General features: G+C 45.0%; 3 protein-coding genes across 3 annotated transcripts in view; 1 reads left to right on the top strand and 2 right to left on the bottom strand.

The window, feature by feature from the left end:
- Nucleotides 1-16136: 16136 nt before the first annotated feature.
- On the top strand, nt 16137-42020 carry POU2AF1 (POU class 2 homeobox associating factor 1). Its single transcript, XM_061592780.1, has 5 exons — nt 16137-16203; nt 34124-34260; nt 35431-35473; nt 36017-36288; nt 40583-42020. Exons 1-5 carry the CDS (start codon nt 16188-16190, stop codon nt 40895-40897), a joined length of 783 nt encoding a protein of 260 aa, XP_061448764.1. The 5' UTR covers nt 16137-16187; the 3' UTR covers nt 40898-42020.
- A 20584-nt stretch (nt 42021-62604) lies between these two features.
- POU2AF3 (POU class 2 homeobox associating factor 3) lies at nt 62605-78939 on the bottom strand. Its single transcript, XM_061592792.1, has 5 exons — nt 78864-78939; nt 74705-74799; nt 69929-69992; nt 65521-65753; nt 62605-63563 (listed from the first exon to the last, which is right to left on the bottom strand). Exons 1-5 carry the CDS (start codon nt 78874-78876, stop codon nt 63207-63209), a joined length of 762 nt encoding a protein of 253 aa, XP_061448776.1. The 5' UTR covers nt 78877-78939; the 3' UTR covers nt 62605-63206.
- Nucleotides 78940-94132: 15193 nt separating this feature from the next.
- The window catches only part of POU2AF2 (POU class 2 homeobox associating factor 2), a 14007-nt gene continuing 6613 nt past the window's right edge, over nt 94133-101526 (bottom strand). Inside the window, exons 3-5 of the mRNA XM_061593540.1 lie at nt 97430-97475; nt 95703-95989; nt 94133-94540 (exon numbers count right to left, since the gene is read on the bottom strand). Of these exons, the coding sequence (XP_061449524.1) occupies nt 94133-94540; nt 95703-95989; nt 97430-97475 (741 nt within the window). The remainder of the gene's footprint in view (nt 94541-95702; nt 95990-97429; nt 97476-101526) is intronic.

The following is a 101526-nucleotide window of genomic DNA, read 5'->3' as shown; positions in this document are numbered from 1 at the left end:
GGGGTGGGGGAGAGGGCTTCAGCTACTCCCCATGTGCCACAGTCCTGATCAAGTGCCCCAGCAGCAATTATTTGAATTTGGAACTCCTTGCAACTCCTTAATTGCAGCCATACAGAACTGACATCACATCTAGTTCAACCCTAAGAAGCAAGTGCACATATTCAGGTTCCCTCAGCATCAAAACCAGACCAACATTGAACGGGACAGACAGAAGCAAAACTGCTTCTTTTGTAGACATGCCATTTGAGAGACAAACCTTTGCCCTTGGCTCTCTCTCGATCAGGGTTGCAGTGTGGTCTGCTGTCCGGCTGGGTTTTGCTGATTTGGGGGTGTGCTGTTCTGGTGCACCCCACACATGTGAGACCAGAGGCATTGCACCTGTTTGATTGATGATGACTTATTTTACTGATGAATCCATGAGGCATCCTGAAGTGATTTAAAATATAAGGACATCAGTAAAGCAGTTGCATATATGAAACCAGTTAAATCAACTGCATATATAATAACAATTATATTTTTAAAAACAGCCACACATAATCAATTCAAATCTGAGACAAATCCCAAGTGGGATAAAGGTCTCCGTTAAGAAAATTTGTTGAGAGAGCCCTTATTGATTTTGGTTTTAGCCAATGGCCATTACAATATGGAGAAACATACAAAAGAACATATTTATAAAACATTTAAACAACATTAAATTTCAGTCTGTCGAAAGGGAGGGTGCCTGTCTGAGGGAGGGAGTTCCGAAGGGTAGGTGCTGCCACACTACAGGCCATACTCTGACACTATGCAGTATGAAACAACAGAGCAGGAAACTCCATAGTGACTGATCTATGTTGGTGCAGAGGCCTCTGTGCAGGAGGCTATATTGTGCAGTGCTTCCAATAACCAACATAGAGACATAATCACTACTCTACTTCTCTTGTGTATCTAAAGAGCAGAAGAAGCTGATTTGCTTCATCTTGACTGGAAGAGGGTTTCTGCCTGCCCATCGCGATTCTGACACCATCAGATCATTCATTTTCACTAGAGAGCTGCCAGTGTTGGAAGATTCAGTATCAGGACCAGTGCCAGCAGGCGGCCACTTGGGGCACTGACTGAGAGCCCCTGCCACTGAGAGGGACCCCTGCCACTGGGGCTGGGCAGGTGCAGCTCTCACTCTACACTAGCATCGGGTCTCAGAGGGTGTGCCCCGTGACCCAACGTTGGCATGTATCGCAGAGTGGGAGCCACCCTCCCAGGCAACCCCCCTCCCCTACTGCCGGCACAGGCTGGCAGTGCTATGTTGCTGTGTCAGTGCACACATGGCTGCCATCACCCAAGTGGTGGGAGGGTCAAGACGGCCTCTGCCTTCTTGGGTCATGGTAGGCATGCACACACAGCATCCAAATGTAACCAAGCTTATTTAAGCCCCTGGCGTAAATAGCCACTGCTGCCTTCAAGGGCCCCTGCGGGCTGTTCAGGACAGATAAAAGAAAGTCCTTCTTCACATAGTGCTTCATTAAATTAAACTATGGAATTCACTCCCACAAGAGGTAGGGCTGGGCCACCAACTTGGATGGCTTTGAAAGGGGGTTAGATAAGTTCATGGTGGGTCGAAAGGCTGTCAGTGGCAACTACCCACAATGGCTATCTTCTGTCTCCAGTGTCAAAGGCAGCATGACTCTGAATGGCAGCTGCTGCGAATCACAAGTGAAGAGAATTCAGTGGCACCCACAGCTCCTCCTTTGGGCTTCCCGGAGGCATCTGGTTGGCCACTGTGAGAAGAAGATGCTGGACTGGATGGGCCACTGGCCTGAGCCAGCAGCCAGGCTGTTCTTATGTTCATTGCCACCAACAGCAACACACTCTTGACAGCAGAGGTGTAGTTGTCCGGGGTCTTGGGGGGTCTTAGACCCTTACCTTTTTGGGAGCAGGTCCCAGCAGGGTCCCTATGTCTCCAGCATCCTGTGAGGCAATCAGCATGAAAGGGGAGTCTGTTAGCTACTAAGAAGAGTCTTCTAACATGCTTTCTCATGCTTTCCTGAGGATTGAAGCCAATCAGAGTGAGAGGAGGGGAGTGAGCCACTGAGAAGACTCTTTTTAAGAGCTAACGTTCTCCCCTTTCATGATAATTGGCTCCTAGGGGCATCTGTTGTTGTGGGAGAAGGTATTGCCAAGGATCTCATTCTCAACCCAGCAGCAAAAAAGGGTGTGTGTGGCTGAAACTATCCTGAAGGGACCCTGCACCTCTGAATTTGCCACTGTGCTGCTTGACAGAAACATGCTCTCATAATGTCAGGCCGGCCAGCCAGCCTCAAATTCCTGAACATGAATTCAAGGGAGAAGGAGGCAGCCAGCAGATGGCAGATTTACTCCAAGAAATGGCATGGCATCCAACCTTCATTTGTATATCACCAAATAGTTCAGTATTTTAAAACTGTGTTGGAGTGGATGGCATAGGCTAAGAGGGGAGGCCCAATCTGATCATGAGGTCATTGGAATCAGGCCACCAGAAGGATTGTGGCCCTCAGTGATGTAGATACAGGTTTGTAACACAAGGAAAATCATTAAATACATACGGTAGAAACAAGGATGGTAAGAATTCTACCCCTTCCCAAAAAACACAAAGCTGTTTAAGCATATAGTAAGTCAACTTCAGGGCCAGGATCCAAAGAACAGTGTGCCCAAGAGGAACAGGACTTTTGTTTTTTGAATGAATGCTTCCAACCAAGGCCACCTGAAACTTCACTTCTGAAACTGCTGAGAATTTTATAAACTGTAATGGGCACAAATGAGGGAGAAATTCAGTTCATACAGAAAGGTGAACTTACCTATTTCACATTTTCCAAAACAGCACAAGAACCGAAATGCAACCTTCCTTTGAAATTTTCACTTCTCTGAATTTTTCAGTGCAGTTCTCCAGCCAAGTAACAGGTACTAAAATGCATATACTGGGATAAAGTGACCATAGAAATGCATGTATTCGAGAAAATGATGTTTAAAAATTCGTTATTTTAGAGGAAATTGCTTTGCAAAAATCTTTATATTAGAGGAAATTGCATACAAGCATAGGTGCCTTGGGAGGTATTGATGGTAAAATGCTGATTAATTTTCATGAGGACATCTTTTTTTAAAATCGCAAACAGAAATGGAAATGCGGAGAACTGAACTTTGGAATGGAAAAAATGAGAAATTGGGAGAAACCAAAATGGGCAGACTTGCCCATCCCTAGCAATACAGGCATGCAGATCTACTGCAATTTAGACAGAACAAATAATCAAAAGCTCCACAATTTATTCTCCCTCTGGGAACACCTTGGGCTTCCAACCCTCACAATGGGTTTGCTCCATTTTAAAAAAACAGCAACCCCAAAACAGCATGATTATTAATTTCTATTGTCATCTGTGAATGAGTGCTGGATGCTGCTTCCTCTTGCCAACGATGCCAAAGCATTATGCAAAGTTTCTCACGCAACGAATTCTTCCCTGCTTCCTCCATTTAAAAGGTGAATCATCCATCACCTTCTGGGGAGAGGATAGGAGTTGAGTTGTATGGGAGCCAGGTACGTTGGCCAGGTGAAGGAAAATAATATATGTGTAAAATATGTCTAGCAATAGTTTTTAGACATAGGTACTCTCCTGACTGTTTTATTTCAGGTGTATCTTGCAGCACATCCTTAAGACAGGTTCCATCTGTATTATATATTTAAAGCAGTATCGTACCACTTTGAAAAGTCTTGGCATCCCCCAAAGAATCCTGGAAATGAAAGAGAGTGGCTGCCCCACAACATTTGCAGGCACAAACAATACTGTATGTATTGTCGTGTATGAATGCCTCAGTAGCAGCAAGAGCACACATTGTCATGAATGTGCAATAAAAAAAGTTGTGGGGAGGGCATACGTACACCAGGAAGACTTCCGAGAAACTTCAGGTGGTACAAAATACAGCAAGAGGCCGGCCCTACCATTAGGCAGAGTGAGGCAGCCACCCCGGGCAGCACATGCTGGAGTAATGGCAAGGGGTTGGAAACCAGAGCTGTATGTGCCACCTAGCCTGCTGCTCTCAGGTATAGCAGAGGATGCTGTCCAATTGCTACTGTTGGCATCATGTTCAGCTCCCTGTCTGGGACATGGAATGGAGAGGTCTTATTGTCCTCGCCCTGGTGGTCTGGCAGGTTCCTCCTGCCCAACAGCCTCAGGTGCCCTGGTCTTCAGCAGTCAACTCTGAGCCTGACCCGGCTCTCCATCTGGTACCTCTGCAGCCTCCGACTCTATGTCCAGACCACTGCTAGACTCAGGGCCACGGCACCCACCTTCTGAAAAGGGAGCGGCAACCAGGAAAGGGGCCTTCTTTGCTTTCTTGGGGGAAGCTTGCCGGGTCTTTCCTCAAGCCTTTTTGGCATGAGGTGGAGACTTTTATTTTTGCCTGGGACTTTTAGTGTCAATTGTTGAGAACTGGAGTGTTATTTGTTTGTATTGGGAGAGATTCTGTGGTTGCTGCTTTACATTCTTAATGGGTGCTTCTGTGCTTTTGTATTGCTTGCCACTGTAAAAAGTTTTTATTTATTATTTATTTATTTATTAGATTTCTACCCTGCCCTTCCTCCTAGTAGGAGCTCATGCATTTTTGGTCTAAAGCACTGGCGGCTGGTGGCTCCATATAGAGAGGGGGGAGAATATCCGCTATATCGCACTTAGTACCGGATTCCAGCTGAACTCAACAGTCCACTATCAGTCCAGCACTGATTCCTTGCAGTGGGCCGTAGCTGTAATTGGCACGGATTCCCACCCACCCCAGGTTTTTTCTGGATGTTATGTAGTCATCTTTGTAATTTCATCTAAGTTGATACATTTGTAACAGAATGTAGGTGTGATAAATAGGAAAAAATAAACCATGTGGAACACCATGATCATTTACATAGGCATTTACGTCAAAAATTATGAACTTTTTCGACAACCAAAACAACAACAACAACAGATCGAATTGGCAAGCACCAAAGCAAGGGGGAACAAAACAAAGGCTGATCGGGATGGAACAGCAGGCTATCAGAGTACAAGCGGATTGGAACTAGGCAGCAATCCACATCCCTAGCTCCATATCAACAGGGCAGTGAAATCCACTGCAGGTTTTAGTCCAAACATTCAGAACCTTGGACAGCTCCTTGAAAGTTACAACTAAACCCCAGAGCGGTTTCTACTGCCCCACTGACATGGAGCAACCAGCTGCCACTAGCCTGAAAATATAATTTTCTTTGAAACAACAACAATGGTAGCAACATGTCATGGCCCCGTCAGAGGACTCCTCAGATGAGGACAACTCGGGAGTAACAGCAGCAGACCCAGGAGCAGCAGGAGACACGGAGGAGCCTCCTGAGAATCCAGCTCCTTCTGCCCCTCAGCTGCAGAGCACCCCAGGGACAGCAGAGTCCCTGCAGCCAGACACAGACAGTGAACAGGATACTCCCCCCTCACCTGCAGAACGTAGACAGCAGAAGGTCAGGCAGAAGAGAGGCAGGCCTGTCTCCTTAAGGCCCAAATGCTGAGGGCTCACACCTGCTGTCCATCCTGCTCTTTATAAGGCACACCTTGGCTGCAGCTTGTTGCTGACTGCAATGTCAGGCGTGGCTTGTGTGTTCCTAGTTTCCTGGCACCCTCTTTCGGACTGACCCCTTGGCATTTGATCCCGGACCTCTACTGACCTCACTTCTGGACTCCTGACTCGGCAAGTACGCTTTGGACAAGCCTGGCCCTTATCAGCTCCCCTCCTCCTAGACCTGGCAGATTTATGACCAGACTGCCGGCTAAGGACTTTGCTTCCCTGCCAACCACCCAGGAATTTCTAGCCCCCCCCACCGGCACTGCTGACGCAGTGTAGAGCTGACACAACAACATCTCCATGTCAACTCCAGGTTTCCAGGGGTCCTCAGGCAGGACCATGTAGGCCCGCCTCTTTCAGGAGGTTCCCATCACACACAAACACACACACATATACACTAGCGATAGGGGAGAAAATTGATTTTGTTTGCATTTTTATGAGAAACTACCTAATTTGCACTTTTTCAAAACCAATATACAAACTGAAATACCATTATCCTTCAAAATTTACACTTCACTGAATTTTCCGATGCAGTTCTCCAACCAACCAGAGTGTATAAAAATGCATATATGAGGGGGAACATATACAGATGCAGTAAAGTAGGAGAAATTGCTTGCAAAAATGTGTATTTTAGTCCATACTGCATACAAAGATATGCACATCAGGAGAAAGATCACACTAAAATGCTGATGAATTCTTTAATCAAACCTGAATTCTCATTCCTTGTAGGAATTAATCACATACTGATAAATTCAGGTTGTGCCATTAAAAGATGATTGGGCCCTTTTGCGTGACAAACTTGCTCTCCCTCCCTCCTCCCCAAATTGGACTTTGGAGGCATTCAAGAGGCAGCTGGAAAGCCACCTGTCAGGTATGCTTTCCATTGGATTCCTGCAGCAAGCAGGGGGTTGGCCTTGATGGTCACACTAGTTTGGCCACAAGGGACCCCTTGGTGTGTGTCATGACAAATGAACTCTGGAGGGACTCCTCTGCTTTCAGAGGATCATAGGATAGTAAAGTTGGAAGGGGCCTGTAAGACCATCCAACCCACTGCTCGATGCAGGAATCCAACGGAAGGCATACCTGACAGTTGGCTCTCCAGCTGCCTCTTGAATGCCTCTGAAGTCCAATTTGGGGAGGGAGAGAGAGCAAGCTTGTTGCGCAAGAGGGCCCAATCAGCTTTTAATGACACAACCTGACTTTATTGGCATGTGATTAATTCCCACACAAAAAAAAATACCGACAGCCTGGAAGTGCCTTAAGGATGTAACTGAGCCTCTGGTTTTAATTCAAGGGAGGAAATATGGGAAGCTACCTAGACCTAGTAGAACATTGTGCTAGGGTGCTTTTCTGTTGATGTTAAGAGTTTGGATTTTCAGATGTCGGAGGGTACAGGGTAGACTCACGTATGCTCTGTGCTTTTCCATTTCTTCCTGAAAGCCCTCCAGTAATTCATCTTGCTTCTGTCTATTTGCCACTGTGCATTTAAAGGCAATCTATTTCCAAAAAGGAGACACAGATAACAATTTCTCTTTGTAAAAATAGAAAAAATTGCCCATGTCACGGAAACAAAGCAAATGCTTGTTCCTGTAGAAACATGCTGAAAAGAAGCACATGTTTTGAAACAAACTAAGAAATGAGGCTAAAAAACTTTTGACTTCTTTCATTTTGCTAAGCAACAGTTCTTGAACTCTTAAGGCTGGCAAATCCCCAATGTGGCATTATAGCAATTAACAGGGGCAGGAGGGGGACAGGGAAGTATATTACCCTAGGAAATTGAAAAAAGAAAGAAAGAAAAGATTTTCTCTGCTAGCAGAAGCCTGGAGATGTAATGAGAAAACAGTAGTTTTGCAGCACAGCAGGGACCAAGATTTCTTAGACTTGCAAAGACTTTTGATGGGAAAGGGATACTTGTTTGCTGCTGCTGTTAGAAGGCTCACCATCCAGTTAAATAAACTTCAATTGATTAATCTTATGCATTCTCGATTAAATGATCAGTTAATTACAGCTACATAAATCTGAATATAAATATAGAAGAAAAATAAGAACACAGGAAGGTGCCTTGCAGCAAATCAGATCATAGCTCCATCTAGCTTGGTATCGTCATATACCAAGTGTGGGGAGCCTTTGGCCTTCCAGTTGTTGCCAAATTACAACTCCCACCATCCCTGGCCATTGGCCATGCTTTCTGGGGCTGATGGGAGTTGTAGTTCAGAAACATCTGCAGGGCCAAAAGTTCCCCACACCAAGTGGCAGTTGGTGACTCCATGTCAGTGGGGGCAGTGGAATCTGCTTCGGGTTGTAATCTGAACTTTCAAGGAGCTGTCCAAGGTGCTGAAGCACCTAAAACCCAGAGCGGATTCCACTGCCCCACTGACATGGAGCCAGCAGCCCACACCTGTCTTATACTAACTGCCAGTGGGTCTCCAGGGTTTGAAACAGGGTTCTTTCCCAGACCTACTTGAAGATACTGGCGGGGATTAAACCCGAGGCCTTCTGGATGTAAAAGCACGTGCTTTGCCACTGAGCTGTGGCTCTTTGAATAATGCACAAAAATGGCAGCAGAGGGGCTTTCATCGGAGTAAATATGCAGAGGATTGGGCTGTAATCTAACCAATCACAGCACAATCCATCTCTACTCAGAAGTAGGGATGGATGGATAAATGCATTTTGGTTTCTCTCAGTTTCTTCCAATTTTAAGTTCAGTTCTACACATTTCCACATCAGTTTGTGATATTTTTTTTTTAAAAAAGAAATCCTCGTGAAAATCATCAGCATTTTAGCGCAGATTTCTCCAAATATACACAATCTTGCAAAGCAATTTTCCCTCATAAAATGCATTTTTGCATGCTATTTTTTTAATAATATAGGCATTTATATGTGCACACTTCAGTATATGCATTTTTGTACACATTTCTCAGCTGGAGAAATTCACTGCAAAACTCAGATAAGTGCAAATGTCAAGGGATGGCTACGTTTTGGTCTGCATATTGTTTCAGAAAGTGTTAATTAGGTAAGTTTGCCTTCAAATGCGAACCCCTACTCACAGGTAAGTTCCACTTGGTTCAATGGGACTTGCTCCCAGGTAGCTGGTTATGGGATTGCAGCCTTAATCATCTAAATATTGCAGCTATTGTTGTTGTTATAATTATACAGCACCATTAATGTACACAGAGCATCGTTAGCAAAAAAAAGAGAGTTTCCGCCCCCTTTTTGCATTTCCATACTTAACTGACTGGGAGGGTCATTCAGACATGGTTTGTTGTGGAAATGGACATCTGCCAATAGCATTAACCCACTTTTTAGAAAGACATGGCTTACAATCTCATCTCTTAACCAAGGGTCTTTGCTGTTACTTTTTGGTGCAATTTGTAATAACACAATGAGGTTCCAAAGGTGTCACAGTGAGTGGAGAATGATGGGCAACCACCTGGAATGTTTGAATACCTGACTGTTCTTCATGTGTGACAAGGGCTGCAGTCCTAGACACACGGATTCTGGAGTAAACACTTGCATTAGATTGTGCAACTTGATTTCTCCATTTGCAACAAACTTTTACTTTTCAACTTCTCCATCTTTCTCCATGAAGAGTTCTGTGTAACACAGAGCTTTGCACATTCTTTTATGAACCGATTGATCCTGTAATGTAAGGATGGATAGAGAAGTCATTTTGGGTTTTCTCCAGTGCTCATTTTTCCAATCTTAAGTTGAGCACTCCACGTTTCTTCAATTTGTGATTTTGTTTTTAAATCCTCATGAAAATTTGTCAGTGCTAATTTCTCTTTAAAGCTACCATGTAAAAAATTGATGTATTTATATGCATATGTATTTATATTTTTATACACACTTTTCCCTAGTATATACATTTCTGTAAACAATGTTTGGTTGGAGAACTGCATTGTAAAATTCACAGAAGTGGGAAATTCAAAGGATAGTTGTGTTTCAGTTCTCAAGTTGTTTCAGAAAGTGCACATTAGGTGGATTCACCTTTAAACGCGAACTGAATTGAATCCCCTCCATCCCTTATCAATAAGTGACATCTCCATTTTGTCTCTTAATATAAATTCAACAACTTTTCTAGCACACCCAGGAGGGGCGAAGCGTGGAGGATAGAGGGGGGGGGGGAGAAATCCCATTGCAACAGAAGACATTAATTCTCAGCTGTCCACACCTCTCCTCCTACTGAGGGACTGGCCAGAAATGGAATTTCTAGCAAAGTTACAAATTGACTTTTGCTGTTTCATTCCAAAGCATAAGGGAGGTAGAATTCCAGCAGTTAGAGATGGCGTGGAAGAAAAAGAGCTGCCTTCAGATCCCTCCCCATGCATCCCAAAAAAACCCCACACTCTTCATACAAAGATTTTCTTAGAACAGTGCTCCAGACCACCTGAAAAAGGGTTAAGTTTCTATTATTCTTGGTTGAGATTTTACTGTTTTGCTTTTTCTGTACATCGCTCAGAGTGACTGGACAACCAGCCAGATGGGCGACTAACAAATCTAATAAATAAATAAAATTTGCTGAGGATCTCAGTGGGCCACTTAATGATTTTTCTGCCTGTTGTCAGCAGTTGTAATGCACTGCGCCAGATGCTAAAGTATTTTTTCCCCCAATGAAATTTCTCTTGTGGACCACCTGAATGAAGCCCGTGGAAGACACTTTGGGAGCCCTTGCCTTAGACCTTTAGCAGCTTGTAATTGTAACTGTAACTTTTAAAAACCTTCTGCAAAGCAAAGGTGGTATTTCATTGATAAATAACCTTTATTCAGCAGAAGGGACCAGGAGTGTTTGGTGCAGAGCTTGGACAAGTTACTTTTTTGAACCACAACTCCCATCAGCCCAATCCAGTGGCCCTGCTGGCTGGGACTGATGGGAATTGTAGTTTAAAAAAGTAACTTTTCGAAGCTCTGCCGCCGGCGTGAAGGGGGCAGTGATGCAGAGCCACCCTCGCGATACTGACACCGCTGCCATGTACCTGGAGAGTGCTGAGGCAAGACAGGCTGGCAGCAAGGTTGGGGCTGTGCAGGCACTCTGACAGAGACAAACTGGCACTTCTTCCACTGCACTTGTACAGCTCTGACTTCACCACCACACTATCCAAGTACATGGCAGCAACCAGGGGGTGGGGCTGGTGCCCATTGGGACTGGCGCAGCAGAATACAGGGAGCCGAACAGTATGTGAGACCAGAGCAAGCAGCAGATCATCAGATATTAAGACCTCATTGAAATAATCATAATAAGGTTTGCAGTAGCTGAGGGACTGCTTGAAAAGGTCAGGGGGCCAGGTTTCCCTCTGGCCCCCTGTAATTGGAGCACTGGGAGACAACTTGCTGTAGGCCTGTCTTTTAGACCCCTGCTCGGAAGCTGTATATTTATTTATTTATTTATTTTTCTTACATGTATACTTCGCCTTTTTTTCATAAAGGAACTCAAGGCGGCATACATGTGGTTACCAGGTGGTCTCCCACCCAGGCACTGACCCCACCCAGACATGCTTAGCTTCAGCAAGGTGGTGGTCCCATGTGCCTTCAGACCATATCTTGTTCAATAAGCCTGTTGTTACCAGCACCTTGCATGGAACCTGAACCTGAATCTGAGGTTCAGGAGACAACGCTGTCTGCCGCACACCAAGGCCTCGCCCCAGGGAGCAGGCCATTGCCCAGTTCCATTTCAAGTGGCTTCCATTTGGTGGCCATTTTGGAGTGCTAGCCATTGCTTCCAACGGTGCAATGTGAACAGGAATCTAACCAATCTGAGGGTGGACCAGCCTGCCTTATTGCCCTCACAGTGCTGTCTGCCAAACATTCAATAAACCACCTGATGTATCAAAGTGCATTTGATGGCTGAGGGAATCCTAAGTCTTGCATATGGACTATCACCCACACCGGTCTTTGTGCAAGGGTGGGAAGACTCACATCACGAGTTTCCATCGGAAGGCGCACATTTTGGACTATACAGATGAGAAGCCTTATTGTAACTGAATTAGTTTTTATGTTATTGTTTAGCTTTCTTGCTTAGTGTTTGGTGTTTTTGATGTTTTATATGTTTTTTGCTTTGTACGTCGCTCAGAGTGGCTGGGTAGCCAGCCAGATGAGCGACTAAGAAATCGAATAAATAAATAAGTCTCTTTTGTGGGAGAGCAGAGAAGAGCAAACTTTTAGTTCCTCGGTTCACCCAATTTTTTTGAAAAAGGAATGTGGGGGAGTGGTTATTACAGGTCTGTGGTTTGGGGGGGGATTTTGTTTCACATTCTACCTTGGAGCTTATCTTATCACTGTATTTACATCACAGAAATGGATGACTGACCATCGGCCGCCCAAACTGAAGGGTCTGTTCATGTGGCATGTTTTTTAAAGCTGTAGATAATAGCCCCCTTGCAAACTTCCTCCTTTCCAAATCACTCTGGAACAGTGAAAAAGAAACTCACTTCAACTCTGTTAACAAGGAAGCCAGGATTCAAAGCCACAGTGAGGACAAGGGAGAAATTTCCTCGTTTGGCATTTTAATGAACCTACCTAGTTTGCACTTTCCAAATCAACATGCAACTGAAAATGCAGCTATACTTGAAAATTCAGGCCCTGTCTGCACCATGTATTCAAAGCAGGATCATACCAGTTTAAACTTTTGGGCTCCCCAAAGAATCATGGACACTGTAGTTTGTTAAGAGTGCTGAGAGTCGTTAGGAGACTCCTACTCCTCTCACAGAGCTACGGTTCCCAATCCCTCTTCCCAAGAAACTCTGGAAATTGTAGCCCTGTGAGGGGAATAGGGATCTCCGAACAATTCTTTGCACCCTTGACAGACTACTTTTCTCAGGATTCTTTGGGGGAAAGGATGGGCTTTGTACATTTTGAGCTCCTTGGAGGTAAGGTGGGTTATAAATGTTGTTTAGTAAATAAATAAATAAATAATGGCACCTTTCTGTACGCTAATACAATAGTCAGAATATTACCCTCAAGTTGGTTTTAACCCTGTGACAAGAGTTATTTATAAAAACAAAACTCTTTTGCTAGTCAAACTGACGGCACTCCATAAATCTTCAAATGCATTCAAACTTGTTAACAAAATGCCAAGTAGGAGCATGCTATTATTTATATTTCTGAGTTGTAAGTCTCTTGTCCTGTGGTGAAAGTGAACTTTTCATCAATGAATAGCACAAATGAATGGCGTAATGGACTAAGACTGCAGTCCTGTGCTGTGCACACTTTCCTGGGAGTAAGACCCAATGAACATAGGAGGGGCTGGCTTTTAAGTAAACATGTATATGTTTATGCTGCCTGTGACTATTTTTTATATCTTTTCTTCTATGGAACTCAAGGCAGGTTCTCAGTCGGTCTCCCATCCAAGGACCGGCCGGATAAAGACTTGCTTTGCTCCAGCAAGCAGGAATTGTGCCAGACTTGAGCTTGGGGTTGAGATGGGCTACTGGGCTGTAGCAACCTGGCCCCCTGCCTGGCAGTGCTTCTGGCAGCCCACTGGCACCATCACCCCACACCTCTGTTGCATCTGTTGCAGTCACCCACCACCCCTCCTCTCGGACATGTCTCCTCAGTGGTGGCACTTTGGAATGGGAGCCAATCAATGGCTATCACTGCCAATTTGACATGGCCAACATGCAATGCTCGACGTCAGCATCACACAGTACCTTTGGGGCACTCTAAGATGGTGGCTTTTGCCATTGGGGATCATTGCTGAGTAGGATGGGGGGGGAATATGATTCCGTTCACATCTAAAGATGAATATATCAAATTCACACTTTCTGAAAAAACATGAGGACTGAAACCCAGCCACCCTTCGAAATGTGCACTTGTCCAAATTTTGCGATGCAGTTCTGCAACCAAGCAATGTTTACAAAAATGCATATATTAGGGGGAAGTGTGCACTAAATGAACATATTAGTGAAAATAGCATGCAAAAATGCTTTATATTAGGATAAATAGCTTGCAAAGAAACCTTGTACTGCATACAAAAACTGCATACAAAAATTAGGAGAAATTTGCATTAAAATGCTGAAGAATTTTCATGAGGATTTTTTAAAAAAAAAATCACAAATTGCTGCAGAAATGTGGAGAACCAAATTTAAGATTAGAAAAATTAGAAACTGAGAGGACTGAAATTGACAGATCCTTCCATCCCTGTTGCGGAGTGCTGGCTTGTGTACCATTCCAAAGCATCGCTGCTGCCAACCAGGGACACCTCTGCAAGGAGGCAGTGGCGACAGAAACATGTCTCAGCGCTAGGCAGAGGGCCTCAGTGTGGTGGTGGCAGTGGCAGCAGCAGTGCAGGGGTGGCAATCGGCCCTTGTGAGCTCCAGGCCCGCCAGCAAGTGCCCAACTGTGCCAACCTCTGTCAGCAAAGCAGCTGCATCATGGGCCTCCAGACGGAAACAATATTTCACTAAGATGTATTTTATGCACACTTTTAATCCGAATGTATGCATTCTTCGTCTACACATTACTTGGCCGGAGAACTATACTGCAACATTCAGAGAAGTGTGCATTTCAAAAGACGGCCGTATTTTGGCTCACATACTGTTTCAGAAAGTGCGGATTTAGTAGGTTTGCCTTTGAACATGAAACAAATTGAATTTCTCCCCCATCCCTATCAATGGTATTAATCATAATGGCTATATACTACCTCCAGGATCAGAGTCATTTGCCAGTGGATGGCGATGGGAAGGCACTGTGGCGCTCAAGTCCTGCTGATGGGCTTTCCAGAAGAGGCATTTGGTTGGCCACTATAAGAAAGAGGGCTAAACAGCCTTTGGTCTGATCCAGCAGCCAGGCTCCTCTGAGGTTCTAAAAACAGACCCTAAGTCTTTACTGAAACTGCTGTAGCTGTTTCATCTCTCTATATTTCTGCATTTTTCAAAGTGTCATTTTGATTAAAGGATGACTAACCCTGAAGTACATTGCTTTGACCCTTGTCTTCTGTTATAGGAAATGTTATATTTTAACATGCATAAACCCGAAAGGAATCGGTCGTTTTTGTCCAATGACGCATGAAGTTCTTACAGGTGTTTCCTGACATAGTGACCCCAGGGACTTCAGATTCTTGTAAAGAAGCTGATCAGAGAAAAGAGAGAGGAGAGAACGAAAAACACCAGCCACCTCTCTTTTAACATTGTCAAGAACCGTTGCTGAGCCGAGACAAGGCCGTCATCTGGTACACATCAATATATAGAGAACTGCCAACCAGTAGCGTAGTGGCAAATTCAGAAGTGCAGGGTCCCTTCATGCTAGTCACAGCCTTTCTGCTGTTGAGTTGAGAATAAGAAACTTGTATGCCTTCTCCCACAACAACAGACATCCCAATAAGCACAAAAGGGGAGAGTATTAGCTACCGAAAAGAGTCTTTTGAGTGGCTGACTTACCTCCTTTCACTCTGATTGGCCCCAATCAGCAGGAAAGGACAAGGAAGCATTTTAGAAGACTCTTCTCAGTGGCTAACTCACTCCCCATTCAGGCTGATTGACTCATTGGATGCTGGGGACATAGGAATGCTGCTGGGACCCTGCTCCCAAAAACATAAGAGATCTAAAGCCCCCTGAGTCGCCAGATTCCCCAGACAACCACACCCCTGCTGCCAACTAGTTTTAGCAGATTTCAGGAACCTGGGATGCTGTCTTAAAACATGGCATGGGGCCTTGTCTATGTCTACTCTGCCAGGCAGCATCTCTTCAGGGTCTCAGCCAGGGTCCTATCACCTGCTGCCTGATCCTTTTAACTGGAGACACCAGAGATGGAACCTGGGACTTTATGTATGCAAAGCATGCGCCTTACCACTGATCTGTGGTGCCTCTCCCACAGCCCAGCAGCTCTCATCGGAACATGAGTCAAAACCCTAAGACTAGAGCAGGAAAGGAACCTTTTCCAGCCCAAGGGCTACATTCCCTTCTGAACATCCTTCCCAGGACCACGTGCTGGAGGCAAAAGTTTTCTTGGAGCAACTAATGTAAATTTTACCTTGGTATTGCAGGCTAGTTTCTACACACACACTTCTCCACCCAGACAAGCAAAAGGCATTACCACAGTTCAAGGAGACTTCCCAGCCCTGCAAAACCCTGAGAGTGCAAAGCAGAGCCAGTGGGGAGGGTGTGGCCTAGGGAAAGTGGGTGTGGCCTAGAGAGAGTTCCAAGGGCCACACAGAGAGGTCTGGAGGGCCATATTTGGCCCCTGGGCCTAAGGGTCCTTTAACAAGAGGGTTTCTCGGCTGTTCCCAGATTTAGAATCCTACAAAGGTGTCTTTCCTCCCATGAAGAGCAGATGACTTCCTTAAGCCTTCAATGTGTGCTGTTTTTTTGTGGGTTGTTCTTGTTGTTTTTTTAACGCTCCGATAATGAAATGTGTCGTTTGTACCCAATATCTTCCACATTACAGTAACCTTGGAGGAACTGTATGTTGTGGTGAAGAACAGCACAGAGCAAAAGGGAGGGATTTTTTTTCTTCTGAAGTGCTTGTGGTTAGAGGATGTGACATCGTCACGCTGTGCAGCGGGAACCTGGTCTTTTAAAAAAGCTGAAAGGAACATCTTGAAAGGCTGTTATCACATCAAGGCGCAAAGAACAACTAAAAAGCCAAACGGGGGTGGAAAGGACTCCATCCTGCCCCAGAATATGCACTGGCAAAAATGTGAGTTCTGGCCTCTCTCTCTTTTTTAAATAACTAGTGTGTGATCGTAACCCCACTTACCTGGAAGTGAGTCCCACTGAATTCCATAGAACTTGCTTCCGATTAGACATTGTTAGGATTGCACGGCAGGACAATGACGGCATTAAGATCACTGCAACAATATTGTTAATTAGAGAAAGAACTGCTATTTTTTATTATCTCTTTAATTTTCCAAAGTGTTTCTCAGTCTTTATTGCATTGGACCAACTGTGAGGTAGGTCATGATTATTCACATTTTACACCGGTGGAGGGACTGAGACTGAGCGTGTGTGCCTTGCCAAGGCCCCACAACAAGACCCTAAGCAGAGATGGCCCTGAACTCTTCCAGATCTAACGTTCCATAGCATCAAGAAAGAAGGTGCCAGGGCTGAAGGCTTAGCTTGGCAGACGCCTTGCACTCTTGATCTCTGGCATTTGGCAGGGGGGGAGCAGTGCTTACGGGGTGATAAAAGGTGGCACCTTACATATGTTTTAACTGTATTGTTTTAGTATTGATATGTTTGCCGCCCTGGTCTCCTTTGGAGGAAGGGTGGGATATTTAATAATAATAATAATAATAATAATGTTGATGATGATGATGATAAGCATTCAGATTCACTCTGCCATTTAATATTACTTTGTATCTTCACTGGGTCCTGTTTGACAACCAGTGGACAGAATGAAGGTTCGTTTTTTTAACCCTCACTTTGGATCTATCCAATTTTGCTTCAAGTGCTCTTGCTAAGAATTGACACTTGCTCATTTCAATGAACTAAATCCTGACGGATCTGTGGCAATGTCTTCAAGGAAGACATTTGGCTTTTGTGCACTGGAAAGACAAGTTTTCTTGACCCGTCACTTGTTTTTCAGCACACCTACAGAATGCACAGTGTCATTCAAAGTACAATCCCAGGCCTGTTAGAAGCCATTCCTTTTGACCTTACGCTTAGCCAACAATCCTGAACATACTTACTAGGGAGTGAGTCCCACTAAATACAGTGAGATTTACTTCCAAGTAGAGATGGAGAAATTAGATTGTTTGCATTTAAATCTGAATCTATCAAATTTGCCCTTTATGAGACTTTTATAAGCAGGGCTGGCTCCAGGCATACAGGGGCCCTTGGGTATCAGCTTGCCCTGGCTCCCCAGTGGGTGGGTGGGTGTGCACCCCCCCACACATGGTCCCCCACGGCCCCCCTACCTGTCTAGTCTTTACCATTGCCCTTAATGAAGATGGTGGCCGCGGTTTCCCTAAGGGGAATGAAGCCTCCACTGCCATCTTTGTTGATGGCACACGTACGTGCTACGTGCGCACATCTCTGCCATCAACTAAGATGGCGGCAGCGGCTTTAGTACCTTAGGGAAGCTGCAGCCGCCATCTTCATTAAGGGCAATGCTAAAAAGCCGGCTGACAGGTAAGTGGGGGCGTGGGGGATGCGGATTGCGGAAGGGGAGCGGAGGGCCCCTCAGGGGCTCCTGTAGCTCCGGGGCCCTTGGGCCAGTGCCCAACCTGGCCTCCCTTTAGAACCGGCCCTGTTTATGAGAACTGAAACATAGCCTTCAAAAATTGCTCTTATCAGAATTTTGCATTGCAGTTCTCCAGCCAAGCAGTGTTTACAAAAAGGCATATTTTAGGTAAAAGTGTACATAAAAATCAATATATTTGTGAAAATAAGTAACAAAAAATGCATTATATTAAGAAAAATTGCTTGACCAAATGTGTTAATTAGTCAAAACTGTATACGAAAATTTGTTTATTAGGAGAAATTTGCACTAACATGCTGAATGATTTTCATTAGAATTTTTTTAAACAATGCACATTTCTGCAGAACTGTATTTAAGACTGGAAAAATAAGAAACACTGAGAACCGAAATTGACAGATCCTTTCACATACCTCCAAGTTGGGCAGAAGGTAGATCTGGGTCTTAGTACAATATCTGTGTATATATATAAATCTGTGCGACTTACAGCAATTTGGCAAGTATTTCTGATTCCTAATAATTCAACAATAGTAAGTAAAATGGAAAGTTGTTTTAAAAAATAAATCTCTGCCATGGATGACCTTGTGCAAATTGCCTCTCAATGTCACCTGTAAAATATGAGTAGTAATTGGCTGCCTTTCATGGGGTCTTTGTGCAGCTTTACTGCCACTTGGAGGGTTTTGTGTTAGAATCCTTGATCCATAGTAGCACAGGTGTATTTGTGGGGTGCAACAGGTAACTGACCTTATGGCCCTTCTTCCTCTGCTTTGCACTGGGCTCTGATTAGGGGGCCTCGGGGTTCTAGTGCAAAGGACACACACTAGGGAAGGAATGTTCAGCCAGTTTTGGCTATCTCAGTTTCTCAGTTTTCTAATCTTAAATTCAGTTCTCAACATTTCTGCAGCAATTTGCGATTTTTCATTTTAAAAAATGTCCATGAAAGTTCTTCAGCAGTTTAGTGCGAATTTCTCCTCATAAATACATTTTTATATGCAGTTTTGACTAATGTACATATTTTTGCAAGCAATTTATCCTGATGTAATGCATATATTTTCACCGATATTTTCATTTTGGGCACACTAATATATGCATTTTTGTAAACATTGTTTGGTTGGAGAAATGCATCGCAAAATTCAGATGAGTGTGAATTTTGAAGGATGGCTGAGTTTTGGTCCTCAAATTGTTTCAGAAAATGTGAAATTGATAAATTCAGCTTTAAATGCAAACTGAATCAAATTCCCCCCTATCCCTCACAATCTCACAAGCTTGAAGTGTGGCCACCCTGAGGTATAGATTTGTGCTGTCAGTCTCAAAACTGAAGTACCGGTAATCCCAGGAACTGCCTTACCATTGTGTTTCCCCGCACTTAACCTGGAAAGATAGCTGTTAGAACTATGAGGAGCTGAAGCCAGGAATAAATAGCTTACCTAAGGCTTCCAAGAGAGGCATAGAGTGGCTAGATAATAGTGAAGTTACAGCACCATTCTACAGAGAGATGAAAGACAAAAGATGCCTATGCGCAGTCCAGAAGCAGGATGGAAGGGTAACACTCTTCTTACTTGCAGTTCCCTGCAACTGATAATCAGGAGCATACTGTCTCCAACAATGGAGGTAGTGCACAGCAATCAGGATTAATAGCCATTAACAGCCTTTCTCACTTTTTTTTGTAATGAGATGATTTACAATTACATGGGGCAAAGTAAATTTCCAGCATGTATAATATACAGAGCATATTTCCAATGCTTTTGTCAGGATTAGTCACTATGAATCAAATGTCACTGAATGATTCATGACTGCAGTGATATTTTTTTTAAAAGGCCACAATAGTTGAAAACCAAAGAATTTCCATTTTAGAAAGTGAATCTTATCTTTTGCATCTGCCTTCTAAAAATGTATAATAGTAAGGAAAGAGTTAAGTTGTATATCATTGGTGAGGCCATTGTAAGCCTGCTGTCGGGCTGTTGCATTTGAGCATGTGCAGAGTGCCTTTTTCTTACCACAGGGTAACCACAGCCTGCTCTCATTTATTTATTTCATTCAACTTTGCTTTTTTATATAAGATATATCCTAAGTAGCTTACGAATTAGAAAAAAACAGGTAAAAACATAGCACATCAATCAATAAGAGAATCTGAAACAGTAAAACATAATGATACAGTTCATAAGATATATATAACTATAGCAGTAACAGATGCTAAAATCTGGTTCAGAAACCTACAGAGCACTAGACATTAAGATGCAATCCAATGCATACTCACTTAGGACTCATTCCCATTTAGCTCTACACTAGAGTAGGAGTGTGTTGGATTGAACAGAAAAAGACACCCCACCCATGGGATTTATACGCACAGTTAAGAAGCAAGGGAACTGAAAATCAGATTTCATCTTCTCTTTTGGGGAATGTACCATTTGGGACACTTCTAGAATGCCACTATTTTTCAGGTGGAATTCAAATGCATACCAGCAAATTAAGGTTGCACAAGTAAAATGGATTCCAGCTCTTGTACAAGAATCCCACTTCCAAAAATAATACAGACATTTTGCAGTAAAGAAAGTGATGGCCAAATGCCCTGGAAAGTGTGGGCCAACAATTGCTTATCACAACATCTTATCATGTCCCCCCCAAAATTTCAGAATGGCTGGGAGTCTTATGGGGAACAGCTAGGGGGTTGCCGCTGCTCCCTTCCAGCATCTGCCACCTGCGGCAGTTGCCTCACTTTACCTAAAGGTGGGGCCGGTCCTGAGATGACAAATATTTATTTCAAGCGATACAGTACCACAGAACTCTTATTTTTCTTTTATTTAATAAATCTATATATTCTGCCTTTTGGGGTGGGGTGGGGTAATCCTTGCAAAACATAGCCCTACTGTATGTACTTTTATGCAGGAAAAGTTTACAGGCATAAAATGCAGCCACTCACTTTTGTGGTGGTAGCCGAAGCAGAGGGGTATAGCAGCTAGCTACCCTTGCATCCTACAACTGTTCACACACAGGTTGCATAATCTTAGCTCCAATGGTAGGACTTTCTGCTCTACCATTGACTAGGGATGGCAGAAAAATTCAACTCGTTTAATCTGAAACAGTTTGCAAACCGAAACCGAGCCATCCTTCAATATTCGCACTTCTCAGAATTTTGCAATGCAGCTCTCTAGCCAAGAAATGTGTACAAAACCACATATACGTGTAAAGTGTGCATATAAATGCATATAGTCATGAAAATAATTACTAAAATGCATGATATTGGGGGGGAAATTTGCAAAAATGTTTGCAAAACTGCATGCAAAAATGGAATTAAGTAGGAGAAATTTTATTCCATAATGCTGATGAATTTTCATGAGGATTGTTTTCACTAACATTCGCAAATTGGTGCTGAAATGTGGAGAACTGAATTTGAAACTGTAAACCGCTTTGCGGTTTTATTGTAAAGTGCTTTGAGTTTTTATTACAGGCGAGTGATATATACATTTTGTTGAATGAATGAATGAATAAAATATTAATATGGGGAAATCAGAGAGAACTGAAACTGACAGGTTTGTTCTTCTGTAGGCACAATCCAGTCAAAGTCAAGCACTTTGCAGACCAACTGACTTCAGTGGAAGAGATTTACAGGATCTCTATACATTCTTTTAATTCCAATCTATTGGGTGTTTCGGTATTTGCACCAAGTTCTTCCTTGCTGTGTTTGATGCTGCTATGGGTTTTTTGGGGTGGGATGGGGTTACTAGGTGTTTTGCTTTCTGATTACTGTTATTGGTTTATTTTATGTGTTTCTGTTGTGAGTTATACTTTGTATTTTACTGTTTATGTAAACCACACCGAGAATTTGATTGGCCAGTTGGTATAAAAATTTGATAAATATGGGGGGGGATTAAATGTCTGCTCAGTCCCATTGAGTTCTATGGGGTTTACTACCAGGTAAGTGTGTACAGAATTGCAGCCTTAAGCAAATGATTAACAAGTCCCATTTGGGACTTGCAATCAATAGGTCTATCCAATGCTGCTCTTAGTCAGAGGAGACAGTTTCAATGGGTCTGTTTCTGAGTAGAAGTTGGCTATGACCTAATAGTTTAATAGGACTTGGAAAATGCTCAACTACAGCTGGGTGGATTGTTCAGAGTGGGTATCTGTGCTCCTTTACTATGACTGTATTTTTTCAAATGGACTTTTACGTAGCCACATTCTGGTCGTGATCCAACGCCCATTCATATCATAATCTTCTGAATGTTTTCTTATTTGGTCATTTGTGGAAATGCACATCAGACCATCAAAAATTCATTTATGGAATTCACTGCCACAATACAGTGCTGACAACCGCTGTCTTAGATGGATTTAAAAGAGGATTAGACAAATTCATGGGAGAAAAAGCCCTGTCAAATGATACAGATCAAGATGGTTAAATAGACCCTCCAGGTTCAGACGCAGTGTATCTCTGACTAAAATATGCTGAGGACAAACAGGGGAGGCCTCTTACTTTCATGTAGGGTTGCCAGGCTCAGGGCCTGAGACTGATCCTGTATCTTTAGGAGAAGAGAAAGTCAGCCAAGTGCAGGTGTTATTGCAACACTGTAATGGGGAAAACCACAAGGTGGAATTCTCTCTTCCCCTGCACAACTTTTAAAGATACAGAAGACCTCTGGGAGGCTGGGCCTGGCAACCAAGAGGTCTTCTGTATCTTTGAAAGTTGTGCAGGGGGAAGGGAGAATTCCACCTTGTGGTTTTTCCCATTACAGTGTTGCAAGAATACTTGGCTGACTTTCTCTTCTAAAGATACAGGATCCATCTCAGGCCATGAACCTGGCAACCCTACTTTCATGTCCTGCTTACAGGCTTCCCCAGCCACTGTTGGGGAAACGGTGCAGGGCCGAGGGTCCCACCCAGCAGGGTTCTTAACTGCCGCTGTGCAAATGAGTCCTAAAAAACAACTGGGTCCTTTCCCTGTGCAAGCACTGTTGAAATGAACAGGTGGGTGTCACATGCTTATCCTTCACAGATTCTGCAGCAGGTGAAGTGGGGGTTTGGGACCCAGTTCTGAAAGTTCTTAAGCAGTGATACCGAAAGATGAAACCATCGTGTGCTTCCATCATGTACGCCTCCTCCGGTCAGGCAAAGCCGCCTTAGGAAACAGTCAGTGGGGAGAATAAAGCTCACTGAGGCTTCATAAGCCTCCTGCTTGACTGCTAACAACATTATCAGGGTTTTTAATGGATGGCTTCTCTTAAACTGTAGCACAGGACATAGGTAGCAAAGAGAACCCCAGCAGGAAGAGGCCACATCTGCACCTTACATTTCAAGCAGTGTTATATCCCTTTAAACAGTCATGGCTTCCCCCCCAAAATCCTGGGACCTGTAGCTTGTTAAAGGGCGCTGAGAGCCATAAGGAGACCCCTATTCCTTTCACAGAACTATGGTTCCCAGAGTGGTTTAACAATCAGTCTCTCTTCCCAAGGAATTCTGGGACTTGTACCTCTGTATGGGGAAGAGGGCTCTCCTGACAACTCTCAGCACCCTTAACAAACTACAGTATATTAGGAGAAAGCTGCACTCAAATGCTGACAGATTTTCATGACTGGTGCGGAAATGTGGAGAACAGAACTTAAGACTGGGACAATGGGAAAGTGAGAGGAACAGGCATAGGGCCCATCCATACGACTGTATAATCTGCAGTGTTATAGCTTTGTGTCCTCATTGATTCACCATCATCCATATCACATTGCAAGCTAGTAGCAGAGCTTGGAAAAGTTACTTTTTTGAACTACAACTCCCATCAGCCCACTCAGTGGCCATGCTGACTGGGGCTGATGGGAGTTGTAGTTTAAAAAAGTAACTTTTCCAAGCTCTGGAGCCTAGCAGGGATTTCCGTGTTCACAAATCCACATTAGAAATACCACCAAAAAACCAATATGCTTTCCTAAATCGATAATCAATCACATTAATGTCTGTGCGCTCAGACGCAACGCCGCAGACTTTCTTGCAATAGGTGGCCCATGGGCATTCCTCCATCATATGCCAAACCCCTTGTCTCCTTCCCACCCAACAGCACATCTACAAACCTGCACATGCATTGGAATTTTTTTTTAAAAAAGCATTTCTGTGCTCTTCCAAAAAAGAACACAAAAAGCAGGCCACTGTTATGGGCAAATCACTGAAAAGGGGTGGACCTAGGGGTGTGGCCAATGCTAAAGCAATTTAGACCCCCCCCCCAAAAAGCCCACATGTATGGATTCTTGATCATCGGGTTTTCACAATAATCCGGCCACAAACAGGACATGTATGGATCTTGAGGCTACCAAAAACACGGATTTTGCTGTTCGGTATGGATGGGCCCATAGACAGATCTGTCTATCCAACGACTACTGACAGAGCTGTTTGTTCTCTCTGTGCAAACTCCATCTTGGTCAGCCTCCTCTGTTGCGAGGCTTCTACAGCCTCTTCAGTTGTTGGGGCTCAATCTTTCCAGCACTCAGAGTTAGGCACTGGACAGATAGGCCTATACGATTTCTTATTGGTGGGATTTTCCTCCTGTGCCACGTGCACCAATAATGCCTGTGTTAAAGCGTTCAGCATGCCAGGTCAGCCATATACTCAGAATTCTTCCACACTGTATAACCATCTCCATGTTTGCTCATGAGCTTTTGATCACCAAGCAAACATTCCCGGTCTGGTGTTTGCTTAATAACTTTGCACTGGGTTAAATGTTTATTGAAACACCCTGCCCCAGATGTGACCGAAGGGGGGGTTAGAGCCATTCTTTTAAGTGTCAGCTTTGCTCCAAAAAATCAAAGGCCACCCTGGGAAAGCTAGACCTGTGGCAGTTTCAGAAGAGCACCTGGGGGTTCTCTCCAACAGAACAGGCCTCAACATGCACCAGGGGAGGGGTGCAGCACAATTGACACTGTTAAGGAATCAGAGTGTTCTGGGAGACGCGCACGGTGTCAAATTGAGGCTGCGAGCTCACTGACAAAGCAATGGGAGCAATTGACAGCCAGGAAAACAAGGGTTGCCTTGTATGTGTTGATGCAGTGCTGAGTTTGGCACCAGAGTCGGAAGCAGAAGGCATTCCCACAAGAGAGCTACCTGTTACACAGCAGCAGGCCAGCCAAGGAGGAAGTCGGTACTCTGGAGATCACAGAGAGATCTCTCGCTCCAGGGCTCTCCGTTCAGGATGGCGTATATGTTGTGAACCTCCTTTTGAGATGCTGCATCCACAAAAACAAAAAATGGTCAGCGTACCTACTTCTGTGGGCTGTGTGGCCTACATTTTGTCCATGCAAATGATCAAATCCGCCATGGTGACTGAAGTAGAATCTCCACGCTCAGGTTGGAGAACTGCATCACACAATTCGGATAAGTACAGATTTCGAGGGATGGCTATGTTTTGGTTATATTGTTTTGGAGAGTGCAAATTTGATATATTCAGCTTTAAATGTGAACTGAATTGAATTGATCACCTTTTCCTAGCCGTAGCGTAGGCTATGCCTTGAAGTCAAAGCACATGTGAAGCATTTGCTCCTTGATATGAGGAAGGTAGCGACTTCTGATACTTCTGCATTGACAGTCCAGTCCAGAGGGCAACTTGTACATCACAAGTCACTGCCTAGGCTAAGGTTTTGTCTAGACTACCAATCTGCAATGGTTCTCTACCACTTTAAACAGCCGGGAGTCCCCCAATGCATCCTGGGAGCTGTAGTTTGGGGAGGTGTTCTCTATAGCAGCCGTTCCCAACCAGTGTGCCTCCAGATGTTGTTGGACTACAACTCCCATCTTCCTGAGCATTGGCAATGCTAGCTGAGGCTGATGGGAGTTGTGGTCCAACAACATCTGGAGGCACACTGGTTAGGAAAGGCTGCTGTATAGACCTATAGTTCTCAGGGTCCTGCTTTTAGGTTTCCCATAGGCAGCTGGCTGGCCAGTGTGAATACAGGATGCTGGACTAGATGAGCCATTGGCCTGACTGTGCAAGGTCTTCTTATGGTCATACGGTTCTCTAGGAGGAAGGAAAGACTGCTAAAACCAGCTGAGGCCTGTAATGTGGACATGCCACAAAGTACTGTTGACGAAGGTCTCTGTGTTTAAGTTGTGTACATTATACACAAGGTACACCACTGTTGCACACAGGGGATTAGGGCCTTGTATGCAATATTAAATGTGGTTTCTTCTCTTTTATTAAAAAAAAATGAGCACAGTGTGTGCAAAGGTGTGAGAAAGTATTCTGTGTAATTCGGTTTTTAAGATACAAGCCAAGATCCTCAACTGCCTTGAGAATAAAAGGATTTCTCTAAATTGTGATTATTATGCACCTTGAGGCTTGTGTGTGTGTTTTGTTATCAAGTGAATGTTTGCGTTTCAAGGTCTCTGCAAACAAAGATTTCCATTGTATCTCCTCATAAGCGTATTATTCTGTTATTTTGGTGTATTGTGATTATACTGGAGATGCAAGAGGGGAAAAGAAAAGCAATAGTTTGTGTTCTGGTTTACGCTGCAAAACCGATAAATTTGTCACCTGCCAAAGTGTTGGAGAGGGTGGGGAAAAGCCTGGCAGAAAGTGTGCCCTTTTGGGGTTGAAAAGCAACCAGTCAGCCATGCAAACCTTTACAGGATGACAGACTCTTTGCAAGGGAAAGTTGGCTCAATGGACAGTCAGCATGACTCATCTAAAAACCGTCCATTTCAACTAACTCGAAGAGGAAGGGTGACCGAAGGTTGGCAGGTGCTCAAAAAAGGGCTCAGCTCTGTTTTTATCTGAACATCCTTAACCGGCTGTTGCCAATAAACCTTTCCAAAATCCCTCAGCAAATTCTCAGGGCCGTTGAAAATTTCCCGTGGTCAGCGTCATCTATCACTGTGGTTTTCAAACCCTGATCGTCCTGGGGAAAGCTTGGGTTCCTCAGGAGCTTATCTAGGATGACAGTATGGTCTGAAGCAGCCTTCCCCAGTCTGGTGCCCATCAGATGATGCTGGACTATAACGCCCATCATCCCTGAGCACTGGCCATTCTGGTTGGAACTGATGGGAGATGGAGTCCAACAACATCAGGAAGGCACTGGGTTGGGGAAGGCTGGTCTGGAGGCACATGAGGCCACCACTTTGCAGAAGCTAAGCAGGTTGTAACGTGGACAGGGCCTGGATGGGTGACCACTTAGGAACCGCACGTGTGCCACCTTGAGTTGCATGATGGAAGAAAGATAGTATATAAATGTAAGGAAAAATGAATAAGAGCAGACAATAAGTGAGCGACCATCTCTCAGTGGCACATGTTTTGCCCAGGGCAGGTCCCAAATTCAATCTCTGGCATCTGATTGACTGATTTTTATTTACTATCATAGACCAAACTGATCTCTGGCATCTCTAGTTCAAAGGATCAGGTAGACCTCTCTCTGCCTCAGAGCCTGGAGAGCTGCTGCCAGCTGAGATGACAATACTAGGTTAGAAGGACCAACGGTCTGACTTCGTATAAGGCAGCTTCCTAGGTTTAAGTAGGTTTATTAAAGTCAGGGAGTGTTCAAAAGTGTGGTCCCCCTCCACTTGCCTTCTGAAGTGATACAGCCCATTCTAACACCTCAGGACTCTACCACCTCATTCTGCCCCACGGGTAGACCAGGCCAGAGTCAGGGGTCATCGTGGCCATTCATTTTCAGTGCGAGTACCCAGGACACACGAAATCACCCACTGAAATTGGGTGGGTGTGTTTATGAAAACTTCTGACATTGTGGACATTACAATTGGGAAGGCACATGAAACGCTTTCCCTTTCCCAGATAGCCATTTGTTATTCATTTCCCCTGCAGTGTAACAGCAGTGAGACGCTGAATGCTCTGGAGGTGGGGAATAAAATTTGGCTTGAATCTGAATAATCTCTCCTTTTTAATAATAATAATAATAATAATAATAATAATAATAATAATAATAATAATAATTTAAAACACACACACACACACAAAGGGCAGCTTCCAGCAGTTCTTATCTCATGATAAGAATCAGCCACTGACAAGATGCAGCGCATGGAGCAGACAGACCTCACACCGATACGTTGCTGAAGGAAGCCTTCCAAAGCAGGGCATTCCCTGCCGTCCTATCACTCCTATGGCGGTGGTGGTGCTTAGCGCAAGAGACATAACGGTGATAAGCCTTCTGCAGTTGAAGAAGCCAAGAGAGCTGGAAAGTGTATCTCAGCTTATTCTGGAGTCAAAGTTATCTCGGTTCCTTCGGGAGCCAAAGTTTTGCAAACCATCACCACCACCAAAAACATTGACTGTGGTCACATCCACACCATCCACTTAAAGGACTATTATGCCACTTTAAACAGTCGTGGCATCCCTCAAAAAATCCTGGGAACTGTAGCTAGTTACGAGTTGTTGGGAGATCCCTCCTAGAGCTACAGTTCCCAGCAGCCTTTATTTATTATTTTATTTATTTATTTATTAAATTTATATACCACCCGACTAGCAATAGCTCTCTGGGCGGTGAACATAAAATAGCATAAAAATACAATGAATAACAAAATAATACTAAAATACAATCATCAATCCAATACAATAAACATTTTAAAAAGTAAATCAGTGTAACTTAAAATGCTTCAGAGAATAGGAAGGTTTTGACCTGGCGCCGGAAGGAGAGCAGAGTCGGCGCCAGGCGTACTTCCTCGGGGAGACTGTTCCATAGTTCGGGGGCCACCACTGAGAAGGCCCTAGATCTTGTCATCACCCTCCGGGCCTCCCTGTGAGTCGGAACCCGGGGGAGGGCCTTCGTAGCAGAACGTAGTGCACGGGCCGGTTCATATCGGAAGAGGCGTTCCGCAAGATATCGTGGTCCCGCACCGTATAAGGCTTTATAGGTTAATACCAACACTTTGAATCTAGCCCGGAAACATATTGGCAACCAGTGCAAGCTGGCCAGAACAGGTGTTATATGCTCGGACCGCTTGGTCCTTGTCAGCAATCTGGCCGCCGCGTTTTGCACTAGCACCCTTAACAAACTGTAGTTCCCAGGATTCTTTGGGGTAAGCTGTGATGTCCCTGTATTTTAATATCTGTAAATATGGCAAGTGCGGTTTTATTAAGTGATATATGGTAAGTGACTGAGTGAGAGGGGGGAGTACATGGGCTAGAATGCTAGAGAATGCTGTATGAATATTGGCTGAGTGTTTGAATGGCTGAAGGTATAAATGAGAGGATGACAGTTGGGAGTCACCCCTTTCTTTTATATTTTGAAAAACTCACCTTTGGACTACAGTTTTGGGAGGCAATAAACCCTTTGTTATAATTGTATAGTCTTGTTTTGTCAATTTGTAAATTGCTTTTATACCAATTTTTGTTTTGGGGGTTCTGACTTTGGTCTCACCTGCACTATAACTTTAAAGGAGTATGATCCCACTTTAAAGAGTCATGGCTTCCCCCAAAGAATCCTGGGAAGTGTAGTTTGTGAAGGGTGCTGAGAGTTGTTAGGAGTCCTCCTATTCCCCTCCCAGAGCTTCACTTCTCAGAGTGGTTTAACGATCAATCCCACTTTCCCAGGAAACTCTGGCACTTCAGCTCTGTGTGGAGAATTGGGGACTTCTGACAAATCTCAGCATCCTTAACTAATGATGTTTCCCAGGATTCTTTGGGGGAAGTGGCATGACGCAGCGTAAATGAGGCCTTTGTCTGTTTGCTTGTTTTTATATCCTTGGGCACCTTCTCCTTTATTTTTATTTTTCCTGGTGTTGGAACCCGGAGCTTAAAATCGTACTTAGCAAACAGCCTGTAGTTTTGATAGTTGATTCATGGATTCCTAAAAGAACAGCCTGCTGTAGGATCCCTGTTATGGGGCCAATCAGTGATGGGGGTGCAGGGCAGGATTTGCCCTGGCCAGACTACCATCCCCAAATGCAGTGCTTTACATCTCACCATATAAATGAACGTCAGCCATGAATGGTGACCACAGGAACTAAGAATCAGGCTGCTCTTACCTGCCAGCCTGGGCTGTTTTGTGGTGTGCTAGAATGTGAGTCATTCATTCCCCAAGGTTGCTTGCCTGTTCATCTATAAGAAGATTGCACCACTTGTGCAGTCATACATATCAATGCACATGGAGGTTTGCAGAACATAAGTAAAAGGGGGGGGGAACTTTCCTGCCCCAAGGAGCTTGCAATGTTAATCTTGACAAAGATGTGGAGAGGAGGAGGGAAGATGAGAGGCTGTGGAGAAGTTGAAGATAAACAGGAGACATGGGAAAGTTGTCAACGGGAGCCATGTGAACAATGAGGGTCCATGTAGGGTTACCAACCGTACTCTTTTAAGAGTAGATGTACTCTTTTTGAGATGGTGCAACAGGATACTCTTACTTTTCACTTATCGAAGCCAAATGTACTCTTTTTGAAATGACAAAATGATGGTAACCCTAGGTCCATGGGAATTATGGGAAAGTTGAGAGCAACAGGAAATATACATGAGCAGATAGACTTGTTAATACCCATGCTTTGTTTTTGTTGGTGATGTGGACTAAGTGTTGTCTTGATGTGCATCTTACTTACTCCTGAATTGTTTACTCCATTCATGGGGGGGGGGGAAATGATTGTTTCCTTAAATTTCTAGCCTACTCTATCCCCAGAGCTTGTTGCAATATGCACTTTGCTGGAAAGAAACAGCTGAAAACAATATATTTTTTATTAAAAACTGGATCAGGCCAGCAACTCAAGAGCTAGATGTGATCATGAAAAGCATGTGACTATGGACTTTGGCACAAGCGTATGAACAGATCCATCAAGGATTGAATTATAGCGCCCAGCAGCACCTTGTAAAACTAGACCAAAATTCTCAGATGAACCTTCAGACTTGCATAAAATAATATTCTTTGCTTATAATTTCTGTCCATCTGTTCAGAAATCCAGAAGAATTGGATTACATTTTCTTAACAGGCTTTTTTGACGGATGGCTTTGAAACCAGTATATATATTTTTCCAGCCAGGTATTTCTTGTTCATTGCAAAATGTTAGAAATACGTGTGGGTAAATAAAAAATATTTACAGAACAATCCCTGATAAATGCAAAGCAGTTTCCTGGTACTTGCAGTTAGAGGAGACTCTGGATGGGGGTAAAGTGTAATTGCATGTAGCAGATTGACAAGTGGACCTTTTGCAAAGCTTTTCTTGATCCTGCCTGGCGATCCAGATCCAAAATCCAAAGTTAGGACTTGGAAGTTCTGTGTTGACTCTAAAGAGCTTTGAATTGATGCTGTAAGGAAGTTGTGGAGAACCTCAGGCCGGGATGGGTGGAATGTGACCCTCCAGGCATCTGTTTGGCCCTCAGGACTCCCCTCAGCCTATACCCCACTGGTTGTAGTGGTGAGTGGGCTTACGTGTTCCAATGGACCCTGTGAGTGATGCCGTCAGGAGTCATGTACTCCTAGCAGGGTCACCCATGGCGATAAGGTCAAGGGAGAGGAACCAGACAAAGAACGATCCAAGAAAGTCCTCAATGGTAGAACAGGTGGAGGATAACAATGTGTATGTTACAACGGCTGTGAAGGCGGATGAAGGCTGCAGCAGATATAAGACTTCCAATCATCGTGGTACCCATGCCATTGGATCAAAGTCTTTTCCCGTCAAGATTGTGTGTTGATCATTGTGCATCGATCTCCCCACATAAAACCAATTCACGCACAGGCGTCTTCCAACCAAATTTTCTTGGAAGGCAATCTTACTCGGCCACGAGTGATCGCCAATGAATGAATGAATGCTCAGGCCCCATCTCTTATTCTGAGGCCACACACCCCACTGGCCCTGTTCCTCGCCCTCTTCAAGTGCTATTGCCTGGGTGAAATATATCCTTGGACTGCTTCTTGCTTGCCTGGATGAAAAATGGAGAGATGTGGGGTGGGTGGATGAAGAAATTTCTGACTGTGTTGTGTGGTTGGAATGTAGCTTATTGTTCAAAGGCAATAGTCAGGTCTGTTGCTCTTCCCACTTTTGCCTCTGGCTACGCCTACTGTTGCCTCTGGCCACACCCACAACTAGCACCCACCCCCCATCCCCTGAAGGCTGCTCACGAGGGAACAGAGTCCACAGGCTGATTCTCCACTCCTGTTGTAAAGCCAGGGCTGACCACCAGGGGCGCCATGAAGGGAATGCACTGGGGGTCAATCTCTGGACCCTTCTCATGCTTCGGGACAGACCGCTCCTCAGAAATATACCTCTGTCTCTGTTCAGCACACTACTTCTCCATCACGTGTGATTATCGAAGGCTTGCAGGCCGGTGTTTTGCGGCAAACGGCGCCTAAAGGTACAAACACAGAAAGGTAAAATGACAGATAAAACCGTCTGTTAAATGACTTCTCTCACCATACAGCTGGCAAACGGAAAGTTCTTCACCTGGCACCCTAAAGTCATATACCAGCCATTGCCACCAAAGCAGCCAGTCACCTCTTGTAACCTGAGGGCCTTTTAACTGGAGATGCCTGGGTCCTTCCACGTGCAGAGCAGGTCCCCTGCCATGTGACTGTGGTTCTTCCCCTTAGCAATGAAGGTGCTGGGTGGCACTCTCTGGGGAGGATCATCCAGAAACAGGGCAACACCTCTGAAAATGGGGACAGCTGTTAAAAATTAGCTACCATCCAAGGGCTTACTTATACCTGCCAATCCCTTTCATCCAGCTGCCTTTTATTTCAATGAGATCCACACAGGAAAATTTCCTGGCGTATCGCACCATTTGTTACTTAGCGGGAGGGCAGATGCCGTCTGGACTTTTCCCCCTTGGGCACCTCTGCATAGGTGATACACGGCATTTCCACATGGAATTGCACATTTCTGTGTTTTCCCATTTCTGGATCCCCTAATGATCTAATGATATTCCTCTGCCTTTTGCACCAGTACTAAAGGATACAACCCTTTTCAGGGAAGGAACATGGCTGAGTAGGATAGGACATGCTTTGCATGCAAAAGGTCCCAGGTTCAGTACTCAGGGTCTCCAAGTAGAGCTGGGAGAGACCCCTACCTAGTGAAGACTGGTGGCTCCAATGTCAGCGGGGCAGTGAATCCACTCCAAGTTTTAGTCTGAACGTTCAAGGAGTGTCCAAGGTGCTGTTGGCTTTCAGCACCTTCGCCAGCCCCTGGAAAACTCGGCCTAAAACCTGGAGTGGATTCACTGCCCCACTGAGATCGGAGCTACCAGTCTTTACTGCCCCTGCCTCGAACCGTATAGAGCAGCTGGTGGCCAGTATCAACAATGCTGATTAATCTGACTCAATATAAAGCAGCTTCCTTCATTTCTGCATTCCACCTTTCGAGTTGTTTATGTTTTGATATGGCTTTGATGAACAAGGTGAAGCTGGACTTCTCTGGAGAATGAACAGGTCTGTTGCCTGTTTGATTAGGAAGTTGGTGTGTGAATCAGCTGGGATATACATGCAGATTGCAATCAAAGCGCTGTGCCACAGAAAAGGTTGCTATCAAGGGATATATCAATATTTCCTTATTTCCCAAAGCTTTGATATAGTGGCAAGTTGTTGCCGCGGAATATTTTACGTGTGATAATGCTTACCTGTTTCAGATACTGGACCGAATTGGGTCTCCTTGTGGCTGATAACGCAAGGCTTCAGAGTGGCTTTTTGGCTGACTGCCAGCTTGATTATTCAGAGGAGATATCAGCAATCCATTGACTCAGATATTATGATCTGCACCTATTCTAATTTGCTTTTTTTTTTTTTTAAGGGAGGGAAAGATCAGGGCATGTCTACACTACACATTCAACCCAGCTTCACATCTGTTTACCTGTCACGGCTCCCAGTCAAGGAATTGCAGTCCCACAAATGGCCTGGGTGACCCCCAACACAGCATCCTCAGCTCAGTGCACAGCAACTTCATAATATGAGCGGAGGGTTTGTTGCTGTTGTTGCTGTTAATTAGATTTACCTGAACATCCCAAGCAACTTACAACACAAATGCATATATCATACCATAAAAACAATTCAATAAAACAACCGCCACCATCCATATAGCCACAGGAAACTTTGGCAGCCCACTAATAACAAACAATATCATTGTAGTCTATCAAAGACCTGGGGGAAAGGAAAAGCTTTACCTGGTGCCGAAGAGATGTCAATGAAGAATCCAGGCAGACCTCAGCGGGGAGGACATTCCCCAGATGGGAAGCCACAACTGAAAAGACCCTGTCCCTTGTCACCACCCTCCAAGCCTCCCTTGAAGTTGTAGCCAGCAAAGTCATTGCTCAAGCAGAACAACTTCTGCTCATGCAATAGAACTTCCCCTCTCTCTCCTTCTGTACTACCCTTGCACACCTCCCAATCCGCTCTCTTTTGGCACCTAAGTGGTATATAAATTAATAAACTGTAATAGTAATGATTTTTAAATTTGTCTTTTTTAAAAAACTGAAGAAGACATATTTGAAGGGCTAAGGAAGAAAAATAATGGTCAATTCCTCCCCCCCCAGCTTCTGCACCTGAGCCGCCGCTGCCCTTGCCACGTCCCTATCAAGGTGTCCGTGTCAAAGAGCCAGTAAAGGAGCTCCTGAAGAGAAAGCGTGGCAGTGTTCAGAATGCAAACGTGGCCACCACAGCAGCAACAACGGTAGGAAAGACCGTGGGCAAACCACAGTTCGTGGGCAAAATCCTCTCTCTCTCTCTCTGTTGATTCGTATAGGTTTCCATCTTGATGTCGCCTACACAAAACCTTCCAGGTTTACACTTTGGTTTGGCAGACCTGAAATTAAGCTTTGTTCAACCTTCATTGAGCAAACGTTTAATTTTAAAATTGAGTCGGGAGAAGTTGCGGGCAACACCTACATAGGCACAGCTGAAATGCAGATACGCCGTGGGACAGGATTGCTTATATACCCCCCTTTTTTTCCTGGCCTTTCATTCTCCAAGCAGAGGCGCTATTGGGACCATTTTGTTTGCTTGCTTGCTTGTATGATTTCTACCCCACTCCCTACACCACAAGGTCCCAGAGTGGGATATTACAGGTTAATGCACAGTTCTAAAAACAAGTAAAACCATTAGAATAACTAAAACAGAACAGTGTAGGTTCAATAAAAGTGGATCCCACAAAGCAAAATAATTGTCAGAAGCCATGTGAAAGAAGCGCATCTTCAACATAAAATGGAAGCTATACAAAAAAGGTGCTAGACACTCTGCTGGAAGGAGGACCCACAGTTTTGGAGCTGCCACAGAGAAAGCCCTCTCCCGGGCCACAATCCTCTGCATTTCTGTGACAGCAGAACTACCAAAAGAGGCCCTTTCCACATCCATGTGCTGGGCTTGAAATCTCATTTGGGAGTAGGGTTGCCAGGTCCATGCCCTGAGACTGATCCTGTATCTTTAGGAGAAGAGAAAGTCAGCCAAGTGCAGGTGTTCTTGCAACTCTGCAATGGGAAAAACCACAAGGTGGAATTCTCCCTTCCCCTGCACAACTTTTAAAGATACAGAAGACCTCTGGGACGCTGGGCCTGGCAACCAAGAGGTCTTCTGTATCTTTAAAAGTTGTGGAGGAGAAGGGAGAATTCCACCTTGTGGTTTGTCCCATTGCAGAGTTGCAATAACACTTGTGCTTGGCTGACTTTCTCTTCTAAAGATACAGGATCAGGATCAGGCCCTGAGCCTGGCAACCCTATTTGGGAGTGAACTTTGGTCACATATTTGAGCACTGCTGAAATGAGTTTCCTAGCTGGCCTCTGAGTAATAGTTTCTATGGTGTTTATGTTTCTCAAATAACTGATATCAAACTATGATTTTCCTTTAGGTGTTTTTCCCCCATCAGCCAGTCCCCTCCTATTCACCCACTGGTAAGTGTTTCAGTACTTCTCTCTCTCTGTGTTTCCATCTCTTTGTTCACTGGTTTGAATTTCTGGCCGTCTTTTAGCCTAACTCTCCTAGGATGAGGGAGAAATTTGATTCAGTTTATACTGAAAGGCAAAGCTATCAAGTTCACCTCTCTAGCAAAATGGAACCAAAAGGCAGCCACCCTTCAAAATTTGCACTTATCCGAATTTTGCGATGCAACTCTTCAAGCCAACAATGTTTATAAAAATGTATGTCTTAGGGGAAAGTGTCCTTAAAAATAAATATACTTGTGAAAACAACATACAAAAATGCATTATATTAGGAGAAATTGCTTGCAAAAAAAAGTGTGCATTAGTCAGAACGGCATACAAAAGTGTGTGTATTAGGAGAATTTTGCCCTAAAATATGAAAGAAATTTCATGAGGATTTTTTTAAACAAAATAAAAATTGCAAATTGCCATAGAAACGTGGAGAAATGAATTTAAAATTGGAAAAATTAGAAACTGGGAGAACTGAAACTGACAAAGCCTTCCACCCCTCCCCAGGCCAGATCTGCACAGATTTGGACTTTGTCAGTCCTGCATTACCGGTGATGGATGACGGATCGCTCTGTTCCGGGTGGTTGACACAACCTTCTCCAGCCTCTCTGCAACCTTTGACCCAGTGGGCCACCTACCCAGATTACATGTCACATGAAGCAGTCAGTTGCCCTTATTCAGCAGACATGTATGTCCAGCCCATGTGCCCTAGTTACACCCTGGTGGGAACTTCTTCGGTGCTGACTTATGCATCTCAGCCACTAATCACAAACTTTGCGGTGAGTTTGACTGGGTTGGGGCAATGGGTCTGTTCTATTATTTTTAAAGTTGTTCTTGAACAAGATTTATATACCTCTTAATAAAAACAACAACTTCTAATACAAGCAGTTTACATAAAACAATATAAACAATTCATGACAATACAGATAAAATCAACAAATTTTAAAAACACATCAACATAGGCCCCTTCTGCATTATATTGCAGTATTATACCACTTTAAACAGTTATGGCTTTCCCCAAAGAATCCTGGGAACTGTGGTTTGATAAGGGTGCAGAGCGCAGAATGAATATTATGTGGCCCTTGTAAAAATCTCAGTTCCATAATCAAGGCAGTCAAGTGGGTACATATGGTGACCCGTCAAGTGAAATTGTCTCAAGCTGTTGAGGGCTTTATATACTAATAGTAACCCCTTGAATTTGGCCCAATAACAAATCGGCAACACTGCAGGTAGGGTGATACGAGGGTCTAATTATATTTGCACGTTTGCTGCACATTTGAGCCTCCCTGCAGCCGGTGTCACAAATGAATGTTGTTAACACAGACATCCTAAGTGTACATCATCAGGACTGGCTTTCCTATGATGCAGCAGCTCTGCCTTAATGAACGGAAACATATTTTCTTCATCAGATATCAAAATGCCTTGGGGCACCTCTACATATTCTAGCCAACACAGATTTTCCATTTGCATTATAGGCGTCTTTTTGAGCTTCAGCAAATATTCGAAAGAATTGGAAACCCACAAGTCCCACTCCTCAGTTATGCCATTTTTATTTGAAATTCAGATTTTGACAGTGAAAGATTCCCGTCAAGATTGCACGGTTCCCAAATACTGTCATGTGTTAATCATCAAGTATGGAACATAGGAAGGTGCTTTATGCGCAGTCAGACCATTGGCCTATCTATCATTATTAATTAATTAATCAATTAAATAAATATATATCTCACCCATCCTCACGAAGCAGCCCATCTAAGTGCAGTACACTGACTGACAGCTGGTCTCCAGGATTTCAGACCAGGGTCTCTCCCAGCCCTACCTGGAGATGCTGGGGACTGAACCTGGGACCTTCCGCATGCAAAGCAGATGCCCTGCCACTGAGCTACGGCCCTTCCCAGTGTGGCCAGTTGTCAAATATCAAATATTGAAAATAAGCATAACTGAGCAATAAAGATGCCATGTGCAATATGCAGTGAGCATTTTGCAAATATTTAAATACCCGGTGGATGCTTGCTATCAGAATTCTCAGAGGACCATCACAAAGAGAATTTTTTAAATGCAAATTCTCTTTGGCTCTAGTTTAAGCACAGACTGTTACTTATTTAAGCTTCCTCATATGAGAAGGAAAAACGTTTAGGAGGTCATTGTTTACAGCTCAGGGAAAATGAAAGATGGAGTCAGAAAGTATAGTCATCAGCTTAGCATTGCCTTTGACTAACGAGGAATCTCCTGGCTCCAAACTGCAGCCTGTGAATTGTTGTAACTGATGAGAGCCATAAATCGCATTGTTCTGCCTTGCTACCCAAAATATCAAATATCAGATCTGAATATCTGCAGGGAGAGCCTAGATCATGATACATACCCGTTTTCTTCCCAGTCTGTTTCCACCTGATATTTGCACAAAGTTCCTTGCAGCTGCCTTTTAAATGCAATTAATAATAATTTTATTTGACGGCTTTGGAGAGTGCTTTACATTTTAAAAAAAACTCAAAGGGGGTCCATGGGTAGAAAATCCAACATCTTGATGTGCATTCTTTTAAGTTGTTCTTTTCCAGCATTTTGTGAGGATAAGGTAAGAGTATAATCAGTGGAGTGGAGAGAGATAGAGGGAGGGAAGAGGGAGTTTTCCTCTTGCTGATATGTATTGTTCCTTGTTTCCTTTCCAAAAATCAATAAAATATACATTTTTTTAAAATTCACACAAACCATTTTTAAAGTGGTAACTATCTGGATATTGTAGAAAAACGTAAGTTACGTAAAGTTACATAAGTTACGTAAAGTAAAAACAGCTGTTTGGCCTCACCCCCAAGCAAAGACCTGATCCCCCATTGATTTCAGGAGTGGTAGTTGGGGGAATCCACAGACTTTCCATACTGAAGTCCCTTTTATCTGTGAGGCTTCACTGCACTGGAATTCTTTGCAAAAGTAGTTACCGTTGACAGGGCACAATGTAGGGGATCCAACGCTTTATCTTCCTTGTTTATAGCAACATCCCGAGCTGCATGCCACAGCAACCTGCTATAAAAGGTCGGAGGATCTTAAGTCACATGCTCTGTTCTGGTTTTGTTGCTTGTTTTACTCAGGTACACGCACACCTCCCCAGGCAGTCACTGCACATTCATGGAGTAAGCCCTCCATGACGGGGAAAGAAGAAGCAATCAAGTAATTAATTACATTAATTTCAGCCCTAGTGGATAGCAAAACGAACAACGTAGGTTTTAGCAGATGCCAAACTACAGTGGAATGGAAACAGCATTGCTTGCAAAGAACACAGGGCCAGATGTAAATTGCTTTCTCCTTACATCCCTAGTAAGGCGGTCCATCCTGTATCCATCAGGTGCAGTGTTGTTTTCAGTCCGCTCTAGTTCAGCTTCTGCATAAAACAACACTGTCTATTTTGCTGCTGAAGCCGAATATAACATAATTAGTTATGGGTGGTATTCAGTGCTAGGCCTACTTAGAGTACACCCGCTGAAGTTGATAGGCACGACTAACTTAGATTCATTATTTTCAGTCAGTCTGCTCTGAGTGGGGCTTAGTTAAATGCAACCCTGTGTAATTAATTGCGTAACATGATGTCACACCATTGATTTCAATGGAAAGAAAGGTCAGGAAAATGGGGGAGAAGACAATGACATTTCCAGACCTAAAGAAATGACAGCAGTGAATACAGAATGTGTCCGCTTCCCAGATTTCCGTTCTGGGTTGAGAATGAACACACGAATCGACGTGATTTCCAGTACCAGTTCCAAATCCGTAGGAATTCTCCGCCATCCCTAATGGGAGGTCTAGTCGAGACCCTGAGCAAGGCAAGGAGAGAGGACAGACAGAGGGAGTGTAGGAACATGCAAAGTGGCCTTGTGTCAGGGTCAGACTCCTTCTCCATCTAGCCCAGTAATATCCACCCTGACTCTCCTGCAGAGATCTCGCCTATTTCCTCTTACGTGGCCTTTTTTAAACTGGAGATGCCAGAGAGTAAACTTGAAACCTTCCGCATGCAAAGCATGGGCTCTGCCATTGTTTTCTGTGGCCTTCTTTCCCTCCCCTCCCAGGCATTTAATAGCATCAGTTAGCAGAGTCTATTTATTCATTCGTTCTGGGCAGCTTTCGTGGTTCTCCGCCAACTCCCATTCTGTTCTCACACAATTCCTCTACGAGTGGACCAGAAGTAGCTGCCGTGGTGGGGCTGAGCCACGGAGCCTCCTTCCTGGCACTGGGGCTGCTACAGCTTCTGCAGATGGTGCTAGGGAGGGCAGGGGGGCTGAGAGATCAGGGGTCTGTGCTTGTACTGGCAGGGGTATTGGGTTGGCTCTGCTAGTGTGTCCATGCCGCCTTCTCCCCTCACCACTGTTCTGCCCCACCTGTGAGCCCCATCCAAGTAAGCTGTAGCAACATTGGTCTCAGAGGGGCTGCTCTACCACTCCGCCTGGCTGCTACTGGGTTGGTCCAAGGTCACCTAGGGAGATTCATGACCAAGCGCAGATCTGAACCTGGGTCTCCCCAGTCCTAGACCATCACTCTCATGGAGGGAGGGGAGAGCCGTGGTCCTCCAGAGGTTGCCAGACTCCAGCTTCCCGCTTCCCTGCCTAACAACATCTGTAAGGCCACAGGTTTCCTCCACCACCACCAGTGCTTTAACAACTAAGTCACACTCTATCTCTTAATGAATTAAAATGGTTCTTTGTTAGCTTTCTACGGTGTTTCGTTTTGGGGCTTTTCACCTTAATTGTTGGTTCTTGTGCTTCTTTTTAAGTCTGATATTGTTTTAAAGATGAGACTTTGTAAGACATGTTGGGGACCTTACAAGTGAAGAGTGGGGAATGAATAAATAGATACGGGTGAGCATCAGCTGGAGCTGGTTGCAAAACCTCTAGAGCCTGGGGTGACTAACCTGTGGCCCTCCAGATGTTGCTCGGCTACATCTCCCACCATCCTCTTGACCATTGGCCATGCATGCTGGCTGGAGATGGTGAGAGGCTGAGCTCAACAACAGTTGGGGAGCCACAGGTAAGCCACCCCTGCCTTAGCGAAACACAACTGACGGGTCGGTGTGGTTTTTCTTTTTTAATCAAACAGGCAAGATCCACCTCTACGCCAGCTGTTGTGCCTCACCTGGACGGCATGGACCAGCAAGCTCCTCTGAGCTACTTCCCATGGACTCAGCCCATCTCGACGTTACCAGCGGCATCCCTGCAGTATCAACCAGCTTCAACTGCCATCCCCGCACCCCAGTTTCTCCCCCTTCCTATTTCAGTCACGGATCTGGTCCCTGAAGAGCTGGAGGACTCAAGGAAGGAGATGGGCACCCTGACCATCGAGAAGCTCCTTCTGCAAGACGAAAACAGTGGCGCGTATGATCTAAGCAACAGCCTCCCAGTTGAAGGCCTTTAAAACCAGAGTTTCGGCAAACAGGGATAGTATGTGAAATGTCTCAAACCTTTGTGGCTCAAGGGCAAGTCAGCTCTCTCTCTCACTCTCTCTCCTTTGGATGTTAAAAGTCGAGCTTGTTTTTTGTGTTGCTGGAGCCTCTTTCCAGGGTCTGAAACATGTTGCAGGGAAATGCCACTCTCTCTCTCTCAGGGGGCGGGGGGCTTCGGCACCTGTTTTTTGGCACAGAAATGTAGCAGCCAAGCCCTGCAGTCAGGAATACCACACAGAGAACAGGGTCCTCCCTTCAGGATGGAGGCATGAGGCATAAAAACAGGGAGACAGTTGCAAGGCAGGCCAAGACAACAATCTTTCAGCAGAAGTGCAATCTGGGAAACTCACTGCTCCTTAATTTCTATGGGCAGTGCTGGCTCAGCTTCTGCATTACTCTAGAAAAAAGTCGAAAGGGTTGGAGGAGAAGACTGCCGCCCTGGGCTCCTGCTGGGAGGAAGGGCGGGATATAAATTAAAGAATAAATAAAGACACATTTCCCCTCCCTCTCTCCTTCCCCCCCAGACCCTGGGACAACCGGATCTGGGATAGGAGGCAGATGTGTTCAGTCCCACTGCCCATGTTTTTTTTCAGTTGTAGCCCTTCCCCCTCACTTACTCATGGATTTCTAAGGTGGTGCCTTTCCTGGTGTGCCATCTCCATCATTCCCCTCTCCCAGCCCCTCCCCCAGCTCTGTAGTTGGGGGGACAAATGGGGACACTGCACCCCCTGCAGAGCTGTGCTTTCCCCTCACCCCAGGATTTTTTGGGGGAAATTGTCTTCTTTTTAATTTGTGACATAACAGACAATGACAACTCCATTTAAAGAATAGTGGCTTGTTTTAAGAACAGGAGCGATTTAAGAATAGGACCCTCTGAAAGATTCAGTGAATAAGGCAATGTGAGCACCCAACTAAAGGCTCATCTGGAAGAGCCCACAAAAGTTCACTCACTGAAGACTTTCCCTGACTGAGGGTGGATTTTTCATGATCACAATCGCTCTAGAATTACTTAAGTGATCCTGAAAAAAAACCAGTCTGTATATTAGTAACATAACATTTGAAGAGTTAATATTAGAACTTTGTATTATGGATTAAAGTGAGACTTCCACTCCTTGGATTTTCCTTTGCTCTGATTTTCATTTTCATTTTCAGTTGTATTCTCTACCCGGCCAGCAATAAAGAAGCATGTTTGTTTGCCTGCAGTAAGAAGCAAGCGTCCGTTTATTCTGCAGTTATTATGATGAGTAGAGCAGGATTGGGTTCTTATTGCTAAAGGGTGAAATAAAGAGATAACTTAAAGTGATTTGAAAAAATGTCTACCCTAAGTTACCCTTTCTGAACTTACAAGATGTGAACAGGGTGGTTCATGACAGATGCTCTTGGAGGTTACTGATTCATAGGATCGCCATAAGTTATAATCAACTTGAAGGCACATAACAACAACAACAAATTACCTTTTACTCTTTTAAACCTCTCACTATAGTCACAATCATAGTGGCTATTTCTTCTTCTTTTTCTTGTATACTTGATGGCGAATGATAAAAATAGCCCTAGAGGAATAGATACATTACTGCCTTAGCTAGCTGTCTGTTTGGCTACCTGGGCTGTAACGCAGGCCTAATTTCTGATTTTCCCTATATGCGTATATGTGCATGAGGCCTTTTTGGGGTTTGAGGACAGAAAAATCAACCCAGCAACCAGTAAAACATCCCAATTGCTTTCCACAATTAGTTTGCAATTGCTTAGTTAATCCTATATATAGCAGCCAGTTAAAACGTTTTCTCTTGATTGTTCAACAGGAGAGAAAATCTAAAGGTCAGGAACAAGACAACAAAGATGGACTCACTCCCTTCTCTAAACTTGCAGTATGGACAAGTTTGTTTTTCGGGTGAAATCTATAACTGAGATACTTAATGTAGTGTCAAAGCCAAGCTCAGGAGCTCATTGTCATTACCAAAGCAGTTCAGTTCATGAAGAATCAGAACACAGGGACAGGCCACAGGTGAAAGGGGATGGTAGCTATTTGCAAAATCGAGCTTTTGAGTCTGGTATTCCTAGGGGGATCTCTCAAAAAAGGGTGAGACAATCCAACAGATTAAACATCATTCATGTAAATTAACACACTCTCTGGATGGAGGAGGAGTGATGGGGAAGGTCACGCCTCTCCCTTCCCCTGGCTGGCCCTCACATCCTCCCCACCCCTGCCGCTATGTGCCCCTCCCCCAAATGAAATATGGCTGCCCCACCTGACAAGGAAGGCTGGCTACAGGGCTGCCCTCCCCTCCTCCCATTGAAATTTGGGTTGCAAGAAGCATTCTGTTGCTGTTCAGAATAGGTTGCAGTGCTTTTCTGGTGGCATTCAGCAAATATTCCGGTGTAAATTGGATTAGGGAGTCATTCTGTTGGTTTCATGAATTAATGCAAAACAAAAAGTATGGAGAGTTGCTTTATGAGAAGAACCTCACCCACTTGCTCTGCAGACGGTGTTTGGTCCCATAAGCACCCCTCATCTGCAATGCGGCAAAGGATATAGCATGCAAGCGACCATTCCAGGTTGATGTTGCAGCCACAGGTGGGCTATGGGGCACAGATCTGATTTCTTGTGTCTCAGTTTGCTTCCATCTTCTAAGCCAAAATCCTGCACTACCACTCAGTGTTTATAGCTTCCCCTGTTAGATGTTGACCTGTAGCTGATGAGGTGAGGGACAGAGAAACATTTCCAGCCCTTCTTGGAATGGGGGGGGGGGTATGCCAGCGATGGGTGAGGCCAGAGGCAAAAGTGAGTGGAGCAACAGGTACAACTCTTACCTTTGTCCAGTAAGCTAAATTCAGTCAGAGGTCTCAGTGCACTCCCACATCTCTCCATCCAGTTCCTGGCAGGAAGGGTGGGATATAAATTTAATAATAAAGAAATGAAATAAGTAAGTGGCATTTGCACAGATCAAGAATGTGCAAGAGCCCTTGAGAAAGATGTGAAACAGGAAGGGTGAGAGGCGTGGCCTAGCTAGGGAGAGGGCATGGCCTGGGTAGAGTCCCAAGGGCCAGCTGTAGAGGCCTGGAGGGCCATGTTTGGCCTCTGGGCTTGAGGTTCCCCACCTCTGGATTAAGTGCCTGCAGCAGCCTTTCCCAACCTGGTGCCCTCCAGGTGTTTTGGCCATAGCCATTGGCCATGTTGACTAAGGATGATGGGAGTTGTAGTCCAAAACATCAGGAGGTCACCATGTTGGGGAAGGCTGGTTTACATCAGCATCCCTTTCCCTCAATCTGTTAAAGACCCACCTTCTTGTTAGATGAGCCTTTAGACTCCTGGAAAACCTATTTAAAAATGACATTTCATATTATGCCTCTTTTGGCCTTTAAAAAAAAGATCTTAAAGTTCTCAATTGTCTCTGGAAACGTTTTTCTATAAATCGTTAATGTTTAGACATAGGTCCTATTTCTTGTGTTTTATTGCACCAAGATACTCAGGGTGCCTCCAGACTGTCAGTATTTTGTAGGAGGGATTCAAGCACGTACCAGAACTTTAGGCTTGTGCAATTAAAGTGGATTCAAGCACTCTGTCGCCCTGACAAAAAGAGGGCTTTTTGCAGTTTGGAAAGTGATGGGGAAATACATTGGAAAGTGTGAGATGAATGATTAATGGGAAGACATGTAGACACCCTGCAAGTAAATAAGGATGACTGCAGGACGAATGCTCATTGTTGTAGAACCTCTCCCCAAACAACTAATAAAAATGCTCAGTAAAGACCAGACAATACAGTCTGCATAACTTCTGCACAAGCTTTGTGCAAGCAATTCAGGATGAATGCTGAATATACAGGTCTTCTGCAGGAGCCCTCAGAGTTCATTGTAAATATTTAGCCAGGATAAATAAATTAAGATTATGGAAAGGCAAGCTGGGTCTCATTTTTAAAATCTGGCTTTTTTTTTTTTAAAGAAAGGATTAGTGCTGTATTTCTTTAGGCAAAAATGATAATGAAACTTAGCATTGGTGAGGCACCTTTCAAGCGTTCTAAGGGCATTGTTTGCATAGACATTTCCCTGAGAACTATTTCCCATATAAGGTGTTTCCTACATACATATTCCTCCTGTGCAGGAGACTGCAGGTTGCCCTCATGTGATACACACACATTGTTCTTGCCATATGTACAGATGTGCCATGGGACGGAATCTAGCAACTTCCAGATAGATAGACACATAAGAAGAACACAAGAAAAGCAGACAGGGAGAAGTTTTTCTCCCTCGCTCATAATACCAGCATGTAGGATCATCCCATGAAATTGACTGGCTGGAGATTCAGACCCATAAGAGCATACAAAGAGCTCTCCCAGAGGAGACCATAGGCGCATTTCATTCGGCATCCAAGTTGATGGCCGTCACAACGTCTTATGTGAGTGAGTGCCATGGTTTTAACCATAGCATCCAGTGTGTGAAGAGGTGCTTCCTTCTGTCTGTCCTGAATCATCCAACATTCAGCTGCATTGGATGTCCACGAGTTCTAGTGTTATGAGAGAAGGAGAAAAACTTTTCTCTGTCCACTTTCTCCATGCCATGCATAATTTTATACACTGCTGTCATGTCACCTCTTTCTCGCCTTTTCTCTAAACTAAAAAGCCCTAAATCTTATAACCTTTCCTCACATTAGAGCTGTTCCAGGCCTTTGATCAGGGGCATAGTCATCTGGGGTCTCGGGTACTTTTTTGGGAGCAGGATCCCTATGTCCCTAGCGCCCTACAAGCCAATCGGCATGAAAGGGGAGCGTGCTAACATGCTTCCTGCTGATTGGAGCCAATCAGAGTGAAAGGAGGTGAGTCAACCACTGAGAAGACTCTTCTCAGTAGCTAACACACTCCCCTTTCATGCTGATTGGCTCCTAGGGATGTCATTGTGGGAGAAGGCATGCGTGGGAAGGACTGAGTGTGGAGATGATGACGGAGAGCAAGCAGACTTCTGAATGTGCCACTCCTCTACTGCCTTTGATCATTTTGGTTGGCCTTTTCTGAACCTTTTCCAGCTCTACAATATCCTTGTCAAGATGAGGCGAGCAGAACTGTACGCAGTATTCCAAGTGCAGTCGTGCCATCAGTTTATATTACAGCTTTATGATATTGGCAGTTTCACTCCATTTGCTAATGATCCCCAACATGGAATGTGCCTTTGTCACAGCTGCTGCACACTGGCTCAACATTTTCATCAAGTGATTCATAGGACAATACATGACACACTAGACACGTGCATTCCTCATTGCTGTTGGAGGGAGGTCAGTCATCAACACAAGACACAGCATAAACATAACTGATGTTCTGAAGATGCCTAGGCTGGGGATGGAGTTTCTGCAGAAGTGCTATGGTAGCCTCATCTCTGGCCATGCAGTGCATTCCATTAGTGCAACCCTTTCCAGGGGGAAAGACTGAGTGGAAGGCACCCATAGGAAGCTGCCTTCTACTGGCTCAGACCATTGGTCCATCTAGATCCTATTTTCTACACTGACTGGCCCCAGCTCTCCAGGATTTCAGGCAAGGTGCTCTCCTAGTCCTACCTGGAGATGCCAGGGATTGAACCTGGGACCTTCTGCACGCAAAGCAGATGCTCTGCCGCTGAGCTACGGCCCTCCTGCTCTCCTGTCCCCATTCCACTCCCAAGGATCAGAGGAAGATCAAGGCAGCAGGGATGTCAAGGCACTGAATGGGAACTTGGCCAAGAATCAATTGGGACACATGCCATAGCAGAGCACTTTTTAAAACCAAACCCTTTTAAAGAAAGGAACCCTTTCAAATGTATACTCAGCATTATCTTGGCAAGCACAGGGCTCCGTTTCCGAAAGGACTGTTGACACTCTGAGCGTTCAATACTGTGAAGTTTTTATCATGGGTACTACGCAACCATCTGGGGACAAACATTGGACCTGAAGGCCAGCAAGAGTGGTAATAAAACAGTTTAAGGCTCTCTCCCCCACCCTGCAACCTCTGCGTCTTTTGGGGGGTTTTTTGCTTGGATTTCAGCTGCTGGAAACACAATTGACTCTTTGTTTGGGGGGGGGGAGGAAGGGTTGCTGTAACCGAATGCCAAGTAGCAGTTCCTCATCTAAAAAAAAAACAAAGCCTCAAATACTGAAGGGAGTCTGTTGGGCCTAGTTCTGTAGGGTGGAACCTGGATTCTCAAGAATGCCAGCACCATCACAATAACCCTAAGACTTTTGCTCCTCCATGCCTGCCACCCTCAGCTGCCCAAAACTTTTGTGCTCTTCCAAATCCTTCCTCTTTTGGTGCCCCTTATGCCTGAGGTTTCCCCCAGAAGTAAGGAGAGGGAGAATCCAATTCGGTCTGCATTTAAAGGTGAACCTCCCTAATTTGCACTGCTGAAACAATATGTAAACCAAAACCCAGCCATCCTTTGAAATTTGCACTTTTTTGAATTTTGCAGTGCAGTTCTCCAGCCAAGTAACAATACAAAAATGTATATACTGGGTTCAGCTGCGCACAGAAATGCACATATTACTGAAAATAACATACAAAAATGCACCGTATATGGGGAAATTGCTTTGCAAAGGCATGTACACCAGGCAGAATTGCTTATAATTATGTATATTCAGAGGAATTTGCTGACGATTTTTTTTTTTTTATTTTTTTTTTTTTTAAGGAGGACTTTTTTAAAAAAAAAATCGCAACTGACGACTTCCGGGAAGGGTGACTTAGCCTGTGCCTGCTTTTGAGACGGGCTCCTGCCTCAAAAGAAGCTTATTCAGATATATCAGTCAGTTTTTTCTTTTTTTTTGACTGATTAAACTTCTCCCGGGTAGGGAGAAACGAAGAGATTAACCTCAAAGCCTATTTTTGTTGGGACGACCAGATCTCATTAATTTATGGGACGAGGTCCAGCCGACGAAGGTGGGACGGATTTTCAACAGCAAGCTCTATCTGTTAAAGCGAACGTTCATCTTATCTTCTAAGAGAGAACGCATTAACAGGCAAGCACCCTTCTTTCTATATTTTTCTTTTACTTGACTTAAATTGTTGCTGTTTAAAAGAGATTTGCCAGATTGATCGGTTTTTGACATCTCACTGGGGAGCCGTAACTTCTCTCTGCTACGCACTAATTAATAGCTTATCTCTGTTTTTGTTGCAAAAAGCTGTCCTGGATTTGCATTCTAAAGATACACACAGAAGAGGGATTTCTATTCCAGATTTTTATTTTGAAAAATATTATACTGTTTTGAGACTACTCTCTTTTTGGTCTATTTTATTTTGACGAATCTGTTTCTTGACGATTGCCATTAATTGTTTCGATCCTGGGAACTGCATTTTGTTTACTTAACTATTGGAGAGATAAGGCTGTCTGCTCTGTTTATACTGTGATGTCACCAAGTCTGGAGTATTAACCCAATTGTTGCTGAAATAAGAAGTGGTTTTCCTATATTTTTCTTTTAAAATGGCAATTAAGAAAGTGGCTGAGAATCTGGAAATAACTATGTTTCAGAAAATAATGGATGAGATTGAGATAACGAAAATTGAATTGAGTAAAATGAAGCAGGAGATTAAAGATATAAGGGTCCCTGTGAGAGAGGTGACCCTGGAAGGGGTCCCTGTGAGAGAGGAGACCCCGGAGATTGGAACAGGGGTCCCTGTGAGAGAGGAGACCCTGGAGACTGGAATAGGGGTCCCTGTGAGAGAGGAGATCCCGGAGATTGGAACAAACGTGGAACAGGAACAAGATTTGGAGTCTATGGACTTTAGAAATAAAATCTATTGTTTGGAACTCAATGTTATCTCTGAAGAAATTAATGAAGATTCTAGAGATAAAGTTATCAATGGCATGGATTATCTTTTGGACTGGAATGATGTGATGGAGCCCAATATAGAGAAAATCTATGGAATTAACTGCAGCCATGTGACAATGGAAAAACTTTTAAGAGATGACCCAGTGTATTTTGAAAAAAAGAACAGAGATATGATTTTACAGCAGTATTTCAGCAACCTATTCAGAATGGATGGCAAGAAAATATTTGGGATAGAGGTAATTCCCATCAGACTCTTACTATATGACTATGGCTTTGACAGCAAGATTATTATGGAATACTGATAATGGAAGATTGGATATTGAAATTACTGGACTTAACAAGACTACTGAAGATGGAAGATGGAAAATGGAACTAATAGAGATAATAGAACAATGGCTACTGAAATTACTGAACCTAACAGATTCTGATGTGATGGATTAATTGAAATGTTTATTTTGACTATGGTTATGACAATAAGATTATCATAATTAGTAATGAGATGGATTAATCGATATGCTTATCTGGAAAAAAAAAATTGATAGATATATTTCTTAAAGAATTGAAATCTCTCTTTGACTTTTTGTGGAAAGAATAAAGTAATGTTTATGAGATTTGATGATTAAGTAAGATAACTACTGGAGGAAAGTGATTTTATAATATGACTTAAGAGACAGGATTGCTATATATTATAGACTTATAACTGATTTGATCTTTGACAAATGGGAAGTCAATATTTTACTCTTTATTTTTTATTTTTGTTTTTTTTTTTCTTTTTTCTTTTTTTCTTTTTGTTTAACTATTTTTGATTTTGTTTTTTGTCTTTGAATGTTTTATGATTTTGTCTTGTATGTTTTATGAAAATTTGAATAAAAATTATTGAAAAAAAAAAAAATCGCAACTGACATGGAAATGTGGGGAACTGAACATAAGATTGAAAATATGAGAAACTGAGAGAAACCAAAATGGACAGATTTGCCCATCCCTACCGGGAAGACCTGCATGGCATCACCTCTCTCGTCTTCCAACACCCACCTCAAAACCGGAAAACCTTTCACTTCCTCCCTGGTCTTCTGCTGTCTCTCAAACTGAGTTACTGGAGGGCACAGGGAGGGAGGCAGAAGAGCTCATTCAGGCAAATGAGCCTACACTTATTCCTTATCTAAATTTGGATTGCAAGCTCCTCGGAGCAGAGACCTCCCTTTTGCTTGCATTGCTTTGCAAAATGCCATGCACATTACAGTGCCCGATAAATATCTTTGCAAAACCTCCCGCAGTCATTAGTCTCTTCTTTCTGCATGTACTCTCCTTTCATCGGCAAAGGAGGTTTATTGCACAGAAAGTGAAGAAAAACACAGGTAGATGTTTTATGGCAGGAATGGCGAAACTGTGGCCATCCAGATGTTGGAAGCAGTGGGGGCTAGTGGCTCCATGTCAGTGGAATCTGCTATGGGTTTAGTCCAAACTTTCAAGGAGCTGTCCACCTTGGACTATAACCTGGAGCAGATTCTGCTGCCCCACTGACATGGAGCCATCAGCCCGCACTGGTTGGAAGACTCCAGCTCCCATCTTCCCTGACTGTAGTCTATGCTGACTGGGGCTGAAGGGAGTCCAAGGGTTGCAGGTTCCCCACTCCTGCTTTATGAGAAAGGCTCTGTTTTGTAGATAACACTTTGTTCATCCAGTCAATCATTCATTCACTGCTTTGTCACTGGAGGCCAACTGGTGGCAGTAGCAGGGAGCGCCTCTTCCCAGTCTCAGCTGCTGTGCCGGCTACGTCCACTCCTGGTCTTGGTACCGTAACCCATGCTCTGTAAACTTGAATTGCTGTAATGTGTTTTACACAGGGCTGCCCTTGAAGACGGTTTGGAGGCTGCAGCCCATGGAGAATGCAGCTGCCAGGATGCTGAGTGGTACAGCCAGTTGGAACCACATTACACCAGTCCCGAAGAATCTGCACTGGTTGTCTTTAGCCCATTTCAAGGTGTTAATGTTAATGTTGACAAAGAAGGCTCTAAATGACTTGTGGCCCAAACACTTGAAGGAAAACCTCCCCCTATGCCAGCCTATCTCTGTGTTCAATTTGGCAGAGGAGGGATTTCTTGTCCCATTGCCAGTCAAACTGTATGATACACGGAGGCATCTCTGTACCGAGGCTTATGGAGAGGGTTTGGGAGGTAATGCAGCCATTTGGTATCTGGGTGAATCATTTCTGTTGTATTCACCTGGTTTTTAAAAAAATCTTTTTATGGCAGTGGTTAACGCGACTGCAGTAGCCTGATTGCTTTGAAGTTGTTTTGATGTTGCAACCTGCCCTGGGATCATTATGATGAAGGAAATAAACAAAATTAATGTTTCATTTAAGGCAGAGGTTCCCAAACTGCGGGAGACCTAGTGTGGTGTAGTGGTTAAGGTGTCAGACTACAACCTGGGAGAGACCAGGGTTCGAATCCCCACACAGCCATGAAGCTCACTGGGTGACCTTGGGCCAGTCACTGCCTCTCAGCCTCAGAGGAAGGCAATGGGAAACCACCTCTGAATACTGCTTATCATGAAAACCCTGTTCACAGGGTCGCCATAAGTCAAGCGGTCAACTCGTGGTCCACAGTATGTCCGGATTAAATATTTGTATTAGTTTTAATTGTATTTTATGGTTTTTTTGTTTCTTATATTGTAATTCGTTCTATTACAATTTGAACAATAAAACACTACATCAGAAGCACAAGAGGCAATAAAAGCAGAACTGAAACAGTCATACACCACATTACAATTGCTCTAATACACAGAAAAATCAGGTGATCCGCCGAGAGCATCAGCAGTTTTCAAGTGGTCTGTGGGGGGAATGGTTTGGGAACCACTGATGTAAGGGATTTACAGGGTTCTATCCTCTCTCCCATGCTATTTAACATCTATGTAAAGCCGCTGGGAGAGATCATCAGGAGATTTGGGCTGCAGTGTCACCAATATGCGGATGACACTCAGCTCTATCTCTCATTTAAATCTTCACCAGAGAGGGCTGTGGAGACCATGTCCAAGTGCCTGGAATCTGTGAGTGGATGGATGGGCAGGAACAGGTTGAAGTTGAACCCTGATAAGACCGAGGTACTACTTGTGGGAGACAAGGGAGGGTTAGGAGATGTTGACCTGGTGTTTGGTGGGGTGAAGTTGCCCCTACAGGACTAGGTCTGCAGCCTCGGGGTTGTTCTTGATTCCAAGCTGTCCATGGAGGCTCAGATTTCGGCTGTGAGCCGGGCAGCTTGGTATCAATTACACCTTATACGTAGGCTGCAACCCTACCTCCCTGTTCAACAGCTCCCGCTCGTGGTGCATGCCCTGGTCACCTCTCGATTGGACTACTGTAATGCGCTCTACGTGGGGTTACCCTTGAAAACGACCCGGAAATTACAGCTTATACAGAATGCGGCGGCGTGCTTACTTACCAACAGCCGCCGACGGGATCACATCACGCCAGTGTTGTTTGACCTACACTGGCTGCCGGTTGTTTTCGGGGCCCGATTCAAGGTGTTGGTTTTAACCTTTAAAACTCTGTACGGTTTCGGCCCAGCTTACCTGAAAGAGCGCCTCCACCGCCACCAATTATGCCGCCCAACTAGATCAGCCACACAAGGCCTTCTCTCAATCCCTCCAACCAAAACAGCTAGGTTGGTGGGTACTAGGGAGAAGGCCTTTTCTGTGGTGGCCCCCACTCTCTGGAACTCCCTCCCATGTGACCTTCGACATGCCCCTTCCCTAGATGTATTCCGCAAGGCCCTGAAGACGTGGCTATTCCAGCAAGCCTTTGAGGTCATTGGGTAAATCACCATGACTCTGTCATTTATCGTACGTTGTTATTATAATTGCTTTTATATGTATTGATGACTGTCCAGTATTTTACCTATTGTTATTAATGTGATTACATCTGTTATTGTATTTTATCTCTTTTAATGTACGTCGCCTAGAGTGGCGAATTGCCAGATAGGCGACAAACAAATTAATTATTATTATTATTATTATTATTATTATTATTATTATTATTATTATTATTATTATACTCCGGCCTTCTCAGGATGGCTTGCAAACTTTCAAAGCACATTAAATTACATTTTAAACCATTTGATTCAACTGTCCTCTGAGCAGAAGAGGAAGAAGCCGCAGAAGCAAACTATCATCACCTCCTCCTCGTTAGACAGCCCATTCCTGTCATTTTAATGATGTGGTGTTGTCCTTACTGATCTTATATAAGCTGCTCTGGGAGCCTTGCCAACTAAAGGGTTAGGATAAAGATGCATGAAACAAATAAACACAGCATATAAAAATACACAAAAAGCAGCAAAAGCTGTAAGAGTGGCATTTTTAGAAAATTTTAAAAAGCCATCCAAACTAAATCAGAACAAATTAAATTATAGAGCCTGGGTGGGAAAACAGAAAGGTCTTTGCCCAGTGGTGGCTGGAGCCCAGTGGGACTGGCAAGGTGGAAGGCAGGGAGGTCAGCTGTAGGGCCACATCCACACCAGACATTTATTCCCTTATTTTTCTACTTTAAACAGTCATGGCTTTCCCCCTAAGAATCCTGGGAAGTGTGGTTTGCGAAGGGTGCTGAGAGCTGTTAGGAGACCCCTGTAGAGCAACAGTTCCCAGAAAGATGTAAAAGTCGATCCCTCTTCCTAAGGAACTCTGGGAACTGTAATTCTGTGAGGGGAACTAGGGCTCTCCTAACAACTCTCAGCACCCTTAATGAACTACAGCCCCCAGGATTCTTTGAGGGAAGCCATCACTGTTTAAAGGTAGAATGATGATGGAAGAAAAGGATGATGTGAATGTGGTCTACGTGGAGTCAAGTCTCATCCGGAGCCAATGACTGGGAGAGCCAACTAATTCTAATTTTGTCCCCCTCCCAGTTGGATTCCACAATGGGCAACACTAAGGAGGAGGCAGCTTACAGGCACCTACTGGAGGGGAGGCTAGTTAAAGGCAGCCTGAGGCTGTTGGGGCAGCCCCCTTTCGCCCTACTGGACAAATGGGTTTTGTCCATTAATGTCCGTAGTCTTTGCATGGTGCCGAAATGACATCAGAGTAGGCACCAAGTGAGCCTGTCTGGGAAGGGTGTTCCATAAGTCAGGGGCCACCACTAAAAAGGCCCTTTCACCAGTAGCTACCCACTGCACTTTGCCTGGAAGGAAGAATGGCCTTAGAAGATCTTCAAAATCCATGCAGGAACAATGAGGAGACAGGTAACACTTCAGCTGCCTTAGATCTAAGCTGTAATGCAGGAGCAGGGGACCTGTGGCCTTCCAGATGTGGTTGGACTACAGCTCCCATCATTCCTCACCATTGGCTATGCCAGCTGGAGCTGGTGGGAAATGGAGTCCGACAACATCTGTGTCAATCCACAGGCATCTCACCACTGCTGTAAAGTACAACTTGTATCTGCTGAAGCAAAGCCTGATCATGGGTTTCCAGCAGAAGAAAAGGATCGTTCTTTCTTCCCACAACTGGCAAAAACTAGCAGGGTTGTTCATGATTAATCTGGTGTTAAAGCTTTGGGCATGCATGTACACACACATCAGGAGGGCTGCTGAGGGATGTGAATGAGCAGCAAAGCAGTTCTGAGTTTTGCCCTACAGAATGGGAACCTCTCTCTCACCACATGTTTCTTAGAATGCAATGCAGGGCTTTCAAGACCATGAATATTGCAAGGGGTTTGGAGTTGCCTAAAGAATGACAAATTCACTTTTATTACAGACAAAGTATGTGGTGTTGGAGGAGAGCTTTGTGCATACCATGGACTGCGAAAAAGACCAATAACTGGGTGTTAGAACAAATTATCATTCATCATTAGAACAAACCAGAACTATCGTTAGAAGCTAAAATGATGAAACTGAGGTTATCCTACTTTGGACACATAATGAGAAGATTCACTAGAAAAGACAATAATGCTGGGAAAAACAGAAGGGAATAGAAAAAGAGGAAGGCCAAAGAAGAGATGGATTGATTTCATAAAGGAAGCCACAGACCTGAACATACAAGATCTGAACAGGGTGGTTTATAACAGATGCTCTTGGAGGTCTCTGATTCATAGAGCCACCATAAGTCATGATTGACTTGAAGGCACATAATAACAACAAATATATTGCACATCTGGCAAGATTTCCAGATATCCCTGCCAACTGTGAATGCAGATTTGCATTTTGGAGCACAAACTTTTAACTTGAGATTCCGGTGTTTTAGCCTTGTTGCCATGCCTTGGCAGCTTTGATTTGGGTGGGCATCAAACATGAAAATTCACCAACAAATGTACGGAGTCAAATGATGCAGTGCAGCCATCACCTTGATGCCGTAGGCGTGGGGTGTCCTGGAGGCATCTGGCTGGCCACTGCCAGAAACAGGAGGCTGGGCTGGAGGACTTTCAGCCTGCTCTGACAGGCCTATGGAGAAGTCTATCAACAGCTATCAGTAGCATCTGCTTTGCATGCAGAAGGTCCCAGGTTCAATCCCCAGCATCTCCAGGTAAGGTTGACAGAGACCCTTGTCTGAAGCGTTGCTGCCAGGCGGTGTAGACCAGGTGGGGAGAAACCTTTGGCCCTCCAGATGTTGCTGAACTACAACTCCCATAATAATCTCTGGCCATTGGCCATGCTTGCTGGGGCTGATGAAAGTTGTAATTTAGCAACATCTGGAGATCCAAAGTTCCCTGGTATAGATGATACTGAGCTAGATAGACCATGGTCTAACTTGGTATAGGGCAGCCCTCTACATTCCTAATTATTGCTCTGTGTAGAACTAGAACTCAGGGTTCATAAGGCATGCAGGGATGATGTCCTTGCCCTTAACGCAGAATCTCTCTCCCACTCAAGAAAAGCCAGGTGTGTGTCTCCCAGTAAATGCCACCACTAATCAAAGTTTTTTAACGATGGACCTGGAGCGCACAAATATTTACTGTACTGCTCCGGAACCTGAAGGCTATAAAGACAAGGAATTTAAGTAGGAGAAAGGTAAGATAAAAGGTGGGCCGTTTAAAGCAATCCGTGGCCTCCAGTCACATTTTACAAGAGATACAAAGAAATCACCTATAGGCAAGATTCTTCTCTCTTTTTTTTTAAGACATTTTGCAGATAGTTACCTTCTGGCCCTTGCAGCTGTTGATAAGGATAACAGCTGGCTCCTGGCCATGGAGACGGCTGGTCTGTGTAGTAGCCATGACCTTGTTTCATAAGGAGTTGAACTAATACTCTGTGGAAGCAGAAATGGACAGGCTAGCTTAGAATTTTTTTTAATTGTTAGACAAATTCATGGAGGATAAGGCAATGAATGAGTATTAGCCACAACAGAGAAACAATAACCTCAGTGTACAGAGACTCTGAACAACAGAAGTTGAGGACAAACCATGGTGGAAGATGCTCCCTTGTTTCCATGCTGGTTGTTTCTAATAACAGGATGGTGGGATAGATGGACTGTTTTGGTCTGATGCAGGAAGATACTTCTTACAAGCAGGGGGTGCTGTGGCCCTGGAAATACATGCAGCCTTCGGATCAGTTCACACCTCTGTCCCTCCCCTGGCAACCCACGGAGCGGGGAGAGAACGGAGGGGAGAAGAAGAAGACGTGTGGCAGAAAGAGAGAAAAGGGTTGACACCACCACCACTTTGGGCTCTGGCCCTACCCACCACTGGCTTCAATTCTGCTCACTTGCAGCAACTGGCCCCTGACAGATTACCTCCAAAGGAATGTGGAACTTGGCAGAAAAAAAAGTTCCCCATTCTGGTTATAAAGGACTAGATATATTAATGGTGCACAGGTCTGTTAGCATCAGTTAGCCATAATGTTACAATAGAACCTCCATGTTCAGAAGCAGTATGTGGGCACCAGATGCCGTTAATAGTTAGGGGATGAAGTAGGCCATCATCCTCATGCTGTCTGTCTGGCTACTAATTTGCAGATTACTAATCCAACCCAGCAAAGCAATTCTTATGTTCTTATTTTCCGTTTATTTCTTAATGCAGAGGCCGCCAGCATGTTGCCCACGGGTGCATAGGTGCCCACAGAGACCTTTGCTTGTGCCCTCAGGGTCCTATCCCTTCACCTACCTTGTCCCCACTGAAATTAGCTTTGAAAGAAGCCTTCTATTGTTGCCAGAGGAAGGGTTTTTCTTCCAAGCCTAATTGCTGGCAGGTTGGGGGAGAGTGATTGTTGCAGGGTGTATGCACATATGTGATTGTGGCATGTGCATGGCTGCAGTGTGTGAAGGTTGCAGTGTGTGCATGGTGCTTACAACAGTCTCTCCATTTCACAAATGTGGCCATGGGCCCCAAACGTGGATGACCCCTGACTTAACATTTCTGTCAAAATAACATTGCCATTATGGCAATGAGTACGCTTCATCAGTGAACTGCTTCCTGTAGATCTGACGGACGAACCCACCAAAGAATTTTTTTAAAAAAAACTAATGCATGAAGGAACACTACCCTAAAATCCAAAGTGTGCATTCTCATATCTGGGTGTCATAACATGTCTAACATCTTTATCACACATCATCTCCTCTCCCCAAATGATCAATTTCAGAATTTTTAAAATTCAATGCACACTGTCAACATTTCAGAATCCCTCTATCTCTCTTCTGCCTCTCTGTGTGTTTAAAACTTGTTGCCACAATCTTTTAAAAATGGTAATCTGTGCATCTCTCTGGCCATCCATCTTTCCCCAAAATGTAGATACGTGAAACAAATTCTAAAAGTCATGTTGGTCATGGACAGCAGTAGCACCTTTCACCTTGCAAAAATGGGCCAAAAACATTTATCTTCACTTAACATCACTCACACAATAGCTCAGTCCGGCTCCCATCCACCCCCCACTTCTACCCCATAATTCCTCCTTTATCTTTCTGGAGACACTGCACGGGGCAATAACTCTTCCATTCAAAAATTCATGTCTGCCACTGTCTCCTGATAATTCTGTAGGTTCACTGTTGACATTGAACATTGATAAAATCACCTGCAAATTGTGTGTTTACCTCTGCAATGTCTCTGGAACATCTTTCCCATCTGCCACCCTCAAGGAAAATACAATCTTTCCTTTCCCCTTTCTTCCAGTAGAAGAATTTAAATAATTTCTGAACCAGCATCTGGTCTTTCTTATCTGGTCCAGATTCCTTTGGGAGAGCTTCAGAGTTTCCACAAGCTTAATTCCTGCTTCCGCAGCACACAGGGGAAAAATTGGACTTGAATCCAATTCCCTGAAGTGCTAGTGTCTTTGTTAGTTTGTTTACTTGTAGGCAGGGATGGTGGAGAAATTCTACTGAGTTTATATTCAAAGTTGAATTTATCAAATTCGCACTTTCTGAAACAGTAAAAGAACCAAAACACAGGCATCCTTCAAAATTGGCACTTATCTGAATTTTGCGATGAATTTCTCCAACCAGTGTTCACATCAATGTATATTAGGATAAAAATGCATATATTGGTGGAAATAACATACATACATTACATTAGGAGAAATTGCTTGCAAAAAATGTGTTCATTAGTCAAAACTGCTTGCAAAAATGTGTTTAGCAGGAGAAATTTACACTAAAATGCCAAAGGACTTTCATGAGGATTTTTCTTCTTTAAAATGGCAAATTGGTGCAGAAGTGTTGAGAACTGAATTGTAGATTGGGAAATTTAGAAACTGAGAGAACCAAAACTGACAGATTTTCCCATCCCTAGTTGTAGGGAATTTGGAGGGGCTTTCCCAAATAGCATCCCTTACCTGCAGTCTGAAGTGGTACAGTCCTCCTCAGAATTCTGCAGCTTTGGCTCTGCTTTCCACAAGCTAACTACAACCCCCTCACAGACACACCTTTTGGCTCCTCCAATCCCTGTCTTTATATCAGGGTTGCAGAACCTGTGGCCCTCCAGACGTTCTTAGACTACAACTCCCATCATCCCCCTGGCCCATTGGCTGTGCTGGCTGGGGCTGATGGGAGTCCAACAGCATGTGGAGGGCCACAGGTTCCCCATCCCTAGCCAGTGCCTTCTGCCATAGCTCTCCCCACGGCACCGGCACCCTGGCAAGAGGAGGCTGCTGCCAAGTCCAGCTGCCAAGCAATTCTGTGTTCTTCAGTGCAGGGTCCAGGCAAAGGCAAATGTCCATATCGCAAGAACTGGTCTGCTTAGGAAGTTGCTCAGCCCAGCAAGCAAACCATCCCTAGAGCAGGTATAAGTAAATCTCCTCACCTGGAGCTGGCCAGTGGTGCACAGAGGAAATCCCGGTTTGATTTCCCTGAGATCACCATTTATGAGACCTGTTTTGGGGCTCAGTCTTGAAATTGTGTGGCCATGTAAACTGGTCCCTGCTCCAGGGCAGAGGGGTGTTGACCGAATTTGAAATATAAGGACTAGAAGCTTGAAGCTGGTGTAGAGGTTTCCTAAGAGGAGTGGGGTTGCAGCAGAAAAAGCTTATGATAAGGAAGATGCACCCAGGATGAAAAGGCAAGCCTGGTTCAGCCCTGGACACAGCCCTTGCTTTTGGTCCTGCTCCAAATGGCTGCTTTGTTGTCTTCACCTTGACGGTCTTGGGTTGGTTTCTTCATTCACACCCTCACATCTGAGCACACTGCACCTCTCTGCCTCCTGATTCCTCTTGGACTTGATTTTTATTTGATCCAATAATCAATTTCTGATCTTGCCTGTCTCCAGACTTACTCTTGGTTCTGATAAGCCGCAGATCCTCTGCCTGCAAGTAGAACCCTCAAGTCAGTTCACACCTCAGGATGAACCTCTCCTTTTTGCTCGGCACTGTGGTTTGGGGGTCATATTTTGCCAGAGGCTGGTGGTCCGACTGGAGTGGCACAATGGGCCAGATTCAGCCTGCAGGCTGTCAGTTCGTCTCGAGGGCTGTCCAGTACACCAGCCGATTCGTGGATCCCGAACCGAATTGGCTCAGTTCAGGTCAACCTGGGTCAGCCCCTGATCACCCCAGATCAGATCAGGTCCACCCAGAGCAATCCAGGGCTGTCAAAACGTGGGCAGTCATGCAGCAAGGAGAGGGGGGAAGGGAGAGACACATAGGCAACCTGTCTGCATCTCCTCCTCTCCCCCCCAAATTTAATTAGGCTTTTAAACCCTTATTAAACATGCGGTCAGAAGGGGGGAAGAGATGGAGGTCCCCTCCCCACCGCATCCCAACCCCATATATAACTAGGGTTTAAAATGCCCAGTTTAAACAAAGCCCCTGGTTCAATTTGGAGTCTGGATCCAGGTCAGGTTGGCCCCGAATTGTCTTGGGTCAAATCAGGGCCCCTCCAAAGTGCACACCCCTGATTTAATGGCTTCTTTGGGGTGATCAGATAAGAATCCCTTGTATTTTGGTCTCCTTTTTAAGGCATCTTTTGCAGAGCAACAGGCAATGAGGTGCAACTTCCTTTACATCCCATGCACAACTAGGGTTGCCAGGCTCAGGGCCTGAGACTGATCCTGTATCTTTAGGACAGCGTTTCCCAACTAGTGGGCCACCAGATGTTGTTTGGGCCACAATTCCCATCTTTCCTGACCATTGGCAATGCTGGCTGAGGCTGATGGGAGCTGTGGTCCAACAACACCTGGTGGCCCACTAGTTGGGAAAGGCTGCTTTAGGGGAAGAGAAAGTCAGCCTAGTGCAGGTGTTCTTGCAACACTGTAATGGGAAGAACCACAAGGTGGAATTCTCCCTTCCCCCTGCACAACTTTTAAAGATACAGAAGACCTCTTGGTTGCCCGGCCTCCAAGGGGTCTTCTTTATCTTTAAAAGTTGTGCAGGGAGAAGGGAGAATTCCACCTTGTGGTTTTTCCCATTACAGAGTTGCAAGAACACCTGCACTAGGCTGACTTTCTCTTCTCCTAAAGATACAGGATCAGTCTCAGGCCCTGAGCCTGGCAACCCTACGCACAACAGCTGTTCCAGACTGCTAGTGGCAGAATCACAGCCCGCAACCAGCCTGCTGTCAGTCTGTTACGATGAGACAACTGCTCTATGCCCATAAAATGCCTATAAAGATTTATCCTGCTTCCGTCTGTTAAGGCTTGGCCTTGGAACAGCAGCTGGGGAACGGATCTTTCCATCTGGCTCTATAAATCATGACTTCTTATGTTGCAGAAGGAACTGTTGGCCGGGAGGGAAGCCATTTACAGAGAGGGGTGAGGGCCATGCAACCCGCCCCACTTTCAGGTCACACACAGAGGAGGAACCTCCTTCCATGCCTGACACACACATCCCTCTCTGACCTCCATCCAGGCAAGCAGGAAACAGATCAGAGTTCAAGGTCACATGATTCTAGCCGGGCAGACACAGACCAAGAGGGTGCAAAGCCGGGCCAGTGAGGGGTGTGGCCTGGGGGTGGGGGAGACTCCAAGGGCCAGACAGAGAAGCCTGTAGGGCTGCACAGGTCCCATATGCCTGTTCCAAACCACGTGTGGTGTTCATGTGGTGGGGACAGCCCCATCAACCCCAAACCAAGGGAACTGTGGGGCACTAACAGTGAGTGCGGCACTTAAAGGGAAAGGGGGCTGGAACCCTGGGAGACAAAGGGGACCAAAGTCACATGCTAAGTGCATCCTGGGGCTGCTCTAGAAGCTCTCTCCCTGGGCTGCAGTCCAGTTAGCACAGAAAGAGGCTACTGGGCTTCTAAGTGGGCCTGGGGGTTACAATCCCATTAAAGCCACTGTGCCAACTGCACTGGCTTCCATTTAGCTCACTCCATCTTGCTGCCATACTGCAGAGGACATCAGAAGCTGTCTTGGTTGGTTGGTTGGTGGTTGGTTGGTTGTTGCAAAACCCCGACAGCATGAATAGAACACTTAAACTCAAGTGAGTTCCCTGGGAAGAGAGATTGGTTGATAAACCACTCCAGAAATTGTAGCTCTGTGAGAACAGGAGTCTCCTAACAACTCTTAGCACCCTTCACAAACTTCCTAGGATTCTTTGGGAGAAGCAGGGTGTTTTGTGTGTGTGTGTGTGTGTGTGTGTGTGTGTGCGTGTGTGTGTGTTTATCACAGCATGCAACCAGTCTAAGGATGTCGCCCCCTTTCCATTCCGCCCGATGAAGAACTCTGTGAAGCCCAAATGCTTGCATCCTTCTCCAACCGCAACCTAGGTCGGACCAACACAAATAAATTTATGGTGGAATAAATGTATGGTGTGAATGTGGCCTAAGTAGGCACCATGCGTCAAAATGATGCCTCAAGCTATTAGTGATTCTGCTGTGAGAATGAAAGGGAGGGAAACACACACAGACACCTGCAGCAAATTGACTGATGCTTGTTTAATGGAGTCAAAGATACAGGATGGCAAAAAAAAAAAAATCTGTGATGTGGTTTAAAATGTTGTTCGCGCCCTTAAATGAACCCCACAGAAAACACCACCGGAAGAAGACAAAGGTTGAGTTTAGGTAGTTATTATTTGTGGAGGTAATATACTGGCTTATCTGATCTGAGCGCAACCATATACATGTTGTACAGGTATACCCCGCTTTAACATACGCAATGGGACCGGAGCGTGTATGTAAAGTGAAAATGTACTTAAAGTGAAGCAATTATCTCTATGCATGTACTGCACGCAATCACCACTAGATGGCAGCGGCGTCATGACATTAAGTGTCCGTTATTGCGAAGCGCGTACGTTAAAGTGGGGTATGGTGGAGTATGGAGCATGCACTTTATAGCGAGGCGACTTTAAGTGAAGCGACTTTAAGCGGGGTATGCCTGTATTTACGGGCTATATGAAGAGGTAAAATATATTTTATTGGTAGGAGTATGCAAGCTTTTGAGTTTCACAGAACCCTTCATCTGGCAGAATGGGAGGGAGCAAAAGTTTTAGATACATTCAGCATGCTTGGTTGTTAATGTAAAACATGCCAATAATCCAGGGTGCTCTAAAACGGGTTGTATGTAAGCCACAATCCTGTTCAAGTACAGAAATATTGAAGGATATGCTGTTAGATGAAAAATTAGCTTCCTAGAAATCTCAGGTTTAATATATTTTTTTAAAGTTTCTAGTCCTTATGATTACAGAAATACGTTTGCAGGCATGTGGACACCACTTGGGGAAACTGTAGAAAACAGACATGATAATGAATAAGATACCCCGTGGGCAGGGAGCAGAACTTCAATCTCCTGCCTAGCCTCTTTGTTCCTCCCTGCAATGAGCAGAGACAAAACCATTTATGCAAAATAAAAGACATTTGCTTAAATTAAGCAGCTTGTAGGATTCAGCTTTCCTCAATGCGGAATTTGGATTCCTGGTGCAGGGTGTTGTATGTGTGTGCTTATCGCAGCATACAACCAATCTAAGAATGTTGCCCCCTTTCCATTCTGCCCAATGAAGAATCCTGTGAAGCCCAAACGCTTGCATCCTCCTCCAAAAGCAACCCAGGTGAGACCAACACAAAGCTATCACTTCACCTACATAGCATTTTGAGCAATTCTGGAGCCAAAATGGCAGCCACAGTCTATACAGATCTCCTGTGCTTATGTCAGCGGCCCCGCAAGATGTGCCTCCCCATTAACTGTAGCAAGTGTCCCAGCTCCGATCCCTCCGGAAGAAGTCGTCCGCCACAGAGACGGAAGGGGCATAGTCCCTGCAGTCCATGTTTGCGTAGGGGAAATATTCTGGTACTCTGAAAGCGTCCAAGTGCTGGGAGCCACAAGACGTGCAACAGCACGTGGAAGGAGGATGGCTGTACTGTGCGTGGTGCTGCTGATGGTAAGAGCTTCCCTCTGACGACGGGAACATGCAACTCTTGGCATCCAGATGGGAAGGGGAGTTGTAAGTGAGAGGAGCGAAAGGAGACAGCTGCGGTAGAGAGTAGCTGTAATCAAATGAGCTGGAGGGATCAGAAGAATCTGGTGATCCAGCACCCTAAAAAAGAAGGGAGAAGAGTAGACATCTAAGGAACAAATCAATAATAATTAAGGTTCCAAGCTTTAATTAGTTTATTTACTATGTTTATACTCTACCTTTTCTCCAAGGAACACAAGGTGGCATATGTGGTTCTTCCCCTCCACATCTTAGCCTCACAACAACCCTGTGAGGTAGGTTAGCTGGCCCAAGCAAAGTTCACAGCTGAGTGGCGATTTGAACCCTTGTCTTCCAGGTCCTATCCTGACACTCTAATTGCTGCACCACACTGGCTCTCTTTAATAAGCTTAACAGCCCAATCCTATGCATGTTTGCTCAGAAATAAGACCCACTGTATTCAGTGGGGCTTACTCTCAGGTGAGTGGGCATAGTGTTGCAGCCTTGATCAATGAGAGGACACAGGCCCATGTTTAACCGGTAAAAACAAATTTCAATTCACAGGGCTGTGAATTCACCCTTAACTAGGTGATTCAGTTTGCATTTCAAGCTGAATCTATCAAACCCGCAATTTCCAAAACAATAATAAGAGAACTGAAACACAGCCATCCTTCAAAATTTGTACTTATGTGAATTTTGCAATGCAGCTTTCCAGCCAAGCGATGTTTACAAACATTAGGGAAAGTGTACATAAAAATGAATGTATTAGTAAAAATAACATACACAAATGCATTATATTAGGAGAAAAAATTCTATACATTAGTCGGAACTGCATACAAAAATGTGTTTATTAGCAGAAATTTGCACTAAAATGCTGTGGAATTTTCACAAGACTTTTTTTTAAAAAAGCAGATTGCTGCAGAAATGAATTTATGACTAGAAAAATGAGAAGCCAAGAGAACTGAGATTGACAGATCTTACCATCCCCACCCTTAACTTGCAGCCCCGCGTGTTGAAATTTGCTTCTATCAAGTGCACCTTGCCTTTTCTATTTTGGGGTGCACCAAATGGAAATGGAAATGAAAATATGATCTTTGCCTTCTAAGAACAAGTGGGGGGCACAAATTCAAACCCTTCCCCTCCTGCCCATCAGTTGATGTCACCCCACTATTGGAGTGACATCAGGTGGGTGTGGTTTTTGAAAAATGGCCTTGGGGACCAAATCTGGACCCCCAGGTGGGCCAAGGTGGGCCCGCGGACCAGAGGTTCCCAACTCCTGATCTGGCTCATTATCTACATAGGTTGTGTTTATACTGGTGTGCTTTGTACATAATACCAAGCCATGGTTTGTTTCATCTAACTATGGTTTGTTTGAACGTCCGAACAGCAGACTGACCGGTTTCTGTAAAAACAAACAAACACATAATGTAAACCCATGGTTTGCTGTTGGTTTATGAACCATGGCTTGTTTTAACTATGGTTGGCATTATCCACAAGCCCAGCAACCTTGCTTAATGATGGTTTGTTTGGCCACCTCACCTCAGACACTTGTCAAGCTACAGAGGCACAAAGCAAGAGCAGCTGGGAAGCCAGCCAGGTTTTGGAGACAGAGGCTATGGCTTGTCTGCACATCTGTGGGATTACTTGTACTTGTTGAATGGACCATGGCGAAAACAAACCATGGCTTGGTGTTAGGTGCAAATGCAGCCCCAAGCTTCAGACAGAGGTCTTTCCCAGCCCTACCTGGAGATGAAAGGGATTGAAGCTGGGACCTTCTGCATGCGAAGCAGATGCTCTGTCACTGAGTGGTGGCCCTTCCCAGCTGGTAGTTTAGCTTTAAGACTCATACCTCAAAGACGACTTAAAACAGGCCAAGTGACTGTCTCCCTGTGAGCGACCTGCAGGGCTCCACCAGAGCCGCCGAGATTCTCCCAAGCTATTTAAAGCTGTTGACAGTCTTTATCCTACACCATCAACCTTTCTCTTGCCTTCTGTGTAAAACCCCAAAACATGGGTACTTTATAAGGCCCCGGACCCCCATTCCGTGGCACGAGGCCTGTAGAAACCAAAGCACCATTACCAGGTTTTGGCTGAGGTGGGAAGAGCTTGGTTGGAAGGTGTCCGGTGAACACGGCATGTTGCCCTGCAGAGCCCCCAAAGCAGCATCCAAAGGTTGCTCAGTCTGAAGACAGGAATCAACCAGCTGCTCCAAATAGCTGGGGATCTCCTCGCAGGCAGGGCCGTCCTGGAACTGCCAAGCTTGTAAAGAGCCAGAGGGAGAAGAAGAGGCAAGCTCTGCGTCTACGTAAGGGGCTAAGAGGGAAAGGAGAGAGAGAGAGAAACAAGACAGGAGGGTTCAAGGACAAGCAACCCTGATTTTAGTTAGATCACTTAAATATTTTATGCACCATCCTTTGCACAAGCCACAAGGCTATCGGCAGCATGCAGATCCATAAAAATCCATAAAGTAGCACAGCCTTTTAAAAACACATGACCAGATGTACAAGTTGTCCAAGGTTGTCCCAGGGGGTCTTAGACTCCTTGATTTTTTGGGAGCCTGGTCCCAGCAGGGTCCCTATGTCTCCAGCGTCCCACGAGCTATTCAGCATGAAAGGAGAGTGTGTTCGCCACTTGCTTTCTTGTTGTTTGCTGCTGATTGAAGCCAATCAGAGCGAAAGAATTTCCTATTAGCCACTACTTCAAAAAGTTGTGGAGTGTGAGAATTCTGTAACTGCAAAAGAAGAGACAGCGAATCCTGATGACAGCATCCCATCTACGTCATCAAGCAGTTTAGTAGCAGCAGGAAATAAAGGGGAATTCAGTAATTCAAGCAATATCTCTGACAGTGAGAAAGGACAGTCAAATGGTAATAATGATACAGAAGCAGAAAGCCGTATTCAAGTCTGGCCAGATTATTCTATAATCTTAGAAGGGGACATGGCTGTGACTATCATGAAGGGACCTGCACTTCTGAATTTGCCACTACGCTACTGCACATGACAAACCACTAAAGAACAATTACTGATAATAGAACCAGTACAGCAGTCAGTCCAAACTGGTACCACAATGCCCTGGTCTCTGTGCACCTCTCCTCCCACCGCAGGTTGCATTCATGACACATTAGTCCACCTAACCATCACCAGCCCTCTAGCTAAAGCTTCCTACATTCCCAGCTGTCCTAACTGTATCGCATTGCAATTTAACTGAAGAACACAGCTACAACCCAGAGTGGAATTAGGCATCTTATTGCCTAAAACTATAAAGAGATGAGGCCAGATGCACCTGTTGACAGGAAGTTCCACATACGAGGAGCCACCACTGGAAAGGCCCTTTCTTTGGCCCCCATACCAGGAGGGCCTCATCTGCTCTTAGGGCACTGAAAGGTCAATATGGGCAGGCCTTATACACTAGTGTCAGCCCAGCTACAGAGCACAACTAAGCCTCCTTTCTCCAGGTACTAAATTTTTACATATGCTTTTCTACATGTCAGGCTGCTGTTAAAAGCATAGGAGCAGGGCCAGTTAAAAACAACAAACGTTGACAATCCTACTCGCTACCTCTATTCATTTTCTTTCTTTTTCAACCATCAGCACAGGGCCATCTTTCCGACATTCACAATGAAAGCTTTCAGATCTCTTGGGGCGCCTGCAGACTCTCAGTATTTTTGAAGGAAGGATTCAAGGGCGTATTGGAAATTTAGGCTTGCACCATTTAGGTGTTCTGTCACCCTAGCACAACAAATCCACTTAAAAAACAGAAACACAGACTTTTTGCAGTCAGGAAATTGATGGGGAAATGCATTGAAAAGTGGGGGAGGAACAAATGATTAAAGGGAAGATGTAAAGCCACCCTGCAAGTAAATCAGGATGAACGCAGGACGAATGCTCATTGTCATATAATCACCCGGAAAACAAATGCTCAATAAAGACTGGACATTAACCTCTGCATAAGCATTGTGCAAGCAAATCAGGATGAATGGCAAACAAACAGGTCGCCTGGAGGAGTCCTTGGTGAGCAGAAAATTGAATTTATTTTAAGAAATAACAGCATGTATTTTTTTTTAAAAAAAGTTCTCTGCTCTTCCCAAAGTCTTGGAGAACATCCGGCTTGGGCCACATTCTGTATCTTATTTATTCTTTAAATTTCCCACTCTTTCTCTACAAAGCTCAGGATGATATATGTCGTCTCTCCCTGCAGTGCCCAGCACATTTTGCTACCTGAAGCACAGCTGAAATTTGCTGCAGCCAACACTTTCAAAAGATTTGCTGCACCTTCAGACAGCAATTCCTAACTTCAACGAACCCCTCAACCAAGAAAGTGTTGGTGGTTGCTTCACCTTTCTGCTTCAGAGGGCTGGCCCTGTCTCCACTAGGGGTGGAGGAGAAATCTGATTTAGTTTGCACTTAAAGGCGAACTTATCTAATCCACACTTTCCGACACAATACGTGAACCAAAACATGGCTATCTTTCAAAATTTGCACTTTTCTGAATTTTGCAATGCAGTTCGCCAACTTAACGATGTGTTCAAAAATGCATATATGAGGGCAAAGTATGCATAGAAAGGAATATGTTTGTGAAAGTAACACACCAAAAAGCATTATAGTTGGGGAAACTGCTTTGCAATGTGTACATTAGGGGAATATTGCATACAAACGTGGATCTTGCCAGAAATTTGCACTAAAATGTTGATGAATTTTCATGATGTGTTCTTTTATGAAAACTGATGTGGAAATATGGGACAATGAGAAACTGACAGAAGTGAAATCGACAGATTTGTCCATCCCTAACCCTGATGTCCTCTTTGTTTTATTGTCACAGCAGCATTATAGATTAAGCCTCAAGAGAGAGACTGGCTAAAGATGGCCTGCTGATCTTCATGGCCACGTGGAAATTTGAAACAGACTTCCCAGTCCAGATCTGCCACCCAAGACCATTCGGAGGCACAATACACTACACCCTGAAGTGCCCAGTACATTTAGGTCATTTCCAGGCAAACTGTTTATTGAGCATTCGTTCTTGCTTGTTTGCACAGAGGTTAGATGCTGCCAGCTATTTACTAAGCATTCAGTCCGATTTGTTTCTTGGGAGGCTATGCAAGCAACTGTTGTCCCACACTTTACAATGGATTTTCCGTACCACTTTCCTTTTCTCAAAAAGTCTGAGGGGGGTGGGTGGGATTGGTTTGTTGCAAAAGACCCCAAATCTACTTGAACCGAGCAATCTGAATTTCCCGGTATGTCATTGACTCCAGTCCCACCCAAAAATAACAATGGTCTGGAAGCTCCCAGAACAATATGGTCAAGGGAACATCAAAGAAACAATCCATAGAGATCAGAAGGTGGAATCATCAAGGTTCTACCTGGATTCCGCTTTTTAAATGTAAAACAATACAGCATCCCCTGTATTATGAAGATGGGTGGGACTCCATAGTTTCGAAACACAAAAATCAACTCCCCTTCAATTACACCTCATTTAAAATCCAAAGTGTCACTCACTCTTGCAAAAAATAACGTTATCCATTGGGTTCCTCTGCAATCTTGAAGCTCTCATGCACATAAAGTTACTTGACTCATGCATGGATGTGTCTGTGGGATGGTGGACAAACCTGATTATTGGGATTTTGGTGTTAAAAAATAGACGAAAGAAGGGGGCAGAGGTTTTTCTTCTTTTTACCAAACCCAAAGAAGGGTGTGAGAGTCTCAAATTGTTGGAGTAACATATGCAAACAAACTCAGCACCTATAGAAATACACACACACACACAATATCCATCATTGCCCTCAAGATATATGTGTGTGTCTGTGTGTTTGCAAATAAGCCAGTTACAGGTTTGTTGCTGTCATTTTTAGCTACCAACAACATCACAAGGACTAAGAAACAGCCAAAATTCCTGCCTCTTAAATCTTGTTGCCTCTTGGGACAGTTCTTGCATGCCAGGAAGGAACTCATATAAACTGCAAAAAGATGAACCCCCTCTGAATTTACAGGAAGAGGGGGAGAGGGAGGGAGGGAGGGAGAAAGGAGGAGCGTAAAAGAAGCAAACCTGGAGTGCTGGGAATTAACTGGCCAACAGGAGTACCCTAATCTGCAAGACCCCCTCATCACAAAAGCAAGGAGGGGGGGGAGAGAAAGTCCCTCAACATGGTCCCTTATTTCCCTTCCGACTGACTCTTCTGGAGACAGAACAGGTCTAAAGGCCGTCATCAAACTGAGCTGGAGAGGCTGTGTGTGTGCTGTGGGGTGGGGATCCTTGCTAGTTCACCCCCCTCCCGTGTGTCCTCATCTGCATTTAGCAAAGCTCTTTCCACCCTTCCGATTGGCCAGGTTCCTAATTAAATGCCAAGGGGCAGCCTCCCAAGCCTGGATTCAAGATGCGGCCTCTGGGAATAGGGATGGGAAATCCAGGAAAGAAGTGGGATCTGTGAAGGGGGGAGGGCATGGGGGGGAGAGAGAGAGAGAAAGAAGACCTTTTTTTCTTTTGGTACCAACCTGCCCAGGGAGGGGAGAAAGACTCCGTGAACTGGACACTGCTACCACTGCCTTCTCCGGAAACCTGAGAACACAAGGAAGGAAGCAAAGCACAGCTGGGTGTTTCTCCATTTAAAAACCAGAAGGACTTTCTTGCTTCCCTCCTTTCCCCCCTTCCTTCCTTCACCCGCTTACACGGTGGAGGTAAGTCCAGGCTTTCTCTCCAAGAGCAACACACCAAAGGAGTGGGGCTGGGGGATGCCTAGGAATAAAGGCAGATCTTGCTGTTAGCTGGGGGAGGGTGAGGCTGGGGGCATGGTAGCTGCGTGTTTGTTACTCTGTTTGCTAACCAATAGGAGCCGCCTGCTCCCGCAAGCTCTACAAATATCTTTTCTAAAAACATGCAATTCCTGACATCAGCTAAGAATGCAGTGTGCTGTGGCTGCGGTTTGCCATGGGGCAGGTTCAACCTTTTTTTAAAAAAAAGCATATTTTCAACACACCTCTGTGTAGCTTATAGTGAACCTGTACTGAGGCAGGAAATACAAAAAAAGTCATTTGGAAGGTCATCCACACAGCTAGCTGCCCCTATCTGCAGAGTGTGTCCCCCTGGAATTTACAATCCTGTTTTCCTGGGACACAGTTAAATCCACAAAGGCTGGCTCTGTGGGAGACAAACAGCGGATGCTTTGAACGCCAGAAGTCTTGGGGCTGGCACCCAGAGTCCACCCAAAGAGGAATTTGAAAGCAAATGTGAAGGTTCCTCCATGAATGAGGGATTCTTGAGAAGATGAGCGAAATTCTCCCAGAGGGGGTAGAGTTTCACATTCCCTCTGCTTCTTGCCGGGTTTGACCAAAACAAAAGCCGATTTCAAGCTTTTTCCCTGTTCAGGTGAAACACCAGAAAGAATTTTGAGATGAGCCCCAAGAAAGCTAATGAAATTTCTCAGAAGAAATGCTGTATATCCTTGCAAAGAGCCCTCTGCCCTGTGCTTTTAAATATGAGGTGCCCTCTGGGGTATTTATTGATTTGTGCATTTATTTATTACACTATTGGTATTATTCCAATGCATGGAACCCTCCCAAGACAACTAAGAAACTTTTTAAAAATGGGGGGGAATGCAAATATGAAACATTAAATTAAAAAACAGTATCAGCCACAGAAATGAGGCAGCGTCACAGAGCCATCAGGAATACAAATTGGGATCATTTTTAGTTCTTCTCGTGGGAGAAAAAGAAGGGAATGAAAATGACAGAGGAAGAAACCTCCAACAGAAGGATGGGCGAGTTTTGCTTTCACCAGAGGATCCCAACCTGACCTGGCTGTAGCAAACACCATAAATCCGGATTACACGGGGAGGGCATATAAAAGCTATGAACACACCACACATTTAAAGCACATTCCTCCCCACTCACACACACAGACACAAAGAATCCTGGGGACTTAGTTTGTTAAGGGTGCTGGTTAAGGTGTTGGATTACTACCTGGGAGACCAGAGTTCGAATCCACGCATAGCCATGAAGCTCACTGGGTGACCTTGGGCCAGTCACTGCCTCTCAGCCTCATGAAAACCCTATTCATAGGGTTGCCATAAGTTGGAATCGACTTGAAGGCAGTATAAGGGGTAAACTACAGTTCCGAGGATTCTTGGGGGGAAGCCGTGCGCTTTAAGTGTATGGTGTGTAGGTAGCCACAGGCTGGTATTTTGATGCTGATGATATTACATGGATACTGCGTAAAACCTGCATTGATGAGGAGCGTCAGTCCCACAACAACCACCTGATTTGGAGCACCCCCAGTCACCAGTGCAATTTCCTAAGAAGCCAGAGCATCCCAGGGGGAACTTGACTGAAAGGGACAAGGCACATTCTTCCAAGACGTGGAGTAACAGCTTCTGCCCAGCTCTGGGCTAGGTTGTCCTTAGCAAAGAAGACACAAAGAGTGCCCATGTGCTCCTTTCCATCCTGCAAAGAACAGGCACTCTCTTCAAAAGTGGAAGAGGAGGTGCCAAGGAGGAAAATTAATGCAGCGGGAATCACTGCAACCAGTGGATGAATCAGAAGTAGTGTAACTATCCTGAAGCAGTATCAGGAATACTTACTTGCAATAGAAGGTGCAAGGCAAGTGCATTTGCAAATGAATAAAGCTTCGATGTCTGCTTGAATACCAGCAAATACGAACAAATCAGTTCATTCCAAACTTTGCTTGCCAGGAAGAAACACAAAAGCAGCTTTTATTTATAACAAAAAAAGTTTCCTTTGAACACCTTGGGCCAAAGATAGGTCCCCCCCAGTTTGCTCGAAAAGTCTTGTCCTATTTTGAACGCTAATTGACCCTCTGTTGCTGTCTCTTCTGTCTCCTGCAGGGGGCCATGGCATCATCAACACAGCTGCCTTGACTGTGTTCTAAAACCACCTGGTTAGATAAGAAAGCGGCCATTGGCTCCTTACAGCACAACTAAAAAACTAAACTACATTTATCCACGTTATAGCAACAGGAGAGCTATCTTTAAACGGGCTGTTTCAGTGCTAAAAGGGATCGGTTCACAAACGCACTCTATTTGAAATTGCTGCTTTCCAGACTGCCCAGTTTTTTAGGCTGTAAACACACTAGTCGCCAGATCAAAGCGTTTCCACTAGCCACACCTGGAGAGGGAAGGGGTTGATCTGCCGATCAGTTGCTAAATCAGTTTGAAACTGAATTTCAAAAAAAACAAAAATAAAAACAGCACTCGAGCTGCTCCCACCAAGTTTTACAGTAAAAAGGGCTGGGTCTGACTAGCGTCGCGTGCCCCCATTTTCAGAAGAGAGAAGTGGAGACACACGTACCAGCAGATCAAGGGGTGTGTTTCTACCTTTAGACAAAGTACAAACTTGTTGTCCAAGGAAAACAGGTGGGGACTGGATTTAATCTGGGGAAGAAGGAAACAACCCTCCAGTGCAGTGAACATGGAATCAGTATTTGGCTGGCTTCTTCTTCATGCAAATTACTAAAGCAGCGTAAGCCAAGAGCTCACTGTACGCAGAGCAGCTGAGCAACAAGCTCTGTGCGACTTCTTCCGTCCTTGTCTTGCAGAGCACACTGAACACTTGCCCGTCTTCCCATGGAAGCTTTAGCCATTGTAGGGATGGGGACCCTGTGGCCCTCCAGGTGTTGTCGGACTCCAAATGCCATCAGCCCCAACCAGAATGGCCAGTGATCAGAGATGATGGGAGCTGTAGACCAAAACCATTTGGAGAGCCTGGTAAGCTCCCTGTTCCTGAGTTACAACATGGCCCTTGTTACTTTGTTAGTGCTTTGTTAGTGCTTTGTAACTTTAAAGAAGTGATAATACAGGGAGCTGCACTGCAAAAGGCCAAACTGTTTGTCTTAGTTCAGCGTTGCCTACTCTGACTGGCAGCATCTCTCTCCAGTGTCTCAGGCCCAAGTTTTTTCACCTGATCCTGCTGGGGATTGGGCCCTTCTGCATGCAAAGCAGGTGCTCTAGCACTGAGCTGTGGGCCCTTCCACTACATCAGTAGGCCACAGGAATTCTAGTTTTCAAAAAAAGAGACCATGCATGTCTACTCATGGCTTGACCTGCTGGAGCATGACAGGAACTGTTGTTGCCTGGGATCTTCAGTTGGCCTAACGGTACCCAGAATGGAAACTTCACAGGGTTGTTCGGGGCCACAGCATCCCCGAGTCTCTGAATCATGTACTACTCTCTGCTGCTTTGAGGCGGCAGCCCCTGCAGAAACTCTGAGCCCAGTTCCCGAAATGGGATTTCCACTTCCACAGGCATGCACTGCAACAGCTGAACCGCAGTGCCACACGCAGTGCCACACACCTTCCAACTCTACTATTCTGTGATTCTATGACTGTGTACAAGTACACAGAGGGGCCCTCAGCACTGGGATTCACCCACTTTTACTGCTTTCTTCTGGATTTAAAATTTCTGCTTTCTGCAACCCACCCACAGAAAAGGAAGGGTCCATGATTCAGAGGCACTGCCTGAACTTTGCAGAAGACTCCACATTTGATGTCCAGGATCGACTGGGAATCTGGAGGGCCACTGCCAATTACTGTAGGCAATCCTGAGCTAGATGAATGAGTGGTCTGACTCTGCATACAGGAGATTCCTGTGCTCTTCTTACCATTCCCTGTTCCTTTTACAAACAAAAGGGAAAAACAAAACTGGCAGACTTGGGTTGACACCAGACTGGTCAGAAAATACTGCTCAAGCAACAAATGCATTAATTTATGGGAACAAGAGAGTGCCTTATAGCTGCTGGTTTACAGATACATGCTTATTGCTCGAGGAGTGACGGGTATATATGAACGGACCACTGCAGAGAGGACTTTCATGCGGCTTTGCATCACCTCCAGCACAATGCTTTGAAGAGTCAGGCCCAGTCTCAACAAACATCATCACAAAGGAAACTGTTTCTAGACTGTGCCACTTCAGGAGGAGGGTGGCATAGTTGAATGCTCTTGCATATTTTTAATCCTTGCACAAAGAAATCTAGTACGCCAAGGAGGATAGCCCATGCTTCTCCTTGACATGCTAGCTTTCTAAGTGGAGGGATTATGATGATTGGTAGGTAGGAAAGGATTCAGCTCTGCAATCTGAAGTGGTGCTATCTGAGAACAGCTGTTTGACCAACCCAGGCTTCTTGTTCACACATGTTCAAGTGTTGAGCAATCAAGTGGCATGGTGCATGCCACATTACTTTATTTTTTTTAAAAAAGATAGTAAGCTATTTGACAGCTATTATGCAAATTGTCACAATTGTGAAAGAGGAGAGGGTGCTTACGGCTTCATCTGCTACAGCCTGTTTGGCTCTCCTCTGTTGCAGAAGCTCCTTCACGGTAATCTTGACTCGGACACCTTGATAGACCTTTGGTTTTCCTGAAAGGGTAGCATGAACGATAGGATTTTTGCAGAGAAGGAAAACAAGATCCGAACATGGCTGCAGTATATATGTTGAACAGTGAGAACTGAGTTTAGGGTTCACCAGCCCTGAGTCACAACTCCCTTAAAGCAAGTGATTCTGCACTTTAACCATTTGGGGGAGGGGGCTTAAGGTCTAGGCCTGACTTTACATCCTTGAAGAATTTCCTCCTTTATCTTGGCAGGAGTGAGCTGCAAATCATGCTGGATTATAATATGAAAAAACAAAACAAAACCCTTAAGCCTTAATCATTCAGTCTGAGCCTTTGTATGTTTTTATTGGATTGCTCTGTTGTGTATTTAATTATGTATGTTTATATTTTAATGCTTGTGTAATTGGTTTTTATACTTGTAAACAACTTAGGTGCCTATTTTGGCATAAACTGTATATAAATTAAATAATAATACTCAGAAGTACATCCCACTTAATTTTCAATAGCATTTACTCTCTTATGCTGCAGCATCCCAACTCCACTTACCTGGGAATAAACTCTTCTGAATTCACTATGACGTACTTCTGAGTATACACGGTTAGGGTTATGCTGTAAAACGCTCACAGCTATTCCTTTACACTCACAACTGCATTACCACTTATCAAGCTTTCATCAATACCTTTAAAAGGAGGCAATTGCAGATTGTTGGACAAGTCTAAATGACTAAAAGCACGTTGTTCAAACCAACATCAGTGTTTCTCTCTGAACATGTTATCAATGGCTTTGCAACCATTTCTTAGTTTGAAACCACTTCCTAATAGGAAACATGGCAAACATTTGTCAAATAAAGGTTGTTGTACACCCTGAGGCCTTACTCATGAATCAGTTTAGGTATCTATGAACCAATCAATCAAAGAACAATCAAGAAGACCTCATCCAATTATTGTCAAGTAATGCTGAGGAATCTGTCAGTGGTGGTGGTGGTAGCTCAGGATCTTTTTATCAGTTGCAAACTGGCCATTTTTGACGGCCCATTGTGACTTTCTTGTGCCAGTAACCCTGAATCTAAAACTGGGTGACTAGAGATAGCCTAAATTGAATTTCAAGGCTGGAAGATAATCCTAAAATTTTCTTATACAACTAACAATTCACACACATTTTGCATCTTATAGTAACAGAGATTCTTGTGGCACCTTAATGACTCGCAAATTTATTGTGGTATAAGCTGTCACTGGGGCTTTTATTGTGCGTTCATGATGATTTGTGCTCGTGATGGTATCAGAGCACTTACACACAATCCTGTTTTCAATAGTGTTTGCACTTGCAAAAGGTTTGGGGTGGACATATCGCTTTCTTTCTGAGTGATGTCCTGTAGCTTCTTGCTAAAATCCCACACCCTTTTTATACCACACGTTCTGGGGTCGTCGTCAGTTTCTTATCCTGCTTTTGTTGCACTATAGCACAAGATTGCCCATCCGGCGACAATAATGTGACAATTATGAGATTTACAGCACAATTCAAACCCAAGATCCGTCAGGATAAGCGAATTTGGAATAGGCAGTGTTGCGAGGCAAGGAGAGACTTACACCTATTCGGAACCTCTTTCAGCTTAGTTGGATACAACCCCATGGATGGAAGGACCCCCTGAACACAGGCTGGATTGTTTCAGTGGTCTGTATAGTGCTTTGCTCATGCTGACTAAGAAACAGTGCAGTCACGTGGCTGGCAGAAGTCGTGGTACCATCTGAGGAAGGGCTCATCTACACGATGGTTTACTGTGTGTTTAGTGCTACTCACATCTCCTTTTAATTTGCATCATTTACATGACATTATTGGCAAACAGAAGCTATCATGCAGTTTCCCCCCTTTAAATCTGTACTAACCAAATCCGCGGACAATTCGAAAAGTGGAGAAAAAGATTTTAGGGCAGGCATCCTGGGCCCTCTCAGCAGAATGAGCAGCCCCTTGCCTCCCAAACATACCAAGGCTGGCTTGCCACATTTTGGTGCGTATATGTTTCACTGGGCAGAGTTCTAATAACATAGCAACCACCACCACCCCATTAGGTGTGAGCCCTTATAAGATTTCCTGAAGATATTCTGGCTCCAGGTGTTGTGAACATGCTGACCAGCTTCCAGAATAAAAGGACGCCCTCTAAAAGAAGGGAGGGCAACTTGGGACCTTCCAGATGTCATTGGCCTCCAACTCACATCAGCCCTGACCATTGGCCAACCTGGCTAGGGCTGATGGGAGTTGGGAGTCCAGGGATGGCACCTAAAGGGCTGCTGGCTCCAAAACGTACAACAGGCCATCCCTTCTTGTTTGAATTTATGGCCCAGATGGACATGTGAAGCAAGCACTCATAAGGGCCTGAAGCGCATCTGATTAGAGCACCTGCTTTGCATGCAGAAGGTCTGTGGTTCAAGTCCCTGGGATCTCCAGGTAGGGCTGGGAATGTCCCCTGCAGAGCCGCTGCCAGTCAATGTAGATAATACTAAGCAAGATGGACCAGTGGTCTGACTCAGTCTAAGGCACCCTCCTCTGTTCCTGTTGTGGGCTGCATCCTACTCAGAACAGGCACACTGAAATTAATGAACCTAAGTCAGTCATGACCTTTAACTTCAATGGGTCTACTCTGAGTAGGTCTAGCTTTGAAGACAACCCTATGCGTTTATTTTCAAGCCAACACTTTAAATTATCGTGGAACTCTCAATACAGTGTTAAGTGGGTTCCCCCAGTGCAAATGATGTGTTATTTCGTTGCTGCTGGCTCCATGGCTGTCAGGGGCCAGGCCCACCACCACCTCCGTTAGCGCTGATTTCAGGCAGGCATAGCAAGCAGCAGGGCTGGCCAACCCTTTGGGTCTAACCCCCCATTTCGCCCCTGACACGTCTATATTGCAACCGGGTTTGTTCCCACTGTGGATTAACTATCAGGGCTTTCATGCAGCCCGGGAAGTGGAGTTTTGCAACGAGCCCATGACCTCTCTGCAGCGAAGCACCCTGAAAGTTCATGTTGGGGGCGCCCATTCGTCCGGAAAAGAAACTTCGCTTGGTGCGTAAAAGCCGCCTTTGTTTTGGGATAGGCGCGTGAGCCCTGAGAGACTTCTGGGAGCTGGGAAGGGGCCAGTCAAGTTAAATGGGGGGGGGAGGAGGAAAGCCAGGGGCCCAGATGGGGAGAGCCGGCTGCCAGAAGGAGCTTGCAAACCCACTCACAGTCCCCGCGAGGTTCGACAGGGTTGGGCTCCCCAGAAAGCGCGCGTAGGGTTGCAGCAGTAACGCCCGCTTGCTCGGAGTCCGCGCCGCGCGCAAGGCTGGGAGGGCTGTAAGAACTTGCCTTACGGCTGCAGACCCCGCCGCCGCTCCGGGGCATGGGCAGGGAGGGGAGCCGAGCCTGTAGGTCGCCGGGGGGGGGCAGCCACGCTCTCAGCTCGGCTCCGGAGGAGGAGGAAGACGGGAAGGGAGCGCAGCGCCCCTCTGGGGGGCCACGGAGCGCCGTGAGTAGCGAAGCCAGGGCGCCCGAGCCTGCCGCCGCGCTCCATTGCATTCCTGCCTCCTCGCCGTCCGCGTCCCCCCCTCTACTCCCAGCGCGCGTATCGCTGGGAGGGGCAGCCGCGTTGACTCGAGAGTAAGCCCCACCGGCTTCATTCGGGCTGCAGCTCGATCCGAGCCGCTTGACTCGGGAGTAAGAGGCCTTCGTGCCAAGGCGGCGGGCAGTGGCCGGCGGGCGGCTCCTCGTCTGCCCAGCCGTTACTTACCTAGCAGGAAGGAAGCGCCGCTGAGCACAGCGGAGACTGACTTCCAAAGAAAATGTGGCTCGGCTCGGGCTCCGCGGTAAATGTGCACGGGGATCGCAGGGGATTGCAAGCGTTATAAACGGGTTGATCCGCTGCATTCCTACCCTCCCACGCGCTAGTTGTGCACCCTGATGCGCGTTGACTTCGGAGCAAGAGCCGTCGAAATCAGTGGGACTCCCTTGCAGCGCGATCCTATGCATGTTTAATCAGAAAGTCCCCTCGTCCCAGTTATCCCTCCACCCCAAAAAAATCCTTCCTGCACCTACTTTCCTCCCCACCCGCAGTAGACCCACCTGAGATTCCCATTCCCTTCCATAGCTGCCTGTCTCCCCAAGCCACGCGGGAAATCCGCGCAAATTGTGCATGGAAAGAAGTGGCCGGCAGATGCGAGGGGGGGTGCGCGAGCGTAGAGGAAGTTGGCCCCGCGTGGATCTTGTTGCGCGGCAGCGCCGCTGCCGGACCCGAAAGGAATAGCATGGGGGGACCCTCGGGCATAAATCGGTTTTCAAAGCTCTCGGTATTTAAGAAAGAAGCATCGCACCCCATTAAAAAAAGGTCCCGTCTCCTCTCTCTGTGTCTCTCTCCCCCATTGCCCCACAGTTAGCCTCTGCTCTTCCTCCTGGGAAGTGGGGAGAGTCCCAGCGGCTGGCTAAGACCCGCTGTCGGAGGGGGGGGGCGTGCTGATCATCCCCTGAATATTGAAATCTTTAGCTAATCATCTGGCAAGCACCGTTGCTGAACTCTTAAATTGCACCAAGGGTTTGGAGGGAAAGACCTATTTTTAACTTGGAGATCAGCAGTCCCTGGCTGCCTGAGCAGGGATGCTTGCTTTAGAGGTGCAAATTTAACCTAGCGGGTTAGCAATGTCCCCTGTGTGTTGAAAAAAAAAATTAAAGAAAGGCGTTCAAAATGAAGTTTGGAGCAGCTGTAATCCAGAACATTTACAGCTGAGAAGCTGCTTTCTCCTACATCCTTGGTGCCATGATGGTGTGTGTGTGTGTGTGTGCAAGCACACACACACACACACACACACATATATATGAGTTTGCATCCTGATCGGTTTAATGTGCCTGCACTTAAAAACACTGATTCCATTGCTCTTTGCATTTTGGAAGCACTGACGTCTTTGTGCTATTCTCCCTCTCCACCCTTGCCTTCCACCCTTTTTTGTTTGAAAGCAAACCATCTTAAAAAAAGAAAGGAAGAGAATTAATCCACCCGCCCCCAAAACCCCACAAAGAGAGAGAGAGTGAGGCTGAAATCCAACTTACCTGACATTTTCCAGGACAAGGAGGAGAACCGTCTTTATTTTCCTATTTTTACACCCAGGAATCTTGTGTGGGCCACAAAAGGGGATCCTCAGCTTTGCCTCCTAATGCAGGAGGGAGCACACACAAGAAAACAAGATTTTTTCAATTAAAAAATATCTCCAAATCCTTTCTGCAGATCTCAAGTGGGAGACAAACAATATTAATGTTTTATACCTACAGATATAAGTTTGAATTTTTCTCCCTACAAGCCAAGTATTTAAAACCTCAAGAATCCAATGATTTGACAATCAATGATTGCGCGATAGTTTCAATTTGAATATTCAAAGGCTCCACAAAATGGCCTACCTTTGAGTGAAACTGAGCATCTCCCCATCTAGCAGAGGGTCTGATGGAATAAAATCCACTCCCGCTGCCTCCCCGGGACCCCGACTTGGGGGACATTTTCGACCTTTTAGCTTTCTTCCCACAAACGGGGCAGATATCCCTGGAGATGGGCGTTATTTTCACAGGAGAGGAAGATGGAGTCTCCTACACTGCCCTAATGTCTCCTGCCAGTCGTTGAGGGGCTCCTGAAACAGACTGGGGGGCTCTGGGGGTCAGGATACTTTTAGGGGGGCAACATCTGAGGTTTGGGGGAGAAAGCATGGCCCTCGGGCGTGGCAGGCCCAGGAAAGGCTGTTGAGGCCTGCAAGGAATGGTCACTAGTCACAACACCATTACATTCACTTCCCCTGAAATTTCCTATTTGTGTTCCCACTGCAGTTCCCACCCACCCCCTTTCTGCTTCACATAGACAGATGTGTGCCTCCCTCACAATACTGCTGTTCTGGTTTGCATTCCGGGAATGGAATGCAGTGGGATAGCTGGCTTTTTTCCCCTCCCCCTATTGCAAGAGAACTGGATAGACCGAGATAATGTTGCCTTTTGATGAAATTTCCAAAAATTTTACATTGTATTTTCATGCTTCCCCCCTCCCTTTCCCATAGGGTTGCAGAAGGCACCAAAGAGACATAGCTGAGTCAACCACTGCGGAGGCAAAGCTGTTAATCATCTACCACGCATATAATTTGGCCATTGTTCCAGTTCATTTTTTAAAAAAAGACAACACACAAAAGTTCAACAAATATACTTGATTTGAGTTAGGGAGTGGTATCCAGCTCAGTTTAGAAACACTTCTACTAGCCTTTAACCACTCCGTAGACTCTTGCACATGCAAACCTGTGGTCCTTTTAAATATATATATATATATATATGTATGTATAAAATCTCCTGAAAAGTGTTACAGAGGGGGAAAGTGTTATAGAGGCTCATAGCAGAGGTGGATTTAATTATGGAGTCCTTGAGGTGGAGGACTTGTCCATGAACCTCTCTCTTCTTCTGAACTGAGTACCTGTCAAACAGACCCTTTATGATCGCCACTCAGTTCTAAGGACACTGTTGACCTGTAGCAGCAACTAGGGGGTTAGCGTTTAACAATTTCCAGACACCTGCCTAGAAGCTGGAATCAGAGATGTGTGTGAGTTGAGATTGCTCAAGAGAGAGAGAGACATTTGGCACATGCTCAGAGATAGCCTTGTGAATCTTCAATAGCATTCTGGCATCTAAGGCTGTACTCTTGTCTCATATTAAGGCCTGATAGCGATACCATTACCATTCTCTGCTAAAAATGAGAACTCTCTTGGATTTTTGGAACAAAAGCATGGCTTTTTAACAAAAAGTAAAAAATGCAAACCAGCAAGTTCTGTGAAAGGAAGTGTTTCTTTGGATTAGGCCAGCTCTATTTCATGTTTTAAAAGAATCTTTCACCTCTTCCTCTTCTAAAACTATTTAATGCTTTGGAATATATATAGTCTTATATTCTCTTCTCTATATATGTTTTGGATTCTTTTCTTTGTTTAACATTCATAATAATTTTTAAAAGCCCTTCTTTTTAAACTGGGGAAATAAAACCTTCCAGTGCGGGTTCTCTGATATTGCCTTGATTTGTATGTCTTCCAGATTTTAACAGAAGTTTGCCGCTTGACAGGTAGAGGCAGATGGGTGTGAAACTAGAGTTGGATTTTTATTTAAAAGTGCAGCAGGTTTCTTGACAAAAAGGTTGCTGGCTTTAAATGATAATTAGTTTATGAAATTCAGAGTTGAGGAAAGTAACCATTTTGGGGGGGCAGAGGCTGAAAGAACATGCTTTGATCTCCAATTTTAGGAACAACCAAATTGGGAGTTGATGTGTAGGTCTTAGAGCACAAGATTGAACTTTTATTTGGGCATTAATGCTACAAGTTAGGATCTAAACAGTAGCTTCTAACACAAGAATCATCTGAAGGCATAAAATGGCAGTTTTAAACCAATCGGATGTTACCAGTGCAAAAATCCAACCACAGAACACGGAGTCCTGAGTGGGTTGTATTCTAAGGTCACTTCCAAATGATCTGTTTATTGAGCATTCTTTCTGATCTGTTTTTTTACACAACCTGAATTTGCCTGCATGTTGTTGATCGTATTTGCTTTCAGCTGGTTTTAATATTGTACCTTTAAATTGCTGTAAGCTGCCCTGGAAACTTGTGGTGAAGGGCTGGCAAGAAATGATTAACAACAACAGCAGCGTCAACTTTAACCTTGCCCAGAAAAACATCATTATTGAAACCCACGACTTCTTACTGTTCTTTGCAAAATTCGTCCCCCTCCCTTTTAGCTTACCAGTCTAAACCTTCACATTCTTCTCACCATGATACAACCTCTGGTAACCTCCAGACTGGACTGCTGCAGTGCACTCTATGTGGGGCTGTCCTTGAAGATGATTCAGAAACTGCAACAAGTCCACAATGCAGCATCCAAATTACTGGCTGGGATTCATTTTAGAACTCTCACAAACCTTGTTTTGAAACAGCTGCACTGGTTGCCACTTCATTCCTGCGTCCATTTCAAGGTGCATAGAATGGGGGCCCCGGAGAGGGCTTTTTCTGTGGCAACTCCCCTTTAGTTGTGGAATTCCCTCCCCACAGAGGTCCGTTTAGCATCATCATTATGCTGCTTTCACAATATGCTGAAGATGTAACTCTTTGCTCTGGCCTTTCGCAGTTAAGGTATTTTGTTTTGTGCCTACCTCCCTTTTATTGAATGCATCCTGTTCCATTTGGAATGGTTTTACTTGTTTTATAATTGCAATGGTGTAGTCTGTGTTTATAGTCTGGACAAGAGTTGTACCCACCCTGGGACCTTGTGATGAAGGACAGGTAAGAAATCATAAATAAATAACTCACTCCACACGGTACCGCTGCCCTCTTGGGCCAGTGGCCGGGGCCAGGGAAGGTGTGCCCCCACTTGCCTTTTTTTTAAATGGTTTTATCTAAACTACTTTTAGGTAATAAAAATCTCAACAATATAATGTGTTTATAAATAAATTCCATTTATTTGAGAGTAAGTACCACTGAACCTCAGTAAAATGTCTGAATAAACATGTAGTCCATGTGTTGGTAACCTCCAGCCTGGATTACTGCAATGTGCTCTCTGTGGGGCAGCCCTTGGCCCTGGTTCGGAAGCTCCAGCTGGTGCAAAATGGGGTGGCTAGACTGCTGATGGGGCCACATGGCTGACAACAGGTGACCCCACCCTAAAAACATCTGCACTGGCTGCCCATCCACTACCGAGCATTGTATTAATTTACAATGTCCTGAATAACTTATCTCCAGGGTAACTTGGGGACCGCCTGAACCCTTATATCCCAGCTTGATCACTGAGATCTGCAGGAGCGGCTTTGGTCGCTTTTGGTTGGCGAGGCTCATTTAACATTGACATGAAATTGAGCCTTCAGTGTCATCAGCCCAGCTCTCTGGAAAGCTCTGCCAGCTGAGATTCAGCAGGCGCCTTCTCTTTTAACTTTTAAACGCCAGTTGAAAACCTTTCCGTTCCGCCAGGCTTATGCAGGCAATTTGGAAGATGTCTCTGTGCAGAAGTTGACCTTTGTTTTCACTGTATTTTTAATGGTTTTTACTGTACAGTTTTTATTTGTTGTAAACTGCTTTGATGTTTTTTTTAAAAAATGAAATAGCAGTATACAAATATGTTTGTAAATACATAAAAAAATAAACACACACAAGATTGGATTTCAAAGCAAACTAGCTTTTAACTCCAAGACAAATTGTTTCAGCTCAGTCGTTTCATACTGCATGTGGATTTGGAGGCCATGATAGTGATACTGTACCTCCAGTATTTTGCCCATTAACGATGCAGAGTTTTAATACAGACAGGGGACCTGTGGCAGTCCAGATTTTGCTGGACTTCAACTCCCATCAGCCCCAGCCAGCATGGCCAATGGTCAGGGATAATTGGAGCTGTAGTCCAGCAACAACTGGAGAGCCATGGATTCCCCACCCCTGGATAAATAATTTGTTCTCACTTTGGTGCAAGGAGAGCTAACTGGCCAGCTGTAACTTGATAATCTTTCCAAAAGCGGTTAACAGTACCAGCCACTTACGGGGACATCTTGGCCCTTCATCCTGGCTTTCACTCAACGAGACAGGTGAAATGGTTTGTAGATCACAATCTTGCTGTGTAAATAATGCTTACACCATTGGGACAGTTCTCTAACCACTTTTATGTATTGATTTACTGACATTTACAAGTAGATCCTGCAACAGAATGTTGCAATGTGATGTGTACCTGTTCTGAGTTCCAACCAGCCATGCCCTTTCTCAGCATACTCCATTCCATCCTGCTCTGTATAGGACAACATACCTCTCTAACCATCATGGACCTCAACATGGTGTAGCTGGAATTCCCAGACTGGCTTCAGACTGGACCCAGATTGACTGAGTTTCAGCGAGATGGCTCTGTCTCGTGTCTTTAGACCAGACCTGTAGAGAAATCCCATCAAACCAGTAGGCAGGCATACACTATATCTCTTGGAAGAGGTCACAGAAGCATTGGAACAACTCAGCAATATCTATGGATTAATCAGCTGATTTGTATTTTTACTCTGTTCCAGGGGTGGCTGGTGGCTCCATGTCAGTGGGGCAGTGAAATCTGCTCCGGGTTTTAGTCTAAAGTTTGGGACAGCTCCTTGAAAGTTCTCCCACCAAGGATTTCAGATAGTGTGCATCCTTCCCATTTTACTATACAGTAGCCCTGTAAGGTAGGTTAGGCTGAGAGATTTACTGAGGGGGAATCTGATGACTAGTCCTAGGTCACCCAGGGAGCTTCCTGGCTGAGTGGAGATTTGAGCTCAGGGCTCCCTGGTCCTATTCTGATGCTCTCTCCACCACCTGGTGTCTGTTAATGATCAACGTGGTGCACTCTCAAAATAGATGTTTTGTTTCTAATATGTATAATACTATAACTATTATGCCTGGATCCTGCCCTAGCAAAGCTGCAGTCCTTTGCATGTTTATTTGGGACTAATGTCTCATTGAACACAGCAGTATGTACGTCCAAGTACATCCTGCAAAAACAGAAATGCCCCTCAAATTATCCGCCTGCTCAGTCTTTGCTTGGGAAAGCCTGATTACATGTTGCAAAATGCAGCACCGCTGATGACGCATTGTTTGTGATTTAAAGCATTTTTGCCCTGCTCTTTAGCCAGAAAGGCTCCCAGAACAGCTTATATGATAGGATGCAAGATCATCCCTGCCCTCAGGCTTACAATGTAAAAGACAAGGTGGAAATGGAAATGGACTGCCTTCAAGTCGATCCCAACTTATGACGACCCTACGAATAGGGTTTTCATGGTAAGTGGTATTCAGAGGGGGTTTACCATTGCCTTCCTTTGAGGCTGAGAGGCAGTGACTGGCCCAAGGTTACCAGTGAGCTTCATGGCTGTGTGGGGATTCAAACCCTGGTCTCCCAGGTTGTAGTCCAACACTAATCTCTACGCCACACTGGCTCACGAGGAAAAAGGGAAGGGGGAAAAGCAGGGTCAGGCACCAGTTCTTAAACTTGCAGGGTGGGATCCAGTTGGTGCTACCTTTCAGGGTTGTGGTGAGGATAAAAAGGAGGAGGAGAAGAAAGGAGGCACATGTATGCCAACTTGAGCTTCTTGGATGAAAGGTGGGATATAAATGTATTAAGCCCTTGTGCTCTCCACAACAGCACCAGATTGGTACAGCTGGAATGGAAGCAGTTCTGGCCACCTTTGGAATGGGTGTTGCTAAGTGACCATTGAGGGACAGCCAATAGTGAGAGGCCAGCTGAGGCAATGAAAGAGGATCCTTCTCTCTGTCAGGGCCCGTGTTCCAAGTCGGAGCAATGGGCGTGCCAGAATCTGGAATCCAGATTCCAGATCTGGAATCCAGATTCCAGACCTGGAATCTGCCTGATGGTTTTGTTAGATTATAGGAAATGGGAAGGCATTTGAGATTCCAAAGAAGTTTCTGACACTGCCCTCAATAACATTTTGCCACAGCCCCATTTGTCCCATCCTAGTTTTCACTCCGTTAAACAAGGACTGAGGGCTCCGGTTTATTGGGCAATCATTCTGATTTGCTTGCACAATCCTTATGCGGAGGTAAGACAATGTCAAGTCTTTACTGAGCATTAATCCTGGTGTGCTTGTGTGGTTATACGTCTTCCTGTTCATCAGTTGTTTATCCCACACTTTTTGGTGCATTTCCCTGTCAGTTTCCTCACTGCAAAAAGTCCGTTGTGGTGGTGTGTTTTTTTAGTAGATTTATTGCACCAAGGCGACAGAATGATTTAATCTACTTTAACTGCACAAAGAAAAATTACTGATATGTAATCCCTTCTGCAAAATACTGACAGTCTGGAGGCAACCACCATGGTGGACATGTAGGTGTTTCTTTTCGAAAGGAAGTATTATGAAATAGTTCCAAGGAACTCATTCTGTTTAATGTCTGGATGGTTGGACTGGGCTGCATGTGCGCATATGAGTGAAAGAGAGAGAGAAATCTGGAACGTAATGATCCAGAATCCAGAATCTGGCATGTTGAATTCCACTGTGTTGTGGTGGTTTTTAATGGGGGAGAAATTTGATTCAGTTCACATTTAAAGGCAAATGGGTCTAATTCACACACCTACCTACAATACACAAACCATCCTTTGAAATTCACTTTTCTCTAGAATGCATATACACAAAAATGCATACATGAGGATAACGTCTGCATTAAAAATACATATATTAATGGGGGCATACATACAAAATGCGTTTATATTAAGGAAAATGCTTGGGAAACAAAAATGTTGTTACATTAGGAGAAAAAACACCAAATGCTGATGAATTTTCATGCATAAATTTGAGATTGGAAAAAGGAGAAACAGAAAAACCAAAATTGACAGATATGCCTGTTCTCACTTCTCACTCAGCAGGGATTTAATCCCAGTCATCCCTGTTCTGAATGTAAAATCACAAAGAGAGATGCACAGAGAGTGGTTCCTTAGCTCCCCTCAGGGCCAGCATCAGCACCCAAGCATCTTTGAGCAGGGCCTGCCCTCGTTCGACCCCTATAAAAATGTTTCTGGCCTGGCCCTTCTGATAGAACTAGGGTGCTTGCTTAGCCATGATGTTAATTTTCACAAGGAGTGGCACTACATGGAATGCCTTGTGGGAAATTTAAATGGCGGCTACCCCAACCTTGCTCACTTGGATCATAGCTCATGCTTCTGCCAGGTAAGCCAGTCAGGGCCCACAAACAGAGGAGGGCTCCCAGCACAGGTCAGTTTGCCCAGGGTCCCTTCAAACGTAGAGCCAGTCCCTGTTCCCCTGAGCATCCCCCGCTTGCTGTGCTTATGCAACATGGCGGAACTGTGCATTCTGCACATGTTCAGGGCACTTCTTTATCTACACCCAAGCTGGGAGTTTCACAGCACGTTCCAGAGCAGACCCGCAAAGAAGCCCTTGGATGTAAAAAGAAAACCCCCGGACAGATAAAAGTAAGCATCCAAAATGAGAACGCCTTTGAATGAAGTGCTGGTCAGCAAAATTTTCAGTTCCTAAAAGGATTGCAGTTCTGAGTGAGATGGGAGGGAGAGATGCACTCTATACATGCTCCAAGGTGCTCCCCCTTTTCCAGGCCTGAGGGCACCCTTCAGGGAGAAAGGAAAACATATACATTTAACTAGTAAATAATAATAATATTAAAAGGGGCAGGGAGGTCTGGCTTGCTGGAACCGGACACAGAATGCTGGACTACAGGTAGATCCTTGGTTTGATCCCAAAGGGCTTTTCTTGTTTTCTTAAAACTGGGCTGAACTCAGCCTCTAGCTAAGCCCCCGGAATTGCCCCTGAATTGTGGGTTGCAAAGAGGATCTGAGAGCGAGGAGACTTTTAGCTTAGCAGGAATAATCTGCAACTCATAAGCCTGGGCCATAGCCTCAAAAGAGATGTGGCAACAGCACAAAATAACCCTGAGGAGGTTGGGTCAGATATACACACACAGCCTGCAGGGATTGGGTTTCCATCTCAGCAAGTCGAAACAGGATTTTGAAAAAAGAAAAAGAAAAGGCAAGGAACGTCAAGAAATTCCAAAACGGAACGGAATGTTGAGCAACGACTGCGTGCAGAGATCCAACCCTGGGCACCAAAGTCCGGCCTGCCTGGGGGTCAGGCTTACTCTCATTTGCTCAGATGTCTTAGGGAAGCCTTGACCAACCTGGTGCCTTCCAGATATTTTGGACTACAACTCCCACCAGCTTCGGCCTGGTGCCCATCTGAGGAAGACCTGGTTGGTGAAGGCTGGCTTTAGGATTTGAGAAAGGTGAAAGGGTCTGGCCACAAATGAGGAGAACAAATGACTGATGTTCCTTTTGCAAAAAAAAGCTCCTCAGAACTAGACTCTTAAAACTGTATTCACGTTCTGCAAAAAAAGAATATTTTGTTCTGATCTATTATTATTGCTACTATTTTTATACACAGTTTTAAAAAATTAAAATATAACAATAAATAAAAGAACCTGCAAAATATTTGGTCCTTATTAAAAGCTTTCTCATTCCTCAGTCCATAAGATCCTTCTCTCATAAGCTGGTGGGACCCCTTCAGATGGCTTGTTCACTTAGCCAGTAGGAATAAGGCCTAAGAATTCTGGATTGTACCACTACAGACTGCAGGAGGGTGTGTCACATTTTCATATGCTCCACCCCATAAAAAGTTCCCCGTGTGAAATAAAACAGCATATCAGGGAGAAGACTTTGCTCAAACCTTCTCTCTGGTGAGCTCCCTCGCTACACGGCGAGAATGTTGCTGTTGTTAAACATATTGCTCTGTATGATATTTTGAAACACTGAAATTCAAAATCAATTATTGTAAGGTGACATTGGTTTTATGTTGGGAAATGTTTGTAAGAAACATAAAAAACGGAAACATGTTGCTTGCATAAGTATTCAACCTCCATGCATTAATATTTGGTAGAGCCACCTTTGGCTGCAGAAATAGCTTTACATCTTTTGGGGTAGGTATGTACCAGCTTTGCACACAGTGTAGGAGGGATTTTGGCCCATTCTTCTTGGCAGATTCATTCCAGGACGTTCAGGTTGGTTGGATGTTGCTTGTGGACCGCAATTTTCAAAGAGCACCATAGATTCTCAATGGGATTGAGATCAGAACTTTGGGCCACTGTAGGACATCAATTTGTAATTCAATAATATGAGAGCATTGGTCAGGGGTCTGATTAGTTTTGCAAGGCACTGTGTATATATATATATATATATATATATTTGCAGGGGGAGCGATTCACCAATGTTTCATTCAGTGATGAGTTACCAAGGAAACCCAGGGGTTGAATTTATATCTATATCTATTTGTAATTATTTTAATTTTTTGTAAACACCACCACCTGGTGGCCATATTTGGGGATGACACCTATTTGCATTGTCCCTATAAAGGTATTATTAACCAACTGTGGATTTTGGAGTTTTTTCTTCTGACAGACCAACCTTTGCTTTTTATATCATTGTTGCAACTGTTGTGGAATATGCTAGCTGTCTGACACAGACCTACTAAGGTCTTTTTCTTTTTCAAAAAGCAGCTGAGGAGGCAGGGAAGGTTTAGATAGGGCCGTGGCACAGAGGTGGTTAAAGCCTCCTCTCCTGCACTCAGTGGAGACTGGTGGCTCCGATGTCAGTGGGGCAATGAATCCACTCCAGGTTTTAGTTCAAACGTTCAAGGAGCTGTCCAAGGTGCTGAAAAACATGCTGAATCCCTGTGCTAAATCCTGGAGTGGATTCACTGCCCTACTGACATCAGAGCCACCATTGTCTGTACTGTAATCCAAGTCCAGATCACCCCACCCCCAGAACTTTTATTGATCATGGAGATGAAAATATTAGACACAGTTTTTATGCCTATATGTTTTGCTTTCTGTGCTTAGTGTCTTGGGTCACAAAGATGGGAGGGATTAATGCAAGAAATAATTTTGGGGCAAAAGGTTAACTTCCCCCCCCCAATGCCACAGCCCAAGTCCAAAGCCATTCCCAGACACATGGCTGTTTGAAAAAGAGATGCGTTTGGTAGTTCCAGTTACAGAATACTTGTATCTCATCACTCATTGCCCAAACTGGGCTATGTAAGGTCTATGATTCCCAACCTGGGATACACAAATGCTGGTGTGGGGAGTCTTTGGCCTCCAGATGTTGCTGAACTACAACTCCCATTACCCCTGGCCATTGGTTATACTTGCTAGGGCTGATGGGAGTTGTAGTTCAGCAACATCCAGGAAGCCCCTTTCACTAGAGATGGAAGAGAAAGTCTGTCCAGTTCACATTTTAAGACTACATTTTCCCAAACAATACGCAAACCAAAACTCAGCCATCCTTCGAAATGCGCACTTCTCCAAATTTTGTGACGCTGTTCTCCAGACGACTACTGTGTACAAAAATGCACAGAGTAAGGTAAAGTGTGAAAAGAACATACAAAAACGCATTCTATTAGGGGAAATTGCTTTGCAAAAATATGCATGTTCCGCAAAACGGCAGACAGACAAGTATATCAGGAGAAATTTGCACTAAAATGCTTATGAATTTTCATGAAGTCTTTTTTTTATAGCAACCTGATGCAGAAATGTGGAGAACTGAACTTAAGACTGGAAAAATAACAAACCCGGAGAAACTGAAAGGGACAGATTTTTTGTCCTTATAATGAGCATATGGCCTAAAGCCCAGGGGACTGGACCAGCAGGTGACCCATCAACTCTCCTTGAGCTCTATGATCTAATTAATAGAAAGGAGGAAATGGTGACTGGCATGCAAATGATTATACAGAGCAGAAGGGAGCAGAGCAAAACAGCTGCCGTTACACTAGCGCTGCAATGCATGGTGGGTGCTCTTTCATGTTGTGACTGAAGGCAAGAAGCAGGCAGAGGTTTCTTGGTGTGTATGCAGCTCTCCCTGGTGGCTATCTTCTGAACATTCTTTCTGATTTGTTTTCAGGGAAGTTAGGGCCTGTTCAGATGCCGGTATAATCTGGATCTGAGGCTTTTTGCAGATCCTTTTAATTTGGACCGTTTGCATGACGTTTTTGCCAACGCAATTGGATTCAGCTGCTTTTGCCTTTAACTCTGGATTAAATGGATGCCACAAAAAACCAAAATTGCTTTTAAAATCCGCACCTGTTTTGGCGCGCTTCTACCGTGTATTACCTTTTAAGCATCTTTTTTTGGCTGTGCAGTTTCTTAGCCATTAGATCCTCCCTTTTCTCCGCCCCTTTAACTGTCTCTGGGCATCATTTTGTTTCCTGCCATTGACGAAGCAACTTCCGGTCGCTCTTGCATTCCTTTCTCCCGCTTCCCCCCAAATACATTTCCTCCCCCGCTCCTTTAAACAAAATCACATTCCCCACCCCTTCATTCTCTCTCTTCTGCAGTGACACCAACAGCTCCCCATGGGTAACAGGGCTGGAGCTCATAAAATTCCTTCCTGGCCGCTTCACAAAGACAAATCTATCTTTTTTGGATAGCGCTCTCCTCACCTGGCTGTGGAGCTGTGGTTTTGGTGCTGTTGTTTACATCTAGCCCGGCGTGTGTGTGTGTGCGAGAGAGTGTGTAAGAAAGTGTGTGTGTGTGTAGGACCTCTTCTGCCTCCTCGCATCCCTCTGCTCCCCCCCCAAAGCTGGATCTCTCTCCCCCCCCCCAGGCTGATGCATGCGCCCTTTTCGCAGCCACGGCGAGAAGAGGCTGGTGAAGGCGCCGCTGGGGTAATTTATAAGCGCCCAAAAGCACAGGGAAAAGGGGAGCTGCCTTGGCATCTCATCCCAGCATCTGCTCCACTCACAGAGAGCGATAATATTAAACGGTCAATGCTTCCTTTAGTAGCTGCTTTTAATGTCTCTCTAAAGATAATTGTTTGGGGTTTTTTTATGTTTCCCAGAACACATGCTGAGGCTTGTCCCGGGGTGCCAAAGGCACACCAATCTCGCACAGGGACAGCCTAACAGCCACGGGTGGGAGCGATTCCCTTTCTTTCAATCGCCTATTCCTCCCTTCATTTAGGGAAACACCACCCCTTCCCCGCCTCCGCAGTTAACATGCTAATGTGTGGGCGCGGCAACAATGAAACGCTGATAGCAATAAACGCACACGCGTGTGAATGCTACAAAGAAAAACAGCCAATTTATTTGTAGCGAGGGCAGAAGTATGTAAACTGTCAAAATCAATTGCGATGGAAAAAGCAGCATTTTTAATGTGGATCTTGGCTCATATGTGAACCAGCCCTTAGATGACATTGCATCAAGCAAGTGTAATCCCACACTTTCCAGTTCATTTCCCCATCACTTTCCTAATTCCAGAAAACCTTATTCTGGGCAGAATGGTATGCTTTGCAAGACCTCCCAATCAACTCTAATTGTACAACTCGAATTTGCCGGTTCATGATTGAATCACATCCCAAAACAGCAACAGTCTGGAAACTCCCTGGATATGGTGCTTGCGTATGCTTTAAAGTTTCTGTGCAGTTTTTCTTTACCTTTTCTGCTCCATCACGCACAGTCAAAATGGTTCAGGGAAGCACCCACATGATCTTCCCAGTCGTGGTTGCTCCACGTCAGCATGACCCAAAATGGGTTCCAAAATAGGTGTAGGTAGAAGAAGCCAGGCAAAGACAGCAATTCCAATTTGTTCTTTTTTTTTTCATCTACACCAGCCTGCCTAAAAGGCCTGTGATGGCATCAAAGGGAGACTAGCAAGTGCAAGTGAGCTCTCCTCAATGTCTCCATTTGATGATGCAATGCAGTTCTATTATCTACCAATCAATCAATCTGTCTATCTATCTTGTATCCTGCATCTGTCTTTCAAATTATCTATCTGCCAGTCTATCCATCCATCCCACTCCTTGCAGCCTAGGAGTGATAAGAAATGGAACCCAGGGTGGGTTTTGCAGATTGTTCCTCTTCCAGGGGTTCCTGCAAATATACAAACCTTCTCCTTAGTGCTTTCATGATGATGGGCATTTCCTAGTCCGTGTGTCTGTCTGTCTTGCCTGTGTTTATCTCTGCCTCCACAGTCAGAGGCAGTAGGCTTCTGAATACCAGGCGCTGGAAACCTCAGGAGGGGAGAGTGCTCTTGCACTCAGGTCCTGCTTGTGGGCTTCCCAGAGGCATCTGGTTGGCCACTGTGAGAACAGGATGCTGGCCTAGATGGGCCACTGACCTGATCCAGCAGGCTCTTAGTAATGTTCTTATCTCTTATATTTTGTTTATGCTTAAATATCTTCATTGGCTCCCAGGTACAATTCAAGGTACAGTTTCTAATCTATGAAGCTCGCAATAGTTTGGGACCAGAGGGAGTCTCTACCTCATTACCTGTCCATCAGTTCAAATCATCTTCGGAGGCCCTTTTCCATTTGTCCTCAAAAGTGGGAGCTTAGTGAAGAGTTAGTTCAGACCTGCAGGTTCTTAAGACTTAAGGAGCCCTAAGTGAGAATTCAGAAGCCTGAATCCTTTGAGGACATTCACCCAACTGAGACACTATTTTACACCTGGTGCCCTTTGGTGGAGCCTGGAGTTCTACTAGAAAGCAAAGTAGGTCCCGTCGGCCTAAAGCCTGCCCACTTCTAATAATTATTATGTGTCCTCCATAGGGATGGCAAGCATGGCTCTCCACCACCACCATCTCCATTTTATCCTCACAAGAATCCTGGGAGGTAGGTTAGGCTGAGAAACTTGAGACTGTCCCAAGGTCACCCAATGTGAGCTTCACAGCAGAGAGGGTCTCTCAGGGTTTAGTCCAACACTCTAACCACTACACCACACTTCCTCTCAGTCCAAGGTGCTGGTCTGACCCTTTCCAGCATTTTGTATTTCCTTAAATAAAACCAAAGGGGCTTTGCTGTGTCCCTCGGTCGCCAGTCTCTTTTCCTTAGTAAGTCCTTCGGCACTCATAGGTGCCCCAAAGAGGGCTCCCGTCCTCCTTTGGCCAGAGAGAGCCATTGTTGTGGAGAGGAGCTGTGTCTGGAGACTCCTCTGAAGCGGCCTGGAGCATCTTGGGAGTCAGGTCACCGGCCATGGTGGTCATAAAGGACGAGAAAGGATAAGGGGAGGCGGCAGAGTAGCCAGTTGCGTAGTGGACATCGTCGAGGGCATGGAAAGAGTAGGACTGAGTTCCGGAGATGGGAGAATTCCAGCTGGGATTTCTGTACTGAGACGAAATGCCCGGCTCAGGAGAAGAGAGGCAGACGGTGCTGGCGGAAGACACTTGTAGGGAGTCAGGAGGGCATGCGTCCGCTTGGCCAAGGCTGTCAGGCAAGGCTTGTTCCCAGGAGTCTCTCTGCGAGGAAGAAAACAGACCACAGATTAGAGATTTCAGTGGCGTGCAGCCAGGGGAGCAATCCTCTCTACAGAGTCATGGGTAGCAGCTTAGGAATGAATGTGCAACCTGACCGCATAGGGAGTTGCTCCAGCCCCTTCATCATTGTAGTTGCCCTTTTTTGCACCTTTTCCAGCTCTACACTATCCTGCATGGAATGACTGCAGGTGGCCTACCTAGGTTAAATGTGAGAACTGTCCACTTACAGCCATTTCATGGGGGAGAAGTAAACAGAGAGGCGTTTTTCTCCCTCTCTCGTAGTAGCAGGATCCAGTGGGGTAATCCAATGAAGCTGATGTGTGGGAGATTCAGGACAAACAAGAGGAAGGACTTCTATGGATGGGGGAGAAACTCAATCTTGTTTGCATTTTAATGAGAAACTACTAACTCACACTTCTCAGACCAACAAGGGAACTGAAACGTAGTTATCCTTTGAAATTCGCACATCTCCAAATTTTGCAATGCAGTTCTCCAACCAATGTGTACAAAAATACATGTATCAAGGGGAAGTATACAGAAAAATGCCTATATTTGTTAAAAATAACATATAATAATGCCATCTATTGGGAGAATTGCTTGCAGAAATGCGTATATTAGTAAAAACCGCGTACACAAATGTGTTTATAAGGGAAAGCGTGCAGTGAAATGCCTGATGATTTTCATTTTTTTAAAAAAAAAATTACAAGTTGCTACGGAAATGTGGAGAACTGAATTTAAGATTCTAAAAGCGAGAAGCTGAACCTGGCAGATTTGTCCGTCTCTATGCATCACACGGCGCAGACTTAAACGCTGGCATTTGTAGCGACGGCCACCAACTTGGATGGCTTTAAAAGCCGTTTAGAGGACAAAGCTATCCGTGGTAACTGTCACACAGCACAGACGTAAAACGGTGGAATTTGCTGCCCCAAGATGTAGTGACGGCAGGCAGCTTGGATGGCTTTAAAAGCAGAGGATAAAGCAATTGGTTTGCCTCTGAATGCCAGTTGCTGGGAACCCCAAATGAGGAGAGTGCTGTTGCGCTTAGGTCCTGCTCGCGGACTTCCCACCATGACAAGAGGATGCTGGACTCAATGGGCTTTTGGTCTGATCCAGCAGGCCTCTGTGTATGTTTTTCTCTACTTACAGTTAAAAAATGTGCGGAGTCACTTGGGAAGGACGCCAGTGACGAGGCACCAAAAAGAGATGAGGCTCCAGAGGTAACGGTTGCAGTGCGAGGGTCGGCATATTGGTCAATGAAATGGGCGTCTAGAAGCGAAGGATATCCCTGGGCTGCCGGCGATTCATACGCAAATGGCTTTGCTACGAGGGAGGAAGTGCAGGCGTCGCTAGAGAGATGCTTATTGCTTTGTAAATCCATATCTGCCACTAGAGATCTTCGGACGCCGTAGTAACCAGAGACAGGAGGGGAACCTTTTGCTAATGGAGAAAACAGTTACCAGAGCACCAGAAGCCAACAAGGGGTGAGCTGAAGTGGCAAAATATGCGGTATACAAAAATACACACTAGAATTTGGGCTGTCATCCGATTAAAGGAATCATAGCCAATTCATTGTATGGGGTTCTTAGCCGATCAATCAATTAACTGATGGAATTTGCATGTGGGTAAAAACAGTATTTCTGTAGAAAGAAGCACTCTGGGTATTTTCTGCAGATTAGCCATATTTTGGACAGTGCCCCGTTCTGCCAGTGAAGATAAGAACTCCCCCCCTTCCCTGCAGTCCCTTGCGCACCCTCAAAATCAGCTCTGGGGAGTTGGGGGACCCTCCAGGGAAGATTTTAGGGTTGCATGGGAGTGTCATGCCTAGCCCTGACCTGGGGCCAGACCCTGAGTCCTCAGAGGATGAACCAAACACCATACAGGTGAAGACCTTGAAAAGCAGGTAGGGAGCCAAAAATCCAATGCTGGGGATCTCCGGCCCTTCTGTGTTGATACCTGAGTAAGAACCTCTGGAAATGTTAGAGGAAGAGGAGATACAGCTACTCCCTCCCTCCAGTCCTTGAGAACGCCGGCCCCCAGAAGCTTTAGGTCCAGGCCAAAAAATGATGATGGGACAGTATATATCTGTAAGCCCAGAGTCAGTGGTCTACTTGTTAGTAAGCAATCCCTTATACTCCTTCACTGCCAGCAGATGTGGTTAGGGTATGGTTCAGGCAGCCAGCGTCCATAAGGCCTTTTTGAGCATTTAGTAGCTGGAGGTAATGGAGCTTGTGGCTGGTTTAGGCAGTGCTCTGTGTTGTGGTGTACCTTGCAGAATATTCTCCAATATTGACCTTGGAGTGGGTTTTGACCTTGCTTCTGGATCATGTTTTGAGTTCTAGAGATTCCCTGTGTTTGACCTTGGCTTGTTTGGACCGTGCTACTGTGCAACTCTGTCTGTTCTGGTAAGAACTTTGGTGAGAGGCTGGTATTTCTGGGTCTGTGGTCTTAGCTCCTGAGGGCACCCTTGGGTCACTAGGAGGAGAGGAAATGTAGGTGCTGCTGCACCAATGGAACACATGCAGGCAAATCCTGGCTCAGCTGAAATGCTTACAGGGTGACCAATTGCTAATCTAAGCTGTCTCACCCTTGCAGCGTTATTCCAAGGACAGAAGAAAAATGGGACATCCTATCTATTTAACAATGTTAATATTTTGTTATTTAAATTTTTGTAAACTGTATTGTTCTTTTCTGATGTGTATTTTATATTTGTGTTTCTTTTCTGTGAGCTGCCTTGACGGCCTTTTTGGCCAAAAGGTGGCATAGAAATAAACCGTGACATAATATAACATCTATGTCTCCTGGGGCTCACTGGAGGAAGCAAAAGAATCTGGATACAAATGGGAGTTTATTTCTCTGGGAAAATAGACTTACCTGCCAATGGGATAAATGATGACTGAGTTGTGGCAGTGCTGCTGCCCTGAAAGGAAAAGAGGAGAGTGTTGAAATCTAAATAATTTCTTTCTCACATTTAACAAGTAAGGCTCTCAAGTTCTGGGGTAAGTTAAGCACAAGTTAACCGCTAGCCTAAACGTAGCAACAGGGTGATGGTGCAGGACAGCCTTGACAACCAGGTGCCCTCCAGATGTTTTGGATGGACCACAACTTCCATCAGCCCTAGACAGCTGATGGCTGGGGCTGATGGGAGTTGTGGTCTAAAACATCTAGAGGGCACCAGGTTGGCAAAGTCTGATGTTGGAGATGCCTAGTTTCTTTTGCAACAAACTGGACCACTTTATATACTCCAATCCAAACCCCTCCCCTGTTGGGAAAAAACCAAGACGATTGCAAGGAAGAGGAAATGCTCCCATTGGTTTTGAACCTAGAGTGGCAGGGACCAAACCTCCTTCAGTTTGCATACTGCAAACAGGAGGTTCCTGACCAGGCAAGCAACCAAATTTAGAGGTTTGGATTTGAATTAAAATTTGCCAGTGTCAAGACTTCCTTTTGGTTGACAGTGTTCAGCTTCCCACCTGGACATGCGGCTCATCCATGGAAATGAGCTCATTGGATCTTCTTGTAGTTACAAGCCACGCTTGCGGGGGAAAGCAGGGGCGGGGGAGAGAGAGCTGGACAAAGAGGCGGAAGGAACGTAATATTCAATCAGCACCTTGGAGCTGACACCTTTCCAGGGATTGTTTTGCAAGGACTTATTCACACGGTCGCTCTGAAGGGCTTCTCAGGTTGCACAGGAGAGCTGCCTTCGACCGACTTGGGCTATTGGTCAGCCTAGCCTAGCATTGCCTGCTGTGACTGGCAGGAGCTCTCCAGCAAGACTGGCCCTACCGTTAGGCAGAGTGAGACAGCCACTTCTGGCATCAGATGCTGGAAGGGAGCGGGGAATGGCAGAGAACAGCGAGTGCTGCTTGGTTGCCATGTGCCCTATATATGTGTGTGTGTTGTACACAGACACACACAGAGTGTGGGGATAGAAGGTCCTGCTCCTCATCTGAGGAGCACTTGTCTTTGATGTCTGGGCAGGGCTGAACCCTGACAATAACACGTCTGTTTTTGCACACTAGGCCAGTTATCATCATGTCAGGCACAAATGCAGCAAACACCCACAGCGTGATGTTTCATACGATTGCAAGTTTGGGGTCTGAGTAATGGTGTAGAAGTAGGGACCCTGCAGGTTCTCCAGCAGCTGAATCATGAAGAAGTCTGTGGGTGCTTCCGGATGACCATTCATCCTGATTTGAGGTCCCTCTACCCTGGAAGTCTTACAATGTTTCGTACTAGCAGGTTGCATTTCTAAAAGGAGAAGCTATGTAGAAGCAGTGATGTATAGAACTGGCCAGATATAGAGAGGCTGATCCTGGAGAAGAAGAAAGTGTAGCCTGAAGTGTGTATTGGGAGGAGGGATGTACTAGAATTCCACCCAATACGGATTTGGTACTGAATTTTCCATTAATTCACTTACTCTCTATCATTGTGGATTGGATTTCTATGTAATGATTTTCCATGGCTATTTTTGAAAACATCTTTTAAAAAATATATATATATCCACCTTTAAAAAATTGATTCTAAGAATGATAATTTATCTGTTTTCTTTCATTTATCCATACTTCCTTTTTAAACTATCAATTTTATTTGCTAGAGAGAAAACCTGGATCAGTAAAAGCGGCGGCTAGTGGAGAAAGAATGAACTCAAATTGATACCGACCTGCTAGGTTGACAGAATGCTTTTGAACTGGCCAACGGATCCCACCCCTAACTTCAGGGTGGTGGGTTATAAGGGTTTGCCCTCCCTAGATGAATCCTCTGGCTAACCCCTGTTGATCCTAGGCACCAATGAAGTCCTTGCCTGCACTTTTGGGAAATCAAAAATGCAAACAGAGCATACATCATCACCATGCAAATGTGCCTCCAATGATTATTTGGAGGCTCAAGGCCCAGGCCTTTGAAATCCTGGCAGTTGTGATGGTTCACTTAGTGAAAGACCACCTGCTAAATCTTCTGCCACTCACCTTTACGAACAGCTCTAGAAGCATCTGCCATACAAAGGGGATTTTGCTTTGTCAAATCAGGACGGGTTTCTCCCCCCCCTTTTTTTACTGTGCTTCAGTGATCAGTTCCAAGTAAAGCATTACTGCTTCCTCATCAGTCTGCTGGATCACCCCCGCTCACCTGCTCTTTGCTTTTGGGGTTATAGTTTCTGTTTTCTCACAACTGTGTCTGTGTGCGCCCATGATGTTAACACAGTTGCAAGCTTGACCAGAGGGCTGCCTCTGCTCTGTGCAAATAAGGAAGTTTGTCTAGCACGCTACAGCTTTTCGATTGAACTGAACGGGCCTATTGATGGTGTCTAGTATATTGACTCTGAGAGGCAGAGTTGGCTGTGAACCAAGAAGTCTTTCGCTTATCACTTTTGCCCTGCAGTCACTTGCTCAATAGAAAGCAACCGTTTTTAGCGGTATCATAGAATGTTTTTAATTGTAATTGTGCTTTGGAATGTTTTTAACTGTATTTCATATGTTTTTCTTTCTTTCTTGTTAAATGGTTCTGTTTATGCTTCGCGCCCTGCATTCCTCCGGACATAAATTCCATAAATAGTAAGGTGAGCTGCTATTCTCTGAGCCTCAGCTAGGGGTGTAAAAGGCACTGTTCTCTGATCCACCCTGTATTTGTTGCACGCAGCACTGTTTCCGTTCTGTTGCAATGCGGCACCTGCCAAAAACGATCTTCATCTCGCCGTCTGCTGTGGCGAAATTATGTAACTTGTGTAATCGAATGGCATTGTTACATTATTCCAGCCCGTTCATTTCAATGGGAAGGAAACACAATGCAAATGGGGGGGGGGGATTTTGCCATCAATTATGTATTGTTTGCATACTGAAAGCAACAACAGCAACAAATACCACTGGATTGATTTCTGTTCTGGACCTGAGATGGATCAGCGAACATCAGCAATTTCCACTCCTGTTTTCCATTTTTGTCAGACTTTTCCCACATCCTGAATCTCGGCGCCACATCTGCAACATGGAGTTGATGCTGGCAGTCCTGAGCTACCCTTGCAGGGTTGCTCTAACTTCTGCGCTTGATTCTTGACACTCGGATTTTGAATCCTTTTTTTAAAAAATCCTCTTACCGTTTTTAAAAGTGACATTTTCCCACAAGAGGCGAAACATGCAGCTTAACTGCCAACTCAATTTGCAATTAAATTTTTTACAGACACACCACAGGCCAACTGAATGAAGCTTGTGGACCACAGTTTGAGGACCTCTTTAACACTTTCAGAGGATCCTTTGCTTGGCAAGGGTCTTGTTTTCCACCATCAGAACTGTTGCCACCTAACATTTTCTAGAGTCTAGTGCTGGAGAAGCATTTTCACCCTGAGGGCCACATTCCCCCATGGGGGAACATCCCAGGGGACGCATGCCAGTGATGGGTGGGGCCAGAAGCAAAAGCGGGTGGAGCAATGGATTACCATTATGCAGTGTCCTGTATTCCAGCCATGCAAAATTTTTTACCCATACGAACATCCTTCATTCAGGCAAACTAGGGTCAATATTGCCATTCAAAGACACGCCCATAGAATTCAATGCAACATAAGTAAAAATACTATTAAAGATCAGTATGAATATTTAAAGCGATGGATGTGCCGTCTCCTGTCTTAAGCTGCAAATCCACAGAGATTCCACGGGAAACCTGAATGAAGTTTGCGGGCCGCAGTTTGGGAACCCCTGCCCTAACCCAACCTTCGCCAAGCTGGTGCTCTCTAGAGCTTGTTGAACTACCCTTCCCATCAGCCCCAGCTCGGTGAAGGCTGTTCTAGTAGCTTCTGAGGAGGCAGATCTGGGAGAGGAGGAGCTATACGGCACTTGGTTGCAGTCCCAGCCAGCTTATTGTTCTTGGATCCTCCATAGAGCTGGAAGGCTCAAGGCGGTCTCTGTTCCAGGCATTGTCCAGATTCAGACCTGATGAGCCTCAGCAAAGCTGCTGCATCAGCTGCCTCTGGAGTCAAGAGTGAC

Source organism: Rhineura floridana, chromosome 12 (genome assembly GCF_030035675.1).
Source record: "Rhineura floridana isolate rRhiFlo1 chromosome 12, rRhiFlo1.hap2, whole genome shotgun sequence".
Classification (NCBI taxonomy): Eukaryota; Metazoa; Chordata; class Lepidosauria; order Squamata; family Rhineuridae; genus Rhineura; species Rhineura floridana.
This window is presented reverse-complemented; position numbering and strand designations above follow the sequence as displayed.

Excerpts from the sequence above, each read along its gene's own strand:
- POU2AF3 (XM_061592792.1), bottom strand. Across the intron at positions 65,754-69,928 it reads TTTCTCCCCTCCCTGGGCAG|CCCCTTACGTAGACGCAGAG; the intron begins GTTGGTACCAAA and ends TTTCCCTCTTAG. Across the intron at positions 63,564-65,520 it reads CCCACCTCAGCCAAAACCTG|GGTGCTGGATCACCAGATTC; the intron begins GTAATGGTGCTT and ends CTTCTTTTTTAG.
- POU2AF1 (XM_061592780.1), top strand. Across the intron at positions 34,261-35,430 it reads CCACCACAGCAGCAACAACG|GTGTTTTTCCCCCATCAGCC; the intron begins GTAGGAAAGACC and ends ATTTTCCTTTAG. Across the intron at positions 36,289-40,582 it reads CACTAATCACAAACTTTGCG|GCAAGATCCACCTCTACGCC; the intron begins GTGAGTTTGACT and ends TTAATCAAACAG.